This window comes from Asterias rubens, chromosome 18 (genome assembly GCF_902459465.1).
Source record: "Asterias rubens chromosome 18, eAstRub1.3, whole genome shotgun sequence".
NCBI lineage: Eukaryota > Metazoa > Echinodermata > Asteroidea > Forcipulatida > Asteriidae > Asterias > Asterias rubens.
In genome coordinates this window covers 46,941-177,866 of record NC_047079.1, presented here as the reverse complement: position 1 = coordinate 177,866, position 130,926 = coordinate 46,941, and the positions used below count along the sequence as shown (strand labels likewise).

At 39.2% G+C, this 130,926-nt stretch overlaps 8 protein-coding genes and 1 non-coding gene across 9 annotated transcripts; 7 read left to right on the top strand and 2 right to left on the bottom strand.

The window, feature by feature from the left end:
* The first annotated feature begins 1,039 nt into the window (after positions 1–1,039).
* Positions 1,040–7,288, top strand: LOC117302747 (cytochrome b5 domain-containing protein 1-like). The gene is made up of 4 exons (XM_033786768.1): positions 1,040–1,463; positions 3,607–3,683; positions 4,124–4,342; positions 5,633–7,288. The coding sequence occupies exons 1-4, from the start codon at positions 1,346–1,348 to the stop codon at positions 5,861–5,863; spliced, it is 645 nt and encodes a 214-aa protein (XP_033642659.1). The 5' UTR covers positions 1,040–1,345; the 3' UTR covers positions 5,864–7,288.
* Positions 7,289–11,218: 3,930 nt separating this feature from the next.
* On the top strand, positions 11,219–11,797 carry LOC117302540 (vegetative cell wall protein gp1-like). Its single transcript, XM_033786514.1, has one exon. The coding sequence runs from the start codon at positions 11,219–11,221 to the stop codon at positions 11,795–11,797; it is 579 nt and encodes a 192-aa protein (XP_033642405.1).
* On the bottom strand, positions 11,574–31,041 carry LOC117302701 (pre-mRNA 3' end processing protein WDR33-like). The gene is made up of 15 exons (XM_033786698.1): positions 30,917–31,041; positions 28,932–29,187; positions 27,834–27,902; positions 26,786–26,890; positions 24,005–24,100; positions 23,100–23,254; positions 21,789–21,886; positions 19,727–20,005; positions 18,885–18,963; positions 17,621–17,731; positions 17,024–17,121; positions 15,422–15,514; positions 14,361–14,588; positions 12,175–13,338; positions 11,574–11,970 (listed from the first exon to the last, which is right to left on the bottom strand). The coding sequence occupies exons 2-15, from the start codon at positions 29,166–29,168 to the stop codon at positions 11,804–11,806; spliced, it is 2,979 nt and encodes a 992-aa protein (XP_033642589.1). The 5' UTR covers positions 29,169–29,187; positions 30,917–31,041; the 3' UTR covers positions 11,574–11,803.
* Positions 16,808–16,880, top strand: Trnan-auu. The gene has a single exon. It is a non-coding gene; the product is annotated as a tRNA-Asn (tRNA).
* A 554-nt stretch (positions 31,042–31,595) lies between the features above and the next one.
* Positions 31,596–45,493, top strand: LOC117302490 (RNA polymerase II subunit A C-terminal domain phosphatase SSU72-like). Its single transcript, XM_033786448.1, has 5 exons — positions 31,596–31,737; positions 33,748–33,891; positions 41,695–41,834; positions 43,319–43,437; positions 43,905–45,493. The coding sequence occupies exons 1-5, from the start codon at positions 31,661–31,663 to the stop codon at positions 44,004–44,006; spliced, it is 582 nt and encodes a 193-aa protein (XP_033642339.1). The 5' UTR covers positions 31,596–31,660; the 3' UTR covers positions 44,007–45,493.
* Positions 45,494–50,495: 5,002 nt separating this feature from the next.
* LOC117302083 lies at positions 50,496–54,390 on the top strand. The gene is made up of 3 exons (XM_033785880.1): positions 50,496–50,755; positions 51,859–52,176; positions 54,006–54,390. The coding sequence occupies exons 1-3, from the start codon at positions 50,496–50,498 to the stop codon at positions 54,199–54,201; spliced, it is 774 nt and encodes a 257-aa protein (XP_033641771.1). The 3' UTR covers positions 54,202–54,390.
* Positions 54,391–57,370: 2,980 nt separating this feature from the next.
* Positions 57,371–67,903, bottom strand: LOC117302728 (glycosyltransferase 8 domain-containing protein 1-like). The gene is made up of 8 exons (XM_033786731.1): positions 67,646–67,903; positions 65,442–65,534; positions 63,812–64,082; positions 61,930–62,047; positions 60,556–60,744; positions 59,675–59,841; positions 59,139–59,257; positions 57,371–57,709 (listed from the first exon to the last, which is right to left on the bottom strand). The coding sequence occupies exons 1-8, from the start codon at positions 67,668–67,670 to the stop codon at positions 57,531–57,533; spliced, it is 1,161 nt and encodes a 386-aa protein (XP_033642622.1). The 5' UTR covers positions 67,671–67,903; the 3' UTR covers positions 57,371–57,530.
* Positions 67,904–68,680: 777 nt separating this feature from the next.
* Positions 68,681–76,892, top strand: LOC117302343 (gamma-aminobutyric acid receptor-associated protein). Its single transcript, XM_033786258.1, has 4 exons — positions 68,681–68,880; positions 71,390–71,468; positions 72,714–72,832; positions 74,182–76,892. Exons 1-4 carry the CDS (start codon positions 68,785–68,787, stop codon positions 74,245–74,247), a joined length of 360 nt encoding a protein of 119 aa, XP_033642149.1. The 5' UTR covers positions 68,681–68,784; the 3' UTR covers positions 74,248–76,892.
* A 932-nt stretch (positions 76,893–77,824) lies between these two features.
* LOC117302352 (Hermansky-Pudlak syndrome 3 protein-like) lies at positions 77,825–113,137 on the top strand. The gene is made up of 24 exons (XM_033786268.1): positions 77,825–77,928; positions 82,923–83,169; positions 84,198–84,317; positions 85,398–86,127; positions 86,608–86,766; positions 87,209–87,330; positions 87,952–88,020; positions 89,078–89,298; positions 91,003–91,145; positions 91,921–92,138; positions 93,700–93,784; positions 94,839–94,944; positions 96,523–96,615; positions 99,257–99,411; positions 101,069–101,101; positions 101,722–101,893; positions 103,233–103,331; positions 105,016–105,120; positions 106,809–106,898; positions 107,399–107,462; positions 109,037–109,284; positions 110,289–110,524; positions 111,832–111,947; positions 112,426–113,137. Exons 2-24 carry the CDS (start codon positions 82,956–82,958, stop codon positions 112,587–112,589), a joined length of 3,762 nt encoding a protein of 1,253 aa, XP_033642159.1. The 5' UTR covers positions 77,825–77,928; positions 82,923–82,955; the 3' UTR covers positions 112,590–113,137.
* Positions 113,138–130,926: the final 17,789 nt, after the last annotated feature.

The window sequence follows — 130,926 nt, the reverse complement described above, 5'->3', positions numbered from 1 at the left end:
AGCGCCTTCCTACTCTCAGCTTAGCCAAGGACAACGGACTCGCGAAGGGCAACGGAAACACTACAAAGATACCCTAAAAGCATCGCTACAAAAGTGGAGTACCAATACTGCTTCCTGGGAGAACCTGACAGCAGATCGAGCATCATGGAGGCAACTGTTGCACAGAAGCACGGCTAGTTTTGAAATGAATCGACTAGCTCAGGCAACAGCTAAGCGTCAGCAGCGAAAGGAGAGGTAACGTGAGAGACATCTCCATGGTCCAACATCTGCCTGAGAGTATGTGGCTCACGGATCGGACTTTTGAGTCATCGACGGAGTCACCTTAGGCACCAGTTACCTCAACCCTAATATAACTTAGTTTATTCTGTGGAGAATATCTTCCTCGACATCGAGGGATTGCTTATTATAATTTAAATAATGTTACTAAAATGATTATTTGTTTAAATGGAAAAGTTTCCGTATGGCGCCACCACTTTTTCATTTGATTTGAAATAATATAGTATCTAATTTACCTCAATGAGATATCCTTTTTTGTAAAAATTAGTGAAAAAGTGATGGCGACATACGGAATGTTATCCGTTTAAATTTTAAGGCATGGCCATGGGCCATTGTTGCATTGGACACAAATCACTATTCAGTGCGATACTGTATATTTTACCTGTTAAAACACTAGATGTAACCTGTAAAGTCTGTAAATTAGCAGGAAATCACACTTTTGTAGCCAGTGTTACAACTATGGAGGTAGTACTTCTGTAGTAGTAGTGGCTAGCTGCTGCCATGCCAGAGTCGTGCCACACAGTGTGGTGATGAGACTGAGAGCCTGAAAAAATCATAACAAGAGCCCTCATTAACAGCGCCCTCTTTTGGCACGGTCTATTTTATTTGTTTGGCCTTTATTCAAGGCCTTCGTGGCTTGGACACTTTCGTAAAATGCGCAGCGGCTGGAACAGGAGACCACACTCGACTCTGGGGCGTGGTCTCTCATTCCAGTCGCTGCGCTGTTTACGAAACTGTCCAAGCTGCGAAGGCCTCGACAAAAGGCTAAGGTAGCTGGAAGCCTGAGTCTGCTAACGTCGTAGTTTCGAAAAGGGCGACACAAAAAAAGGAGCTGCGAACTAGCTGCGGATCGCATAGTAACCGCCATGACAACGGAAGCTTGACATGAGCTACGAGTTTAGAAGCGAGAGTCGAGTGTGTGTTTCCCGTGTGATTTGGTGGGTACCGAATGAATGAACTGGTCAACTCGTCCGGTCAACTCATCCCTGTAACTAGTGTGTGTATTGATGACTAGTTAAAAAGTGTTTCAGTTGTTATCATCATATCGGGCAAGGGAAAATAGGGAAAAATGCGTCCAAAATATTATACACCAAATGAGGTTTCTGTGCACAATACATTGAAGGATCTCTGGATCTCATTTTTAGGGAAAGTCTATGATCTCACTCCACTTTGTGAAAACTACACTGGTGAGTATACTATAAATATAATTTATAAATAATAAAATTTAATAAAAAGAAAGCTAATCGATATGGTTTACACCTATATTCCGACACCCCTATGTTCCGACATCACCCCTATATATTGAATATTCCGACACGACACCCCTATATATTGAATATTCCGACACCCCTATGTTCCGACACCCCTATGTTCCGACACCCCAATGTTCTGACAAGTTGTTTCCGCACATTATTACTCAGTTGATCAATAAAAAAAACTCAACTTATATTTACGCCAGGTTTCCCAGTAAATTTCGGCAGGGATTAGGTTTGAACATTCATAAGATGAATTTGTACTGTTTTAAAAAGTGATGGAATCATGCATGCATTTAATTTTTTTGTGGTTATACACTTGAATGAGTGTGGCTCCCCGAGGTAGCTGGCAATAAAATACTTGGTACTTTGCTATTGTTAGATGCGTGTCCGTGTTGCGGTCCTACTACTTGCCGTCAACTCGCCGACTTGCCGTCAACTCGCCGACTTGCCGTCAACTCGCCGACTTGCCGTCAACTCGCCGACTTGCCGTCAACTCGCCGTCAACTCATTTTCGTGCCGTCAACTCATTAAATTTACATGAAAAATTTATAAATGGGACACAGAAGTGTTAAGTCTGGGCTAAACTACATTTTTCTCATGGTTTTCAGTAAAAATTCATTCACAAAAACGACTTTGTGTTGATAGAAAAAAAGTACCAATCATTGACATCTTGGGCCAAGACTAATCAATGTGAAAAAGCAAGATGGCGGCCGACGGTTTTGCTGTTTCGAGATAATTTTTTCACGAGAAAAAAACTCAATTTTTATTCCGAAATATGACCTAAAACTTTCGCGAATTCTCTTTGAGCTGATACTTTACAGTTCTATGCTTCTTTTGTGGGTTTTAAATGTATATTGGAGGAGTTGACGGCGAGTTGACGGCGCAAGTGAGTTGATGGCGAGTTGACGGCAAGTAGTAGGACCCCTGTGTTGATAACATTTCATGAGCCTTCAATTAATGAAAATTCCAACCCTCTCCTGCGTTTGTTGCGCCGATGTGTAATTTCTTTCTTTTGCCCCCCCCCCCACAAAAAAATAATAATATATTTTAATTTGTTAACAATTAATAACAATAAATAATTAAAGGAACACGTTGCCTTAGATCGGTCGAGTTGGTCTATAAAAAGCACTTGTAACCGTTTGTTATAAAATGCATAGGCCCTATATTGTAAAAGTAGAATACAATGATCCACACAAACATGCCTCGAAATTGCACGGTTGTCCTTTTACATCGTCGACACACACGGTCGGCCATTTATGGGAGTCAAATTGTTGACTCCCATAAATGGCTGACCGTGTTAGTTTGCAAAGTAAAAGGGACCGAGTTGACTTGACATCTTGAGACCGAGTTGACTTGGGACCGAGTTGACTGGGACCGAGTTGACTTGGGACCGAGTTGATTTGGGACCGAGTTGATTTGGGACCGAGTTGACTTGACATCTTGAGACCGAGTTGACTTGGGACTGAGTTGACTTGGGACTGAGTTGACTTGGGACCGAGTTGATTTGGGACCGAGTTGATTTGGGACCGAGTTGACTTGACATCTTGAGACCGAGTTGAGTTGGGACTGAGTTGACTTGGGACCGAATTGACTTTGGACCGAGTTGACTTGGGACCGAGTTGACTTAGAACCGAGTTGACTTGGGACCGCTGTAGGCTATATCTCTCTTTTTCCCTTTTTTTTATTCAATAATTTGTCTTTTTTTAATATCTGCTTTTCATGAAGACCAGTGATGATCTGTCTGTGCATCATTGTATGGGACTTTGTACGTGTTTGCCATGTCCCATGATCCCCCATGGTCCCATTGGCCAATTGACATTTCCACATGAGTTTCCTGTCAGCTAAAATAAATGTGCCCTAAAAATAATGTGTATAATATGTGCCATAATTATGTTAATCTTTTGGGAAAAGTTTCCGTATGGCGCCACCACTTTTTCATTCGAAATAAAATAACATAGTATCTAATTTACCTGATTGATATATCCCTTTTTGTAAAAATGAGTGAAAAAGTGGTGGCGCCATACGGAAAGTTATCCATCTTTTGACTTAATTCCCAAACTGTTTTTGCATACAGGTGATGTTCTCCTTAAACCAGTTATAGCCGCAGCTGGTAAAGACATTTCTCATTGGTTTGATAAGAAAACCAAGGAGGTAAGATTAACAATTTATTTTAATGGATTACCTTTAAAACAGTAAAACAGTAAAATGAAGCAACACAAATGAAATAATAAATTATCCACCTATTACATTGACATACTAATTTATACATAAATATGTGTATGTGTGATGTAACAAAGTCCTCAAATTAAGGGCTGTCATCGGGCTAATGTTAAAAGATAGCCTTTTGATTTGAAAGATCAACACACAGTAGAGATGGGCGATCGTGGAGAAATGAAGAAAAAGGGTAATTTGGCCAGGTTGAATGGGGATGATCAGGTCGCTTATTCATCATCCGAATATTATCCAAATGCCTGAAGAGAAGTGCCAGTCGCGGTCATGGGTCTTGCCTGACGCTGGCAAGGTTTTTGTTTTCAGCAAAGAGGATTTTGAAAAACTGTATTCCAAATTGTTTTGTTCTTCTTTCCCACCAGATCCGCACTCATGTAGACCCAGTAACTGGTTGTGTTTTTCCTTACACACCTCATGGACGGTTTGTTCATATTCCCCCATCATGTCCACGCACAGACTGGGCTAATGACTTTGGGAGGCCGTGGTGGAAAAATGATATCTTCTGCATAGGAATTCTATCAGCTAAGACAAGATACATCAAAATAATCAACAACCTCACATCACAGGAGCATGTTATTGAAGTAAGTAAAACATCAATCAATGTGACTGTTTCAAACCCAACTTTTAATCAGCAGTTATTCCAAGTTAAATTTAAAGGGACACGTTGCCTTGGACCGGTCGTGTTGATCCATGAAAAGCGTTTGAAACCGTTATTTATGAAATCGATATGGTTAGAAAGATGTTTTAAAAGTAGAATACAATGATCCAAACAATGCCTCAAATTTGTGTAGTTTTCAAACAAACACGGTCGGCCATTTTATGAAGTCAAAAACTTGTTTTAATCTACATTAAAACATCTTTCTAACCATATGCATTTTATAACAAATAGTTTCAAATGCTCTTTCATAGACCAACTTGTCCCTTTAATATTCCAGTTGTTTTTAAAATCAACTCAGAGTTTTTATGAATTCAAAAAACCAAGTACAAACAATTACATACCTATTATCATTGTATGCAGAATGTATAAAATGATAAAAACACATACATTTTAGCACGCACTGTATATTGTATGTCATAAAACAAATTATTTTTTTTGCCTAAAAAATAGGTACATGTACTTGTTAATGATCTAGGCCAATTTTCATGGTTAAGCTTACCACAGAATTCGGCACTTACAAAGCAGAACTCTGCAGAAAGCAGAAATAAGGCGCATTCACCGTGGTTTTGCATTGTGGCGTCACTTTCGTGCAGTAAGCACCGGAAGGTTAGCCTATCTTTTCATGTGCTTACAGTTAGCAGCGCAATGAAATAGAAACCATGCAGTAAGCACAAAATCGGTCGCTAAGCAGCTCTATGAAATTGATGGGCCCTGATCTAGCTTTACTCAAACATCTATCTATTGACCCTTTCAGATTAATTGGAAAACACTTTCCTCAATTTGCAATGTGGTTAATTTGAAACTACATTAAATACAACTTTTCCATCAAAATTGTTTTCAATGAATCTCATCTTCTAGCTGTCATGTCTGTCAAATTTGTATACTGCGTACCCACCCCAACAAGTGACTCTATCAAAACTTCAAATTATGACTGCTTAATTAACTGACCCAGACAATGGACCCTTCCCATGAAATATGCTAATTACATTCCCGCATGCATACAGGCCCTGTTGGTTGGCAAACACCATAGAGCTGTGCACTTAGCAGACACGCAATCGCGTCTGCATCACACAGCCATTAGCTGTGTACAAAACAGCGCGATATTCCCTCATCTTGCCAACCAAAATTTTAGTGCGCAAGCGCTGTGTGCAATTTACATTTATCATGGGAAGGGTCTATTCATTCAGGTTTCTTGATTTGTTTGGTATTTCAGGTATGTTCCGAGGAGATAATGGCGGAGATCCTTGAACGTTATCTTGTCTGGAACCAGCATGCCGCTAGCTACACCTGGAAGTATAATGGCATCAATCTAGATATGGGAAAGACTCTACAACAGAATGACGTCATGGATGAAGATGAAGAATTCTATAAGCTTAGTATGAACGATGAGGAGTTTCTTCCTGCACTACATTTATATTTCAATGATGACCTCACTGAAGCCTGATCGTTCCTCTGATTGAAACAGTACTTGCTTAAGATGACAGCCTCCTTTTATCCTATAAAAAAATAATTACAAGTATTTTCAAGACTCAATATATAATACAATTAGGCCTAGGTTTTTAAAGCAGTTTGCTGTGCCCGGAAATGCACAGATACTGCAACTGGACAGCAAGGCGGCATTCAGTCAACCGTGTTTACCCCTGTACACAAACGTACTTTACTTCCATTTAGTTTTTTGTTCATGAAGCTGTAAGCATAATAAGTACTGAATACTAATGCAAATAAATTACACATTTTAAATAGAACTTAAATTTGATGACATTGACCGATTAATCCCTCAGTATTTTGACTTTGTACAATAACAGAATGTCAAGCTGCCAGCCTTTTTGTTGTTATGCCTTTGTTTGCAGCGCAGTCAGTGCCTCAAGCGCCACCTCTTTGCTGATGTTCTGTGTTCTTGATTTTTCCATTTGGTGTAGGCTTTTAAGAATTCAACAAAAATGAACCTACAATTAAAGGTGATATTACTTTTTCAAAGAATTTTGACTTAATACCGGTAATCATTTGTGCAACATTTCAGTCAAGGCAGAATAGTTCTTTCACATTTATAAAAAAAAAAAAAAAATCTTAAAGCTCATAATCAGAAAACAATATACATGTAGTCTGCTTTTACTTTTCAAATACAGGATCAGCAAAGACTTGTTGATTCTGTTTTCCAAATTGCACCAATGTTTGGAGCTTCACAGACTTTTAGTGTAGACATAATGTCCAAGCTTCCTGTGTACTGAGTAATATTGTGGTATGGTTAAATGTTTATCCGACATCTGGATATTTTGAGCCAAAGGGAATTCATTAGGTTAGAGTCGGGCATGCTCTCGATTAGTCTATTTACTGTGTAATCTATTCTCCATGTACTGTAAATGCTTTGTAAATATGTAAATATCTGTGATGAAAATCCAAGATGTAAGCATTTGTAAAATTTAAACAGCACAATTTTCAATTAACCACTTTGCTTTGGATGCCGACAAATAAATGCGCAAAACTCCACAGATTCAGATTTAAGTAATGTCTGATACAATGACTTGCTTAGTCACAATTAATTCCTCAGACTATGGAGACAGTTGCTATTTCGAAAAGTTCGAGGCAAGCATTTGCAAAGCAACCTCTCGTTGAGCAAACAATGGTGCCATTGTGTCACACACATTCATTCAATTTGTGTATGGTTGTTAAGTAACTAAGTAAAAAGCCAAGCCCCTAATCATGTGACAATAGCAACTGTCTGGATAGGCTGAGGAATTCTAATTTAAGTTTGAACTTGTGATCAAGCGCGTCATTGTGCAAGACAGTATTAAGATCTAACACGCAAATGGCTTATTGGATTAATGTATATATAGAATTTGAGGCATTGCATGGTGAGGTATCAATGTAAATTTGGTTTGCAGTAACACCATGTGTGTATCTACTTGCCAGGTAGAGTTTGTTCTTTAGGGAACTGTGTGTCTTGCTATATATTCTACTACCGTGGAGTAGATTTTTTCGGGAGATTTCTCAATTTGGAAAAAAACTGTCCTGCTTTTTAATTACTACCCGAGTTGGGTAGAATATCGGCTGGGACTAATACTTTAGCTTATAGGATCATTATTAACTGCACTACCGCAGAGTGAGTTCTTAAATTGGTCAATAGGTTTTGACTAACTTGCTCTAGTCATCTTTAGTATCTTGATATAAGCAAGATATTTCTGTAAAGAACAAACTGTACCTGGCAAATAAATGGTATTACCGCAAACCAAGTATTTGGATTAATGTATTTATACATGTGGGTACATGATATGCTCATGAATTGATAGAAGCAATAAAGTGCCTTGTGTGAAACACACTCGAGGTGTCCTTTCGTATCTTCCTTTAATAGATAAAAATACTCATCAAATGTCCATCCAAACATCAAATAAAAATCCCAAATAAAATAGACAGCAGAATGGGACATGGTGAGTTCCTGACAGCCTGCCTGATAGAGGGACAACAATTTAAAAAAAATTGTTTTATCAACTGATGTTCAAAGAAGTAGGGAGTGGACAATAATGCAAGGAGGTGCTCAGTGTAGGTGATATTATGTGATGAATTACATAATCTGAAGATTTGTTTGCACCACCCAAATACGTTTTCTTCATGTCCCTGTTGTACCTGTGGCGACATTCTAATTGAGGACTTGTTATAAAAGAGAAAAACAATTGCTACCACAAAAGACACGTTTGTTTTTCAGGAGAAACAGTTGAACAAATGAGAGGGTCCTAGATTGGAGTCCAATACACACTTGTGTGCATAAATATGTGTACAAAAAGTATTGACCTATCAATTCCGTGTAAATGATCGACCATGGATCGACTAATGGGAAATACTGGAATAGTACTTGAAAAATAACAGACTCCGAGCGTGGACTACGGGGCAACCTTTTGATACAACAATATAGTATGTGTACTGCGTTAAGGTGCTAATTGCAATTTAATATGATACAAGTATGTCATTCACTCACAAAGAAAGTGAAACTTTTGTGTTTTCTGTCACATTTTATTATAAAACAGAAGGGCAGATCAGTAAAGTTGACAATAAACATGTCTTAATATTCAAAACATAGAGAGTTATGCACTTTAAAGTTAGTATCCTTCGGAACAAATTACTACAAGTTTATAGTATTTACAAAAATCTGGCATTAAATCTTCTGTTTTCCATAACAATAGGCCCTAATAACCTACATTCTCTATGCCACATCACTGTATCCCAAATCACTGTTTAACTTTATTATATTAATAAACAAAAAGTAAAATCCTCCTTTTCTCAATGGAAGTTTTTGACTCTGGGATTTACCGATCCAGAATTCACATAGATCCAGTAATGCTAATGCAAAACATTGTCCAGGGCCCAATTTGATAGAGCTGCTTAAGCAGAAAATATTGCCCAACATTTTCTGCTAAGTGAAACTAAGCAGGATTCCAGCAAAATGTTGTACATTTCAAATGGTATTTTAGCTGGTAACCTTATTCTGGTAAGCATAAATTTTGTTGTGCTTACCACCTTGTTATGCTTAGGGGCAGTGCACACTAGTGGTAATTAATCAAGATAATTATTATCATAAAACCCTACTTGGTAACGAGTCATGAGGAGAGGTTGATAGTATAAAACATTGTGAGAAACAACTCCCTCTGAAGTGATTTAGTTTTTTAAAAAGAAGTAATTTTCCACGAATTTGATTTCGAGACCCCAGATTTAGAATTTGAGGTCTCGAAATCAAGCATCTGAAAGCACACATCTTGGTGTGACCATGGTGCGACAAGGGTGCTTTTTTTCTTTCATTGATGTCTCGCAACTACAGCGACCGATTGAGCTCAAATTTTTACAGGTTTTTTATTTTATGCATATGTTGAGATATACCAACTGTGAAGACTAGTCTTTGACAATTACCAATAGTGTCCAGTGTCTTTAAGCAGCTCTATGAAATTGAGCCCTGCACATTGGCTTGATAAGTTTGCCCAAATGTGGAATACTTGAAACAGATCTTAATTGATGCAACTGGTTATAATTTAATATGTGTATGTCCTTGTGCTACAGAACCTACACTTGATTGCTGAAATTGAGTAACAGAAGTACTTGTACATACTATATGTAATCTTAGATTTTCATACAGCATAATTGCTAAATGGCAATTGGTTGGAAATAAAGTAAGTTTTGTTACTTCTTGCCTCGACAGCAGCAATGCTCTAAACAACGAAACATTAATTGAATACCATCAGGGATATGATAAGCCGTTGAAAAAAACCCACTGTAAGTATGAGCACAAAGCGTGACCTTTGCGAGCGAAAAGCATGAGAGTTTGTGAGCGTGAAAGCTTACAACCTTGAGAGCGTGAAAGCTTCAGAGTACAAAGCCTGCTTACATTCACCCTACTCTGCTACTCTGTTCCATATCTTTTTATCTTCATGTTCTCATGAATTCGTTCATCTAAAAAATTAATACAAAAAACATGATTAAAACCCCCAAATTCAGGGTGGGGGTTTCAAAGAAAAAAAAAAAAAACTTGATTTCTTGTAAAAATGGAGAAATCACATCCCTGGACTATGGAACTAAAACATGTACCCGATAGTGTTTATATGTAATTCCTGTATGGAAAATTGAAACAGACAGTTTATAAATCTCTGCAAACAAAAAATATCATCAGTTTATACAACGCTGTTTTTTATAAAGATTTATGGATGTGGTTTCTTATTTCTTACCTCCACAGGAACCTGATCATTGAATAGCCACTCAGACATTCCATTGTGTAGCTTGCACATACATGCACTTACTGAAGAGTGACATACATGCAACGTTCTGGAAATCTGGCTCATAAAATCCCCTTGCAGGATCGTCTAACAAAAAAACTTGTCATTCGACAGAAAGAGGTTCTAGGTACAAAAATGCCCATGGTTGTATCCCTCATGTACGTCAGTTTGTAAACAAATTCATCGCCACAAATATGTAAGAAACTTAGTAGCAGTTCAATATTGCATATTACTGGGGTGGTACCACACCTGGTGTGCGTCATACATATTCTTACTTAAAAGGCACTGGACACCTTTGGTAATTGTCAAATACCAGTCATTCTCACTTGGTGTATCTCAACATATGCATAAAATAACAAACCTGTGGAAATTTGAATTCAATTGGTATTCAAAGAAAAAACACCCTTGTCGCACAAGTTGTGTGCTTTCAGATGCTTGAATTTGAGACCTCAGCTGAGGTGTTGGATTCAATTCAAACATTTTAGTGAGAAATTTATTCTTTCTCAAAACACTACTTTACTTCAGAGCGGAGAGAGCCGTGTCTCACAATGTTTTATTACTGTCAACAGCTCTCCATTGCTCGTCACCAAATAAGTTGTAATGCTGATAATTACTTTAAGTAATTACCAATAGTGCCCAGTGCCTTCAATTTTTTTTAAATGATGTTTGGGGTGAGTGAACATGTTTGTACTACAGTAATGGTTTGACATAAACTGTTGTGTGCCTGGAAGGACATAACAAAAGTTCTACGGGAGTAGGGGCCTATAAAGCAATTAATGTGCAAAATTGTGTTTCAAGATGACTGTTTATTACCAGAAGGATAATTTATCATAAATGAAGCATGGGAAAGGGAAAGCGTGTCTTTGGAGAAAGTTCTAGTGCCACATAAAGCCCTGCATCCTTCTTTCAGGCAAACAGCACAAGGTAGTACTGCCAGTAACCATCTTTTATTTTCAGATTATCAGAATCTTGAGCTACATTACCAGCTGTTACCTTTGCCCATTCCGCTCCTTCCCATACCCCCTCTACCACCTCTGAAGGACCCTATGAATCCTGAGGGATTAACCCTCATTCATGGCTCGCCCCTACCCCTCATTCCTGGCTCACCCATACCCCTCATTCCTGGCTCGCCTCTACCCCTCATTCCTGGCTCGCCCCTACCCCTCATTCCTGGCTCGCCCCTACCCCTCATTCCTGGCTCGCCCCTACCCCTCATTCCTGGCTCGCCCCTACCCCTCATTCCTGGCTCGCCCCTACCCCTCATTCCTGGCTCGCCCCTACCCCTCATTCCTGGCTCGCCCCTACCCCTCATTCCTGGCTCGCCCCTACCCCTCATTCCTGGCTCACCTCTACCCCTCATTCCTGGCTCGCCCCTACCCCTCATTCCTGGCTCGCCCCTACCCCTCATGCCTGGCCTGCCTCTACCCCTCATTTCTGGCTCACCCCTACCACTCAATTGTGTTTCAAAACGACTGTTTATTACCGGAAGAATAAATGTTGCATGGGAAATGGAAAACATGTCTTTGGAGAAAGTTCCAGCAAATAAAGCCCTGCATCCTTCTTCCAGGCAAACAGCAAAGGTAGTACTGCCAGTAACCATCTTATTTCAATTATCAGAATCTTGAGCTACATTACCAGCTGTTACCTCTGCCCATTCCACCCCTTCCCATACCCCCTCTACCACCTCTGAAGGACCCTCTGAATCCTGAGGGATTACCCCTCATTCCTGGCTCACCCCTACCCCTCATTCCTGGCTCACCTCTACCCCTCATTCCTGGCTCCCCCCTACCCCTCATTCCTGGCTCACCCCTACCCCTCAGTACTGGCTCGCCCCTACCCCTCATTCCTGGCTCGCCTCTACCCCTCATGCCTGGCTCGCCTCTACCCCTCATTCCTGGCTCACCCCTACCCCTCATTCCTGGCTCTCCCCTACCCCTCATTCCTGGCTCGCCTCTACCCCTCATACCTGCACTCCCTCTACCCCTCATATCTGATCCCCTACCCCTTCTGTCTCCTGGCCCACCTCGCCACATGTTGCCCCTTCCACGTCCACGTGGTCCAAAGGCATCTGGTTGGCCAAATTGACCAAACTGTTCTTGTTCAAGATCATCCCCTGGTCCTTCATTCCAAGTTCTTTTATTTTGGGGCAATTCATTACTATTTTGTTGGTGTCCCCATGATGGGTCATGCTCACCACCAAAAGACCCCCTTTCATCATGGTCACCAATCACTGTTGGTGGCTGGTTATTCTCTTCAACACCTGGATGTGGTAGCAATCCTTTGGAATGAAACTCTTGATCAAATCGGCCTCCACCCCGTAGATCTTTATCGCGTGATCCAAACGGGCCAGATTCTTGGTTTTGGTCAAATCCCCCAAAAGGATCTCTTTGATGTCCTTCTTGTTGGTTCTGTTGTCGCCATGCCTGTCCTCCTGGAGTACCTCCACTACTGAAACGAAAATCTTCATCTAACAATTCATCCCTTCTTGGACCTGTGTCTTGATCTTGTCTGTCTTCAAATGCTGCATCTTTGGATTCCTCCATTCTATGTTGTCTCATATCCAAGTCCTGATGGGGACCATCGCGTGGTGTAGTCCTATTCTCCCAAATACCCTGTTGACTTTCCTTGTGCTCAAATCTTCCCTCAAATCTGTTTGGTGGCGGCGGTTCATGAAATCTGTGTCTCATATCCACATCTGTGAAGCCTTGACGAAGGTCAACGTCACCACGTTTATCTTCATCTCTGGTTTCACCAAATACTTGCCCCGGAAAAATTTCTGGTGGAGGTGGGGGCGGGGATACGTTTACAAAGTCGTGAACAGGTTTATCTGGAGTTTGATTGTAATCAGGTGCTGGCATATTCATCATGTCAATATCTGGTGGCTGAGAAGCACCCGGTGGAGGACCATTCAACCTCATATCCATGAGTGAAGGAATGGCTGGCTTACCCTGGGAAGGAGCAGAAGGTCTCAATCCTGGTGGAGTGTCAACTATCATACCTTTATGGGTTGTCATGAGGGGGGGTCCTGGCGGCAGATCTGACATTAAACCTGGGATTGGTGGCTGTCCGCCATTCTCTGAGGCATTCTTCATGGCATTGACCACCGCCTGATGAGCTTGTGCTACGGCCAGGCCTGATGTTTTGACCATCACAGCCATCTTCTCAGCTGTGGTGAGATAAACAACACAACAAAAGGTGAACCAAATGCAAACTGACAAAAATTAACTTCAATGAAACTAGAACAGTGAAGCTAATGGGAGACTTGTGAACGCTAGGTGGCAGCAGACTTACCAGGTAAGTTTCCATTGTTCCTGTAGTTCTAAGCGTACGCACATAACTGAGAACAATGGATTTTACCTGGTAAATCTGCTGCTACTAAGCGTCCCAAACGTCCCCTACTGGTGAGCTGCGGACAGCCTTATAGAGGATCAATGATTAATACAAAAACCAATAATTTAATCAACAACGTTGATGGGAGTCAGGGTAGTAAAAAGCCTGGCATCTGAGTACATGGTTTGAAATGGGAATGGCAGAGGGGCCAATGATGGGTGAGTGCATGGTTTGAAATGGGAATGGCAGAGGGGCCAATGATGGGTGAGTGCATGGTTTGAAATGGGAATGGCAGAGGGGCCAATGATGGGTGAGTGCCGACTAGAAAGAGGAACAATTAAATTAGATACCTATACTAGTATCTTAAAATGCATCAGACTCAATATGAACATATCTATATAAATGGAAACATTTCTGAACTAAAATGTTAAATATCTGTATCAAGTCAGAAATAAGTTTTTCTTGCACCATATCTTGATCAACTGTTTCATGCCTGTTGTTGAAGAAATCTAAGATTGTTGTGGTCATCTCTCAGCTACATGTCGACTATTATTTTAGCCTCAGTTTTAGTATGTAAAACGTATTAACCAGTCATGGTATTTTACCATAACGTACCATAACCCGATCTTAACTGGTGAATTCGTTTTTACATGCAAAATAATTTTCGTCTCATTGACAGACTGAGCAAAAATTATTTGGTGACATTGTTTTACTCATTTCTCAAAAAACTACTGCCCCTCAGCAAGTAATATTTTAAGGAAAGCTTTCTGCTATTATTATCTTCAAACTATGGACACTGTTTTTTTAATTAAAAAACTACCCAAATCCTTTAATTGCACAAACTCAACTTGGCATTACCTTCCTTTTCTTCCTCCTTGACTTGTTTAGCACTATCCTTTACATCTTGAGCTTCAGCTTGTTGTGGGGCTATACCAGGTGCCTTTGTCATGTCCCATTGTCGTTGAAAATCGGCTGGAATGGGTTTGGCATAAGGGACTTTGCGTTGCGGCTGAGGCTTCAGTTTGGCTAACTCTTCCACAGAAGATTCTAAGCCAGGAATAGAGGTGTCCAATCCCATACTTTCATCTAGAATGGATACAGTGAAATATCATCAACTCAGGGCTGAACAAAATGAACTCTGCGCGCAAAGAGAATGAATCCCAGTTGTTAATACTTATATTCAGTTTTAAAGGCAGTGGACACTATTGGTAATTACTTAAAATAATTATTAGCATAAAACCTTACTTGGTAAAGAGTAATGGGGAGCTGTTGATAGTATAAAACATTGTGAGAAACGGCTCCCTCTGAAGTGATGTAGTTTTTGAGAAAGAAGTAATTTTCCGCAAATTTGATTTTGAGACCTCAGATTTAGAATTTTAGGTCTCGAAATCAAGCATCTGAAAGCGAACAACTTTGTGTGACAAGGTGTTTTTCTTCCATTATTATCTCGCAACTTCGACGAGCAATTTAGCTCAAATTTTCACAAGTTTGTTATTTCATTCATATGTTGAGATACACCAAGTGAGAAGACTTGTCTTTGACAATTACAAATAGTGTCCAGTGTGTTTAAAAGCCCTACTCTGCGATCTGGTGCATTATTATATGGTTATACCTTCATTTCTTTTAGAATTTGATCTTTGAAAAAACAAATTGGGGGAGGGGGGGAGAAAAAAAATAAACAAACAAACAAACAAACAGAATTCCAGTTTGAGCGGAGGAATCACATCACTGTAGACTATTGTTCTGTTTTATATAAAGATGAGTTTTTGAAGCTGAATGCTAAATGTACAATAACAGAAATGGCTGTCGTCTGTTAACAAACGTTTCTTTAGTTTTAGCCGTATTGACAATGACATCTGTCGAAGGGGCAAAACCTTTGCCTGGTGGGCATAAAATTCTTTGAAGGAATAAAGTTTTACCAAGTTGTTTTTCATCTGTTTTTTTAAGGTGATCCGGTAGTCCATGTTCCAGGCCCATTCCAGGGATGACGGACAAAGCCGAGGTATCATCATCTGCAACAAAAGGGACTTAATTAATGACAGTTCAAGAAGTGTGCCATTGGTGAATTCTAATAACTGTGTCTTTGTGTTATAAGTCAAGGCTTGATTGCAGCAAGTAAACCTTGCCACAGTCAATTAAAATAGCTAATGTTGCTATGATGTCATTAAAGGGACACATTGCATTGGATCGGTAAGTTGGTTCATGAAAAGCGTTTGAAACCATTTGTCATAAAAAGCATATGGTTAGAAAGATGTTTTAAAAGTAAAATATAATGCTCCACACAAACATGCCTCGAAATTGCATGGTTTTCTTTATAAGTTGTGAACTAACATGGTCGACCATTTTATGGTGTCAAAAACTGGACTCCACAAAAAGGCCCGCCTTGTTCGTTCATGACCTATAAGGAAAACCATGCAATTTCGAGGCATATTTGTGTGGATCGTTATATTCTACTTTTAAACTATCTAACCATATGCATTTTATAACAAACGGTTTCAAACGCTTTTCGAAGATGTGTTCCTTTAGCCTTTGACTGCCATGAAATTCAAATGTAGAACACGTCAAGGAACACGTCAGATGGAGGACTTTTAATGCAGGGAACGATTTCATCCACATAAAATTCATATCGTAACTAAGCAGTGGAAATTACAACCATTCTAAGTTTGAGATTATGTTCTACATTTGAATTCCATGGCAGTCAACGGTTACACGGCGGTTAACGGTTGTATGGCTTCTGACTTGAAGTGATATGTGTCTAGGAAGTAATTAAGCAATTATGATGGTTGATTTCCTAGCTCCTGACCAACGGTCTTTATTCTTTCATACCACTTAATAGAAGGTAAGCTAACACAGTGGTGTACAATATACATGGGCAGGATAAAGTAGTCCCATATCACAACATGACTGGCACCCCAAAACCAGGCAGGCAACTGCCCGTTGAAAAAAAAAAGAGGACAATTTTCAAAGGCACAACGCTAGTGCGGAGCGAGGCAGCCGAATGATACCCACAATGGTACCCTAGAAAATGTTGAGGTTTATTATGCTCTTAGGTGCATTTTTAGCATGTACTAGGCTTATTTTACATGATTGTAGTTGTATACTGTTAATGCCAGGCATATATTAGGCTAAAAAAAAAATCCGAAAAAAAAGAAGTTTTTTTATCTTTTTTTTTTCTCCTTGTTTTTTGTTTTTTTTTTTTCACGTAAAAAAAACCCCCAAAAAACCATGGAATTCCGTGGAAACGCTGAAGAGTTGCATGCCTGCAAAACAAAGATATTGACAAAATAGGGACACTGCCAACATAGGGCTAGATAGCTCAGTTGGTAGAGCGCCGGCACATTAATCCGGAGGTCGTTGGTTCGAATCCCACTCTAATCAATTCTTTGTTCAACCTCCCAAAACATATGAACTCCGTCCCCAGATCTCAGTTTACATTTTAGTCTTATATTGTTGATGTTTATTTTGTTTCGATAGTAGTCTGCAATTAAAATATGTTCTCTAAGTGTAATAATGTTACTTACCAAACTCCAACATTTCCTCAGATGTACCAATTGGTAGCATGTTCAAGTTATATCGATCCCTCATGCGATCACCAGGCCGATTCCTAGTCCAGAATTTGCTGAACATAAATTTATACAAAATACAACATAAACATTTTGCATCTTGGAATTTCAAGTCAGTTTTGCACCTTTTTCAGTTTGAACATTTGTCAGCTATCGTCAAAAGTAAACAAAACTTTGAATATCACTGTTTGTAAAATCGATTGTAAATCTTTAGATGTTTTCACCGAGTAGCTCTTGGTTAACAGCTTGTTACTAAATTGAAACTTTCCGTAAACTTTTGAGACCAGCAATAAGTTGATAGCAGAACGATTGTAATGTAAAGCATTTGGCAACTAGCAAAATAAATAAAGCAAGTACATGGTAGTCTAGTTGGTAAGACACTGCTCTAGAATTGCAATGTTCTAGGGTTCAAATCCCACCCGAGTAATATGCCTGTCATATTTTTTTCACAGGGCTCGGGAAAGTACCGAGTATGCAGTGCTAACACACATCGGTGTATGGGTAAAAATACAAAATGAATATTCAACAATGTTGATTTGTAAGCGTGTTACTTACGTAGTATGATCATTAGAAGCAGAGGCTAGGATGTGACCCAAAGGATGCCAAGCAAGACTCCATACAATACTATCATGAGCTGTCTCAACACTAGCAACCTCCTTCTCATTCCTGTAATCAATCAAGTCAAAGGTCATATTAGTCTATAAATTGGGCCCCTGTCTTCACCTGTACACCTGCTACTCAGATCCAGTGATCTCATTGGATACAATGGTATCAGTGGATAAACGTGCAGTGACATGAGCTTTCCATAGATTCCCACACAGTACACTCCTATCACGTCAACCATGTGAAATGAATGAGGTCAAAGGTGCATGTACACGCCAGCTGGAGGCCGGTCTTCGGCATCATTCATGAACTTCGAAGTGTGACGTCAGATGTTCAAGCTAATATGCTTTTGGAGATTACAGCACCACTAATATTACTTCATGGCTGCTATGGATTTCAGGAGAGGTACCCAACACAGCTATGAAAATGATGCAAGCACATGGAATGTTTCAAAACATACAAACCATTTAAATATACTTTGTTTTAAAAATAGGAAGACCTTCTATGCAATCTTTTTGCAACTTCATTCCACAAAGAGCAAGTCCAGGTGCACACATTTAGTCAACTTTTGATTGACCACTGACTGGCAAGAAACATGCACAGTGACATACTGGCTCAACCTCTGGTACTTAATTGAACACTTCCTTCGCTGTCTGCCATTTCGCAATAGTGTCACTGGTGTTTTATTTGATGAGATATCACCTATTTAACATCACAATTATGGAGGGCAACTTCATGGTGAGGGCTACACTGACTGTTGACCCAAATTAACTGTCACCAAGAGCATACTGCCACCTACTCCTGGGGCTGAAACAGGTTACCTCCTTCACAGTCCATAAGGATCAAGGCATGGGTATCATCCAATAGGGAGCCTGGCTGGTAGAGCAGAATGTACTACCTTCCCAACTTTTTAGGAAGCATTTATGGTTAAGTGTCTTGCTCAAGGCACAAGTGTCATGACGGGGAATCAAACCCACACTCTGCTACTGAAAACACCAGGGCTTGGGTCCAGTTAACTCGACCAATCCCCCATTACATGCAACAACAACCCGTGCTCACTCACAGGACATATTTGTTTTTAGCAAATTTGAGTTCACACCATGGTTAACTAAAGTTTTGGAAAGCGCATTATAAATACCTTTTATTATTATTATTAATCAAAGCTTGTATTGACAGTAGTTTATGGTTCAAGTGAAGTTACACAGTCACTACTTACCCAACTTGCCAGAAAAGAAGGGAACCGTCTGAACCCCCACTAGCAAACATGCTTTCGTGGATTGGGTGCCAAGCAATTGCTGGGAGAAAAAGAAGAAAACAAAATTATAAACCAAAGGTAACCAGTAGTCAACATAATTCATAACCAAAACATTATAAAGACAAACAAAGTTAAAGTTGTGTTGAGGGTAAATATGGAACACCACTTCCCCCCCCAAAAAAAAAAAAACTTGGTGTAGGATGTGATTCAGTAAACACACAATTAATTTTATTTGGCTTAAAACACCATGAACACCCTAGTGGATCTTTGTCAATTGATCGGGAGATTGTAGGTCACACAAATAATCAAAGTTACCTCATAGACAGTGAATTTTGGTTTAATCCACCACGCATTTTCATCCCATCCAAATACACATGTATTTCTCACTTCCATGTAGTTATAAAGATAATTTGGGAGGCTAATTATCCGTACTCGCAGCTTAGAGCTGAAATGCGAAGGACACAGCTACAACGTGTTTGAGAAGCAGGCATGCAAGAGCGCCTTTGGCTGCCAGCCAAATCAACCCATTATGACCATGGAGCACAGCCAGAGATCAAAAGTGAATGATTTTGAGGAAAACTGGATGGTCTGGAAAACCCCCGTGGAACAGCAGAGAGCCAATGCACAATTCAACTCACGTATGGCCCTGGCCGGGTATTGAACCAGACTCACCTTGTTGAGGGGTTAGCGCTACAAGCCAACCATGCCCAATATGTTAGTTTGTAACACATGGCAAGACTCCGACAGTCAGAGTCATCGAATCTAGATTAAAATGTCCTTGTTGAATAAAATTAGTAACAAACCTGTGGCCTCTTTCTTATGACCCCTGAATGTGTACAGCTCTTTCATTGTTCTGATATCAAATAGTTTGCAGACATGATCCCTAGATGCAGTCAGAAGCCAACTTCCATTCTGGTTGAACTTGACTGCCATAACAGTGCTTTTGTGGGCATGTAAGGTGGCCAAAGGGTTGTTAGAGCGTGGATCCCACAGCTTGACTGGTTGCTGGCTGTCTTTGCTACCAGATACAATCAGTCCCTTCTGTGGATGCCAGTCAATACATTTGACTTCTGCACCATGACCTGTCAAAGATAAAAATGAACAATAAGTGAAACAAAACAAACTTACTCTGTGTCTGACTGAAAAGTAAATGACAATTATCTGGACAAGAAACAATACTTGTTTTGAACAGCTAAATGTTGATTTATATCAAAGATCTAAGGGACACATTGCCTTGGGCAGGCAAGTTGGTCTAAGAAAAGCATTTGAAATGGTTTGTTATAAAATGTGTATGGTTAGAAAGACGTTTTAAAAGTAGAATATAATGATCCAAACAAATTCGCTCGAAATTACATGGTTTTCCTAATACGAACTAACACAGCACACCATTATGTGGAGTAAAAAGTTTTATGGAAAACCTGTAATCTCAAGGCATAATTGGTACTCCACAAAATGGCTGACTGTGTTAGTTCGCAAAGTAAAAGGAAAACCATGCAAATTCGAGCCATATTTGTGTGGATCATTTTACTCTACTTTAAAAAAAGAAAATTCTATTCATATGCATTTTATAATAAACTGTTTGCATGATCCAAGGCAACGCGTCCCTTCAACTTGAAGTGCATCAGAACGTTAACTTAAAGCCACAATATGTAGAACATTTCAGCAATAAACTCTCATCATGTGCACTTGACTACGTGTACATGTACAACAGACATGGCTATGTAGGGTGGGTAAGCTCTGCCACTAGAGGGCAGCAGACCTACCAGGTAAGGGTGCACAACTCCTATAGCAAACAATGGTAAACGGTAAAAATTCAAAAATACTCAACAAATATTTAGAAGTCTCTCAGCCTCTTGAAATTTAAATCAGATACATTGTCATACAACTAAACTTCAGATTTCTTCTCAAAAATACTCAACAAATATTTAGAAGTCTCTCAGCCTCTTGAAATTTAAATCAGATACATTGTCATACAACTAAACTTCAGATTTCTTCTCAAAAATACTCAACAAATATTTAGAAGTCTCTCAGCCTCTTGAAATTTAAATCAGATACATTGTCATACAACTAAACTTCAGATTTCTTCTCAATTTTTGGAAGGTCAGCATTGTGGAATTTTTGCTAACTACCCTAGAAGAAACACTCCCAAAAACTCATGCACACCGCTTGTTATCCTTGGGGAACTCGTGTCCAGTATGTCCGGTTCCAGAACAGTTTGGTTTATGCTGGCATTGTGTTATGAAAAACAAAATACAGTTTGGCTAAATCTAAATACAAAATCAAAAACCCGCAAAACACAAGGTATTTGCTGTCAGTGACCGTCACTTATGCTTCTCCTATTCTTAAGTTGTTGACGTTACCCGGTGAAGAGCGCCCTCTCTTGGTGATTGGCAGATAGTCTAAAGTTTCCCATTGTAAAATGACAATGGAGTTCCTACAGCTACTGCAATACTGATATTTTTCACAGGACTCAGGAAAGTATTGAGTATTGAGCCATTTCACCTGACGTCATAATCTTTGATGCGCCATACTGGTGGGCAATGTAACTGTGCATTATTCAGTGAAGTGCGCAATTTAGGCAACGCAGCATTTACACGTAAACCTTTTGACCACCAGTCGCCGCGTGTGACGTGCGCACAAGGGGTCGATACAGTGTTAACACACATCTGTGTAAATCTGTTATGTTGAAACTTGTGGTTACGGTTAGGATTAACAACTGCATTGTACTGTTAGCAGATACATTTTTTCTTCAGTTGAATTTTTTGGCAGAATAGTTGACACATTTATGTCTTTATTTGATTAACTCTTGAATTACTGAAATAAAACTTTTAAATTGTGTGAACAACACAAGAGGGTTTGACTTACCTCTGAGTACACGTTCCTCATGACATCGCATAAAATCAAAAATACGTACGGTGCCATCATCAGCACATGTTGTAAACTTAGTATCCGTTGGTGAGAAGCTGTGAAATGGTAATAAGGCAACAAAATAACAAATTAATGAGGTGCCTTCCAGTGATATATTTAAAGCGGACAACTTACTTTATTAATTTATTTCCTCTTTGACTGTCTTTTCAAGATTTAAATGCACTGAAACCGCTACCAGATACAATGTTTTTCAAAGACAAATTGTTATAACTTTCATCATTTTGAGTCACAGGAAATTGACAGAGACAGCTCAGGCTTGGGCAATGTTTATGTTATGCATACATGTTGATTATATAAGTTATCACACAAGCGCGAGTGGAATACGGAAAAATATAGCGCTTCTATATGGGACGCAGACGCGCTATATTTTCCGTATTTCCACAAGCGCGCATTTGAAAACGTTTGGTATTTATCTTCAAGCAAACTTGGCGCGTGACCATAGAACACACAACACGCAGGTAGTGATATTAGCCGTGCAATATAGGTTTTTATCACCACTCCATTCTGCGAATCTGATTGGAGGATTAGCACGTACTTGAAGATAAAATATTATATTGAATTCGGGTTGAACAAAGAAAACCTTACTCGACTGGGATTTGAACCAAAGCGTTGGCAGGTTAATCAGGAGGTTGTTCTTAAACAAAATTACCAAGTCAGTTATCATTAAACATTAATAAATACACGAACCTTAAAGGCACTGGAAACTAATTGTAATTACTCAAAATAATTGTTAGCATAAAAACTCACTTGGTAACGAGCAATGGAGAGCTGTTGATAGTATAAAACATTGTTAGAAACGGCTCCCTCTCCAGTGATGTAGTTTTCGAGAAAGAAGTAATTTTCCACGAATTTGATTTCGAGACCTCAAGTTTAAAATTTGAGGGTCTCAAATCAAGCATCTGAAAGCACACAAGTTCGCGTGACAAGTGTGTTTTTTTCTTTCATAGTTATCTCGCAACTCTGACGACCAATCGAGCTCAATTTTCACAGGTGTGTTATTTTATGCATGTTGAGATACACCAAGTGAGAAGACTGGTCTTTGACAATTACCAATAGTGTCCAGTGTCTTTAAACAACATTACCAAGTCAGTTATTATTAAATATTCATAAACACATTAACCTCAAAGGCAGTTTGTTATTTTGTGCGTATGTTGAGACACACCCAGTGAGAAGACTGGTGTATGACAATTACCAAATGTGTCCAGTGCCTTTAAACTAGCAATGTATGTATTTTCCATGACATCTTACCTTACACCACGGATTGGTTGGTCTTTATGAGCCTGATACATCTTGACATTATTCATATTGGACTGCCAGTATTTGACGTAACCAAGGTGATCAGCAGTCATAAGCCAGAGGTCGTTATGACTCCATGTCATAGCTCGGACAGGGTAATCATGAGCCTGTCAATTTCAATCAATAATAGAGCGCAATTCATTAACCAAGAATTACATGTTCACGTGAGCTACACATGAAATATGTAAACAAAGTGACACAAAATTTGGAAGCCATAACTCTCAATTCATTAAGTTAACCCAGAATTACATGTTCATGTAGGCTACAGTTGAAAAATATATATACAAGGAAACACAAAATATAAAGGTTAAGGAACATTTGAACACACTTCGGACTGGTGTAGTAACAATGTTCATTCTATGTACATGAGTGCAGACTACAGAATGTACCATTCAACAATGCTTCTCAAAAGGTTAATCTACATGTATGCTTTATACAATTCTATCCCTTAGCATTCGTAGATCAAGAAGTTTAATGTGATTAACAGTGACACAAAAACATTTACAGGAGTTATAGTAATCAATTTTTATACAGCGCTTTATCACACCCCGAAGGGCGTACAAAGCGCTTCTGACCTTATTACCCCTGGTCACTGGGCCATACATTTCACTCCTCAAACCAACTCAGCACCCTGGGAAATAACAGCTGCGAGTTACCGCGCTCCAAGCTAATCATTCACATAACGATCTCTGCCCTCACAGGTACCCATTTTACCCCTGGGTGGATAGAAGCTTATGGTTAAGTGTCACAGCCGGGATTCGAACCCACGTCTCGATGACTAAACCACCAAAACTTGAGTCCGATGCTCCTATCTGCTCGACCACAACAGGAATACAAACAAACAGAAATGGGCTTACCTGTAAGATTGTTTCAAAGTTAAATGTTAGACCATTCCAAAGTGTGAACTCTCCACTCGACGCTCCTGTTACAAGTCTCCGGCCCTCAGGTGTCCACTTCAAGATACAAAGCATTATAATAGATATTTAAAAATAAATCAGTGTTGGGCATCTATGTTTAATTTTCTAACCATTTGCATATTACTATAAACAGGAACAGTATTAGCGAGTGAAAGCAGAATAAATACCCTATCCGTGTCTACTAATACAGAGTTCCCCAGGACAAACGATCACTGGCTAGGTCACAAAGCCGGAGGATACACACAGGGAAGCTAATCGAACGACCTAGTGACTAGATGCGTTCGATTAGCTTCCCTTTGTCAACCCCGCGGTGCTCATTCGGGTGAGCCCCTGACAAGAGCTAATTGAACGATCACTCACTGCTCTCGTGGTGACGTCATGCACCTCAGGCCAACCCCAAGCAACCCGTTCCACAAGCAGGGCACTTGGGGCTGACCAGGGTGATCCCCTGGAAAGACGTCAAAGCTATTCGAATGTACCGGGAGCAGACCGAGGTCAAACCAGGGATGCTAATCAAACGCACCCAATATGTAAACAAACTCATGAGAACTACAGGAAGTTGGGAGTGCTTTTCACAGTATGTCACAAAGGTGACCAAGTCATCCTTGTAATTGATCTCAAAATCTTGATGACACCAAAACAGATATGCAGACCAGGTCCTCCCCAAATTACAAAAATTACTCATTTTTCACTTCAAAAACTCTTCCAAGAATAACCAAACTCAACTCATTTTATCTATTTTTTGAACATAAGAAACTCCAGAGCAACCGGGTAGCAAACAACAAAACATACATGGGAGCTTGAGCTTGACGATGTCACCTGTCATACAGCTAAGAGAAAAAGGGGACTCTAGCGTGGCATGTATGTCATAGGGCAGAGGAAGATATTATGCGGGTCTGTGTGAAGACGCAGTATTCACTCTATGGCTGAGTATACATGTAGTGATGTAGACTTTGTGCTATTGTGCGGGTCTGTGTGAAGACGCAGTATTCACTCTATGGCTGAGTATACATGTAGTGATGTAGACTTTGTGCTATTGTGCGGGTCTGTGTGAAGACGCAGTATTCACTCTATGGCTGAGTATACATGTAGTGATGTAGACTTTGTGTGTGTGTGTATTTTAGCCTTTGTTTGATGCTAACACAAGATTTTAATTTTTTGTTTTTACTGCATTGGTTAAAAATATTCAAATATGCAAATCACCCCAAAGTCAAATCAGCTTTCGCACCGTTGGCGGCGCACTATACTTCGCCGTCATTCATATTCTTGTAGAAGACGCGTAAACAGCTTTCCTTTCCTTCGTCTTCTACTTACAGGTAAAGATTTTCTATTTTCATATATTATGCTTATAACTTTATTTCATTTATTTATATAACATGTGACTAGAGCAAATGTATAATAGAGTTACCTTGTACATATTACTGTGATTTATCGTTAGTTTGTAGATAATTATTGTTTGCGAGATGTTTTCCTGTATATTGAGATATGCAAGAAAAGCAACCAAATTCAGTTTAATCTCGTACTCTCGTTGTAATTAATGTTTAAGTAAATATACAACCCAAGCGTGATAATTTTAACGTCTGTCCATTTTGTTTATTTGGACTTACGATGTCTCTATCGTCGACTTAGTCACATAATTCAAGATGGCGGCCGCCAGCAAGCTTTTGGCGGGAACCGTGCGCCATCTTGTTTTATTTGTTTTCTGCCTTAAGCAATACCTTTACCTTTTAATTTAATTGATTTGTTTATTAAATCTAAATATATCCTAAATATGCATTAGCCTTTATTAATTAAAAAGTGATTCATATTCTTGTAGAAGACGCGTAAACAGCTTTCCTTTCCTTCGTCTTCTACTTACAGAATAAACATCGAGATAATAAGAACAACAACACAGCCGTGTCCTCTATCCTTTATTTGTCCTATTAAATACCGTGGGCTACAAATATAAATGTACATGTTTTTTAATAAACAATTTTTGAAATGAATTACAAGTAAGTGTTATAGGGATTAAAGGCAGTGGACACTATTGGTAATTACTCAAAATAATTATGGGCATAAAACCTTTCTTGGTGACAAGTAATGGGGAGAGGTTGGTGGTATAAAACATTGTGAGAAACAGCTCCCTCTGAAGTGCCATAGTTTTGGAGAAAGAAGTAATTTTCCACGAATTTGATTTCCAGACCTCAGGTTTAGAACTTGAGGTCTCGAAATCAACCATCTAAACGCACACAACTTCGTGTGACAAGGGTGTTTTCTTCTTTCATTATTATCTCGCAACTTTGATGACCGATTGAGCTCAAATTTTCACAGGTTTGTTACTGGTTGAGATACATGTACACCAACTGTGAAGGCTAGTCTTTGACAATTCCCAATAGTGTCCACTGACTTTAAAGGATTTGGGTTCTTTTTAACACAAAACATAAATACCACAGATTTTCATTAAACTCACACAGTTTGAAGATAATGATAGTAGAAAGCTTACGTTGAAATAGTAAGTTGCTGAGGTGCTGTAGTTTTTGAGAAATGAGTAAAACAATGTTACGAAAATTCGTTTTACATACTCACAGAGCCAAACATTGTTTGTGTGACTTGTTTTACTAATTTCTCAAAAACTACAGCAACTCAGCAAGTTTTATTTTATGTAAATGTAAATCTGTGGAAATTTTGTTTTGTGTCCTACAAAAAGTACCTAGACCCTAAAACTAAATGATATGAACTTACAGCACAGCAGAAGATAGGGCATCGGATCTTGTTGGTTGATGTCCTGACAAACCTCGTTGTAACAGCATTTATTGGATTGTTCAAATAAGTCTCTGGTAGTGATAGCTGTAGATTCAAATGAAAAAAACACTTAAATTTGAGCACAAGATCTACTTAAAAACAGTTAAGACAAAGACATTTATCATCAGTGTTGTAAGTGGGCGGTGCTGGGCAGGTGCCCAGGACTCACAATTTGTGCACAGCACTCTAAGCAAAATACATTGTGCCACCCAGCAAAGATTTCAAAATATTGAAGCCTACAGCTGGAAACTTGTCAGCAATATGAAAACCACAGACAAGTTATTGTTACAGTTTGTGGGTTTGTTATTACAAAAATATAGTGACAAATGGAAAAAAAGGCACATTTTATTTCTTTTTGTTGAAACACTTACTAAAGTACCAAACGGATAGTGCTTTTGTAAGCGTTTAACTGTCAAAGGCTTGATTGAGGTAGCCCTTAGTGATTGTGGAAGTTGTTTTATGGTCTCCTAGTGCTTGGTCTACTTAGAGTCGTGGCCGAGCGACGTTACGAGGGAGCCCTTTCTCACAATGTTTTATACCATCAACAGCTCCCCATTACTCGTTACCAAGTAAGGTTTAATGCTGATAATTATTTTGAATAATTACCAATAGTGTACACACTGCCTTTAAGCCGGCCTCAGGTCGACTATGATTTTCTTGCATCGGCAACGCGCAGACAAAATATGCTTAGGTCACAACAACTGAGAAATCGTGCGCCTGCGATTGGTTACTCTTGCGACTGTTAATTTTTTCGAGCGGCGGCTGTTTCAGATTGTCTTAAAATCATCGCAGTTACGCTCAGGTCGTAAATAATCACCGACTGAAAAGTTCCCGATGGTCTTAGCTCAGGCGCAGTGTGATCCTGAAAAGTCAGTCGCCGACTTTTTTGGTTGACGCAAGGTCAACTTAAATGCCGGCTTTACTCAAGACCAATGGTTTCATCAAGACAACTTTATTAACCTGCTTTGGGAAAGCGTTTTGATCTTACCTCATGCGTATAAGTTGGATCAGGCTGTATCCAGCGGATGTCTCTACTATCCCTCTGCCAGATCCGAGACTGAAAAGACATGTAGGCTGGATTAAAAACACATGACAAAATATTCTAAAAACAAATATCCTGATTTTTTTTTTCTTTTCTTCTATTTACTGTTCATGGCAAAGGCCTTTGCCATAATAAATAATCGGCTATACACCGCCAAACTAAAAAGGAGGACTCCTCATCTAGGCATACATTACTTCCAGACTTGTCATGTAAAGTGCTCTTCTGTTTAAAGCAAGACACAGATAAAAAGGCTCCAGCCCATCCAGAACCAGGCAGCCTGATCATGCAGATAAGTACTGTACAGAAAGCATTCAAGTATACATTGTAACACCCGTTTCGGCAAATATTTAGCTTTTCAGTCCCGGCTTTTTTTCCCAACTGAATATGCACATCAAGCACTTGTAAAACTGACTGGATCATGAATTGATGAATGGTGACTTAGTATGGACTCTTCTCTCCTAATCCCACCATTGTTCGGAGTTTGAACTTAACATCCTGCTTGCTAAATCGTGACTTCAGTTTCGGTTTTGCTAGTATTGCTAGCGATAGCGTCAATTTAGCGCTTCTATCGATGGTCTTACAACCAATAAGTAACAACTTTCAGACTGTTAAAGGTATTTCCTTTGTTTTAAATATTCTCGTTACAAAATGATTGAAAACAATGACCGTGATGGGCTAAAACTGTGTTCTCGCTACTACTGTGCTCGTATAGTCCGCATTTTAGTACATTGAAACACGCACAGCGAAGTTCAGAACCAGCAAAAAACATGAACAGTAATATGCAAGTTCGTAATAACAGTATACATGAACAAATATCATGTTTGTTTCACCTGACCAATGGTTTGGTTCAAATGTTAATTTTTGGTTAAGGTCAGTGATTTGTCATGTTATCCTGTTCGGGATTTTGTTTTTCATAATTGTCCCTTTCTAGAAAACCACAATTTTCCAAGAAACTTGTCACACATAAAAATAATCAAAACAAAAGTTATCAAAGAAATTCAAGGTACATACATGTTGTACACATTTTAAATAATGCAAATTCACCTCAAGCAATTTGATGACGGATGAGTTGTAGTCAACAGTTTTTCTAGTGATGCTCTTCCGCATACGTTTTCCATCAAAATTGGTAGCATTGTTTGGACCTTGGTCACCTTGCATGCGATTGTAATAGTGGTGGTGCTTGTAAAACTGGTTCTTCTCTCGGTAGGGCAGTCTTGGGCGATGGAAGAATCCTTGACCAGTTGGTGGCGAGGCCACAGCTGTGCTCCCACCTCCTTCCATCTTCAGTCAAACTGCAACACTGTAAAGTAGGAAAATTGTCAAGAAATTATTTGTCTGTACAAAACCGGTCATAGTGTGAACAAAGTGGTCCTTTTTTCAGATTCAGAAACCATTTCTAATTTTATTGCTTTGAGAAATCGCCCCCAGGAATGGTTTACCTGCTCGATCGGTTGAACGCACGAAACCATTTCTGCACGATCGGTCGATCCCGCAAACCCATTCCTGCACGATCGGTAGATCGCGCAAATTTTTTCCTGCACGATCGGTTGATCGCGCAGAACTTTTCCTGCACTATCGGTCGATCGCGCAAACCCATTCCTGCACGATCGGTAGATCGCGCAATAGATCGCGCAAAGCCTTTCGGGAAAAAATAACGGGAAAAAATGCGCGATATCAATCGCGCAAAGATGTTCATTGCGCGATCGACCGATTGTTGCGCGATCGACCGATTGTTGCGCGATCGACCGATTGTTGCGCGATCGAACAATTGTTGCGCGATCGACCGATTGCTGCGCAACCAATTGATCTTAATTGATCGTTCAATAGCGCAGGGCGATCGACCGATCGCTCAGATTGACCGATCGCGCCCAGCACCATTATGACGGTCCTACTAAAAGCCGACAACTCGCCGACAACGCCGACAACAAGTCCAGAGCGCCGACAACTCGCCGCCAACAAGTTTTAATTACCTCAAAAATGGCCAATAAACCATATATGTATTAGAACTATATGTGTTCTGTAATATAAACATAAAGTTAATGGAAAAACTTCACAAAAAGTGTGAATTTTTAACCAGAAAAAAACTTCACTTGCACGAAAAGCGGTCGGACGCCATCTTGGCTTAAAAACCGTGTTTGGACCAGACCATTATGATACGGGTAGATTTAGCACTTGTCAACAACAGAGGGCGGGCTTCATGTGAAGACCTTCACTGCAGTGTGCACAGTGCATGACGCCCGCCCTCTATTGCTAAGTCTGACTCACCCGCATCATAATGGACTGGTCCGAACACGATTTTAAGCCAAGATGGCGTCCGACCGTTTTCCGTGAACGTTCAGTTTTTTTTCTGGTTAAAAATTCACACTTTTCGTGAAGTTTTTCCATTAAATTTATGTTTATATTACAGAACACATATAGTTCTAAAACATCTATGGTATATTGGCAATTTTCGAGGTAATTAAAACTTGTTGGCGGCGAGTTGTCGGCGCTCTGGACTTGTTGTCGGCGTTGTCGGCGAGTTGTCGGCTTTTAGTAGGACCCCCATTATGATCATACAGAAACTTTTCCCTTTCAAATTTTTTTTGTGGCAAGTTTGCAATTCGTGCATACATATATAAGCCTAAGGATGGCCCGGCAGTGTACCACCAGACCCTCACTGGCTGGGTTGCTGATTGATACTCCTAGTCCTAGAACTATTTCGGTTTCGTCCGGCTATCATCTCCCGTTACGGGAGACGATAGCCGGACGAAACCGAAATAGTTCTAGTAGAAGTAGGGTGCTGAATACCCGAGACACTTACTGCTTACTTTTGTGACTGTTTCCACAGTCAATAGACAATAATTAAATTAATGGTAATTCATTCAATTCAAATTCAATGCCAGTTTACCATCATTAAGACGTCACATGACATTAGCATTACAAACAAAAGTAAAAAAAACGCCGACAGCTTTTAAAATAATAAATATAGTACAAAAATTACAACTTTTTCTTAGAAATTCAACAAAGATTATCTGAACTTGTATACTTACAATGAAGCCTTGTTATACCGAGTTTATGCTTCGAGTGAAAAGAACAATACAGCTGGTCAATTGGGGAAACATTTACCAAGTTCTGAAATTTTACACCACGGTAAAATACGCCGCCATCATAAGTCTCAAACCTAGCTTTCTATAGCTATTATTCATGTATTTATTTGTAAGATGAGCACCATACTATTTACAACCTCGTTCTCACGCCCAAGTGGTGCAATGTACGATCTCGCCACGCCATTTTCTTTTCTTTCCCAGAATGCATTGCTCGTCGTAATCCCCCATTCCAATTTTAGCAAATAGCGCTTTAGAAAACAGCCAATTTAGATACAAAGTGAAAGCAACAAGCCAGCTTTCTTGAAATGATGTCCGTCCCCACGTAAGGATCATCAAGATGGGTCATAGGATAAAATAAACTAACGCCTGTTGATAAAGACTACGCAGCGCGTTGACCTCTTGTTGGCCGGAAGCAGATCGCGTAGACTTGACTCAAGTCCCAATCCTGTGCTACGACAAGCACGCACTGCGATATTATGGCTTGTTTGCTAGTTGGCGCGTTAATGCTCAGTACTCTCACCCGAGAACAGTACTTGAACTTAAGTCTACATACTGCATGCAGCGCATAGGCGGCAGACGGATGGTACCTAACCGAATAACACACATGCACTCTACATATACTTCATCATAGAAAGGAGCCAAGAAACCGGAGCCAAGGTCGGACTTGTCCTAAATAATCGTGTCAAAATGTCTGGAAAGCTGAAGGTGGGAGTGGTGTGTTCGAGCAATCAAAACAGAAGTATGGAGGCTCACGCTGTTCTAAGGTATACTTACGTGAAATAGTCAGAATGATGCTTTTATAAAAAGAAAAAAGAGGTTAAACGTACCGGCACGGTCGACTCGGTCCAAAAACAAACACACACAGCGAAACAGGTCCATAATCAAGCCAACTCGGTCTATCTGATGGCTGTTTTTGGCCATATTCAATTTAGTCAGTAAGTAGCCAACTCGGTCCCCCAAGTCCAATTAACTGTGCGGTTAAAGTACAATGTAATTTAATAATAGCCGCACATCGGAAATGTTTTAATAATTTTTGTTTAAAAAACTTAATTTAACTTAAGTTTATGTTTCAGAAAATACATTTTGTGTTCGCTGTATGTAGTATATTGACTTGAAGTTGAACAAGACTTGATATAAAAGAATGGAATAGTTTCCGTATGGCTCCACCACTTGTCATTCGATATGAAATATCTAATTAACCTTATATAATAATGAGATATCCCTTTTTGTAAAAATTGGTACAACTATAGAATGCAGGAAGCGACTCCGCCTCTGCGGAGGCGCAGATAGAGCTCCGAGTGTACCTGTATTCTATAGTTACTCCTAAAAATTAGTGAAAAAGTGGTTGCCATACGGAATCGGACTGAGTTGACTTTCGACCAGTTCACTCTGACCGAGTTGGCCACGAGCTGTTGATATAATTCTTTGTGTGTGTGGTTTGTTTTCAAGAGTCATGAATTTGAAACAGTACGCTATCTTTTGATTAAGAAGTGTAAGCCAATACCTGGCATGCCTGGTGATGTTGTCAGGACTTGTACATTTTGTATCTGCCAAACCAAAAATCTGACTCTGAGTTTAGACACAACCGATAATGACAACATTTCGAAAAAAAGAATACATTGCCCTACTTCTAGAAACTATAAGGCTCACAGGGGAGCCTTATAGTTTCTAGAAGTAACATTGCCCCAGTTACTACTGGGTCTAGAATGAGTTAAAACTTGGTGTATTGTTAGGACACCACAAAGGTGTTTTTTTTTTTTTGCAATTTCGTCTATCTTGGTTCTCAAGACTTGAGAACAAAGCAAGCTGCAGTAAATATTTTTTTCATTTTCCTTGATGCTTGTATAAAAAAATATCGATAAATTTGCTTCAAAGAAACACTAGAGCTCACGATCACTCCAGTCAGCTTTACTTGAAATCTGATGAATCATCAATTCAGGCCAGAAATCCAAAAAACCTAAAATCTGTTATCAACCAAATTCTCATATCTAGTTTTGTTTTATAGGCCTACATCATATATTTTGATGATAAATAAAAATTATAAAAACTATTAACAAAAAGCAATATGTACAAAAGGACATCAACCTTACACCTGAAAAAAGGTAACACGGAAAATACAATGTCGAAGATCAATCAGACTTCAAGTCATAAAGACAACATTTCAATTAAAAACACATGATTCCAATACCAAAATAATTGAGTTATTATTGATTCATTTGTTCATTTTCTGCCCTTAACCATGTTAACAAATAATGAGTTTCTTTTCTTTGTTCATAACGCACTGAAATTATAGTCCCAAGGATACAGTTACGAACCTACGATCTGTTACTCGAACTAATCATCCAGTTGTGAGATACACATATCAACCAGACACATGTTTTTCTGAAATACATCTTGGCAAACGATTGTGTGAAACTTTCTTTTCCAAAAGTTTAAAATTTAAAACTACATACATTGTACACTTGTACATGTATGTAGTTTTCAATTTAAAATACATATTCTGATTATTTTAAGGGAATGGCAAAGACCAATAGGTTGTATAAAGAGGGAAGTTTTATTTTAGTTTGGTTTAGTTCTCACAAAAGAGGTTATAACTTCGAGGTTAAATTTGTTCCTGAATAATTGTCTCCCCTTCCCCCATAGTGCCTCATAATGCCCCTTCCGTATTTTCCAAAGTTCTTGGCAATTTTTTTTTATCGAAACTAACACTTTGAAAGTTATCTTATCACAATACCATTTTAAAGATGTTTTTTTTTTTACTTTTTATATTTCAGCAAAAAAGGATTTAATGTGAAATCATTTGGAACTGGTGCCAACTGCAAGCTGCCAGGTTCAGCTCCAGACAAACCAAACATCTATGATTTTAACACAACATATGATGAGATGTACAGAGACCTGGAGACCAAAGACAAACAACTGTATCCAACCTCCAAATCGATAACATATTCTGCAGTTTTGCGGTTGATTAGAGCTTCTTTTTTTGTCTAATGGGGGTGATTGCTGTGTAAATTAAGAGTTTTATTTTTTTTTCCTCAAAAAATTACGCAATGGTAGAAAGACTTACTAAGACAACAAAATCTCAAAATTGGCACTCTCAAGTTGCATTTTGAATTGGCATTTTGAGATGCATTTTGAGTTGCATTTTGAATTGGCTTACAAAAGTGTGGCATATGTAAGATGCAGTCGTGGCGTTGGGTTATAAAAAAATAATGTGATCTTCCCATTTTTGTGGTGGAAAAAGGAGTTTCCCACAAAAGAACATGTCAATATGCAAGTAAGTATGTCAATATGGAGTCAAGTAAGTAGTTGTTTATAATGAATGCTAAGTCAATGCAAGAGGCTTAGTATTCATTGGTTTGCATCATAGCTCTTACTTTTTAGATATTTATTGACACAATTACACCAACCATGTACCCATAGTGAGGCAATATGTGGTTGTGACTTTCTGTTAATTACATTGAACATGTTTTGTTTAAACCCACATGTACGTGTATCAAAACAAAGATATAAGACTTTTAAGTTGCATACATACGATGTTGCTTATTGCAATCATCATTTCATACTAGATACCAAAAAGTTTTCTTGTAGTTCCAAAAAAACAACTGGCAGTCTTTAGTCCCTAATTTATTTTCTTTGACCAATCACACTTTTGTAGAAACCGGAAAGAATTATTTGGAGTTCTTTATTTCATTCACTCAAAATAAGTTGTTTCATGCCCGGGAAATATTTGGTGCACTCAAAATAATTATTTCGTGCCAAAGAATGATTTTAAAAACACAAAATGTTTTTGGGCGCAAAAATACTTTGTGCACTCAAAACTCTTATCCTGCACTCAAAATAAAGTTGTTGTCTGCGCTTGAATGCACAAATTATTTTGTTTGCTTAAATCGATTTCAAGAACTCAAAATAAATGATTTACACTCAACAAAATAGTTTCTTTCGAATTAAGTAGTTTGTGTGCTCTAAATAATTGTTTTGAAACTTGAAATCATTTCAAGTGCACACTAAAAACATTTATTAATTGTAAAATATTTTTCTACAGTTTAAGAAAAGGTAAGTGAAAAATATTGACTGTTGAGACGAATACAGTATTTTATAATAATTCCCATAGAATTTTGTGTGTGTCGGATGTTAACTGTTTAACCACACCTAAATTTATGATGGGGGAAAAGACTTTATTTTATTTAGGAGACCGTTGCCTTCTTGTTTTATTTTGAGGTCACAAAAGTGTGTAGCAGGGTACAAGTATTAAGGCATGGTGTGCAGGTGGGTTTTCTTTCTAATGTTAATAGCAAAAAGGCCATTAAATCGGCTTATGCTATGGGAGACTTTCCAACGCTAGGTGGCAGCAGACTTACCAGGTAAATTTGTATTGTTAACTTAGTTCTGAACATGCGCATAATTTTGAGAACAATGGCTTTACCCGGTAAGTTTGCTGCCACCTATTGGCCCAGAAAATCTCCTTTTGCCTGGTTTGTATGACGTAAATTTATCACAATATGCAGAAGATATTCACTTCTAAATTGCAAAGTTTGCTTATTGTATCCAAATTTAATTCTGGTCATCAAATGAATATTGTAAATTAAATAAGGAAGCTAAATGTCTAATATATTAATGTATAAAATATGTGGCACAGATTTGATTGAGCCAAAATTGCTCTCCTTGAAACAAATTCTTAAAATTATGTAGACGGTGTGCTGTCCAAAGAATGATTTCTCTGAAGAACTTCTATTTGAATGAAAGTAGTTCATTTAAAGACACTGGACACTCTTGTTAATTACTCAAAATAATTGTAACCATACAAGTTTTTTGGTAAGGAGCAGTGGAGCACTATTTATAGTGATGTTGTGATAAACCGCTTCCTCTGAAGTAACATCAGTTTAAAAGATTTCAGGCTTGAAGGTTTTTTTTTATGCATCTAAAAGCACACAAATTGTTGCAACAAGCGTGGTTTTTCTTGCATTATTTTCTTGCATCGTCAATGACCAATTGAGCCCAAATTTTCACAGGTTTGTTATGATATGCACATGTTGAGATACACCAAGTGAGAATACTGGTCTTTGACAATTACTAAAGGTGTCCAGTGTCTTTAACATGAATGTACTTATAATGTACATGTTTATCTAACATTGGAGCTGGTTTGTGATAGAATCCAACCTGTGCCATGTATTTGAGTGCCATATAACCTTACTAGAAATACTCTAATGTTTGAGGACAAAAAGAGCAACTAGTACAGGGCTATGGTTTAAGAATGTTAACCTAAATATTGATGTAAAATTTGTGCTTATACTGAGTGATGATAAAATAAATTGTTGGAAATGAGATCAATTTGACCTGTCGTTTCTTAATTGATTTTGCATAGGAAAAAAAACATTCAGACGTTATGTTAAAAAATATTGTTTCACCTTCGTTATTACTTGTTAAAACTAGACTGCAGAGTTGGCTAGATTATTTATTTAAAATTATAATGGACCAAAATGTTTGCGTTACTCATTACAGGAGTATGATTGAAAACAAAACTCTGTTATGCAATACAACATGTTTTAGGAAACCATAATGTTTAGTCTGCCTGATAAATAACTCCAACCAATTTTAGTGTTTTTGTTTAATGTAGATGTTGCGACATTCATAAACAAATACTTGTTATCTTAGTACTTGAATGGAGCCGAATTTGCCTCTAATTCTTACCACAGAGACAGCTATCTTAACATATTAACTATGTATACCATAGGTGATACAAATATTTTAGAATTTGTCTCTTATTTTACACACCTTCCTTCAATTCATTATAACTAAAACTTTTCATCTCTTTAAACATGCCACTTTAAGAAGTTGACTTGACTTGCTTTTAAGTATTCTGTGAAATGACATGAACATAATATAACATTAAACTGACCAGTTTTAATAGTTTGCTGAATCTAAACTAGAGGTAATTTCTCACTCAAATAGCAAAAGACTTCAGGCCTGAAGCCTTTTATATAGGTATCTGAAAACACAAATTTGTGCAACAAGCATGTTTTTTCTTTCATTTTTCTGTTGCAACTTTCGATGACCAATTGAGTCAAAATTTTCACAGATTTGTTATTTTATCCAAATGTTGGCATACACCAAGTGAGAATACTGGTCTTTGACAATTATTACAAATATGTGTCCATACCTTTAACAGTCTAATACACATCTGTAACAGATTGTATTGTACAGCAGTCGCTCAACATGAGCCAGCTAACCATTTAAATGGAGCTGATTAAACACCAGTAACAAGTTAGTAATAAGTTTTACATGATAGTTTTTACCACATATTTGGACCTCTGATAATTGTAGGATACACACATCCATTGACTACAACTGTATTTTCATGACTAAACACAGCACACCCAAATTTGATGTTTAAACATCTGCATAACCATACTTGCTTATGATGATAGTTTAAAGAGACTGGCTTAGCCACAATGCCCATGTGGGCTATTTTACCACGGTGTCCTTTGAGTAGACTATAAGTGACCTCATTCTAGCCCCCATGTCCAGTGTTCCCGAGGACCAGTTACTTCACTCAAGATTGCTACAAGACGTCTGGCTGCTTGAGGTCATGGATAGATTGACGGTCCACTTCAATACACCACCTTTCATTGCTGTTGGTTGTTCTTTAAATCTTGTGGACAGTATGCTGTGACTGGAATCCAATCTAAGTAAGTCATTCCTTTGAAACTTTTATCAATATAAACCACAACAGTTTTATCAAAGTTACCCTTTTTCCAAATAGAAATTATTGTTTAGGATTCAAACTGCCTCTAGCTACCAGGCAATCTTGGTGGTCTCGTTGGTATGACACTGCTCTAGAATTGCAAAGGTCGTGGGTTCGAATCCCACCCGAGTAATATGCCTGTGATTTTTTTTCACAGAACTCTGGTACGTACTGAGTATACAGTGCTACACACATTGGTGTATGGGTATAAACCAAAATTTAATATTCTTTATCCCTGATGCAATTTTAACATATATTCATAAATACCTCGGACAGTTTCGCTATTTCTATTGGTGGAGAGCTCGTCACGTGGGGGTGTATAAACCTTCGATAATGACCAGTGTTTATAACCAGCTGGCTTCCGCGTGTCGGGCGCACAAGATTATCAAGCGGAATGCAATTCATTGCTAACAGCGCGTAATTTGTGCGCGTGTACACAACCCACGCGTACACAACCCACGCGCACAAAGATTCTTCACAAAGTTTTTGGCATTTTTTTTTCAAACCTCAAATTTTTAGTTGTTGAAGTGTCTATAATTGTAGTTTTTTAACAAAAGGGCATTTATGAACTCATTCTAAAACGTTCTTTTAAAACCTTGCAGGGTCGTTGTCGTGCGCTAACACCCACCCTCACACTCTGAAAGGCCACACCCCTCACATTCGGCATACACCCACCCTCACACTCTGCATGGCCACACCCACCCTCACACTTTGCATTGCTACACCCACCCTCACACTCTGCATGGCCACACCCACCCTCACACTCTTCATGGCCACACCCACCCTCACACTTTGCATTGCTACACCCACCCTCACACTTTGCATGGCGACACCGATCTCCTCACCCTCTTCATGGCTACACCCACCCTCGCACTTTGCATGGCTACACCCACCCCTTACACTTTGTATGGCTACACCAACCCTCACACTTTGCATTGGCTACACCTACCTTTACACTTAGCATGGCTACACCCACCCTTACACTCTGCATTGGCTACACCAATCCTCACACTCTGCATGGCTACACCTACCCTCAGACTCTGCATGGCTACACGCATCTCCTCAACCTCTTCATGGCTACACCTACTCTTACACTCTGCATGGCCACCCTCACACTCAGCATGGCCACACCCACCCTCACTCCATGCATGGCTACACCTACCCTTACACTTTGCATGGCTACACCCACCCTTACACTTTGCATTGGCTACACCCATCCTCACACTCTGCATGGCTACACCCACCCTCCACTCTGCATGGCTACACGCATCTCCTCAACCTCTTCATGGCTACACCTATCTCCTCACACTCTTCATGGCTACACCCACCTTTACACTCTGCATGGCCACCCTCACACTCGGCATGGCCACACCCACCCTCACTCCATGCATGGCTACACCTACCCTCACACTTTGCATGGCTACACCCACCCTTACACTCTGCATGGCTACACCCACCCTTACACTCTGCATGGGTACACCCACCCTTACACTCTGCATGGGTACACCCACCCTTACACTCTGCATGGCTACACCCACCCTTACACTCTGCATGGCTACATCCACCCTCACACTCTGCATGGCCACACCCACCCTCACACCATGCATGGCTACACCTAACCAGACTGGCCTTTCCAACTACCAATTTTCGGTCTCTATTTATAGTGAGTGAAACAACTCCCACTAAGCATGAACATTAATAATGTTATACACAGGCAGTATTTCTAAACTTTGTGGTCTGCTTAAAGGGTTTTGGTACTTTTTAAACAATGTCCACAGATTTACATTAAACTTAAACAGTTTGAAGATAATGGTAGAAGAAAGCTTCCGTTAAAATATTACTTAGTGAGGTGCTGTAGTTTTTGAAAAATGAGTAAAACAATGTTACAAAACTTATTTTAGTCTCAGTTTTAGCATGTAAAAACGTATTTACCAGTTATGGTTGTTGTTGCATAACATACCATAACTGGTTAATACGTTTTTACATATTATTTTCCTCTCACTGATAGACTGAGACGAAAATTGTTTTCAGGACATTGTTTTACTCATTACCCAAAAACTACAGCACCTCGGCAAGTAATATTTTAAGGGAAGCTTTCTACCATCATTATTGAGTAAGTTTAATGTAAATCTGTGGACATTATGTTTTGTGTTAAAAAAGGTACCAAAATCCTTTAATAACACCCCATCCCCCACAATAAGAAAAACAAATTGAAAGACAGACAGACAAACAAACAAACAAACAAACAAACAAGCAAACAAAGTTAAGGAAAAAGGGAGCTCTGCTGTAAGAACATTTTGCAGCAGGTAAATCCATGTTTTTTCCGTGGTAGTAGTTGGGGTGAGGGATGGGTTAATAAAGGAGTGGTTGTTATTGCTGGATAAAATTTGAAACCTAATCGGCAGGTTAGCAATGTGTACTACCCTGGGTTTTAAACAAAAATAAAATTTCGTACGTGATTGGGAATTTTATTAAGGGAATCAATGTGTGGTGAAGAGGTTTTCAACTAGTGGTTTAAAATCGCCGAGGCCTGGTTCTTGATAATTTTACCGAGACGAAGTCGAGGTAAATTATCAAGAACTAGGCCTCGGCGGGTTTAAACCACTAGTTGAAAACCGATTCAACACACTTTGATTCCCATTCATAAATACCTTTTTGGTCCAAAAACATAAACACCTTTTGGTCAAAAAGTAAAATAAATGCAAAAATTATAATTTTTCAATGCTTTCTTTCAACACCACACCCCTCCAGCTATGAAATGTTAAGGCCCTAGGGTAAACAACTCCTTATAAGGAGATTGCTGTGCGCGTATCGCGTGATGTGGCACAACTGTCCCGGCCGTTGCTCTCGACCAATAGAAATGAAGAAACTGTCTTATAAGCACAGGTGCAAGCTCGCGTGTCACGTTCATGTTTCAAAACTTTTTTACTGTGTTATATCATCCGTTATAACACCCCACGTGATGCCCTCTCGACCAATCAGAATGGATAAATTACTGTCTTAGGTATTTATGAATGCTGGATAAAATTTGAAACCTAATCGGCAGGTTAGGAATGTGTGCTCCCAGGTTTTTAAACAAAAATAAAATTTCGTACTGACCTGATAGAACCCACACCCCGCCCGACACCCAGGAAAAGAAAGAAAACAAATTCAGCATACAATTTGGTTTCCTTGTAGAATTTGGCGACAGACCTTTGTTATGTTTTACTACAGATAGAATTTACATTTATATAAAGGGACACGTTGCCTTGGATCGGTCGAATTGGTCTATGGAAAGCGGTTGAAACCGTCTGTTGCTGTTACATGCATATTGTTAGAAAGGTGGTTTGGAAGTAGAATACAATGATCCACACAAATATGCCTCGAAATTGCGTGATTTTCCTTTTACTTCGAACTATTACGGTCGGCCATTTTATTGAGTCAAAAACTTGACTCCACCATCTCAAAAATGGCGTGCCGCGTTAGTTCACGACGTATAGGAAAAACCATGCAATTTCGAGGCATATTTGTGTGGCTCGTTATTTTAAAACGTCTTTCTTACCATATACATTTTATTACAAACGGTTTAAATGCTTTTCGTGGACCAACTCGCCCGATCCAAGGCAACGTGTCCCAAGTAACTTATAGCAATATTATGACAAAAACAAGAACCGCGCCATCTTTCAAGAAAAGTATTTGTGTCATGTTGTTTGAGTAATATTGTGAAACTAACGTACTTTTCCCTCTTTTTTTGTTAACGGTACAGGTATTTAATGTGTAATCTGCTGTTTTCAAAAAGCTTTATTGCATGTCAATGCTGGCTTTTGACTAGGCTTTTGTTGGGCGAAATACTAATTCCATCATTCATCGATGTTTGGGGAAACATTACCGTATTTAATGGTAATTATTACCAAAAGTAAAAACAACACTGAAGTAAACTGTCACCTTTATTTATGCATATCTGTGTTGCGTATTTCCTTGACCAATCCTTTTACATCAGCTACACACGAAATGGCATCTTGTCTATGCTTGATAGAAATAGACGAATCAAAAAACGACCTGAGAGGTTCCAGAATAGCAAGGAGAAGTTTGACTTAGTCGTAACGGCCGAAGAAAGAGTCTACGACCAAGTTTTAGAAGGTATTTACTATAATTTGGCAATGCCATTTGCCGGTCCATTTGTCTTTACACATTATTTTGAAACCGCCATATGTTTTTGTTCTTGTTAAGCGCTTCGAGACTATTAAGTGTGAGGCGCTATATAAAAGCTGTGTGTTATTATTATTAAGGAAAATTTCAAATCAATTTTGTGAAAAAAAGGCCAAACAAACAGAATAACAACCAAACGAAAGAACGAACAAAACAAGCAAGCAATCAAACGCCCATAAACAGAAAAAAAGAGAAGGAAAAACAGACAAGATAATATTGGTGTATTTAAAAAAATCTGCCAGAGTGAATATATCGCAACTTTTAGTTTTCCTTCATGATTGGTTCATTCCTGATTATTTCAGAGTGAATTTTAAATATGACAACATTGCATTTCCATAAATGACAAGTCTTTATGCGTTCCAAAAGGGAAAAATGTTGAAAAGCGGGAATGAACCAAAACATCCCCGTATGAAAACGAACGTCCCCATCTTTTTCATAATGATGTCATCGGCTATTTAGGATGTGTTGGCGATGTCAATCTACACCTTTTTACACCTTAATTAAATCAACCAATTGAAAAAAATAACAGCAAAATCAAAAACCTCTATTATTATAGAAATATGCCTGCCATGGGATAACGCAATTGCATAATGTAACATACATCCATAACAACACTTGTTATGGAGACCAGTTTTGAGAACTCACTCCGCGGTAGTGCAGTTAATAACGACCCTGTAAGCTAAAGTAGTAGTCACAGCTGATTTTCTACACCTTCCACCAAAGTAGTAACGTTTTCAGGTTCTTTGTAATTCAATTCTTTTCAAAACTGAGAAGTCTCCCGAAAGATAGATTAGATTATTAATCTACTCTGCGGTAGTAGAGTATTTAGCAAGACAGTTTTCTGAAGACGAACAATATCTGGCAAGTAGATACACACATGGTGTTTACCGCAAACCAAATATTGATACCTCACCATGCAATGCAAATCATCATATATCACTATATTGTTGATGTTTTAAAGCCATTATACACTTTCGTGTATCACAACTTATATATAAAATAACAAATCTGTGAAAATTTAGGCTCAATCGGTCATGAGTCGGGAGAAAATAACGGGAAAACCCACTCTTGTTTCCGCGCGTTTCGCCGTGTCATGACATGTGTTAAAATAAATCCGTAATTCTCGCTATCGAGAATTGATATTGTTTTAATGTTTTCTCAAAAAGTAAAGCATTTCATGGAACAATATTTCTAGAGAAGTCTTTCACCATTACCTTCTGTAAACCCTGTGAATTATTTGTAAATCTGTGAATTTTTATATTTTTTTTCTGTACCGGAAAGTGTAAAACGGCTTTAATTACTGAACAGTATTGAAACGTATCTTTACTAAGAACATTGCTTTGTGAATCGGAAGGCGACATCAGTACGCATTATTATACAATGACTAATTATTGAACACCTTGTATCTTTTGCAGATTTCAATTCAAGAGTGCAGGAAACGATGGATCCAGTACACGTGGTGAATATTGAAATTATGGATAACCACGAAGAGGCAACGTTAGGGGCCTTCGTCATTTACCAGCTTTGCCAAAAAGTAAGAATTAAAGTAAGCTTTATGTTATTTATTTTGGTTCATCGAACAGATATTACCGGTAAATACCGTAATTACCGGTAAGAATTGACACTATTTGTTGTTACTCAAAATAATTGTCGGCATAAAAACAGTACTTCGTAACGAGCAATGGCGAGGTGTTATTATAAAACATTGTGAGAAACGGCTCCCTCTGAAGTAACGTAGTTTTTGAGAATGAAGTACATTTCTCACTAAAAAGAATTGAATTTGAGACCCGCTGAGGTCTTGAATTCAGTCATCTGAAAGCACACAACTTTTGCGACAATAGTGTTTTTCTACCATTTCTCTCGCAACTTGTTGAGATACAACAAGTGAGAAGACTGGTCTTTGACAATTACCAAAGGTGTCCATTGCCTTTAAAAACGTATAAAATAGTGTTTGGTTACATATTTTAACAATATTCCATGTTGGGTTTTCTTTTCTTCCAGCTTGAAAAAAGTACGGACCTTGACCAGGAAATAGACGAACTGTTGCTCCAGTTTGAGAGGAAATGCAACCGAGACATCCTTCACACTGTTTGCTTTTATTGACCGGTTAATTACAACACCAAGGGACCTATATACTTTACTGCCTATGTATGTTGCTGCTCTGACGAGCTGCGATGCCACTACTTTATCGGCGGGAGTATTTAGTGTTTAGAAATGGTGTTCACAGTTGACTGTGATTATGTGTTTGCATGTCATATTATGTTACATATTATTAAAATATTGACTACTAAATGAGGGCTCAGTTACAATTACAGGCCCAAAGATGTCAAAACCATGACTACTCAGTTTTGCCTCGGGTATAGTCATGGTTTTGACACCACCGATGGCCAACTATAGTTTTAACTGTGCCCCGATTATTAAGCAGCCAAAATTTATTTATATACCGAATAATAACATGATTTTTCAAATCAATGACCCTGACTATACGGTGAAAGTTCGTCTGCGAAGAAAGGTCGCAGTTCGCTAGTCGTACAGTACACACGAGCGACCTATTATTTGCGACTGTTTCTTTATTTTGAGGGCGAACACAGTTGATTGCTGTGCCCCAGGCACAGTTATCTATGACGTCATCTCCCAGCTATGTGACACAATTTTTAACAAATCAGATTAGAGGAATCTATTTGAGGTATATTATTAACTATGTCACATTTTTATGTAACATACATTTTTAAACACTACTGGGCGTGTCCCGAGCTTTGATGAAGCGAAGATGCATAATAATCTACTCTCTTAATATAAAAGAGTGAAAAACCACTCGTTTTGTCCGCCATACAACTCTTGCAAAGCGGCATATACAAAGGGCGGAAAATTCTTTTTAGAGAAAGACGGGTACTTTCAACTCGATTTAGAGTAAAGTTCGTTCAAATTTCACTAAAAAAGTGCCACATATTGACTTTCACTCTCAAAAGAGCGAAAATGCCACCACTCGGACAAGAGAGTGAAATGTTGACTCTTTTACATTAAGAGAGTAGACTTTACAAACAAAAACATCAGATTCACCACAATATCAAGAGAACGTGACTTGTGCAATTTATCCGCACATTATTTGTGAGACTTGTAAAATCATTTAACATTGGATTTAACTTGAGCATAATTCTGTTCGTGAACCCACGGACGTATGCACATAATGAAAGAACAAAGTGATGTCAGAATAATTATGCGACCTGACTAAAAAGGGCTTCCAAGTTATAAACGTCCACAATAAACTCAAATACAAATTGGACTATAACCGTATTGTCAAAGAAGAAAGCTTATAGGTCACATTATGAGTCTAACATTTGACGGAGAAAGTCACAAGATCATGACAGCCAATTGTTTTAATTCCAGTCAATAATGTTTGTTTGTTTAGGAGATTTTTGATGAACCATATTAAACTCTGACCCTTTACATTTGTTATGACGTCATGCATAAGTATTAAGAGAGGCGTATAAGTTATCAATTAAGGAAGCCGCTGTGGCCGCTATACGCCTCTCTTAATACTTATGCATGACATCATAGTTCTTACCCAAAATGAGGCTATGGGCGCACTTCCCCCATCACTTGCAGTGGCTGCGCCCATTGCCTCGTTTTGAGTTAGCATTGTGACGTACCTCATGCATAAATATTAAAGGCAGTGGACACTATTGGTAGTTGTCAAAGACTAGCCTTCACAGTTCGTGTATCTCAACATATGCATAAAATAACAAACCTGTGGAAATTTGAGCTCAATCGGTCATCGAAGTTGCGAGATAATAATGAAAGAAAAACAACCCTTGCAACACGAAGTTGTGTGCGTTTAGGCTAGATGGTTGATTTCGAGACCTCAAGTTCTAAACTTGAGGTCTCGAAATCAAATTCGTGGAAAATTACTTCTTTCTCGAAAACTATGGCACTTCAGAGGGAGCCGTTTCTCACAAATGTTTTATACCATCAACCTCTCCCCATTACTCGTCACCAAGAAAGGTTTTATGCCAATAATTATTTTGAGTAATTACCAATAGTGTCCACTGCCTTTAAGAGAGGCGTATTCTTGGAATTATAAACTCGTATCACTTCCTGCACGCGCGTACGCTCCCTGCCTGGATGTGGCTCCCCCATTATGATACATTAGCGAGGTAAAGCTGCACGTTACGCGAGCAAAAACGTAAACGTGGACGTTTTGTTTCTAGGTGACGTCACCAATTTTGGCTTATTTTATGCTCACGTATGACGACTGCACGTATGTACCTGACGTGAAAAATGGTAACTTCACGTATGCTAAAAACGTGAGATTTTAATGACACATTTCTGACGTTCACGTTCACATTGCTCGTGCATTAGTAGTCAGGGAGAGTTTATAATTCCATGTGTTTATGACGGCACAGCCCCTTTAATACCTTTTAGAACTGGCAGAGGTGCGTTCCACTCGCGCAAACGACTCGCAACTGTTCGCGCAAACGTTTTTATCTTTTGAACGATTGGTGCGTATACGCGATGTCAATATGGCGGCGCCCTGAAATGAAGATGGCGCGCGCCAAACGTAGTTTTTTTTTATTACTTTGTTTTTGCTGCAATAGTCCTCTTTTTGACATTAATACATCAACTAATTACCTTTGTTATTCCAAATCTGCATTATCATCCACCGAAAATACAATGTAATTATGTTTGTGACAAAGAAATAATACCGTATGCTTGTCCGTCATTTTAAAAACCACTCGCCAACACCTCAGAAGTATGTTCGCCTAAAGTTGCCAACGTTCGCTAACGGTGGAGGCGAACAACTCGTTCCACTTGAAATTGTTGGCGAACGTGCGCAACTGTTGGCAACGTTTGCGCGAGCGGAACGCACCAATGTTCTTATTTGCCCAAAGTAGTTATAACGTACATGTATGTTTACTGGAATTTAATGTAGTTGTATGAGTTGTACTTTCGCTTCATACGCAACTTTTTAAAAACATGCATATTTTCATTAGGGATTAACAGTGTAATAAATATCACCTTTAAGAAAGAAAAACAAATCCGATAACATCATTTGAGTTTTCTTTCTCCGTTGTTTCTGCGGGGGTGCATGCGCAGTAGCAATCGCTGCGGGCATTGCGTGGTGCTGCCATGGATATAGAAAATAATACCAATTTATTCATAGAGATGGAATTAAAATCGAATAATACCCATAGATAACGACTCGGCCGCGAGTCAGCCAGTGGGGGTCACGTGCTTAAGGCGACGCGCAGTGCACTGGTTCGGCCAATGAACGGCCGCTCTTTACCTCTAGGTGTGTGAGCATTGAGGCCGCCCTTGTATGACATCACGAAATTGGCATTGTCTTTTCTGCCCGTCGCCTTAAGCACGTGACATTTACTGCGTCCATAGAACCAAATATTTTTCTACAAAGGCAGTGGAACGCGCGGCCAATCTGGGCATTCTACATCGCGCCTTGTTCGTTTTCTTTGCGCGAAAGTCGGTCCAGAAAGAAAGACAAGAAAGAGTAAACGGATCGTTGGCAAACTCGTCACATAAAATATGCGTGTCATCTTTTGATCGCTTCTGCAAAACAAGAACACTGACGAAGAAGTCCTGTACTATTTTGTTTAATTAAGAGACCTGTAAAACACAGGAAACAGGAAGAGAGGTATGTCTACGTTAGAGCTTTGTCTTTATTATGTAGTGGCAGTGGGCACTATTGGTTGTTAGGCCTATTCAAAATAATTGTTTACATAAAAACTTACTTGGTAACGAAGTTTTTGAGATAGAAGTCATTTTCCATGAATTTGACTTTTAGACCTCAGATTCAGAATTAGGTTTTGAGGTCTTGAAATCAAGCATCTGAAAGCACACCACTTCGTGTGACAAGGGTGCTTCTTCTTCTTTCATTATTATCTTGCAACTTCGACAACCAATTTTCACAGGTTTGTTATGAGATACGCCAAGTGGAGAAGACTGGTTTTTGACAATTACCAATAGTGTCCAGTGTCTTTAAAGGCAGTGGACACTATTTGTAATTACTCAAAATAATTGTTAGCATGAAAACTTACTTGGTAACAAGCAATGGTAAACTGTTGATATAGTATATAAAACATTGTGAGAAACGGCTCCCTCTGAAAAAAAGGTCTTTGACAATTTATTACCAAAGGTGTCCAGAGTTTTTAAAGGATTTGGGTACTTTTATAAAATGTCCATAGAATTACATTGAACTTACAGGATTTGAAGATTATGATGGTAGAAAGCATCCCTTCAAATATTACTTACTGAGGTGCTGTAGTTTTTGAGAAATGAGTAAAACAATGTAACGAAAATACGTTTGTAAATGATTAAAATAATGTGACATTGTTTTACTAATTTCACCAAAACTACAGCACCCCGGCACGTAGTATTTTCAGGGAAGCTTTCTACTATCATTATCTTCACACTGTGTAAATTTAGTGTAAATCTGTGGACATTGTGTTTTTTGTCCTACAAAAGTTACATAGACCCTTTAAAGAAGTCTCAAGATGTAGGTGGCATTATGACATACATTGCTTTAATTTAACATTTAGATTGTAATCTATAGTATAGTCCCATTCAGGAGATCCCATGGCTGGTACTTCCAAGGCTTTAATCATCAATTATTGTTGTTTGGTCCCCATTGGTTGACGAGGGTTTATTATGTACAGAAGGTTGACTTCGGCTTCAGGAACCAGATATCCAAGAAAGCATAATCTTGGAAAATATACAATAAGTGAGATTGTGAACAGTTACCGACAGGTAGCTTCAAGGAATTAAGCATTAGAGGAACACGTTGCCTTGGATCGGACGAGTTTGTCATAAAAAAAAAAAACATTTGTAACCGTTTGTTATAAAATGCATGGGTAGAAAGATGTTGTAAAAGTAGAACACAACGAACGATCACAAAACATGCCTCGAAAATACCCAGGTTTTCCTTTTACTTCTTCGACTAACACGGTCGGCCATTTAGTCCTATTGGGAGTAAAATGTTTGACTCTCATTAATCGCCGACCGTGTTGGTTCGCATAGTAAAAGGAAAACCACGCAATTTCGAGGCAAATTTGTGTGGATCGTTTTATTCTACTTTTAAAACATCTTTCTAACCATGCATTTTATAACAAACGGTCACGCTTTTTATAGACCAACTCGCCCGATCCAAGGCAACGTGTTTATTTAAACATTGCAGATCAACCTGTTGAAAACTCTTCCTGCACACAATATATATGCAACAATGGTACATTTTTTCTTTAAATATTTTCTTGTTACTTGGATTGATTGATTTACCGATGTTGAGCCCATTTTTTCGCAGGTTTATTGTAAGCAAATTGGGAAGCGTGCACTATTAGCGAGAAGACTTGTGGCCGATAATTACCAAAAGTACATTGTCTTTAATGAATACATTTATAAATTGAAATGAAGCAACCACTTGTCAATGGGCTGACGTTTCGACGCTAGCAGATGTGGTATACAGTATTTTGGTTATTACATTAAACGAACACGTTGCCGTGGAGTTGGTCTTTGAAAAGAGTTTTTAATCGTTTGTTATAAAATGCATAAGGGTAGAAAGATGTTGCAAAAGTAGAATACAAACATGCCTCGAAAATGCACGGTTTTCTTTTTACATCTTCGACTAACACGGTCTCATTTTATGGGAGTAAATATGTTGACTCCCTTAAATGGCCGGCCGCTAAATGATATAATTTGGCAGCTGGTGGTTGGGTGTTGTTTAATTAAAAGTAAGCGTAAACATAAACAAGATTTGTGCATACCTGCAACTGAAATACTGCCATAAAATTGTTTCATCAACTTGGTTATCAAAAAGTCGTTCCAAAACGCAGACGTGACCATCGTATTTAATTTTAGAGATTGATTTTTAATACAGTATATAATGGGAACGGACACACCCTTTCATTCAATTTGCAATTTACGATTCACTTTGGGACACCATTCACCTGCGTGGATGAGAGACAGTTTGCTGCTGTTATTTTCACAGTTATATACACCAGCTGGAGTCATTGTTCGCTAGGGTTGATTGATTGTACCCTTTGATCAGAACGAAAATAATTTCCTAGTTACACAGCTGCATAAAGCTAAAACATCAAGAAACTGCTATTTGGATGAAATAGCGGAATTTAAATACGTTGTGCGCACGTCATCTTGTCCCTTTGTTGGCGATGTTTAGGATTCCAAACCGATATACTGTTATTAACAGCTCCTCGTCGATGTACTTCGTCGGTTGCAGTAAAGAGTCATCATGGTCCAATGGTTAGACTGCCGTCCGGGACTTCCAGACTAGAACATTGTTGAATAGTTTCTAAACCACAATTTCTTTATTTGTAAAAGTCGGACAAATTTTCATTTAACCAACGCTAGCCTGGTGATGTCACCCTTGTGGTTTGCCGAGAAGATCATCAAAACTGTTACTTGCCCGGTGGCTATAGCATCACTTCCAAATAATGACATTATAAACAGTCGAAAACGTCTTGCGATGTTCCTGTTCATTAAAACTCTAAATTAACTAGAAAGGACACGTGCAAAATGAAATCCTGTGAGTTGCCATCTTTGTTTTTCCCTTCTGTTGTTGGTAGGAAGATGCCAATATCGAGTTCCAGAAATCGATTAACTGCTAATGTAGGCCAACCAGATGAGGAGGATGATCGATCAGGAGCCAAAAGTGTACCCGTCTTGAACACTTCAAACCAGCAGGGAAATAAGCAGACCCGATCGGTTGTCACACCATCACCATCTCTTGCTAGTGGTGGTCGATTTGCCAAGACGCCGGATGGTACCGCACGGGAGCAAGAAAAAGTAAAACTTCCATTCATTACTCGGATCCAGAACAGTTTGTTTGGGTAAGAAGTTATGATGATCATATTTCTCTTCTCTTGAGTATGTTTTGGATTGAGTAAAGTAAAATGTAGGCTAGGCCTATACACGATTTTAGGCAAAAGTGCGCGTTGCATTCCGATTGCCGCACAGGTAAAACTTATAAAACAGTGTAAAACAGTTATAGTTGTCAAAATTACGCGTTGTAATGCAGTTGTTATGTGTAGGCATGCATATCCTTTGGTGTGCCACTTTGTCAAACAAAGATTTCTTTTCCGGTCGTAAGAAACTCACAAAAACAAAACTGCGACGCAAAACTGTACCCCCAAACGGTATACTTTGGCAGAACCAATCACACTGCTGCAGGGCCAGTTGATTTTCATCACGGTTGGGAGAAGAACAGGGTGGTTAGAAATGCGGGCACAGTATGAAACAACCTCTCAACAACCTCTTCTCATTTCCATTTCCCGCCTCTATTTCCCGCCTTTGTGCATCACCAAGCTAATCCGCCTCCACAGTATTTAAGCAGCATGCAGCATCGGAGTCCGGCTTTCTCTAGAAGACGATCAGAGCATACTGATCGAAACGTCGAGTTGAAACCTACAGTTCTTTTCAGAACCACACCAACTCATTTGAGATAGTCATTACATGGTGTTGTTACCGCAAACCTTTTTATACCCTAGTCTCAGTTCCCACCAAAGCTCCAACAAGCCTGGCTTCTCGTGCCGATCCCTGATTTTACGGTTACAATATACATGCTCTCTTAATGCAAAAGAGTGAAACACAGCCACAGGGACAACTCTTTTTCGAGTGGTCTTCCATTTTTTTTTCGATTGAAGTTATGCATCTTTATGAGTGATTTTCACTCTGTCCTGTGGTGAAACCCCTCTGAAAGAGGGAAATAACCACCACTCTTTTTAAAGAGCTATTTGAGGGTTAACTAGAAATGAAAAGAGTGGTGTTTATTGCTCTTTTACATTAAGAGAGTGGGCAAGGGACGATGTGTGACCCCCCCCCCCCCGCCCCACACACAAAACGGTATAGGGAGAAACCCCTCCCAGCCGCCTATCGCCCCGTACCACAGCCAATTCTTGAAGTATAATATGTTTTGTTTGAAATTTGTTTATAGACGATCTAGATCACACGACAGTACTGTGGCCAGTATTGATAACCAGCAACCAAGAAACACTCCTCGGCATTCAAGATATCGTCGGAAAAAACACAAGTCAAGGTCGGCGGAGTTTTCGCTCCGCAAAATCCGCTTTTTCACAGAGCCTCCAGTTTTGTCACCTCTCACAATCTGCTTTGCTTACCCCGGAGTGGACTTAAATCATCACGACATCGTCAATGCTATCCAATCAATGCACACCGTTGGCATTGACGACATTGAAAGTATTCAATTTGTTGACATGAATGTGATTCTTGGCACAGCGGGCATCAACAACAGGTATAAGCCAATCTGAAATGTCTATTCACTAATATTATAGTATGATGAATAGCTGCATGGCAGCACACAGAACCCCGTGGGTAATTGGCTAGCATTGCCCATGCTCACATTTATTGTTTCATGATTCTCACATATCATTCTTACCCCGACCCCCGTAATAATGATGTCCTCGGCACCCATCAGAAAATCCCTAAGTTGGAGAACGAGGGGCCAGGTAAGATAGCCCGACCGAAATACGGATGGCGCTTTCGTATGAAAAAAAAAAAATACTTTACATAACCTTGGCTACCCACTAGAAATGATGTGATACAATTTATGATTTTCTGCAAAAATTACCCTTTCAAAGGTAGTAGGGGAGATCAAACAGAGACTGCTACCGTTACTCCTTGTATCCAAGAACTATACCAATCTGGAACTCGCTGCTGCCACAAGTTAAATCAGCCCCTGATGCCAATAATTTTAAGTCCCTCCTTGAAAATATAAAATTTAAGTAGGAGCATGCATGGATGCATAGGGTCTATATGTTTATAGCCCATGGCGGCGGTGTGTGCAGTAAATACAAGACAAGAGGTTTGACAAGAAGTCCACAAGCTGTGACAAAGTGACACTCAAGCAAGCAAAACTCCCTCCAAAAAATGTCATCCTATATTGTTGGCTGACATATCTTACATGTGTAACTTATGACCAATCACTATCCAATTCAATATGCCATTGCTGATTGGTTGCTGGCTTGATCCTGCGGATCCGCCCCAAAATTGCCTTATAAAAAAATGGCCAGCTGCCGTCGATTTCACCAAACTCTTCCTAACTTAGGATTAATCTTAGGACTTAGGACGGGTTCAGTTTCGTATCCAAATACGTAGGACGCATTGAACCCATCCTAAGTTAGGACGGGTTACTCGTCCTAACTCGAGATAGGATTAATCCTAGCGTTTCGTTAAATCGGCTGTAGTAAATAAAAGCCTAACCAACCAAGCTTAGCATGACAACCACCGATCCAAGCATGCAACTCACATGGGAGAAGTGTGATATTATGATATGCTGAAAATAAAGCATTTGATTTTGTATTGATAAAATGAACTATTGCATGTTTCGGTTTTTACCCCGGTCATTGGTTCAAATCAAGACAGGCTGTGTAGTGCCCATTAATTAACTCCACATAATAAGGTGCAGGGTACAACAAAATAGAGTTTATTAAATATCCCTGATGCAGTTATTATACTATTCATAATTACTACGAAATAATAAAATTGTGGTCGCTGCAAATAACAGGATTTGGACTGGCTCTCGTCAAATTCAAAGGGAAGGTACACGTTTGGCAAATTACTCAAAACAAATATTAACGAGCATGGGAGAGCTGTTGATAGTATAAAACATTGTGGGAAACGGCTCCCTCTGAAGTAGCACAGATTTTGAGAAAGAGGTAATTTCTCACTAAAATAATAAAAGAAGTCTAGCCAGAAGTCTTTTATTCCTATCTGAAAAGCTCTCGTCCTTTTTCTCGCAACTTCGATGACCAATTTAGCTCAAACTTTCACAGGCTTGTTTTTGTATGCTTATGTCGGGATACACATCAAGTGAGAAGACTGGTCTTTGCCCATCTACCAAACGTGTACCTTCCCTTTATAAGAGGTTCCTCGGCCAAGCAATTTGAGGTGTATTTGCTCAAGAGTGGGAGGATTCTTCTGTTAAAGAAACCCAGGTTTGAAAGGATTAGGGGAAAATGCGTGAAATTGCTGTAAATGACCGGGAAACGACTGTTCAACATGGAGTTCATAGCTCTTATCAATTTGGCCTCTAATAAAGATCAATTATTTGTTTCTCTCCAGATGGCTGATAAAAGTAAAAGATTTTGACACAAGGTATCTGTTGCTGTGTGATGGCCTAAAAATCAACGGAGAGTACGTCATCATTCGTAAATACGATGACCTCAACATGGAAGACTACAAAGAATATCAGAGACGGAAAGATACTTTAGCCAGTGATGAACATAATGCTGTACAAAGACTCTTACACAATATGTAAATTTTAGTTAGCAACTGGGGCCGATTTCACAAAGAGCTACAATTGCTGCAATAGTAAAGTGTGATGTTACAAAACAAACCACTATGGCGATAGGTACAACTCACTCTCCTCACGATTAATCTTAGTGCTTTGTGAAGTCGAGCCCTGGGGCCAATTTCACAAAAATAGCTCCGATTGATCGTAACTGCAAATCAATCGTAGTTGCTTAGTAAAGTGTGATGTCACAGTGCAAATCACTATAGCGATACTGACAATTTGTCTTACCATGAATTTAGGTTCTTTATGACATCGAACTCGAACACTGGGGCCGATTTCACAAAGCATTAAAAATCATGGCAAGACAAAGTGTCAGTATCTCCATAGTGATTTGTATTGTGACATAACACTTTACTTAGCAACTATGATTGATTTGCATTTACGATCAATCTTAAATCTATGTGCCGAGGTCGATTTCACAAAAAAAATTAAGATAGATATTAACTGCAAATCAATCGCAGTTGCCAAGTAAAGCGTGATATCACAATACAAATCACTTTGGTGATACTGACAGTTCGACTTACGATGGGTTTTATTGCTTTGTGAAATCGAGCCAAGAAAAGCCCCTTTTTCCTTCCCAGGATGCCTTTCGACAATTGAGACAAATCAGCGAGCGGGAATGGCAATAATGAGTGCGTTTTGGCGACCCCAACCAAAAACTGTTTCGGTTGTTGGTCGATGGTTCTGCTGTTCAGACTGAACGATAACCGAGTTGTAAGCTCGGTTACCGTTTTGGTTATGACGTCAGAAACAATTATTGGTTACAACCGCCAAAACGCACTCAAGGTCTATTGGGAAGGATTCAATCATGGAGAATGATTTAATCATGGATGATGATTCAATCATGCAACTGTACCTCCAATGATTTAACCATGAGAGAGATATGGCTGAGAGAAATATACATTTTAATGATTGGAAACAGAACTTTTTTTTAATTTTCAAACAAATTTGATTTGGTCCACTCATAGCACAAAAAGACGGGTCAGTTAACTACTCTCAAAACTAGTTTACCACTATACGAATACAATAGTGCTTGAAATTTGATAAATGATGTTTTATTATCATGATATTGCCCTAGAAGGGTAGTAAAGGTACATTTAATGGTCCTGACACTAGTTATTCAGTCACGTTAAAATGGCATGTCATGAGAGGCAAAACTTTAAAATAATACTAGTTTATAAAACACTAACATTTCGAGCTTTTAAAATTAAACATACAATTATAATGTCATGAGTACCCTGTTGTTAGCTTTGATTAAAAAGATAAAAACTAATTTACATAATTAAAAGATAAACCTGTAAAAGCACCGATATTTTCTTGGCAAGATATCATACTAGCGAAATCTGAATTTGTGTTCATAAAAATGAAAATCATAATCAGCTTGTTCATAAGCCCTCCCCCCTTTCCTTGATATTATTAAATTCTAAAATGAATTATAACATTCATCATTGTGAATGTCCTTGGCCCAGTTGCTTTAAGGGACACGTTGCCTTGGATCTGGCGAGTTGGTCTATGAAAAGTGTCTGAAACCATTTGATCCAAGGCAACGTGTCCCTTTAAGCAAACACTATACTAAATTGGCAAGAGGCTAAAATATTACGATGGTAAAATTTAGGCTGTTTGAAAGGTTTGCAACAACAGACAGAAATTGGGCACCCTGGTGAAAAAACTGAGTTAAACACTGGTGAACATTGCAAACGTTGGCCTACTTGCAATTTAAATAATTGTGACATTCACCCAATGATCAGGAGGTGTGCGTAAATTGGGCAACATTTAGAAAAAGAAAATGTAAGCATTGGCAAGTCTATGAAAGTTAAGAATGTTTGATAACAAATCCTATTCAAATCATCTCATTACAAAAATACTTAAAATGGGATTGTTTGTAGTTGAGTGCGAAGTAAATTTACACTTACTTAAACAATATATTGACTAAAGTGATTCCTGAATATTCTGTAATACTTGCAAGAGCAGACAACACATTGACCAACTGATGGAATAGTCGTTAAAGACACTAGACACCTTTGGTAGTTCACTTGGTGTATCTCATTATATGCATAAAATAACAAACCTGTGAAAATTTGAACTCAATCGGTTGTCGAAGTTGCAATAATAGAAGAAAAAACACCCTTGTGTGTGGCATGAGTTGTTTGCTTTCAGATGCCTGGAATTCAAAACCTCAAATTCAATTCAAATATTTTAACTATGTTACTTCAGAGGGAGCCGTTTCTCACAACGTTTCACACTGTCAACAGCTCTCCATTGCTCGATACAAAGTAAGTTTTTATGCTAACAATGATTTTGAGTAACTACCAAAGTCTCCACTGCCTTTAACAATTCAGCAAAATGATTGACAAATAAATGTGAATGTGCATATCAGTTTTGGACACAGGACTGTCAAACTTTAAGGGTGACATTGACTAAATGGAACGCATCCCAGGTCTTTTCAATGCCACCACTTCTCATCTTTCATATAGTTTTACAGAAGCCATTTTAAGACTAAATTAAATGACTAAACTTTACTCCAAATTAGTTTGACATTCTGAATAATTGGTTCTTCTACAAATGTACAAATGCAATATTTTATGTTGAAAGTTAATTTTAAATATATAATTTCTCATTTCTTGGCATCTGCAATGTCACACATTTAGTTTTGTACACAAATCATTGCAACACTACAGAACCTATAAATGTCAATGGAAGTGACTTCTCAATTGAGTCAGCAATCAGCAATCAAAACGTTCTTGGCTTTAAGTTGTTGTATGCGGCAATGTAATATGACTCATTTTGAAAGTTGCACTAACCCGGTGCAACTCTTAAGGCCAAGTCACACTGCAGCTATAACAAAAAAACGATAACAATCACGGCGTAAAGAAAACGCATTCAATTGGTTGAATTGCTCCACGCAGAATACGCACACGCTTATTCAACCAATAGAGTGCGTTCTTTTTGCAGCGTGAACATTACGGTTTTTGTTATCGCTGCAGAGTGACTCGGCCTTTGTCACGCTTCTCAGACCTACTAAGGATTATGTGTTAAAACATTCAGACAATTTTGCTATGCATGTATAAATATATGGTTCAGAGAATTAATTATATGAAGAGTAAAAAGGATGTTTTCTTCTTTTCGGGGGGGGGGGGGGGGGGGGGGGGGCTAGATAGAATAGGTGGTGTTGGTTATCCTCAGTATTGATAGTTTGCTTACAAGTTCCAAACTTTGGATGCTGAGGTAAACGGAAAACACTTATTGAGTGATCTTTCTGGACCCTTTTATATTGGTATGATGTTGAGGCCCCTTTACGCAACATTGTACTTGCGGACTAATTTAAATTTACCCATAGGATCTGGCAGAAAGTACTTCTCCCAAATAAGGGTGTGCTGAGAAGTTCTTCCCCACGGCTTGAAATGACCATTCCAGTGAAGTAATTTGGCTGATTTCACAAAGTTCTCTGAATATCTTGTCCCTGAAGTCACCCCTAAATAGATAAAACAAAAAGGGAACAAAATAGAGGATTTCACTCTTTATTATGTAAAACAAAACAAGGAAATTATAGCTAATCACATTTATTTGTTTACAATCAATGGGGGTGGCTACGATCCAATAAGAGTAAAGAAGTGAGGACAAATGGATGGTCTCAATGAAAGGTTGGGTTATGGAATTCAGAGTAATGAGGGAGCATACGGGGACAAGATTAGAGGGCAAGCTGCATTATAGGCACTAAACACCTTTGGTAACTGTCAAAGACCAGTCTTCCCACCTGCTGTATCTCAACACATGCATACAAACAAAAAACTGTGAACATTTTGACTCAATTGGTCATCTAAGTTGCAAGAAAATAATTAAAGAAAAATCACCCTTATTGCACAAATTTGTGTGCTTTCATCAGATGCCGAATAAAAGGCTTCAGGCCTGAAGTCTTTCAACATTTCAGTGAGAATTTACCTCTTTCTTAAAAAACTACGTTACTTCAGAGGGAGCCGTTTCCCACAATGTTTTTGAGTCCAAAGAGTTGGACTATCTGGAGCTGGTGAATCTAGCATGATTCTTTGAGCTTGCGCAGGGGTCATCACCAAATGGCAAATGGTGATGACCCACCGATGTTGCCATGTTGCAAGCCTCAATCTCTTTGACGCTATGATTAGGGCTGTTAAAGGGACATGTGGCCTTGGATCAGGCGAGTTGGTCTATGGAAAGTGTTTCTTATAAAATCGATATGGTTAGAAAGACGTTTTAAAAAGAGAATATAACGATCCACACAAACATGCCTTGAATTTTCATGGTTTTCCTTTTACTTTTCGAACTAACACGGTAGGCCATTTTATGGAGTAAAAAACTTTAAAATGGCGTGCCGTGTGAGTTCACCTCATATTAGGAAAACCGTGCAATTTCGAGGCATATTTGTGTGGATCGTTATATTCTCTTTTTAAAACACCCTTCTAACCATGCATTTTATAACCACTGGTTTCAACTACTTTTTATTCTCTTAATGCCTATTGGGCTGAGTGGTAAAGAGTGCTGGGCTCAACTTCATGGCTCTGCTTACCGCCGAATTCTGCGCTTATGATCACGATTCCCCGTTTACATACAAGCGCCGAATTTCTGCGCTAACCTTGTAAGCGTAGAATGCCTAGTAACGTAAGATACGCACGCGCAGAAGCCAAAATTCGCCGCTTACCCGTGAAATACGATTGCCGTAAGCACAGAATTCCCTGCTTCCGTAAGCGCCGATTCTGTGCTTACGGTAAGCAGAGCCATGATATTGGGCCCGGATACTCAAAGTGCCAGTAAAAAGTGCCTAAAAATGTAAAGCTTTTTCTTAGGTTTGTACACAAACATGGATTCACGCGGCTTCAGTTCATATTAACAGGTTAGCACTCTAGTCAATATAATTAGTATAGACTCACCGAGGTGTCTAACGTGCCATTCTGGTGGGATGTCTGTGTGTTGTTTGTATAAGATAATCATCATGGGTGGTGCCGCATTACCACCACCCCGTAGAGTCCCTGATCCCCATATATCATCCCTGCACATGCACACAAATAACAAAAGTATCACAATTAATAATGGTGCACATGTACCAGGCCAGTGAGTGGACCCTTACAAAAGTAGCTGAAACACTACATGTTGTAAGAATGATCGTAAAACTTAAAGTGAGCGCGCATTCCGCATTTACGCTGGTCGAATTGGTTGAATCCAGTAACTAGGCTTATCTCACATTATTGTCGTTGTACATTATTGTTGCCAAGCTTGTATAAGAAATGCCAAGTTTATATAAGGGGGAAGAACAAAAAATTATGAACAATTAAAATAAAAAGTAAAGCAGAAATAAAAAATCAACCTGATCAATAAAAAAACGGATATCAGCTTTAAAGCGGAGATTTCACAGGCCTGATGTCCACAGGAATTATAATCTTGACATTGACTTGATTTGATTACTTACTTTGCATTGAGAGCTAGCCAGTAGTCCAACTTGGCAGTGATCTTTTGTTCTTTCCAAAGACTGACATTGGCAACAAATACACCCACATTGAAGGAACAGGTCATAGGATTAAGACCTAGTTTCTTGACTCTCTCATTGTGGAAGTTCAAATAGTTGGCATATACATTCTGCAGTATGCAAACAAATAGAACATAAATCTTAAAAGACTTTGGAAACAAATTGCTTTGTAAACACTTAACGGGGATTGCCTCCTTTTTTACTAACTCTGCCCTTTTCCTACTGTTATCTAGTGTCATTAATGTATTCTGTTTGATTTTAAGTCGCCGGACACACAAGGCCTGAAGGCCACTTCAAGGTGTGGGCTACAATTTACTTTTGCCAGGGGCTGTTGCCACCTACTCTTGGGGCTGACACAGAGTTACCCCTTTACAGTCCATATGTATGTAGGCTTGGGTATCATCCAGGGGCCAATTTCATAGAGCTGCTTAAGCAAAAAAAATTGCTTAAGCACGAAAATAGCTGGCTTATTTTACACATGCTACTGGCCAAAATTTCATGCCATGTACATTGCTTGAGACTGGTATTTAGCTGTTGTTTACTTAGCATAACAATTGAGTGGGGTCTTGGCCGACAATCTGATTTTACTAAGCAAGGAATTTTTTGCTTAAGCAGAATTTTTGGGCCCAGAGCAGAAAGCACTACCTCCCCAACTTTACGAAGCAATCATGGTGAAGTGTCTTGCTTAAGGACACAAGTGTCACGACCGGGACAAAAAGCCACACTCTGCTGATCAAACACCAGAGCTTGAATCCGATGCTCTTAACCGCTAGGCCACTTCACGCAACAAATTTAAATTGTTGAATTAAATTGATTGTCATTACCTGGCGTAAACTTGCTCTGCTTGATACTGAGCTGCAATCATCTGATAATGCAACGGCAACACCAGGCTCCATTTTGGTATTATTTAACTCAGCAATGTCACCTTGCACAACGGTGTCACTGTCAACAAATATTACTCGACCACTTAGCGTTGGGAAGAGTCTTGGGAAGTAGAAGCGAGCATATGTCATCTGAAAAGAAGTTCAATTTAACTTGTTTTATTGTAAAATAAAACATTTAATATAATTCTACCACACACACAGATCCTTGTCATGTAAAGGCACTGGACAACATTGGTATTTACTCAAAATAATTGCTTCCATAAAACTTATTGGTAACGAGCTATGGAGAGCTGTTGGTAGTATATAACACTGTGAGAAACAGCCTCCTCCGATGTAACATAGTTTTTGAGACCTAAGCTGAGATCTCAAATTCAAGGCATCTGAAAGCACAAAACTTGTGCGACAAGGGTGTATTTTCTGTTATTCTCTCGCAAGTTCACAACCAATTGAGTTTAAATCTTGCATAGGTTTGTTAATTTAAGCATATATTGAGACACACTGAGAAGACTGGTGTTTGACAATTACCAAAGGTGTCCAGGGCTTTGAGTGGAGGAACACGCATTTATTTTGCCATGTAGTCTACCGTGACACTGCAAAATTTAGCGTCCCATTTAAAGAATTAACGGACACTACATTTGCTTCCTAACACTCAAAAATAAATTTTCCCACTCTGTTTGTCCAAAAGTGACAAGATCGTGTCACACTGGACAAGGTTGGTGTTTTAATGTAAATCTGTGGACAGTGTGTTTTGTGTCCTACAAAAAGTACCTGCTGTTTGGATTGGGATGGGTAACATTGGTTCGGGAGTTAAATGGAAGTCACATGTTCCTTTTAACTGCTAACCGAAAAATAAACCCAAATGTAACCCTTACCGTTACAAAGTTGATAAAGCACCCCTGATGGTTCATGGGTTCCAGTTCTGAGTCTGTGTACACATTTGCAGTGAAAAATTGCCCTTGTATAGCAGAGCAAAACACTATGCAAAATGTATTAGTTGCTATTCAAAAATCATCATTTGCTACTTAATGCTACCATTCTGTGTGCACAAAACTTGAAAAAATGAAAAAATGCTGGATGAAACCGATCCTGATTTATAGGCCTATACCGGTAGTTCCTCTTTAGAAGATGAGAAATGAATAAAACAAGTCCCAAAAATAAGTTTTACATGCTAAAATAGTTTGCGTCTCACTAACTTGTTTTACTCATTTCTCAAAAACAACTGCACCTCAGTAGGTTATTATATTGGCTGCTTTTTAATAAAACACTTAAATCTCAACTTAATTCTGTTGTAAAGCATCGGAAACTGTGACTTACCGGTGGAACATTATCTTTCTTGCCATCCTTGTCAGGTGGTTTAGTTTGAATCCAAGACTCATTGAAGGTCACCATTGTATAGTCAATGTCTTGTAGAGCAGGGACCGCAAACCAGGATCTGAATAAGATACGCAAAATATTACAGGCAATATGCTTTGGAATAACAGACAAAATAACAAATTCAAGAGACCAAGACAAAATAAAGGGAAGAATCTTATAATAATATACTGAAGTCTTATATGGCGCACATATCTACCAACAAAGTACAGTCAAGGCGCTTAGTATACATTTTTACAGACAGATATGTTACTGAAGTTATAAGATCTCAGACCCAATTCTATAGCAGCAACAAGGTTGTTTTAGCAGCCACAGCCAGGAACACCTGGGCAAACCCCTTCTTTATTCGATAAGTTCACTGGGTTCTCCCAATTCTATAGCAGCAACAAGGTTGTTTTAGCAGTCACAGCCAGGAACACCTGGGCAAACCCCTTCTTTATTCGATAAGTTCACTGGGTTCTTTTACATGCGCTACACAGCACTCAGGACCAACGGCTTTACGTGCCATCTGAAGGACGAAGTTAAGTGTCTTGCTTAAGGACACAAGTGTCACGACTGGGACTCGAACCCAGACAAACATAACACGACATAGTTTCACTTATTTGTTTGCCTGGAAAACAAAAATATTGTCTTCGTAAATCAATGTACATTGTGATGGGATGTATACAGGCAAATTAAGTAATGCTAGAAATGTACGTATGCAGCAGTACTGATAAATGAATTATTTTCAACCCTAAAGGACATTGGATGAATGGAATCAATACGCTGTACCACATTCTTGTGATGTTTCCATGACAACCGATCATATTAGTATATTGGCCTTTACAATTATGCATCCTTTTTGTAATCCCTGAACACTAAGGCTGTGTAATCCTGGTTTCAAATGCATTGTTAAAATTGTAGTCTGTCAATAAATCAACCCCCCCCCCCCCTCAAAAAAAAAAAATAAAAATATATATATCTATATATATAATATGACTGGCAGTCCCTGCCTGTAAGAATGTACCAAATTAGGGGGGGGGGGGGAGGGGTGTGAAAAAAGAAAACATTGATGGGATCTTGTTGGCACAGATACTTACAGTGATGAAAAAAGTGAATGTTGTGCCAATTTAGGCCAAAATGTGTGGAATGACAATACTTTAGAAAATTTTCAAAAAATCTTTTGACACGCAAGTTGCACAGATCCCAAGATTCATTTTTTCATTTGTCATTAGATGAAAACTGTTCCAATACCCAGTTGCCATAAAACAATTTTTGTTGGCGCGCGAAGTTACGGAGGTGCGAAAACGCAATATATTGGTAAAATTTGAACTTTGACCTCTATTATCTCTCGAGATCCCACGCACTTTGCACTTAAATTTCTTTTAGGGATGCAAGCTCTTTCATTTGAACTTGTTTAATTCATGGGATCTTATAGGCGCGCTGAGTTATGAGGCGTTGAAAATGGCACGAGGGCACTGTTTGTCAAAGGTTCAGGTGCGCGTAACATGATGCTCCAACGAGATCCCAAATTCTTTTTTTTACTTTTGTTATAAGCCCAACTGGAGGTTTCAAAATTTTTTTTACTTTTGTTGGGATGACCTTTGCGCACATTTTTGTGTTTACAGGGAATGTACTATTCGTTTCTCGACGGCTTTTAGGCCGAAACTTTGATAACTGGTAACTCCAAAACCGAAAGCGTCAGCAAACTAAAATTTTTTATTTATTCGTTTGGTATGATGATGTATCACTCTAATTTTTTAGAAGAAGATCTGAGAACCCATGAATCACCACTTGGTACACTCTTACAGTCAGGGACTCATACAGTTAATTACAAACATCTTACCTTAAGTGTAACTGTGAAACCTTGTCCACCACAACATGGAATTTGACATGTGCCTTCGAATTGAGCCAAATGCTGTTCACAGTAGCAATCAAACCACCCAAAGTTTTTTCGTCTGAACAAACAACAACATTGACAACATCTGTGCCTGGATGAGGTTTATTCAACTTGGAGGCATGTTTAGGAGCCAACTTGACTTGACTTGTGTTTTGGGGGGCTTGATTTAGTGCAAGAAGAACGTCAAGTGGTGCGTCTGGCTTAGTATCTAAGAGACCTTGAGATTGGAAAGTGAGGAAAAGAAAAACAAAAATCAAATTTTGACACATTTTGAGTAAAGTGTTGTCTATGAAAATAAAAAAAGACAAGTTTTGGCATACATGTAGACTAAATTCATTGTATCTAACAAAATGTTCTAAAGAAGTATACACACATACTATGTAAATATACACTTGGCTTAATAACAGCTCACTGAATTCTACTGTTCGTGATGAAAACAAGAAAACATTTAAAATATTTAGTTTCCATGTAGTTATTCAATTGATTTATTTTTACATTGAAATGAATTACCAGCCAGTGTTTAATCCTTTTCAAGTTCTCTAAAGTACAGCATGTTTGTTGGAACGTTTTGACACACAAGGCCCTATTTTATGCTTCTGCTTACTGTAAGTAAAGAATCCGCGCTTGCAGGAATTCTGCACTTACGTCAAGCGTATTTCTCGGGTTGGCAGGAAATTTTGGCTTGTGCACATGCATACTTCACTTTACTAGGCATTCCATGCTTAAAAAATACACAGCTAGTGCAGAAATTTGGTGCTTGCAAGTAAGCAGAGAATGGTGATCGTAAGCGCAGAATTTGGCGGTAAGCTAAGCCATGAAATTGGGCCCTGGTGTTGCAAAGGTGCATTCATAGAGTGCCTTGGTGAAGTGTGTATATACTTGAACATTCAAACTGAGGACTTGTGACGAGACTAGAATTGTTTATCGAATAAAGGTATATTAATTCATCAGGGATAAAAATGTTTTTATCCCGAGATGTTTTTGTGTGATTGTAGACTTTACAGGCATCCTACATGTACTTAGGAGGGATTATAAAAAAAAAACGTAAGGAAAATGTTTGAACTACGCACATGCTCTTGTCAAAATTGGTAACCAAGGAAGGCTTTAAAAGTTTTACAAAGAGTACAGCCGTGGATTTCACCATACTCTTCCTGTTCCTAACTTAGTCTTAGGACTTAGGACGAGTTAAGTTACTGTATCCGTAACGTAAGGACGCATTGAACCAATTCTAAGTTGGGACTGTTTACTCGTCCTAACTCGAGATAGGATAAATCCTAGCGTTTCATGAAATCGGCTGCAGTTCTTTCAAAACCATTCATAGGGCCATGTGCCCCTTAATCCTTCTTGCTCACATTTATTGAAGTGCAAAAGAAACCACAAAAAGGGCTCACAGTCAGAATGTCACTCACGAAAATGAGCAGGGCACTGACACCAAATATGAAGAATAAGTACAACTGACTTATAATAATGAAAGCATAGGGGGCCTACATCCCCATACCACCACTTGGACTGAACTGCTGGAATACAAGTTTGTTTTGCGATGTACTTTTTTTTAGAGAAAACTACTGTACATTACCTTTGGCTTGTCTGTCATCACCTTGGGCTCCAGGTATGGGCAGGTAAAAAACCAGCATGTAGACCACAACAATGATGATAACCAAAGCAACAACTGGTACAAAGTAAAATGAAAAGACATGTATTCAAACTATGGTGTTTCTGATCAGCAGAGTGTGGGTTCGAATCTCTAGCCATAATACCTGTGTCCTTAAGCAAGGCACATTGCCATTGCTTCGTCCTTCCGCTGGGATGTAAAGCCGTTGGTCCCATGTATTGCATGTAAAAGAATCCAAAAAAGAGAAGGGGTTCACCCCGATATTCCTGGTCCGATCGGCAGCAAATTGCGCCACAGCACCTTGTAAAACATTGGTTAGACATCAAAAACTTAGCTACACTGTATCAAGCAGCAGTGCAATGAAAGGATATTTTGTATGTAGGTCAACTCAGTCAGTCCAAGTTTTATGTCCCAGCTCAATACAAAGTTGACTGGGACTGGGTTAACTTGGGATTAGAACCTGTTGACTTTGGATGAGTTGACTGGGACTGGATTAACTTGGTATTAGAATCTATTGACTTTGGATGAGTTGACTGGGACTGGGTTGACTTGGGATTAGAACCTGTTGACTTCGGATGAATTGACTGGGACTGGGTTGACTTGGCATTAGAACCTGTTGACTTTTGATGGCTTGACTGGGACTGGGTTAACTTGGTATTAGAACCTGTTGACTTTGGATGAGTTGACTTGGACTGGGTTAACTTGGTGTTAGAATCTATTGATTTTGGATGAGTTGACTGGGACTGGGTTGACTTGGGATTAGAACCTATTGACTTTGGATAAGTTGACTGGGACTAGAATGACTTGGGATTAGAATCTATTGACTTTGGATGAGTTGACTTGGACTGGGTTGACTTGGGACTAGAACCTGTTGACTTTGGATGAGTTTGACTGGGACTGGGTTGACTTGGGATTAGAATCTATTGACTTTGGCTGAGTTGACTGGGACTGGGTTGACTTGGGATTAGAACCTGTTGAATTTGGATGAGTTGACTGGGACTGGGCTAACTTGGTATTAGAATCTATTGACTTTGGATGAGTTGACTGGGACTGGGTTGACTTGGGATTAGAACCTGTTGACTTTGGATGAGTTAACTTGGACTGGGTTGACTTGGGATTAGAACCTGTTGACTTTGGATGAGTTGACTGGGACTGGGTTGACTTGGGATAAGAATCTATTGACTTTGGATGAGCTGACTGGGACTGGGTTGACTTGGGATAAGAACCTGTTGAATTTGGATGAGTTGACTTGGGAAGGGTTGACTTGGGAAGGGTTGACTTGGGAAGGGTTGACTTAGGAAGGGTTGACTTGGAATGAGTTGACTTGGGATGAGTTGTTTTGGGATAAGCTGTCTTGGGGTAAGTTGACTTGGGAAGGGTTGACTTGGGAAGGGTCGACTTGGGAAGGGTTGACTTGGGATGAGTTGACGTGGGATGAGTTGACTTGGGAAAGGTTGACTTGGGAAGGGTTGACTTGGGATGAGTTGACTTGGGATTAAATGACTTGGGATGGGTTGACTTGGGATAAGTTGACTTGGGAAGGGTTGACTTGGGAAGGGTTGACTTGGGAAGGGTTGTCTGGGGAAGGGTTGACTTGGGAAGAGTTGACTTGGGATGAGTTGACTTGGGATGAGTTGAATTGGGATGAGTTGACTTTTGAGATGACTTTGGATGAGTTGACTTTGGATGAGTTGAGTTGGGATAAGTTGACTAGGAATAAGTTGACTTGGGAAGAGTAGACTTGGGAAGGCTCAACTCAGGACGGGTTGACTTGGGATAAGTTGACTTGGGAAGGTTTGACGTGGGATGACTTGACATGGGATGAGTTGACTTGGGTTGAGTTGACTTGGGAAAGGTTGACTTGGGAAAGGTTGACTTGGGAAGGGTTGACTTGGGAAAAGTTGACGTGGGATGAGTTAACTTGGGAAGGGTTGGCTTGGGAAGGGTTGACTTGCGATAAGTTGACTTGGATTGACTTGGGAAGGGTTGACATTGGAAGAGTTGAGTTGAGTTGGGTTGAGTTGACTTGGGAAAGGTTAACTTGGGAAGGGTTGACTTGGGAAGGGTTGACTTAGGATGAGTTGACTTGGTAGAGGTTGACTTGGGAAAGGTTGACTTGGAATATGTTGAAACAACAATCTTATCTTCTCTTCTCAGTTCTAACTCACCTGTGGTCGGGTAAATTCTTGCCATATTTTTAGACTAGAGAATGGACAATAATCACCACATCACATCACAAAAAAGCAGCATTTAATAGCACTCGCTACAGCCCAGATAATAAGTGCAGTGTAAACCATGTAAGTTACACATCCTCGACCATGTCTACATTGGCTTTGTATCAACTATGAACTTACTTTTTGCTTCGTCAACACAATGCATAAAGTAAAACTCAAGTTCATGAGACGTGTACTCTGTCTGTGTGTATGCCACACGCCAATCAACAATCCAAGCCGCTGAAACAGCGCCCTCCTGTGGATAAAGGTATACGAAAAAATAACTGCAGTCTCAGACTTGAAATTAAGTCTACGACGCTGAGTCACTGTCGCGCGATGGTCGCGCGATGGAAATCTTGACGCGCACTCATAAGAAGACACTGTTTTTAGACCTCAGTCTCAGGATCGCGCGAATGGCTGCCAAAATTAAATGTTTCATATTTCTCTCGGGCGGGTAGGATGACCATGGAGGTGGTTGCAAAATTATTATAATTCGGATGTGGATTTTTATTTGCTTCAATAACAGTTAACAGCATGTTTTTGTTAAAGAAGTAAAAAAATATCCCGTCAAGTCCCGTTCTCTCGCACCTCTCTCTCTTGTGTTCCTTGCTCTATGCTTGAATCAAGTCTAAATGTGGCGCAGAAGCGCATGAGCCAGAGTTTACACGCTATAAATAGAAAGTGAGGTACTTGGCCCAGTGGTACGTCACAAACATGCAATTTTCCCCAGATATAAAATTCTTTCGCACAACAAACGTCCGGAATTAATCCTGTCAAAAGTATGTAAATTGGTAAAATAATAAATATCAAGATTTCCCTGTTGTTTATGGTTTCACTTATTGATATTAGTTGTGTTTTGATGACTTTTGGGGAGCACCTCAGGGAGGTGTGCAAAAAGAACTATTTCATTACGCCCGAATATAAACATGGTAATCCGGTTCCTAATGCGCACGCACCATGTTTTTGTGTGTCCCCGTGATAGTGTAGTTATACTAGGCATATGACGTACCATTAATATTAGTGTTGTGCTTGCACCTGAGAGAAAGATAAAATTTGTGTCTCAAAACAGTTTTCTAATTTTGATACCAAAATCGATGACTATGAAGTGGGTTTACAAAGAAGAGCATCCTTTTGAGAAAAGGAGACAAGAGGGCGAAAAAATCCGCAGAAAATATCCGGACAGAGTACCTGTAAGTAAAAGAAAATCAGCAGTGGAATGGTGGAGGGGTTTCTACTTTTGGAATTGACTGTCGGCTGACAATATTCCTTCCGGGATTCTCTTCCTTCCTCCTCCAGTCCAAGACCACCAATGGTCGTGGATTGCTTCTGTTCAAGCATGTCCTTACTCTATGATTCTAGAAACTTTTGAAGGCTAGAAGTAGGTCTGACCATGTGTAGAAATTTCTAACTATAAGTATTTATGTGGACCTGCTGTGCCTGTCATGTGAACTGAATGTTTTCTTTATTTTATGATGTTTTCTTTGTACCGTTTTCTGTTGTGAGACAAAAATCAATTTTTAATTCGATTAGGATGAAACAGATTCACTCATTCAGAGTAGTAATATCTTTTGCAGTCCGAAAAATGGGTGAAAATTTGTGCCACTGGCAGGATTATTGATACAGAAATCTTTCCAATAGTATAATTTTATTATCATCATCTTGCGGGGCCGGGTGCTTTATTTACTTTTTAGACCGACTCAGGCGAAAAAAGGAGTATAGCACTGTGTGCCAGTATTACTAATATTAATACTACCTGGGTCTACTTCCTACATGCAGAAACCTCCCTGGAGCGTAGAGCCAGTAACTCTCCCCTGAATAAACATATTTAAACCACTCATCAAATAATACCAGTCAACACGCCCCCAGCCCAGCAAAGTTGCCCACTACAATTCGCCCCCAGCAAAGTTGCCCACTACAAAGTCGCCACCCTCACTTACAAAGTCGCCCCCTGTCAAAGTCACCCATCACAAAGTCGCCCCCTGACAGAGTCTCCCCCAAACAAAGTCGCCCCCCCCCCCCGACACAGTGAACAAAGGCGCGGCACCCACAGAGCGGGCTAGCGTGAAGGGATAGATCACCGGGACCTTGGGACCCGTCTGGGCCCGGGCGTGACCAGCCATAACCCATGGGCTTTGTTATGTTGCGAGATGATGCTCTGAGATGAGGGTGGTTGTGAATTGAATAAGTGAACTTCACAGGTTTGCGGCATTTGTTGTACTTTGCATTTCACTGGATTGCACTCCATGAGCCATTTCCTTTCCCACTCCTCGCATTGAGGACACAGGTTCTGCTTGAGGTGGGTGGCATCATCTCTAATGACATGGTAGATAGCACCGTCGTCAGCAAATAGTCAAGCAAGGGATTCTTCAGAAATACAGTCATCTGGGAGGTCATTTATATAGGCCAAGAATAGAAGGGGGCCATGGATGGTACCCTGTGGCACACCAGGAACTGTGAATTTTCATCATTCAACTACAGGAAGTTTTGTTGTGTCCAATGTCAAATCTCTTGGATGCATTTCTAACTCTTGCAATAGTAGTTGCGATAACGTAACCCTCCTACCGACGGCTGCCAGGCCGGAGGGTTCTGAGTTTGTTACGAGCGGAAACGGTTGATCTGGTCCAACACGTACAATTTCAACAGCTAGTCACCAGATTTGCCCCATTATTACCTCTTTCAGAAATCATGACACAAATTCTGAGGGTACGAACTTTATCTGCAAAGTCTAATGCAGCCTGCCATAATACTCAACACCATTTAGGAAATATTTCGAAGAAAAATGGACAAAAACTTACCAGATCCCGGAGCGAAATCCCAGGTTCATATTTTGAACCTGTCGCATCGCTTTGCAAACGCATTATTTTGTTGTTGGGCTAAACCATTCTCTAAAAGGGGTGTTACAATGTTGCAGTGCTACAGTGCGTGGGCCCCATTATGAGTGAACGGCGTGCAATGCAAACGAACAGCGTGCAGTTTGGAATATCTCCTTGTCCAGGTTTGGTTTCTTGATGCCGCTTGTTGTAGGAAACTTTGAGGCTATCTTGGAAACAATTGGAGCTGAGAGGTTCGTTTACAAGATTATATATTTCAATGTTTGCCTAATCATGGATGTCGACACTGGATCCAGCTCTGGATTTTGAAGGAGCCTTCATAATTATTCGAATCTCAGCAACAGTGGCAGGCTCAAACACAGATAGTCTACACTCTGGATGAAGATTTGGCATTGTCCGCAGTAGGTCGTAATGGACTGATGAAAATAATGAGTGGATGTCTGAAATCTTTGTGGTAAAGAATTCCTGGAATTCATTCTCCAAGCCCTGACCATTGTAGGTGGACGGAAGGACAAGGGTTTTCAGTTTGAGCAACTTGGAACTTACCAGTTATCTTGAGGAGCTTCCTTTGATCTCCTGAGGATTGCTGTACTTGGGATGAATAATGGGTGATCTTTGCCTGGTTGGTCAAATTCCTGACTACTTTACGCTGGTTGCGATATTCTTGTCCTTGTACTTTAATTAATTTTCCACCATTTCCACTCGAGTTGACGACAAATCTTTCTTGCTTTACGAAAATCATCATTGAACCAGGAAACTTTAGTTTGGACCTTGACTGATCTTGTTTCCTTTAAGGTGCATATTTATCTAAAAGGTCACGGACACCACTCTCATTTACTTTTACTTTTACTTTTTTCAACGATTGCAGGTGATTGTAGAAAAGGCAGCCAAGGCACGTATTGGAGATCTGGACAAGAAGAAGTACCTGGTACCCTCAGATTTAACAGGTAAATTATGAATGTCATTTTGAACTTTGACATGACATGTAGAAAAGCAGTTCCTCTAAGACAAGTATTATTTTAAGACGAGAAATCAGGGCCCAATTTCAAGGCTTTGTTAATTGCCAAATTCTGCGATTGCGATTGCATTCTCCGCTTACGTGCAAGCACCGAATTTCTGTGCTGGCTGTGTAAGCGTAGAATGTCTAGTAACATGGAATATGCATGCGCACAAGCCAAAAATCCCTGCTAATCCAGGAAATACGCTTGCCATAAGCACAGAATTCCCTTATTCCGTAAGCTCTGATTTTGTGCTTACGGTAAGCAGAGCCATGAAATTGGGCCCTGGTTAGGAAGACTGTGGAGAAAAGCATTGCCGTTGTACGTTCATTGTACATGTATGTACCTGATCAGCTGTGTTTCTCTCATTTCTTTAAGTACATACATGTAAGCTTGGGCGATCTCCATTTATTTTATTCACGATATATCGCAGACAATATATCGCGATATTCGATATAATCGCGATTAATGAAATTTGACATCTTCAGTCTTAAAACTCCAAGTGAAAGTTGTAGAAGAGACGGTCCTAGCATAAGAGAGGTGTTCTAATAACCTATTCTTCTGGTTTTACTCCAAACCTATGGGGTGCAAGATGTCTCAGCTAGCAAATACATCGCGATATTTATTCGATATATCGCGATTAGCGATATTTCGATTAAAACCAAATCCATCCGATATCAAAATCATGTCCAAATTAATATCGCGATATTCGATAATATCGTGATATCGCCCAAGCTTACATACATGTAGTAATAGCTGATGGAACGTACAATGTAAGTGCTACATTGTACCTTGTGTTGTTTAGAGCAGTTATAGTGACACTGTGAGGGGATTAGCCAGTGTTTCAGCAAGGTTGGATGGCAGCAGATCGCCTGATCATTATTAAATTAAAACTAAGCTCTGCAAACCTATCGATATTCACAGAACAGCACTTTTACTGGGGTCCCATGCTTAATTTTTGCTACATTTTGTAAAACGTAGCAAAGTATGACAAGAGAACTTTGACAGTAGAAAAGATTGTTGTCCTTTCACACGAGGTACATTTTGTAAAATTTTACAACCATGCTACATATTAGCAAAGAACCCTTGCTAAGTTTCTCTCATGTGAAAGGGGCTTTAGAGATGCTTTTGGGTTTAGATTGATTACAATACAAGTTTTTCTGATTTGTGTGAATTCTTTACTCTGCTCTCCAGTTGGACAGTTCTATTTTCTGATCAGAAAACGGATTCAGCTACGCCCTGAGGATGCACTGTTCTTCTTTGTCAACAATGTAATTCCTCCAACAAGCGCCACCATGGGTCAACTTTATCAGGTCAGTATACTCATACATGCATTAGAAACAACTAAAATATTTTAGCATACGGGATACATTTCTATGTTTTGCTGAAATACTATTAAATCAACAAATATGCAAGCAGATCCTGTTCACTAGGCTTGATGAAGTCCCCTTCATTTCTCCTCAAATAAACTTCACTGGTGGCAAATATAAGGAATAAACCCCTCAAAAGTTTAGACTGTTTTCAATCTCCTATTTTTCAGTTATTGGTCACTTGCTTAGATTATGCCACAATGTAGACAACAATACCACATTTGCAACAATCACTTTTTTTTAAGGGCTCAGCAGATCTGTGATTGTTAGAGAGTCTCACATAAATTTCCATTTCTTGGCTGTTTATCAAGTTATTAAGTGTGTCGGTAACTGATTGTCTGATTAAAGAGCCATCTGCCTTAATGAACTGCCAATTTTGAACACAAAGCTCTCGCAGACGGCCTATAGTTTCCAAGTGATGCTAGGGTGAAGAACTGGTCTTTTGAGTCGTTTTCTTCTTTTGGACGCTCATTTTGCCCTCTGTCTTTGACATAAATGTTTTTGCAGAATTTGACCCAAAGTTTTTAGATGGAATCATAACTCCAAATAATGTCGCAACTTGCTAATATAGGAAACACCAGCTTCAACCTGCCATGTAGAACAGTCCTTTCCAAAATTGGATTAACATGGCATTATTTATAATGTTTGGAGTAGACACCAAATAACCACTTTGATGAAGTGATCAGTACCAAAGACTTAGTGTTTGCGAGATTGGAAACAGAAACACTCATAAATGTGCAGATTTGGAATGCTTTGTTTGAGAGACAACTCCCGCTCCTTCCTTGCTCGGCCCCCAAATTAAAAGGATTGCTACAAATGTAGTGTTGTTGTGAAGAGGAAGGAATGTGTTTCTACTGTTATGTGCCCTGATGTGAACAAGTCACATATAACCAAAATATAGGTGATTGGAATTGTTTTTGCGGGCCTTACTTGTACATCTCAAAGGCTAGATAAAAGAGTTGGTAGTAAGTATCTCAAAGCCCTCAAGGTTAGGTAAGATGTTTACAACCATCGTAATACATCTTACCTCACTTTGAGGGCTTTGAGATACTAACTACCAGCGGTTGATCCTTTGATCTGTTGCTTTAATCTTCATGAGTGTGTTAATAACACTCTCATAGAATGAACATTGGCAATTTATGTGCAGTAGTAGGCACACATTTACAGTAGCATTGTAAAGTTTGATAAATGAAACCATTGAATTTTAATACTTATGTCTGTCTTTATTTTGATGGAAAAGAAAAAAATGAACGGTCTGTTTTATTGATTCCTTTCCAAATTGCATATTGCAGGATCACCATGAAGAGGACTTCTTTCTGTACATTGCCTACAGTGACGAGAGTGTTTATGGAGCCTAGACAAGATAAACATCTTGTAACTTATAACTGAAAACAAACACTTAATGTTCATCTTAGCCAACTGCAACATCTCCTCTTCAAAGGCTCATATAAACTTAAATCTGGATTCTTTACACATTGTATTTTCTCGATTTCACATTTAAAAAGGTATTCTTCATCACCAACTCATACTGTACTACATGAACATGGATGTGCACATTGCTGTGTTAAAAAGAAGACATTTTCCAGATGGTAAAAGGCATCAAAATGTCTCTAATTAGTGCTGGATGCTACTATGCTCCCATATTCATGTAAATCTTTTACAACTGACTGGATAAAGACAAGATTATGTTACATGAGACGATGCAACCTGTCAAATGGTATTAATTAACACAACCTGTTAACATGTTTGATATAATATTTCTATACTCTGCACATTTGTTTTCTGAAGTGGGCGTTAAGGATACAGTTTGGTTTTTTTGTTTGTTTGGGGTTTTTTTTGGGGGGGGGGGGGGGGCAGAGGGGTTAACTTGCCAGAAACTTTGCACAGATCAAAAAATAAACATTAATTTGTTAATCATATGTACCAGGTATTAAACCTTTTTGCTTTCTCTGTCCACTTCATGTTCTTGCGCCCAATTTTTCCCAACTGTTTGAATTTGGGAAACCAGTGGCCCCCCCTTTCCATCGGGTTGTATGCCTTGATGTTCCTCTGATGTTCCTAAAGCTCCCTTTCCTTGGTAATGATCAAATTAATGGGCAGAAGGAAATTTAACTTATTGGTACTTACAATCATCACCATAGCAAATGCCCTTGGCTCTTTGTTCCAACTTGAAGGATTCTTTACGGATTTTCTCATTAGTTGGAAACTTTTCCAAATTCACACACAGTTCACAATTTATTGTTTTTACCGCTTTAATTAGAATCTATTATTTCACTTCATTGTCAAAACCGAAAGTTAGTTCCAAAGTAAGAAGAAATATTATTACACAGATGAAAAAAAAACATTGCGCAAAAGGAGAGCAAGCAGTAATTTGTTCAGTTGATTCTGTTTTCTTTGTAAAATAAATTTTAGAGTGCTAGATACCTGTTATTTTAAATTTTATTAAATCTGTTTATTTATGACTATATTATATTGTGTATTATAATCATGTTTTACGTGTCTTAAATCTGCAAATTGAACTTTTCAAAATAAACATTTGTCAAATTTGGGCTTAAAGATTAGGATTTTTTTTTTGAATGGGTGCAATGTCTCAAGTAGCATCTGTTTGACTTCACTCAAAATTGTTTGTACAAGACATGACTTTCAACCTGTCTTCCTAAAGGTTATAATTTTCAATCGCAAACAATTTTGAGGTGATAATAGGGAGGTTCAGCTGCACGTTACACGAGCAAATACGTGAACATGAACGTCAGAAAATTGTGTTGTTAAAGTCGTACGTTCTAAGCATACGTGAAGTTACCATATTTGTTCACGTCGGGTACAAACGTGCAGACGCCATACGTGAGCAAGAAAAGCCCTCAGTGGTGATGTCACCTCGAAACAACACTTTTTTGGACGTTCCTGTTCATGTGTAAATCTCGCTAATATGTTAGCACAAAACTCGTCACGGTATCATCAAGTGTGCTGTTGAATTCCTGTTTAATAGAGTTTATAAAATGCTGATCTTGGAACTATTTAAGGGTATCCTATCCCTCTACTTAGACATTTAGTGATTTATGATGAATGGTTTTAATAACGATTTAAGGCACTGCATTGGGGAGTAACCATACATCTGTATCAACATGTGTATTTGTTGGGCGGTATCGTCATACTATCCACCCAAATCAATGGGTGGCAACATTTTGAGATTCAAATAATTTAGACAAGATGGAGGGGCTATAGCCAGAGATTTCCCCCTTTGGGCAGGCTTTTATTTCACCAAGTTTTTGCCGTGCTGAATTGCTCTGATGTGTCATAATTATTTCCCTTATACTCTGTGGTAAGAGATGAAAAGTGGGACAAGTTCTATCAGAACAAGGTCGTCTCAAAACTTCCAAATCCAGTGAACAGCTAAACAGCACATCTGAATTTCATAGAGCTGCTTAGCGGTCGATTATGTGCTTACTGTGTGATTTTCCATTTCATAGCACTGCTAACTGAAGCACACAAAAGGGCATGCTTATCTGCTGGTGCTTACTTCACACACAAAAATGACATCACAATGCAAATCCATGGTAAATGCGCAATATTGCCGCCTAATTTGTCTGCTAACCTGTGAAACACACTTGCACCGTAGGAAATTTTGTCTGCTGGGCGGCGCTATGAAATTGGGCCCATGCGTCCAAGTAGTAAAATGGTGTTACTGTGAACTTACTGTAATGATATAGACACTTAATGAAAATTTGCACTGTAAATAATTATACAAATAATAGCTTTGCTTTTATTATTGAGGGATATAAGAAATGTTATAAATGTGATTAATTAGTACAAGCAGTGTTTGGTATTATTTAAGTAGATTGGTGACCAAACATTTTAACCATTAATTAAAAGGAGTTTTACGTGAGAAATTTAACAAACATGCTTGTCATGTTAAATACTTAACGCTCTAATTATGTTCTAAATAACATGGTTGTATTGATATTAGTTAAATAAAGATATTGCTTCAAAGCAAGTGCAGGTGTGAGTGCAGGTGTGTAATGGACAAACAAATTGTAACACCCAAAGTATTGCGAATTGGGCATGTCTCCAAATGCAGAAGTCGCTCACGGAACCCTATTTTGAACAATCTGCCCTGTCAACATACACTTTCCAGAGTCATTCTGATACGTTGGATGCTCCATCACGAGTGTCATGTGCACGTACTGACCATGATTTGGGAGGACCATAGCCTAGAGGTGGAAATAAGATTTCTCTACTTCCATGTTTTATCTTCCCATGGGTTTGGTCCCAAATGATGACTTGGCTAATTATTTTTGTGTCCTTGAAATATTTGTGACAGTCAAATAATATTAATTTTGTGTCAACAAAATATATTGCTAGGGAAGGACAAATTTCAGGGGGGGGGGGGGGGGGGGTACAAAATACTTTTTTTATTGTTCGTTTGATATCATGGACCTCCCCGTTGCAGACAACCAGACAGGGCCCAGTTTCATAGCGCTGCTAAGCACAACAATTTGCTTAGCATGAACTTTCTGCCTTGATAAAAACAGATTAATGTACAAACCAATTTTCCAAGTGATTTTCATGATTGAGCAAACAGCCGAATGCCAGTAACAAGCAATATGCAACAATGAAAATTTTGTTGGAAATCCTGAAATGTCATCCTAAGCAAATTTTTGTGTCTACAAAATAAGCTCTATGAAATTGGGCCCAGATTACCACTACGACCAGCAAAAGCAGATAGATTACGGTCGTGTCCGAAACGGCGACTTCGGCTACAGCTACGGCTAGATCGCCCGCGTCTGCCTATTCTTCAATACTAGGTAGACGCGCTGATCTAGACGTAGCTGTAGCCGAAGTCGTCGTTTCGGACACGGCCTAACCTCCTTGGTTGATAGAGGGCGCTATATCGGAAAAACAGAGTTTAGTTTTCGCTGTGTTGTTTGTGTATAAACAAATGAATAGACTCCCGTCTTCTGCTGCCGCCCCATCGTAGGTGCAGGTCGACTGCGTATTAACAGTGCACACAACTAATTAACAGTAATGTAATGTTTTTCGAGGTAAGGATACTTTCTTTTTGCGGTTCTGCATATTATGAAGGCTAAATTGATTTAATGAAGCCTTCAAAAACGCCCATCCAATTCTCACACAAACTTCTGCAAAATTACTGAAGTGAATGCAATGGCAATGGGAGTAGCAAAAAGCAAAGTCAATGTTGTTTGACCGCGGTACTACACTCTCTGACACTAGCTAGGCTAGATGAGCATGCAGAAATGAATGTTCGAATATCCTGTGGTAAGCATTCATTTCTGCATGCTCATCTAGCCTAGCCAGTGTCAGAGAGTGTAGTACCGCGGCTACTGCAACTACTGCAGCTGGTAATTTGTTCCAGTCAAGACTCTCTCGTCTCTGTGTGATTGTGTCTCTGTGTGATTGTGTCCTAATACAAATTGCCCAGTCTGTCATTGAACCATCTGAATTTGCCCGTAACCTCGGTGTTATTATGGATTCATCATTGTGCATGAGTAGACATTGTTATAATGTTTGCAAAGGAGCTCTCATGGCTATTAGGAAAATATCACAAATTCGCCGCTACCTGGATGAAGCAACTACTCTTCGTCTTGTTCATGCCTTCGTCACTACTAGACTTGATTCCTGCAATTCACTTCTGTATGGACTCCCCGATAAAGATCTTGCTAAAATTCAACGTGTACAGAACACTGCTGCTCGCCTCGTTTCTTGTCTGCCTCGTTCTCACCATATTACACCTGTACTAATGCAATTGCATTGGCTCCCAGTTAAGTTTCGAACAGTTTACAAAATTCTTCTGTTAACTTTCAAGGCTCAAACATGTCAATCTCCTGCTTATTTATCTGAACTTGTTCATCATTATTCCCCTACTCGGACTTTACGATCATCTCAACAGTCATTGCTTTCTGCTACTAGAGCTTCTTCCATTTTTTATGGCCACAGATCTTTTTCTTACGCAGCACCGTTTCTTTGGAATAGTCTTCCAGTGCATATTCGCCAAGCTAATACTTTACAATGTTTTAAGTCCTTGTTGAAAACTCATTTGTTTAAAGCTTCTTTTTTGTAATTTGCCTATTTGTATCTTGTATCTTTCTCTAATTGTTTATTTTATTGTTTCTTTAATGCGCTTAGAGGCTTTTGCATTAGGCGCTTTACAAATGTCTTATTATTATTATTATTATTATTATTATTAATGTCTTATGAAGTTATTCTGACGAATATAGTGAGGAGTGATGGCCTACTGCATGCGTTCCTCCATCTTCAAGTCATGGCACCTTCCCTTTACATTTCTTGACATGTCAACAAGCTTTATGATTACCCTGGAGCCCATGCATCACTTTGAATACTTGTAAGAGGTCACCCTGCAGTCTTCCTGTAGGCAAGCGTTGGGAGATCAAGGAGTACTACATTATAGTAGCCTTGATGGCAAATCCCTTAACTTTGGTTGCCCTCCGTTGCACCTTTTCTAACTTGTTATTGTCTCTATTCAAGTATGGGCACCAAACGCTGTTGGCATATTCCAGATGTGGGTGAACCATCCCATGGTCTTGTATATAGTTGCGATAACGTAACCCTCCTGCCGACGCCATCGGCAGGAGGGTTACATTATCGCAACTATCTTGTATATTGCCTTAAGAGTCTCCTCATCCATGTAATCAAAAGTCCATTTTAAAGCCGTCGGACCCTTTCGGTACAGAAAGAAAAAAAAAAGTTCACAGATTTACAAATAATTTACAGGGTTTACAGAAGGTAATGGTGAAAGACTTCTCTTGAAATATTAGTCCATGAAATGCTTTACTTTTTGAGAAAACGGTAAAACAATATAAATTCTCGTTAGCGAGAATTACGAATTTGTTATAAACATGTCATGACACTGCGAAACGCGCGAAAACAGGAGTGGGTTTTCCCGTTATTTTCTCCCGACTCCGATGTCTGATTGAGCCTAAATTTCCACAGGATTGTTATTTTATATATAAGTTGTGATACATGAAGTGTGGGACTTGGACAATACTGTTTACCGAAAGGGTCCAATGGCTTTAATACACCTAGTCTAGAAAGAACTTGAGTTGCCTTGTATGCTTAATTGCTCCAATGTGCAATACTGAAGGTTAGTCATGTTAGTGACTTGTCAAACAGAACACCAAGATCCTTTGCAACTTGAATTTCTTTCAAATTCTGGAGTGGTTTCCTTCTGACACTGTGTAAAGTGACTCTGTCAACCCCTTTCCCAAAGTGCAGTACTCCACACTTAGCAATATTGAATTGTAGCTGCCATTTTGAGGACCAGTCACCCAACCAGTTTAGGTCTTCTCCTGTAACTTATGACTGTCGTCTCGTCTTCTTCGTTGACTGGGGTGAAGATCTTGGTGTCATCCGCAAACATTACAAGACTGGAAACTACATTTGGTAGGTCGTTATAAAAAGTATTGGTCCAAGAACACTGCCCTGTGGGATCCCATTCCTCACACTAGCCCAGTCGGATTTCTCATTGCTTTCTTCCAACCAGAAACTTTCGATCACCAAATCAGCTGACCACCAATTCCATTCGCTCATGGCCTTCTTCAGGTGTCAGGAGGCCGAATGTGGAACCGAGTCAAATGCGTTCTGGAAATCTAGATGCACTACATCAATACCTCCAACACTGTCAAAGTGTCATACTGCAGGCCTACTCATTTTTAAAATGTTGATGTTGCATCTTCATATCAGAGGAAGATACAAATGTCTGTTTGAATGCCTTGATCTTAATGTTACCAGAAGTTGGGATTCATAGGAGTGCTCTCGCGGAATCTGCTGGACAATAAGTAAGGCCTCTAATATGTTCTAAGTTTCGCAGTGAATCGTGAATCGTAATTCATGATGTGATTAAATTTGATGTGTTCCAATAAGTCTGCAGTAAACCAATGTTTAGGAAAACTGGATAGTTTGATGGTAGCTAACGATCTCCTTTTGTTCAACAGACCTGTAATAAATGCCGTCTGCTAGTCAGTGGGTAGGCTGCCTGTGTGTAAACTCTGATTGAACAATTCTTGAAGGAGAGGGACAATTTGACGTGCACATTATTTCAGTTTCAGTATCCGAATCGGCATGTTGTCTGGTCTAGATGCTATATTTGTGTTAAGCTGGAGAAGGAGTTTTAAGATATAATCACACTAAGTAAAAAAAACCAGTAGAAATTGCTGGTAAATTTTCTCCCCCATTGTAGGGATGTCAAAAAGCAGGCTCCTGGGTAAAGACTGACTTGAAGTAGTTTGATAAGACATTGGTTATTCCTCGTGGGTCAGATACTGTGCTATCACAATGGGCTGATCCACATCTGGGGACGATTTCACAAAGCAATAAAATTCATCGCAAGACAAATTTTCAGTATCACCATAGTGATTTGTATTGTGACATCACGTTTTACTAAGCAACTTTGTTGGTTTGCAGTAACGATCAATCTTAGATATTTGTGAAAGCGGCCCCAATATCAACATAATTTTTATTTGAAATGTCTTCTTGTTGTTATCTTCGTTACGGCTGATGTCAGCTCAATTTGAGTATTTTGAGCTTGACAGAGAGGTTTGTTTTATTGGTTTCTGAATTCACGAAACTTCTTTCATAGTCCATGATTACCTTAAGGTGATACCGTGGAAGTGTCGTGGCCGAGCGGTTAAGAGCACTGACTTCAAACTCTGGTGTTTCTGATCAGTAGAGTGTGGGGTTGAATCCCCAGCCGTGACACTGTGTCCTTGAGCAAGACACTTAACCATTGCTTCATCCTTTGGATGGGACGTAAAGCCGTTGGTCCCATGTGTTGTGTAACGCATGTAAAAGAACCCAGTGCACTTATCGAAAAGAGAAGGGGGTTCGCCCCGGTGTTCCTGGTTGTGGCTGCTTAATGCGCCATAGCACCTTGTAAACCCTTATTAGGTGCTAAATAATTGGGTCTCAGAATTCATCACTACAACTACCTATCTTTCTGAAAGTTTGTATATCTCAGCGCCTTGAGTACCTTGTTTGGTAGATACGTGCGCTATATAAGACTGTGGTATTATTATATTATTATTATTCTTTGCCATTTAGAGTCTTTCTTGTTCTTTTCACATTTTGTGTAAAAAAGTAGGGGCCATTGCCCGACACAGGCATTCCTTGCCAAATTCTTCTCTTGAATTAGCTACGTGCTCTCTTTTCAAGCTCCTTAAGCCTCCGCTCGGTGTCTTAGTCGTTACAGGCTTTCCTGGTATAGGCTCTCTAGGTTGTTCTGTCTGTTGCCAGGTTACACCAGGTGGTAAGGGAGGACATCCTATTTTGTGTCCTTCTGAAAACGTCCTCAAGCTCACTGTAAAATAGGGCTTTCACTGGTCTCTGACGGTTCATTCTGTGGATGTGTCCAACCCATCGCAGCTGGCACCGCATCCATACTATCTCAAAGTCATCGACCTTTGCCACCGTCAAGATGTCATCATTTGGAACAAAATCTTTTCATCTGATCAGGAAAATTTGGCGAAGGTGATGAAGTTGGACTGTTCTTTAGTGTTGTTAGTGTGTAGTGTTCTGTTAAACTACTGGGTGTTACAATCTTGTATTACTCGTCTTGCTTGGTATCATACAATGTAGTAGGCTTGTGTATATGACGTGATGATTTTCCCAGTTCACATCCGGGAGGTTGAAGGCTCTGTACTATCATATTTGACAGATGGAGTAAGTGTTATTAATAAATAAATTTATTTGACAAATTAGAAAGAATTGCAGAGACCATTTGATGACAACTATTTGGAAGCCCTGTCCCTGCTATGAACTTAGCTGCTCATGGTTGTGACTCCATCTTGATTTCACAATGAATCTGTTGAATTCTACACCAGCTGGGGTCGATTTCACAAAGAGTTGGGACTAGTCCTAACTTAGGACTAGTACCTAGGAGATAGTAAAAACGCATGGCTAGTCCTAAGTTAGGATGAGTAACTCTTCCTAACTCGAGATAAGACTAGTCTTAACTCTTTGTGAAATCCACCCCAGAAGACATTTGTTTTTCCATTTCCTACAGGATTCATTGTAACTCGTCAAAGCGGTCACAGCCATGGTGCATGTTTTATCCTGCCATCAGTTTGCTGGTGATCCGAAGGTGCTGACTCCATCTCAAGAACCTTTGGCCATTTTTGCATCACCAACTCAGATGTTTGTAGCCACAGTGCAGCACAGTATCAATGTGTATAGCTTAGTTGAACACGGATCACTTCAGCATAGCTTTACAACAGCTGGGCTCGTCAAACAGGGTGTTTACTGCACCACTGGTTAGTTAACCCAAAAATCATCCATTTACTGAAGAAATAAACCACTCTTAATTTTTCAAGTTGGTTTTAAAGACACTGGACACCTTTGGTTATTGTCACAGACCAGTCCTCTCACTTAGTGTATCTCAACATAATAAAATAACAAAAATTTAGACTCAATTGGCCATCAAAGTTGCGAGAGAACAACAGAAGAAAAAATACCCTTGTCGCACAAGTTGCGTGCTTTTAGAGGCCTTGATTTCAAGATCTTAGCTGAGGTCTCAAATTCTTTAAAATGTTTAATGGAGAAATTACTTCTTTCTTAAAAACTCTGTTACTTCACAATGTTTTATGCTATGAACAGCTCTCCATTGCTCAATACCAAGTAAGTTTTTATGCTAACAATTACTTTGTGTAAATACCAATAGTGTCCACTGCCTTTAAAAACTAACGTTAATATCCAGTAATCCAATCTTTGAACTTAAGGGTATGGATAGAAGTCAACTTGTTTGAGTCAAACTGGTGAAAATTAATCAGTTTCTGGAGTATTTAGGTCCTACTCACACAACAATAGCTGGTTGACATCTGAACAACTGGCATAGTTTCCGAAATTGCGGGATGTTATTATTGGTCAGGTGAGGCGGATCTATGTGATGAGAGAGGTCGTGTGACTGACTTGCTTAATTCGTGTTGCACAGGGGCTTATTGGTCAGTACACAATGCAAGACATAGAAAAAACCCAACAACTTATACACGGTTGAATAACTGTGCAGTATACATGTACACTACTAACTTTAATGCAAACTACTTGTTGAAGAGTTGCTTATTAACTGATTACTTTGAAGATGAAAAGGTCAATATTGATGCATGTACTTGTTGGAGGTCCCTACTATCTCCAAATTAATCTTGAAAAGATGTACAAAGTGCATAAAACTCCTCCTCCTTTTCCTAACAAATATTAGAAAGCAGCGTTTATAAATGTTCTAGCTACTTTTGTCCAAATTATTTGTCTCTAATATTAATTGTGCAAACTGTTATTGATGACCTAGGTAACTACATAGCAGCATTGGAGGTACGTGGAGGCACAAATCAGGCAACATCCATTCGCATTTATTTCAACTGGGAGACGAGTGGCCCTCAAAATGCTGTGCGTGCAAGAGTTGCAGGAGGTGTGTACAAAACTTAAAAAGCAAACAGTCATAAATTGATTCCACCATCCAATACACACTTTAACCATAGTGATCAGTCTTTTTCCACAGGTGGTTAAAGGGACATGTTGCCTTGGTTCGGACCAGTTGGTAGAGGAAAAGCATTTGAAACTGTTTGTTATAAAAAGCACATTGGTTAGAAAGATGTTTTAAAAGTAGAATATAATGATCCACACAAACATGCCTAATAATTGCATGGTTTTCTTTATACGTCGTGAACTAACACGGCACGCAATTTTGTGGAGTAAAAGGAAAACCACACAATTTGGAGGCATATTTGTGTAGATTGTTATATTCTACTTTAAAAACTCCTTTTTAGGAGACATACGCCTTTTGGCGACAGTTATTTTTTTTACTTTTATGCTCTCCTGGGCACCCCACTGTGGTTTTACTTTGTTTTCTTAAATATTTGTAATGTATGTACATGTGCTTGTAAAATGTGATTGCCCGAATAAATATTATTATTATTATTAAAAACATCTTTCTAACCAATATCATTTTTATAACAAACGGTTTCAAATGCTTTTCATAGACCAACTCGTCCGATCCAAGGCAACGTGTTCCTTTAAGTATAGTTCATGTGTAAGCATGAAATGTGACACTTGCGAGGACTACACTTATGTTGCAAACTATGAATGTATGACATGTGGTTCAAACATCAATCTTTTTTGAACAATATCCTTTGGTTTGGTGTAAGTTGACACCTGGGCCTAGTCGTATGGCTCTGCTTACCGCTGAATTCTCCACTTAGGATGCGATTACGTGCAAGCTTTCCCCGCTTACATGCAAGCGCTGAATTTCTGCGCTAGCCTCAAAAGCGTAGAATGCCTAGTAACATTGAGTACGCACGCGCAGAAGCCAAAATTCACCGCTAACCTGTGAAATATGCTTGCCGTAAGCACAGAGTTCCCTGCTTTTGTAAGCGCTGATTCTGTGCTTACGGTAAGCAGAGCCATGACATTGGGCCCTGATGTCGTAGTGATAGCGTCATACTTTGTTGTAAGAATGATGCATAATCCATATGGTATTTTGCCTCCTCAGGAGAAATGCAAACATGTGAAAGAGGATCCACCATAGCAACCTCCAGTTGTGATGTTCAAGAATACCCAAGACAACGAAACCAGTTTGAACTTATTGAAGTCCAAACCCCAACCCCTGCCCAATGCATCAGTTGCTGTCCTGCCACTGGTAACTTGGCTGCAGGAATCAATAACACAGTGTCCATGTACAGGTTTGTCACTCATCAACAAGGGATGCTCTCTGAATGTCCAGACTTTGAGTACCTTATGCAGATACAAGTTGGTCTTGTTGTCAGGGATGTGGCATTATGTGAGGGTATAATCGCATGTCTGGGTACTTGTGAAGTACAAGTCTGTAAAATACGTGTGTGGGATACAAGCGCAGGAAAGCTGACACGAGGGCGGTCTGTCACAGACAATGAAGGGTGTAAAGTATCTAAGTCGAACGGAGGTAAGCGGAGGGTGCCAATGTTGATCAAGCCCCCGCTCTCCTCTCAAGATGGTGATGCTTCATTACACCTAGAAGCTGAGAAATCGTGGACATCATCAACTCCTCTCACAAAGACAGAGTCTCAAATAGCACAACCGTATTTTGTTAGGGATGAAGGAGCTGGTTGTGGTTGGGATTTTGGAATTGAAGCAGTTACCGTGGCAAGTAGCAATACATCTTCAGCTGGTCAGAAGAGGAATATATCTTCAGCTGGTCAGAAGAGGAATACATCTTCAGCTGGTCAGAAGAGGAATCAGGATGTGTAAGTCTCTTTTGATTCAAACTTGAAGGACATGACAAATTATTAATAGTATGCAAAAATGCCTTGAAATGTTATAACTTGTTTCTGTAAATCATTAAAGGGACACGTTGCCTTGGATCGGGCAGGTTGGTCTATGAAAGCGTTTGAAACCATTATAAAATGCATTGGTTGGAAAGATGTTTTAAAAGTAGAATATAATGATTCACACAAAAATGCCTCAAAATTTACAGTTTTCCTTATACGTCATGAACTAACACGGCACGCCATTTTGTGGAGTCAAGTTTTTGACTAAATGGCCCATCGTTTACTTCAGAGGGAGCCATTTCTCACAATAATTTGTACTTTCAACAGCTCTCTATTGCTCGTTACCAAGTAATTATTTATGCTAACAATTATTTTGAGTAATTACCAATAGTGTCCAGTGCCTTGAAGCCGGCTTGATTGTTATCTTGCACTCTCTCTGTGTGCTCTTACATGTAGTGATGATGAAGAAGGTGCTTCAGTGTTATTTCCAACAGTCCAATCAGAAGAGCCTTACTCTGAGGGATCTGTTGACAACTGTGAGATAATTGGACCAATTGGCATGATACAAGGACATCCTGTTCAAATCACAGTCACCAAAAAGAAGCAACCGGAGAAGTAGGTCAAAGTTTAATTTTACAAACGATTTTATTAGGAATACTGTTAACAACTCTGACAGATGTATTCTTCAGATCTCAAAACTCATCAAATTATATGTATTTATTATTTTAATTTAGCCTTTTATAAGTTGCGTTCGATAAGCTTCCCCGGGTTGACCCAGTTCTGCCCCTGGTTCATTGGAATAGCTTTGACGCCATGTCAGGGGCTCACCCGGGTCAGCCCCGAGTACCCTGCTTGTTGAACGGGTCACTTGGGGCTGGCCCGAGGGACATGGCGTCATCACGAGAGGGTGAGTGATCGTTCGATAAGCTCTTGTCAGGGGCTCACCTGAATGAGCACTGCGGGTCGACACAGTAGCTTATCGAACGCACCCATAAAGACTCTGCTTGGCTTGTTATAGGAGGCCATTCAACATTTTTTTGCCTTCTTATAATTTAAGGATAAAGTCATCTTTAACTCAGCTATTGTATCGTCGGTTCATCAAGTTAAATTTGTCTGAGGTGGAAAATGATGATGATAATAGTCTGCATTCACTACAACTGTCACCAACATATGCATCAGGTAACTTTCTTATTATGTGTACAGCTAAAAACTTTTTAAATTTTCTCCAAAATGTGTGTATCTAATTTTAGAGAGCCAACAAGAATGAGGAAATCCATATAATGCAGATGACATTTGTCATATTGTTAGTGGGCAGCTAAGTTGTATTCATTCACAATAATCTGGCAAATCAAATGTTTTGTTTGTATGTAAATGATTTTTACATTGGCCCAAAAAGCATCATTAATCATTTATAAGAATTGGTAATTGGCAGTTACATTCAACTCCCGTTATAACGAGCTCGCATATTACGAGGTTCGGGTTAATACAAGGTTTTTCAATGCATTAAAACACATTGATTATTACCGCGATTGGATATTACCAGCTTCGGATAGTGCAAGAGTTAACAAGAGTCAACTGTAGTTAGAGGTTTTAACTAATCTTTTAAGAACTTGATTAAAACATTTGATCAAGGACATGACTGCCACAACCGGGACTGGGGTCAAAACTTTTATAGCCCCAGAATTTGATCATGACATTGCAATTAGAGCTTTCAATATTGCTACAATGATATTGACTTTAGGCTACAATGGACTGCTGTGCATCATTGGTTGATAATGAATTGATTTGTTTTGATAAAAGTGTCTGATGACAGCAGGACAGAGCCAAGTAGTGATATGATGGAGAGTCACAATGCACATAAGCTTGCAGGTGAGTATGAGATGTAACAAGAATTACTAGTAGAAGAACGCTTCAATATAATCACAATGGATGCGTTCGATTAGCTTCCTGGGTCGACCCCACGGTGCTCACTCTGTTGAGCCTCTGACAAGAGCTAATCGAACGATCACTCACCCTCTAGTGGTGATGTCTCACACCTGGGGCCAGCCCCAAATGACCAGCTCCACAAGCAGGGCACTTGGGGCTGACCCTGTTGAGCCCCTGGAATGACGGCAAAGCTATTCGAATGTACCGGGGGCAGACCGGGTTCGACCCAGGGAAGCTAATCGAACGCACCCACTGTAAATTCCTGGGATATTCCATTTCTCTAGGTGCTTCTGGTCTACTCTGAGTGAAGAACTTAAAAATTATATTAAAAGTACCCTAGATAGTTTCTCTATTCCTGTTGGTGGAGAGCAGTCACATGGGGGTGTTTAAATGGTTGATAAAGACCAGCTGGAGCTGTTTAAGACTGGTTGTTTTTCGGATAGCATTTGTGCGGGTTAGCCCATGTATGCAAGGATGCATTCTGATGCGTGCAATACTATCTGAAAATGTCTCGTAAAAATGCACCACATGTAACAGAGCTTAAGAACGTTGGTTGAAAAACAGATCAGTTTTTACACAGTTTTCTACTTCATTACGCTTTGAACCAGAGTGACTCCTTCTTAAACTGTCATTAAAACCTTGAAGGGTTGGGCCATGCGATAAAGACGGTTATGACCCTGCTGGTTTTAAATGCATCAGTGCGGTACCCGCTGCCAAAACATAGCATTTAATCTGCCTCTAGCTACCGAGCAATCTCGGTAGTCAAGTTGGTAAGACACTGCTCTAGAATTGCAAGGGTCTTGGGTTCGTTTCCCACCCGAGTTGAATGCCTGGGATTATTTTCACGGGACTTGTGAAAGTACTGAGTATACAGTGCTAACACATGTCGGTGTTTGGGTAAAAACCAAAAACTAATTTTCTTTATTCCCGATGCAAATTTAACATCATTTAGGCTTGGTACATGTTTGTTATATTGTGTCTTGTAATTTGTCATTGACAGGGCTTTGTTGTTTCTTCAGTACATCCAAACAAGGTTTCTTATATGAGATGCAGCCTATACCACGCTTACTGACTGAATACACCTACAAGGCTGATGCTATACAGGTCCAGGCAGGCTATAGTCTATTGTTTGCTCTGACACAGAATGGTCTAGAGACATACACACTGCACACATTGGCTGCAGCATTGCTTAATATGGAGACTGTTGATAACATACACAATGTAAGTTGGAATTATGTGTTAAAATGATATAGGGATAACACAGAAAAAAAAAAAACCTTTTATTAAGTTACATGTAATTATATATTTGGATTGCGGTAACACCATGTGTGTATCTACTTGCGAGGCACAATTGTCCTTATATTCCTTACAATATATTCCATTCAATTATTCTATATTAGATCCCAAAAAGGGTACATCAAATACTCGCATACAGTAAAAATGTTGACACATTAAAAACATATGTGACTAAAACCCACCGCAGAAAAATACATGATGCCATGGAATGTGAATCTGTTTAAACTAGTGGCTTCTTGCAGGTTTGAGTTATGAAGCTTAACAAATTTTCCGCCCCAGAAATGGACCCCGATATCCAGGACATCACTGTAGTACAATACAAAAGTTTAAGGCCGCCAGGGCTAGTTCAGTGAGGTATTGGATTTGCAATGAATCTAGGGTATAGTTATTCCTGTCGCATCAATATATCAACATCAACTTATCAGTCAATATTGAGCATACAATTCAGACTTATTACACTAAAACACAGCTTAAATATTTATGCAGACATACCCTCCTGCCACGTTAGATGTCAGTTTGGTTGATCTTGAGCCATATCTATGCCTTACTCAACTTGTAGTCAGTACGGACCATTTGAACTACGAACTTAAACACAGCTAAAATCGTATTGCAGACATGTCCTCCTGCCACAATAGATGTCAGTTTGGTTGGTCTTGAGCCATATCTATGCCTGACTTAACTTGTAGTCAGTACGGACCATTTGAACTATGAACTAAAAAACATCTTGAATCTTATTGCAGACATGTCCTCCTGCCACGTTAGATGTCAGTTTGGTTGGTCTTGAGCCATATCTATGCCTTACTTAACTTGTAGTCAGTACGGACCATTTGAACTATGAACTAAAACACATCTTGAATCTTATTGCAGACATACCCTCCTGCCACGTTAGATGTCAGTTTGGTTGGTCTTGAGCCATATCTATGCCTGACTTAACTTGTAGTCAGTACGGACCATTTGAATTATGAACTAAAACACATCTTGAATCTTATTGCAGACATGTCCTCCTGCCACGTTAGATGTCAGTTTGGTTGGTCTTGAGCCATATCTATGCCTGACTTAACTTGTAGTCATTACGGACCATTTGAATTATGAACTAAAACACATCTTGAATCTTATTGCAGACATGTCCTCCTGCCACGTTAGATGTCAGTTTGGTTGGTCTTGAGCCATATCTATGCCTGACTTAACTTGTAGTCAGTACGGACCATTTGAACTATGAACTAAAACACATCATGAATCTTATTGCAGACATGTCCTCCTGCCACGTTAGATGTCAGTTTGGTTGGTCTTGAGCCATATCTATGCCTTACTTAACTTGTAGTCAGTACGGACCATTTGAACTATGAACTAAAACACATCTTGAATCTTATTGCAGACATGTCCTCCTGCCACGTTAGATGTCAGTTTGGTTGGTCTTGAGCCATATCTATGCCTGACTTAACTTGTAGTCAGTACGGACCATTTGAATTATGAACTAAAACACATCTTGAATCTTATTGCAGACATGTCCTCCTGCCACGTTAGATGTCAGTTTGGTTGGTCTTGAGCCATATCTATGCCTGACTTAACTTGTAGTCAGTACGGACCATTTGAATTATGAACTAAAACACATCTTGAATCTTATTGCAGACATGTCCTCCTGCCACGTTAGATGTCAGTTTGGTTGGTCTTGAGCCATACCTAGGCCTGACTCAACTCGCAGTCAGTAAGGACCATGTAATGCTACTGTCAAGGACAAGAGACTCTACAAACCCAACACTGTCAAATAAAAGGTATATTCACCTACTATCATCATTATCATCATTTAAGCTGTGCTCATCTACTGTAGGATGTAGCCCTCATGTCGACGCCATACGTTGTCTCTCCATCTTCTCTGTACATGTCATGTACCTATTCTCCTTTTCCCTGTCCTTGTTTGCCAGTCCATTATTCTTGTTGTCCATCTATTGTCATTTCTTCGGACAGTGTGTCCAGCCCATATCCTTTTAGCTTGTTTTATTTTCCTTATGATATCTCTTACTCCAGTTTTCTCTCATGTTTCTGTGCATTTAATCCTGCCTCTAATTGAGATATGTATGTAGCATTTGCCTATCCATTGCTCTTTGTGTTGTGTGGAGTTTTCGTTCTATCGGTTTTGTTGTTGTCCATGTTTCGGCTCCATACGTTATTCTTAGTAGCACACACTGATCATATACTTTTCTTCCACTTATTGCTTCTTTTTTTGTCAGGGATAATTTTTTAGGGCAATCAAAATTAGCTTTAGATCCTTGTGCAATATTTTGATCCTAGTTCAATTTCTGGAGTCGGCTAAATAAGAGCTCTGGTGTTTCCAATGAGCGGAGTGTGGCTGGATTATATATTAGGACTACAACATTTGTTGACCTCTAATGATTTGCACCTTGTGTCCAATAGCAGATACTGAACAGTGATTAAAATAGTGTAGTGTCAGTCGAAACGGTCAAAATGCTCATGAATAGTTTCATATTGATCAATTGAAATCCTTCAGTTTCATCATGTTTCATTAATTCATTTTACTTTGTTGATTAGTGCTACGGGTACCAGTATCTCTAGTAAATCTAATACCATATACATACATGAGAAGTCTGCTCCTACGGCTGTGTACAAGTCATTGATGGAGCTTGGTGAACGTTATCAACATTCAAGCCCAGCTGCTTATCTTCAGTGCATGCTGGAAGGACACCTACTGCTCAGAACAGCAATGACTATGGGGAGACTAAACAACGTCCCACAAGGAATTGTATCAGGTTTGTACAGGGTGTCTCAAAAACCTATACACTTTTGAAACGGCTGCCGAATAAAAAATTTCATTTCTGGGTGAAAAGGTTTATATGTATGGATAGCTTTTAGGGACTCAAATTTCATATGACACAAAAAAAGTCAGAAAATAATTAATGATTGTGTGAGCACTCCTCACTTTGGTAAAGGGTATGAAATATAGGTTGCACAGTAATTAGCCTGTTAGTTTGTGAGAGGTAAGTCCTTTGGAGCTGACAAAATTCACTCCAAGATGTCGGCTACTTTATCTTTAGTGAGCAGTGCTCACCCAAGCTTGAATTACTTTCAGACTTTTTGGTGTCATATGAAAGTTGAATCCATAAGCTATCCATATACATGTATCTAAACCTTTTCTCCCAGAATCATATGTTTTCTATTCGGCAGACATTTCAAAAGTGTATATTTTTGTTTGTGACACATGGTAGTCAAAAAAATTTGGATAAAATAGATGAATTATTATTGTTATTACATTATTATTATTACTGGTTTAATAAAAATATCTGCTTGTCACAGCCACAGGCTGACTGATAATACATTTTACAATAAAAATATAAAAACACAGGAAAATATTTATGACGCATTTATAATTGAACCATTTCTTCATAATTTAGAGAATGTGTGTTTTTAAACTAAGCATTTTTTACTCAAGTCATATTCAATGGGTTAAATATTAAACAAATATCGCAGTACAAGTTCTTTTCAAAAAACACTGCCAAAATACATGCTGTAGCTGCTATTCGAGGTGCCCCGAAGTTCAGATTCTTGTGAAAGCTTGTTCGCTCTGTAGGTCAACTTACAGAGTTTATTGTAAAATCCCACAATTGCTGTTAATGTTTTTAAAATAATTGTTATGGTTAATACAATTTATCAAAACCCCATTGAGACAAAAGTGGATAAGATAAGGTTTTACAGGTCAGTTTCCCTTCTTACTTCCAGAAAAACAAATTTTTACAAAAAGGCCATGACTTCTTCCCAGAAATAGACAAACTTCTTATTCAAACTTACCTTTTCCGAAACATCTTGCACAAATCACATACAACTAAGCAGGACTAAGCAGCAGGCAGCATCAGAGTCCAGCTTCCCCTGGAAGACAATCAGAGCATACTGATCGAAACATCAAGTTGAAACCACCAGTTAATAATAATAATAATAAGGACAATTTATATTGTGCATGTATCCACCTAATAAGGTGCTCAAAGCGCATGAAAAGAAGAAAACAGAAACAAATCAACAGAGGGAAGAGGGAACATCGGGAAAACAAAAGAAAGAAACAAACTAGTGAAAAGCCGTTTGAAACAAATGAAATTTCAATTTGTCTTTAAAAGTGTCCACGGTGCCACTATCCCGAATGTGTTTTGGCAACTGATTCCATAGGAATGGTCCAGCGTGCGCAAAGGACCTGTCCCCCCAGTTCTTATCAGAACCACCCTAACTCATTTAGAGATAGTTATTACATGGTATTACGGCAATCCTTTACTATATCATAAAAAATAATTTTTCTTTTCTGATTGTTTTTGTTTTGGTTGATAGAATCTACTGATTGTGAAGCATCATCCAGTGAGTTACGTTCACTGTACCTTCAGTCTTGTCTCCAACTGGCTCTGCACTACTGCAGGTAACACATGTTAATACTGTATTTTCCTGCATATTAGACATTGCTTAGGGACCATGGATATATTGAGAACCGAGTCCCTCGCATGCAGACTCGTGATGTTAAAGGCACTGGACACCTTTGGTAATTGTCAAGGACCAGTCTTCTCACTTAGTGTATCTCAACATATGCTCAAAATAACAAACCTGTGAAGATTTGAACTCAATTGGTCGTCGAAGTTGCGAGAGAATAATGAAAGAAAAAACACCCTGTCGCACAGTTGTGTGCTTTCAGGTGCCTTAAATTTGAGACCTCAGCTGAGGTCTCGAACTCATTTCAAATATTTGAGTGAGAAATGACTTCTTTCTCAAAAACTACATTACTTCAGATGGAGCCGTTTCTCACAATGTTAAATACCATCAACAGCTCTCCATTGCTTATTGTTACCAAGTAAGTTTTTATGCTAACAATTATTTTGAGTAATTACCAATATGTGTCCACTGCCTTTAAGAGTCATATACCAACACAATGACCCCTGTGTGGTGATGCACCGACAGTGGAGTGACCTCTCTAAAGTGTCTCTGAGGTCATGGTGCGCAGGGGTGTGCCTTATATGTTGGCACTTCACTTGAAACATGTTTCTGTGATTCTGGGTACTGCACCTTGAACGCTGAGCGCTTATAGGCAGGAAAATTTTGCATCAAAGAAAAATGATAGAACTAAGTTTTGCCTTAAAAGAGCCCTTACATGTACATGTATGCAATTTCTTATGAAAAGGGCGAGAGTTTTGGTTTTAAGCAATCAACCAGATGTGTATGCAAATACGCGCTAACACGTTGTTAAAGGTTTAAGCACATCACCTTGGTTCTTCAAGCATTACACTTCTATTGCCTTACAAGCCTGTGCGTCTACTAAGGTCAAGTGATGCCAACTTGCTTGCTGTTCCAACTTCCAGGTTGAAAGCTTACAGGATACTGTTTCTCAGTTGCAGAAAAAAAAATCATACTTGAAGGAAGTTAATAAGTTGAAATTATGAAATGTTATCATTAAATGTGATTGATATGTTTGATAATTTCAGAGGAGAAACTCCCAATTGGCATTTGACATTGCCGTACTTCAACATGTCAGAATTACCACTGAAGAAAATAATTGAATGCAGCCCCAAGCCATACACAGCATTTGAGGTAGGATAGTATTCCATGTAAGCCATGATGACACAACAAAACTCATTCAGACCTAATCCACTTTTAATCCTTATGCTGACCGTTTGAAGCCCCAAATCTTGTCCTGACACTTGGCAGTATACAATTGTTGCACGCTGTGACGGGATCCATGGCGTTTTGTACATCCGGGTGCCATGGTCCCCCGAGAGTGTACAAAACCCATGGACCCTGTCACGGCGTGCAACAATTGTTTTGTTATTCCTTGGTAACATAATTATTCCTCTTCTCAAAGTTCTTCAGTTATTGTTTACGACGAGCATGCATCGTAACGAACAGTTGTTCAAATAAGGAACAGTTCTTCACTATTCCCCTCAAACCCGCGGCGGTTTGGTACTAAGCGCTGGAAATCGACCAGCGCTGGGAACGATCACGGTAATGTTCGCCGGTTAACAAAACTCATGTTACCTGGCGCGCTGTGCAGCCATGGTACATGCGTTTTTAGTGCACGTCAAGTGATTGGTTCTCGACCAATCAAACTTCACAATCTGTTCCTGAGGTATAACAATATAGCTTTGTACACACCATGACTGTGTTCACAAGTATGCATAATCAGTGAAGCACGTCAAGGGTTTGGAGATCCAGAAAGTATGACGGTTAATAATAAAAATAATAATACTAATAATAGTGGCTTCTTATATAGCGCTCAGGTCCGTCACGCAGTGATGCTCATGGCGCTTCCACATTAATACCCCTGGTCACTGGGCCTTAAATATTCCTCAAACCATCTCAGCTCCCTGGGGAGTATACAGCCTGTGCTGCCAAATATGTAGCGCACTAAGCTAATCAATCACAAGAACCAACTCTGCCCTCACAGGTACCTATTTACCCCTGGGTGGAGAGAAGCATGGTTAAGTGTCCTGCTCATCAAGGACACAAGTGTCATGCCAGGGATTCGAACCCACACTCTGCTGATTAGAAGCACCAGAGCTTGAGTTCGGTGCTCTTAACCGCTCGGCCACGACACTCTACGCTGTACTACTTTGCTAGGGTTCACATCGATACTCAGAATGCGCATGACCTATCTGACCCTAGCAATCACATTAAACCATTTTAGAGCATTAATTACTTCACTGTGTTAGTATTCTTCAACAAACTCAGTTGGGCGAGTTGAAAAGTGTTTGAAACCGTTTGTTATGAAAGACATATTGTTGGAAAGATGTTTTATTGCATGGTTTTCCATCTACTTTGCAAACTAACACTGTCGGCCATTTTAAGGAATCAAAAACTTGGCTACACAAAGTGGTGTGCTGTGTTAGTTTACTACATAAATAAGGAAAACCGTGCAATTTCGAGGCATAGTTGTGTGGATTGTTGAATTCTACTTTTTTCTAATCATATCATTTCATAACAAATGGTTTCAAACGCTTTTCATAGATCAAATCGACCGATCCAATGCAAAGTGTCCCTTGGTTATTTGCAGCTATGACTTGTTTAGAATTATAGTCTAAGATGTATGAGCCTATCAATTATTAACTTGGTGATTTAAACACCTAACCTGCACTTATACTAAACTAAGTATGTTGTGTTGTTTCTGTGAAGGACACTGAATTGATGACTGGAGCAGGATTAGGAATGCTCCACTACCTAGACTGGGTTCTATTTGATGACAGTAGCACACTCCATGCTGATCAGGTAAATCACTGTGGCTTGGATTCACATTACTTTAATGAGTTAATTTGCAGGTGTCACGATTAAACTTGGCCGATAGCACGTAAAGCTAGAAGACGACTCTTTTCTTTGGGCTAGATATAGACCAATCCAGGCGCAGAATTGCTGGTCGCCGCCATGGGTGCTGCGTGCCACTGCTGCGGTGTCTTTGTGCCTAGTTTTGTTCACAAAGACATGAGAAAATCATTTTCCTTTGCACTTTTTATGGGAATTGAACGTCATCCTCAACAATGTATGAAATTTCCCTTATAGGCTGCTCGATATAACAACGTACTACATGATTGGTTAATTATTAAAATTAAGCAGAAAGTAAAATACTGAAACTCTGACAAGATACCTTTCCGATGTAACGCATTTAAGCGACTGTTATGCAGTTTCCGCGTCTTTGACCCCTAACTCGCCTAAGACGAGTACCTTTTTCAAGATGATTCATTTTTTTTTTGTGCTAATTTTTGTGGTTAGTGATCTACATTGGTATATCATGATGTCCTGTTAAGGAAATTGTGTAAGTCGTTGAGGAAAACATCTTATTTCCATAAAGAGTGAAAAGGAACATGATTTCCTCATGTCTTTGTGCACAAAACTAGGCACATACACCGCAGCAGTCACACCGCGCGGTGTGATCAACACTTGTGCGCCCAGTGCGCGTCGGATTGGTCTATATACAGAATATTTTATTTAATCTCTATAATGCTTAACAAAGATGGTGGTAGAGTACAATGAGAGAGAAGAGAAGGCAGTATAAAAAACGACACTGGATTAGGCTCACAGTGCAAGAATACGCTCTGGGCTAACCAGTATAAAGAACAACACTGGATTAGGCTCACAGTGCAAGATTACGCTCTGGGCTAACCAGTATAGAGAACGACACTGGATAAGGCTTACAGTGCAAGATTACGCTCTGGGCTAACCAGTATAGAGAACGACACTGGATAAGGCTTACAGTGCAAGATTACGCTCTGGGCTAACCAGTATAGAGAACGACACTGGATAAGGCTCACAGTGCAAGATTACGCTCTGGGCTAACCAGTATAGAGAACGACACTGGATAAGGCTCACAGTGCAAGATTACGCTCTGGGCTAACCAGTGTAGAGAACAACACTGGATAAGGCTCACAGTGCAAGATTACGCTCTGGGCTAACCAGTATAGAGAACAACACTGGATAAGGCTCACAGTGCAAGATTACGCTCTGGGCTAACCAGTATAGAGAACAACACTGGATAAGGCTCACAGTGCAAGATTACGCTCTAGGCTAACCAGTATAGAGAACGACACTGGATTAGGCTCACAGTGCAAGATTACGCTCTGGGCTAACCAGTGTAGAGAACGACACTGGATTAGGCTCACAGTGCAAGATTACGCTCTGGGCTAACCAGTATAGAGAACGACACTGGATAAGGCTCACAGTGCAAGATTACGCTCTGGGCTAACCAGTATAGAGAAGAACACTGGATAAGGCTCACAGTGCAAGATTATGCTCAGGGCTAACCAGTATAGAGAAGAACACTGGATAAGGCTCACAGTGCAAGATTACAAGGCAGTATAGAGAACGACACTGGATAAGGCTCACAGTGCAAGATTATGCTCTGGGCTAACCAGTATAGAGAACGACATTGGATAAGGCTCACAGTGCAAGATTATGCTCTGGGCTAACCAGTATAGAGAACGACACTGGATTAGGCTCACAGTGCAAGATTACGCTCTGGGCTAACCAGTATAGAGAACGACACTGGATAAGGCTTACAGTGCAAGATTACGCTCTGGGCTAACCAGTAAAGAGAACGGCACTGGATTAGGCTCACAGTGCAAGATTACGCTCTGGGCTAACCAGTATAGAGAACGACACTGGATAAGGCTTACAGTGCAAGATTACGCTCTGGGCTAACCAGTATAGAGAACGACACTGGATAAGGCTCACAGTGCAAGATTATGCTCTGGGCCAACCAGTATAGAGTATAGATTAGAGAAGAATGACCAAAAGGGAAAATAGGATGTTTATACATTGGTCAGTGCATGGAGGAAGAACAGTTTGACATGGTCAGTGAGGGTGGCCAGAGGTCATTAAAATACCTTTCTAACCATGCATTTCATAAAACGCTTTTCCAAGACCATCTCTTCCGATCCAAGGCAATGTGTTCCTTTAACTTTGTACTAACTCGGCCATCGAGTATTAGGCAGCCAACCAACCAAGATAAGCATTTCTTAACACCGCTTAAAACATTAATATAAAGTTTCTTTAAGGGCACTAGACAAGTTTGGTAATTGTCAAAGACTAGTCTTCTCACTTGGTGTTTCTCAACATATGCATAAAATAACAAACCTGTGAAAATTTGGACTCAATTGGTCATCAAATTTGCAAGAGAATAATGAAAGAAAAATGCTTCAGCTGAAGTATTTTATTATTTGGGTGAGCAATTACCTCTTTCTTAAAAATTCTGTTTACTTAAAGGGGGCCGTTTCTCACAATGTTTAATACTATCCATTGCTCTTACCAAGTTGTCATGCTAACAATTTATTTGGAGTACTTACCAATAATACCCAGTGCCTTTAAAGTGAAATGATAAAATATAAAGGTTAATTTTCTTTTTCTTGAAACAACGAAGGTAACAGCAGACAGGATTCTGAAGTACTTTTTCTCTCTGGGCCCTCAACATTGCAGTCAAGTTGTTCTATTCTCCAAGATTGAAGACCAACTCAGTCCAGATAAAACCCTGAGTGTTTTGAGTAAAGTCAAAGATGCACATCAACCAGGCCACCAGTAAGTAACATTCATCTTATAAAAAATAGTAATAATATCGAAGTCTTATATAGCGCAAGTATCTACCAACAAGGTTGCCTCAAGGCGCTGAGTATAAACAAACTTTCAGAAAGATAGGTTATTGCAGTGATGAATTCTGAGAACCAATTATGTAGCACCTTATAAGGGTTTACAAGGTGCTACGGCCCATACAGCAGCCACTGCCAGGAACACCGGGGTGAACCCCCTTCTTTACGATAAGAGCACTTGGCTCTTTTATATGCGTTGCACAACACATGGGACCACAGCTTTATGTTCCATCCGAAGGTGAAGTGTCTAGCTTAAGGACACAAGTGTCACGGCTGGGGAATCGCACCCACACTCTGCTGATCAGAAACACCATAGTTTGAATTCGATTTCTAACCGCTCGACCATGGCTCTTCCACACTTATTCACATAAATCCTAATTTTGTGCGGGTTTTCCCTCTGTGTTTGCTAACTGATAAGGCCAAGTGTATGTAGCAGACCGCGTTCCCGCTCGATCCACAATTGCGAGATCATGATCCCGCAATGGATTAGTCGCAGACTTGAATCGCGGTCGCGTTCCCATTTGAGTATGATCGCACCTTGATCCTCCTTTTGGGAACGGAATTGGATTAAAAGTTTACCAATGAAAGGTCAATCAAGTGTGCAGCTCGCATGTGCAATGTACCCATAGCGCCCTTACTGCAGCCAGCTCAAGCTCTGCATGGGGCGCTGGCAGCCACCATTTTGTTGTTCGTCGATGTCATGTTTTTTTTTATATAACCCCAAAATATCGGAAATTCAATATCAAGTATACTGCTGCATGCTTTATTTACAATTCTTATTTGTCACTAACTACATTGCTGTGTCTACTTGTATGCATTGTTTCGCACCACTCGGGCCTACTGGATGGTCGCCCTCAAATTATGAGGCCCTGATCGCCCTTTGCGTTCCCATTAGACTTCAAGGGCAATCAGATCCCACTTAAATCATACTCCTGAGGAGGATCCAAATTGCATGGTGGAGAACTTGATCACCAGTGCATTCCAAGTTACGCTTATTGCCTTTTGATTGCCTTTGGTCGCCCTTTTCCCAAAATTGCGGGGTCGTGATCACCTTTTCTCGCATTGTGAGATCAATGGGGGGTTCAGTGGGAACGGTTCATACACACTGTGTGTGCTAACCATGCTAACGGTGGTATAAGGCCGAGTGTCACACACACTGTTTGTGCTAACTGTGATAAGCCTGATTGTCACACACACTGAGTATGCTAGTTGTTGTCTCAGTTGTTAAAAGAAAAAGAGGCTGATATTTTCAGTGATTATTGTATTAGTATTATTATTATTTCTATTTATTCGGCCAAAATACAAGACAATAGCGTTCACAAACATACAGTATTATACTAGAAGTAAACAGAATCAGGAAAACTAGCAAATACAATATGTATAAAACAAAATCTTTAAAATAAAATAAATAATTGACCAGGGGAGAAAAAACAAAACAGAGACAACAACAATAGGGACTACAACAACAATAGGGACAACAAGAGGGACAACAAGAGGGACAACAAGAGGGACAACAACAGCAACAGGGACCACAAAACATATCAACTCATGTACATGGAAGTAAACAGGTTTTACTTTTTCTATTTCAGTGTAAACTTTGTTGGATGTCCTCAAACTTACACGTAAGTCCTTCCTTTTATTTGTACCATGTTCCTAACCTAGAATGTACTCATCAGCTGTTTACTTGTTTTGATCAAATGGCAACCCCACAAAAAAAAAAATAAAAAAATAAACAGTCATCAAGAGTCCTGTTTCCAATTCTGAAAACTGGTTATGCAATCTTTATGTTTCATCAACTACATGTATTTTTCTGAAGGAATTTTAAACTGATCGCTAGCAGCCAGGTTGCATGAAAGAAATATCTTGTTCTTGTTATCTTGCGATTGTTATCTGCTCAATCGCCCTAATTCTACGATTATCATTTATCCACAGAGTGATCAATAAACATGTAAAACCCACTCATTCAACTACTTTTCTTGCCTCCCTTTGTGACTGGATCAACATGCTTTTGAGCTACAGTGGTTAACTATACTTTGGTTGATCCTGGCCATCACATTACGGTTGTTTTGTATTTTTCTTGTGCCTTTACGATTTGTGTTGCTTTATATTTACTTTATTATTTACATATTCATTTTACTTACTGACCAAATAGTGGCCAAAAGAACAAGAAGCATAAGTCTATGTTATAAAAACCACTGAAAAGCTATTGAGAGATAAGTTATCCGTTAATAAATATTACTAGATGGTGTAATTTGGATCGGCTGGCTATGTGTGAGGTGTATCTACGATTGGGTGACTTGGAGCAAGCAGGATCCACCTTATGTACTCTCTCAGCGGAAGAAATTACTCAACTATGTACAAAACATTCAGCATTACTTCTACAGGCAGAGGATCAGTTCTCACATTTAGCTCAGGTAACAATAATAATAATAATAATAGTGGCTTCTTATATAGCGAGCATATCCGTCACTCAGTGACGCTCCTGGCGCTGTAACATACAGTATTTCCTGCAAGATGTTGGACTATTCGTTTGAATTATATTTTACAAGGTGCTGTGGCGCAATTTGCTGACAATCAGACAAGGAACACTGGGGCAAACCCCTTCTCTTTTCGATAAGTGCACTGGGTTATTTTACATGCGTTAAACAACACACAGGACCAATGGCTTTATGTCTTATCCGAAGGACGAAGCATCGTGGTTATAAGTGTTTTGCTTAAGGACACAAGTGTCATGACTCATGAACCCACACGTTGCTGAACACCAGAGCTTGAGTCCGGTGCTCTTAACCACTAGGCCATGACACACCACTATTGAAGGCAAAACCTATTAACATTAGAGAGTCTCATATTTTGAGACCATCAACATTGAGATTAGTTTGGTAGTAGTACTGGTCATACAATAAAAGAGAGTTCTTCTCATATTCACAAACTTGGTGCTGGAAACCTGCAATTCCAGGTTGTATGCAAGTATTGTACTATATTTATTCCTGACTAGCTCCAATGGTAGTAAGCCGTACATTGGATTAATCAGAATTGATGGCAAAGGAATTGTTTGTGTATATATTATCATGCGAGAGCGCATAGTATACAAATAATGAATGTTTATGAGTGCAATGGTGCGAATATGTTCGTGAGTTGAAAGATGATCATATTTGCACCATTGCACGAATGAAAAACATTCATTATTTGTTTTATATAACATCCAAGTAGATCTTTGTCATTTTGATTGGAAGATACAACTTTTAAAACAAACAAAGCGTAGGCCTACAATTTCTAATTGTGAAATTACACCCGTTTCTTTTGGTTCGGCCTGTTTGAGACACGCAGAAGCCGAATGCTAGTAATGTGCCTTGCAGTAACACTGCTGCGTTACAAAAGACACGCGAACGCGGAGATGTTTTTTGCTCAGCATGCAATAGTACTTTTATTTGCCAACACATGACGGACAATCCCCCAATCAAATGGCAAGGATCTGCTTGGGTGTTATATAATGTTAGTTGGTTCTTAAGCAAGTCACAGTTAGAAGAATTAATGCAACAAACTGCTCAAGGAAAGTGATTTAAAATTTGAATTTGTATCAAAATTTCTTACACACTTTCTTCACTAATTACATGTGACAGTATAGAAGGATTTTGAACATTTAGCATAGAACCCACTTTAGTTAATTCATGTTGTGAAAAACTACACTACTGATTTTAAAAATTGATTTGAATGTTGAGTGATTGATTGATTGCATGTATTTATTGAATGTAGTTGATACGTCAGCAGGAGCCAGAAAGCCTTCTTATTGCTCTTGTGCAACTCATCGATGACAACACTGTATCTCTACAAACGTGCATCAAACTGTTGAAGGTATGTATGGGTGAGGCTGTTCAACTTACTCAAATTTTGCAATTGAAGTCACAAATTTCAAATTTGTTGCTTTAGTTGTAATAATAATAATAATGGTAACCAGTTAAAAAAAACTCTTTTCACACCCGAAGGGCATCCCAAACATTATTACCCCTGGTCACTGGGCCTTAACTCATTCCTTAAACCATCTCAGCTCCCTGGGGAGTACACGGCCTTGTGCAACAAATGCGCTACTCTTAAAAATAGTTAAGTGTCTTGCTCAGGGACACAGGTGTCACGACCGGGATTCGAACCTACACTCTGCTCAACAGGAGCACCATAGCATGAGTTCGGTGCTCTTATCCGCTCGGCCACGACACCCTACAACCCCACTGTTGTAACTGATTTTTGTTGTTGAGGGTCCATACTTGGATGATTTGTAGTTTGAATGCTTCATTAAGGGAATAAAAGGGTAGCAAGGAGTTCTTCAACAGCCGTTTAAAGCTGGCAGGGTCGGCTGCCGTTCGGCTTAGGCCTTAATCGCATGGCAACGACCCTGCAATGTTTTAAACAGACGTTTAAGAACGACTCACTACTCTTTTATTCCCATTCATAAATGCCCTTTTGTTAAAAAACGTAAAAAAAATACAATTATTGACACTGTAACCATTGAAAATTTGAGGTTTGAAATATTTTTTACAAAAACTTTGTGAATAATCTGTTTGATGCGCGTGGGTTGTGTGTACGTGCTCGCGCTTACATTATGCGCGCGTGCTCAGATTACGCGCTGTTACTATAGCTATGAATTGCGTTCTGCGTGATAATCTTGCCACCCGACACGTGGAAGCCAGCTGGTTATAAACACTGGTCATTATCAAAGGTTTATACACCCCCACATGACGCGCTCTCCACCAAAAGGAATAGCGAAACTGTCTGAGGTATTTATGAATGTAGATTACTTCTTGTAATCTCCTCAGTGCTGGTTAGATATTGATTTAGAACTCCAGTATAACATTGTAAGAATGTAAGTGCACAAGTATTGCAATTGCCTCAACATCCATTTGAAGTCTGAATGTTTGTAATAATCACTTTCAGGCTTAAAGGGTTGCTGAAGTGTTTTTTTAAATATAATTTAAACGATTAAACATGACTTTTTAACCTGAAATATTTCTAATTATTTTTTATTAAATGCGCAAGTATTTAAAAAATGGTTTTCAAGAGATTAGGGGAACCCACCCCGCCCCTAAAAGGGAGCCTTCATTTGCATAAACGTGATGTCATGTCGGTAACCCGAGCCTTCGGGCTCCCTGGCTGTGTGCATATAGAGACGTGTGCACTGTGTGGCCTGGTACCTAGGCGCATGAATTCCCGATGTGACGTCGATGGTAGGGGGGCGGTAACAATCCACAAAAGGGGGGCATGACTTATTCGCTAATTACGCAAGTGAGATATGTCGGGAATAAACAAAACACATTTATTGATGTTCAATACATATATCAGAAATAAATGACAGCAAAATTAACTGTTTTATTTGAATTCACTGCAGCATCCCTTTAACTGGCTTTTCCAAATTGAAAACTTGGCGCCGAACAAATAAAAAGTTATTGATGGCGACTTTTGAATTGGCATAAAATGAAACCAATGTGTGTTGCAATAGTAGTATTGCTGTTTAATAATTTCCCAATATGATTATACTGTTTCTTAGGATGAGAAAGAACCATTGAGTTCAGCAGCAAATAGTCATTTGAAACGCTTCATGGAGGAGATAGTGTTTACCAAGCATCGTCATGAAGTACTCCATGGAGCTACAGTAAGTCAAAACAAACATCATCTTAAAGACATTGGACACCTTTGGTAATTGTTAAAGACCAGTCTTTTCACTCAGTGTATCTCAACTTATGCACAAAATAACAAACCATTGAAAATTTGAACTCATTGTTCGCCGAAGTTGCAATAGAATAATGGAAGAAAAAACACCATGCCTCACAAGTTGTGTGCTTTCAGGTGCATGAATTCGAGACCTCAGCTGAGGTCTCGAATTCAATTCAAATATTTGAGTGAGAAATTACTTTTTTCTAAAAAACTACAGTACTTCAGAATAAGCAGTTTCTCACAATGTTTTATACTATGGACCCCGACTCAATTCCTGGGGCCTTTCTCAACCCTTGTTTTAGGCTCAGGCTCCAGGCGCAGATGTTTGTGCAATACCCGCTGCTCCAAAATTGCAGGTTAAAGGCTGTGCAGCGTCCTGGAGCCTAAGACCCCTGGGCTGCTGCCTTGTATGTGGATTGGAATTCCAGTCCCAAGGATTTTCCCTGCTGGTCCCTTCATTTCGTTTCCTGGAAAATAACTCACTTATCTCTGCCTACTCTTCCTCAATGTTCCACGCACGATATTACTCCTACTTTAGTATAATTTTTATGCCCTTCAAAATAATTTTGTTTGATAGCCTTAAAAGTCTAGCCTACACTATGTGTTAAAAATGATGAAATATTTGGAAATGTGATCAGAATTGACAATGGCCACTTTGTCTCAATCCAAATTGTGCACAAAGAATGAATCTGTTATCAAACATTCACTCCCAGTCTCATTCACATCCAAGACATGCTGTGTTCAGACAGACTCGTTTTCATCAGACACTGGCTCTTGAAACCAAGATTAGAAGACATTTTTAATATTCCCCTGTAAAATGTTGCAAGCATCTATAATTCTCTCTCGCCTGTAGAAATCTCTTTCTCCTAAAGCGAGCCGAGTATACTGTTCGTAACGTCGAGACCACCCTGGCTCTTTTCAGAGCCAACAATCCAATAAAAGAGATTTACACATGGTTTACCCGCAAGTTGACTATTTATTTATAGTTTCTTCCTATTTATCCACACCATGCAAAGCTTCAAACAACACTTGTTTATTCTTCCTTTGAAATTCAGACTTATAGATATAGAACTGGCTTCCTATTATTCAGTGCATTCAGTTTAAAAAAACTCGCAATGGTCAGTGTCCTACATATCTCTCAGAACCCATTCAACAAAAAGTTACTTCAACCCGGCTACGATCTTCCACATCCTCTCTCCTTCAAACTGATACCTGGTCCTCATGTGAAAACACGCTACGGTGACAGAGCTTTCTCTGTTGCAGCTCCCAAATTATGGAACACTTCCCCCTCCAAAAATTAAAAAATGCTTCTTCCTTACAAACATTTAAAACTATGTTGAAACTCACTTGTTCAAATCTTTGTAGTTACCCCATTTTGCAGCCTGTTATTTTCTGTTTAAATTGTGTTTATTTCTCATGTTTATTTCTGCTTTTGTTTTGCTTAATTTGTTTAAATTTGTATCTTCGTATTTTGGTGCTGTTGCCCATGTTTACTATAGTCTTCAAGGACACCAGAACCATAGCGCTTAGAAAGGTAGTATTAATCGTGGTATAAATACATTACTTTTATTGTTATTACTATTAACATAACTATTATTAGAACTAATTTCTTGTGTTATATAACAGGAGTTGTTGTTTGCTGTTTACTTTGAGAGAATGGAGAAGGGAATGTCCAAAGGAGTTCCCTTGCGACACTCATCAAGACACACTCATATTGTAAGTACTGACAAATATACACTGTACATTTATGTCAATATCTATAGCGCCCAGGTCTGTCACACAGTGACGCTCATGGCACTTCAACATTATTACCCCTGGTCACTGGGCCTTAAATCATTCAAACAGTAGCGCACTAACTTCTAAGCTAATCAATCACAAGAACCATCTCTGCCCTCGCAGGTACCCTTTTACCCCTGGGTGGAGAAAAGCTAATATGGTAATGTGTCTCGCTCAAGGACACAAGTATCACGACCGGGATTCGAACCCACACTCTGCTGAACAGAAACACCAGAGTTTGAGTTTGGTGCTCTTCTCCGCTCGGCCAAGTCACCCCAATGTAGTCATTCTGCTACGTTGATTATTTGACCAAATTATTTTGAGGCATTCCTTCAGGGATAGATACCCTTAGAACAATAATAAATCACCGTGGTCGTCATGGCCCTCTATTCCTGCAAGAGAATAAATTTGGTAAAACACAACTGATTTATCTGTTATAGTTTTCAGGTGGAGGTTGTTATGCTAAGAGGCCAGAGTGGTTAGACTTTCTTGCTCCTTTCCAAGGTAATCAATTTGACTGTAATCGGCAATATGATTGTAACTGAGAGAAGACGACATTTGAACAGTTGATATTATACAAACTAGAAATAAATTCACTTCCAATAATCAGTAATTTATCATGAAAGCACTTGAATGTCAAAGCTTTGACATTCATGTGCTTTCTTTTTGACTCACCCTGTATAAGTAAGGGAATCAATGTGTGCTGAAGAGGTTTTCAACTAGTGGTTTAATCCCAACGAGGCCTGGTTCTTGATAATTTACCGAGATGAAGTCGAGGTAAATTATAAAGAACCAGGCCTCGGCGGGTTTAAACCATTAGTTGAAAACCGATTCAACACACTTTGATTCCCATTCATAAATACCTTTTCGGCCAAAAACATCATCACTTTTTGGTCAAAAAGTAAAATAAATGCAAAAATTATAATTGTTAAATGATTTCTTTAAACACACCACCCCTCCAGCTATGAAATGGTAGAGCCCTCCGCTGCCCTCGCGTAAACAACTCCTTATAAGGGAATGCTGTGGGCGTCGCTTGATCGCGTGATGTGGCACAAATCGCATGATGTGGCACAACTGTTTCAGCCGTTGCTCTCGACCAATAGGAATGAAGAAACTGTCTTATAAGAACAGGTGCAAGGTCGCGTGTCACGCTTATGAATTAACACTTTTTACCGGTCATTAACAAAAGGTTTATGCACACCCACGTGACGCGCTCTCTACCAATAGGAGTAGAGAAACTGTCTGGGGTATTTATGAATGTACCTTTAAGGGGCTTCTATTATTTGGTACCTTGTTCCTTAAACAAGCACATTTAGGGACAAATGTAGTTGGAAATGGTTTTTTTCCATCTTTTTATATAATAACATGAATAAGCCTCAGACTATCGAGACAGTTGCTATGCCATGTGATTAGGGGCAAGCTTTTTTGAAGTTATGTAAGAGATGGTGAACACCCATACACAATTCTGGATGGATGTGTATGGCACAGGGTTTATTATTATTTGCTCATCCTGGAGGTTGCTATACAAAAGCTAGTCTTGGTTCAAGACTCTCCTGGATTTGTCACAAGAGGGCGCGCTATCACCCCCAACGTGCTATCAACCACGAACCGCTATCACCCGAGAACCGCTATCACAGGAGAGTGTTGGCACATTCGTTAAATCTCCCCCCAAAATCGTGGGGAAACATAATGTGCGTGCGTAGGTTTCCCGCAGAGCCCGCCCCTTCATTTTGGGGGAGATTTAACGAATGTGCCAAGACTCTCCTGTGATAGCGGTTCTCGGGTGATAGCGGTTCGTGGTTGATAGCGCGGTGGGGGTTGATAGCACGCCCTCTTGTGACAAATCCAGGAGAGTCTTGAACCAAGACTATACAAAAGCTTGCTCCTAATCACATGGCGTAGCAACTGTCTCGATAGTCTGAGGAATTCAAATGTAAGGGATGCATTGTAACTAAGCAAGTCATTGTACCAGACATTATTCAAATTTAACTTGCAAATGGCTTGATGTTTAATAATGGTTTGTTTGTTGCTGATACTTCTGTCTACTCTTTGCCTGTGTTCCTGCTCTGGATTACTAGGAACGGAAGCTTTGACATTCAAATGCTTTCAGCAAGCACCTCTGGTTGTCCCAAGTATGCCTAGACGTGCTAGGAGTTATTCTGATCGCTCCCAGATACCAATCATTGGTAAATTTGGGGGAGGTCAAAGGTCAAGTGGAACTGACCAGTTACGACAGAGCACACTTGCAGCAGCAAGGGGTGATGGGAAAGAAGAAGATGTTGTTTGTCCATGCTGCTGTTGCAATGAGGATCTACTTGCTATTCAGGTAAGCATGGTATTTGCATATGGAAGCTTACTGGATCTATAGACCCCTTGCATAATGCGAAACGTTACAAAGACGCTGAGCTCATGCGTACATTTTTACACACAAAAACAGCTATCGTCCAATCATTTGCCTCCTATGACCCAAGTGAGGGCACTTTTTGACCCAAGTGAGGGTGCTTATTGAGCGTGTGACGTCACAAGCGAGGGGTCTATTGGTAATTACTCAAAGCAATTAGCATAAAAACTTATTTGGTAACGCGTAATGGAGAACTGTTGACAGTATAAAACATTCTGAGAAACGGCTCCCTCTGAAGTAAGGTAGCTTTTGAGAAATAAGTTTCTCACTAAAATATTTGTATTGAATTTGAGACCCCAGCTGAGGTCACAAATTCAAAGCATCTGAAAGCACACAACTTGTGCGACTAGGGTGTTGTTTCCCATTATTCTCATTATGGGGATACACCTACATGTAGAGAGAAGACTCGTCTTTGATAGTTACCAAAGGTGTCAAGTTCCTTTACTCTTCTTATGGGATGCTTCTTCAGGTCCAAACCCCCTGTCATTCTATCATACATGGAGTATACAAACAAATAATATCATGGGAGGTTTTAGATATTGACAAATTTTGCACTGGTAATTTGCATGATTCATTGTAATTTTATCTGCAGTTAGATACTTGTATTTCTTCCCTACTCAACTCTTTGGTGCACAAGGCGTTTGCTAGAGACCACCAAACAGGTTCAAATTGGACTTTGATATCCGTTCATAACTTAAAAACTACAACACCCATATGTATCGTCCTCATTCGGTTGGTTAGAGCGATTGCTGAGCTTTTGTTTGATGTGATGTTCAATAGTGGTGCTACTGAAAAATTTGTTTTACCTGTTTTTCAAAAAGCTGTATCTTTTCATGCAAAAGCTTTCCAAAGTAAGTTTTTCACAACGGTTATCAACACCATTTGCAAATCTATAAAAACCTATTTCTGTGTGCTATTATGTGTGACAGAGTCTGATAACATCACACTGTGCCACTCCCACATTGGCCAGGCAAGTACAGCATTTGACTGGAATTGCTTTAAGTACTGCACCAACGCAACCAGGCTTGAAACAGTCTCTTCAATCACTACATATAGTGTGTTTAGCTGTACTGGACCCACCCGCTGCTATGGAGCTTCTGATTCAAGATCATCCGGGCATTGTACTGGATTATGCTCAACACTCCTTTGGGAAAGATACTCTCAAGTAAGCACTTGCTAAAATGTACATGTTCTGGGGTGGATTTCACAAAGAGTTCAGACTAGTCTCATCTCGAGTTAGGGCGAGTTACTCATCCTAACTTGGGACTAGTCATACGTTTTTATATCTCCTAGGACTAGTCCTAAATCTTTGTGAAATCGACCCCTGAAATCATGATGGGTGTCGTGGCCGAGCTGTTTAAGAGCATCGGAGTCAAGTTCTGGTGGTTAAGTCATCGAGAAGTCATCGAGATGTGGGTTCGAATCCCGGTCGTGACACTTGTGTCCTTGAGCAAGACATTTAACCATAAGCTTCTCTCCAATCAGGGGTATAAGGGCAGAGATGGTTTATGTGAATGAGTAGCTTGGAGCGCGGTAACTCGCAGCACCGGCTGTATGCTCCCCAGGGAGCTGAGTTAGTTTAAAGAATGAAATATGTGGCCAAGTGACCAGTCAGGAGCGCTTTGACACGCCCTTCTGCCTGTGATAAAACGCTTTATAAAAATCGATTATTGTTATTATTAGGCAGCATTAAGTAAGCACTTATTACATGTTCAGGTACATGTCACTTCAGCACCTTGCAAACTCAGCACCTTGCAAACTCAGCACCTTGCAAACTCAGCACCAACAAACTTGGCATCTAGCAAACTTGGCACCTTTCAAACTCGGCATCTAGCAAACTTGGCACATGCACAAATACAAATTTGGCACCTGTCGAAAATGGCCGTGACATTAAAGTAAAAACTTGGTATAAAAAAAATGGGGGGGGGGGGTGACCTTATTATACAAGATAGTTTATAAAATTAATTTAGAAAAAGGGAGGACAGCTTAATTTTTAGTTGCCAAAATTAGAAGAAAACTATGATGAAAAATACCACCATAGAAATACAATAATGACAGAAGGTTAAATTTTGGCATTCAAAATCGTTTAAAGCAGTCAACACATTGATTTCTCCAACAAATTTACAACAGTGGCAACGAAAACTAATGAAAGCTTGAATATGCCTTATTGCGTGGAGTCTGGAGCTTTCTACAAGCCTAGCAAGCGAAAGTGGCAAGGCACTGGACACATTTGGTAATACTTGTTGCAACACTTTGTGTGCTTACCCACATGCATATAAAAAGGCTTCAGCTGAAGTCGTTTATTATATGAGTGAGAAATTACCTCTTTTTTAAACACTATGTTACTTCGGAGGGAGTCGTTTCTCACAATGTTGTATACTATCAATAGCTCTCCATTGCTAGCTACCACGAAAGTTTTTGTTCCAACAATTATTCTGAGTAATTACCAATAGTGTTTTTAATTTACAACAGATGGAAGGATCTTCTAAATATGTTATTGGAACGAGGAGCTGATTTAGATGCTAAAGGCAGCAATCAAACAGGAATATCAACTAAAGGGAACACTGATTACCTGCAAGTACTCACAGGTCAGAGACCAATGGTTCTTTCATTATTGCAACATTCTGTAAATGGCAACGTGGGGGGGGGGGGGGTTAAAGGCAACTCCTGTAGTCAACATTTTGTCAAATTTTCCAGCGAGCTGTGCCATCAACTCCTTGCACTGATTTGGGCATCTTTGCATTGATCCCATTTGCTGTCAGTAAACCACTACTAGTTTGAAACGACATGAACTACAAAAGATCACAGAAATAAAACAGGGAAAAATGGCTTGATCAAAACATAAATTGCGCACTACGTATAAACTGAAAGACTGAAAAATTACGTGACTTAATTTAAAGACACTGCAGCCAATTTCACAAAACTGTATGCAACTGCGTAAGTCCACTTGCGCAACGTTTATGGCGCAACTTGCGTGAACTTGTAAAATCGACTGCTCGACACCTTCGTTAATTGTCAAAGACCAGTTTTCTCATTTGGTTTTTCTTTATGGTATTTCATCTGTAGGTGTTCTTGGCCATGCAAGTAACCTCCTGACCCCAGAAGAACTTCTCCAATGCTTGCCAAGTGAGGGCTCACTCTCATTTTTTTTGCCGTACCTTAGGCAAAGTGGCTGTCGCCAAAATGCTAGGCTGTTACATCAACAGCTAGTTGATACACTTGCCTCCTAGGAAGTTGAAGTGTACACCATAAATGGTTAGGAAAATGTTTTAAAAGTAGAATATAATAATCAACAAAAAGATGCTTCGAAAATGCGAGGTTTTCCTTTGACTTTGCAAACTATTACGGTCGGCCACTCCACAAAATCGCATGCCGTTCACGATGTAAAAGGAAAAACGCGCAATCTAAATGCATATTTGTGTGGATCATTATATTCTTCTTTGTCTTTCTTTGTTTACTTAAAAATGTTTGCAGAACGCACGAATTGAATACATTTTCTAAGTAGCCAAATGTTGGTTTTGTGTATCACTATTGCCTACTGGAGCAAAAAATTACAGCCAGTCAATTGTCAGTTATTATTCAGTTACTATGGATTGTTATAATGTACAGTTTGAAATTATTTCCATCTGAAATATTATCATTTTAAAGAAATTATAGCCCAAGTTCTAGCCCACATTTAGGATCCAATTGAGGGTCTTTACACATGAACTTTAAGGGGCACGAGTTGTTTTAAGAAAAGCGTTTGAAACCGTTTGTTATAAAATGCATTTGGTTAGAAAGACAGTTTAAAAGTAGAGTATAATGATCCACACAAATGCCTCAAAATTGCATGGTTTTCCTTGTAAAGTTTGCAAAGTATAAGGAAAACCACGCAAATTCGAGGCATATTATTGTGGATCATATTATTCCACTTTTAAAACATTTTTCTATCCATAATGCGTTTTATAACGAACATGCTTTCGAAGAATCTCATCCCTGAAGTGTAGACTCATAGATAGAATGTATAAGCGGAGGGCGAGTACATTGAAGCCACGAATCTACACTTTATATCTAATTTCGTCTACGTTGTCAAACGACGTTTGGTCACATTCTATAATTATTTTACAGAATATATAGGCATATTTTGGGGCTTGCGACATTTTCAAGTTCAAGTCATTTTGCTCAGCTAACAATAAATTGTGTTACTAATGTATTATTAAGACATTCATTTCCAAGTTGAACTGTTTGCTTTAGTTTGTAATGATTTTTAGATTCGTCACGAACCTACAAATCTACAGTTAAATGTAGACTCATAAAAATAATCTACACTTTCAACAATAGAGTGACGTCACCGAAATAGTTTAATAATAGAGCCTTAGAGCTACAGTTTGCTAAGTTGCAGCTCATGGTATTTAAACTTAGCCTGTAACTATTAAAAGACTGATGCCAAGTTTCTACATTGACATCATATTTTGACTGAGAAGTCCTCCCTGGTCAAGGTTATCTAGATTCTCACATTTTCTGACATGAGTTTGTTTCATATTAGAGGTTGCGTTGAAAATACTCTAGGTTAAAGGATTTGGGTACTTTTTTAAAATGTCCATTGATTTACACTAAACTTACAGGGTTTGAAGATAATGATAGTGGAAAGCTTCCCTTCTCAGGTGCTGTAGTTTTTGAGAAATGAGTAAAACAATGTCATGAAAATACATGTCTCATGAGACGAAAATTATTTTCATGCCATTGTTTTACTCATTTCCCCAAAACTACAGCACCTCAGCACGTAATATTTTCAGGGAAGCTTTCTACTATCATTATCTTCAAACTGTGTAAGTTCAGTGTAAATCTGTGGACATTGTGTTTTTTGTCCCACAAAAAGTACATACACCCTTTAATTCATTTCTATAAGTAAGCGCCATAAAAAGCTTTGCTTATATTGACTTAACTGCAGAAGCATTTATACATTTTAAAGCATTGTCGTAAAAAATAACTGCAATGAAGTTGAGGTAATAATAAAAATAATACTAATGAAAACTTATGAACAGACAAATCCACAGAAGTGCTCATGGCACTAAAATACAAACAATAGCATTAAATTAATATACAATAAAAAAAAATAAAAAAATTAAAATGTACACCTAAGTTGAGAGAAATCAGTTTCAATTAATGATTAGCTTTAATGAGCATTTCAAATGTGGATTTTTAATTTTATGAATTGACATACGTGTCGTAATGATAATGTATGCCTTTGTATATTTACGGCAAGTGCAAGGTAGGAAACTTCTGTTTATTAAAAATACAATAGACACCTTTGGTAATTGTAAAAGACCAGTCTCCTCACTTGGTGTATCTCAACATTATGCATAAAATAATAAACCCGTGAAAATTTGAACTCAATTGGTCGTCGATGTTGCAAGACTATAATGGAAGAAAAAAATACCTTGTCACACGAAGTTGTGTGCTTTCAGATGCTTGATTTCGACACCTCCAAATCTAAATCTGAGGTTTTGAAATCAAAATTCGTTGGAAATTACTTCTTTCTCGAAAAGTATGTTACTTCAGAAGAAGCCCTCAGAATGTTTCATACTATCGACCGCTCTCCATTGCTGGTTACCAAGTAAGTTTTAATGGTATAAATTATTTTGAGTAATTACCACCTGTAATGAGCATTTCAAATGTGAATGTTTTAATTTTATTTATTGATATACGTTTTGTAATTATAAGAGTAGTACTATATATAATTTATGCCTTTGTATATTTGCGGCAATTGAAAGGTAAGAGATTGAAGGAAATTGAAATATTGTATTGTTACGCAAAATTGTTACCTCTGTTTATTTAAAGTTTATTGATAATCAATTCATTGTTTTTACTCGCCATCTCCCATTGCGTTTAATCAAGGCGCATGCGGCACAACCGATGGCACGCTCATCACAACCCCAAATGTCACGCGCGAAAATAGACCAGCGCAAGCGGCGGATCTGGGGGCTGATATCATAGTTATCACCCGCACAGGAAAACCATGCTGTCTAATAAGTTGATTTTTTCGTAATGGGAGTTTTGGATGAACGGTGAAAATCGCTGTATTCTGACTGGACTAGGTACGATCCGGTCTCATTTTTAAAGACCTGCTTGAACGAAAATGTCAGATCGTAAACTTTGCTGAAATTCACTTAAAATGTTTTCATAGAATAGGGAAATCGAGTCATATGACTATGACAAGATTTCAATTATGTAAAAAAACATTCATTTTGAATACCCTTATCCAGCGCTTTTCTGAGAGATTTACGTAATCACTCTCAAAACGTCATCTGTGGGAGCTCCAATTTGTAAAGCCGCTTATACTTTAAATATTAATTACACTACTTTAATAAAGGTCGTGTTATTACTCAAATATGGTATGTCTGCATGCTATGCTGCAACCGGATCAACTGATCCCTTTTTAATCATTCATCTTTTTTCATCTTCATACTCTTCTACGTTTACATCGAACATTTGTCTTCACTGTAAATAATTACACCCTGTTTTACTTTTTGCAACCACTTTACGAATTTTTGTCTTTACTGACAATAATTACACCTGTTACTTGAAAGAAAGGCCGGATCATGAACTGATCCTTTTTACTCATGCGTCTTCTCTTTTCATATACATAGTCTGTTACGTTTGCTACTTTTTGTAGCTATTACGAATTTTTGTCTTCACTGACAATACATTAACTACACCGTGTAACTTGACTAACAAGATCAACTGATCCTTTTCATATACATAAACTTTTCAAATACAAAAGCTTAACGTTTTAGCCCGCATACAATGTTCGTTACATTTTGTACCGACATTTGTTAAATTAGTCTTCAAGACGGGATTTTTGCCCGGTAATTTTACAATACAAGGTGTCGTTGCCATGGAGCATCAGTGCTGTGTTGACGGCCAGATACGAAAAACCAACCGATATTGGAAACGTACACCTGATCTATATGCAAATCAACTCTTTCAGGCTCAAGCTAGTACTGACCTCCCTGCTCAGCTACGGCAGCTGTTACTGTTGCCGATGATACTTAATCTGTAACGACTAAGAAACACTAAATTAACAACATTTTAACGTGTATATTGAAAGCACAGCAAGCTAAGCCTTACCCTGGGTCCCGCACCCAGTCCTATTCAATGTTCCCGCCGAACCATTGAACCGTGTAACTCTTTACATAAAAAGTATAAAGCAGATTTATTCTAATTCGCTTCGGGACTCAACCGAATAAATCAATATTTATACTTTAAACATTAATTACACTACTTTAATAAAGGTCATATTATTACTCAAATATGGTATGTCTGCATGCTATGCTGCAACCGGATGACTACAAAGAACGGGCTGGTGGCTTAAATGCCCAAGGATTTTGAAACTAGAAAAGTAGTCCTGGACATAAGTGTCCTTTGCTGTGTCCGTCTTCCAGCGCCCATGGCGCTTAAACAGCCTGTCGGACACCCCGAGTTTGCAGCCGCTGAGGCTCCCCCTGCTCTTAAGCTGTGCAGAGAAAATTTGCTTACATCAGTCAACTAAGGGTGATAAGGCATCTACAATTAGTTCTCTTACTCGAGTATATGACATTGGATTGTTCACTTTTTTAAGTACAAAACCCGTGCTAACGTTAGTTAAACTTCTGAAAATGAATGCACTTTTGTCTGTGGGTGAAATAATAGCTAATTTAAGATATAATTCCAACATGTCAACTGGACAAGTTGGTAAACCTGATCTGGCTATGATAACTGCATCACCCTGACGGTAAATATCCGTCTTATTACTTGACTTGATTTAGATGGACAAGTGTGTACTAGTGAACGCTAGATCGCCCATTTTTATTTGGGCTAACTCGTTAAATCTTAAGAAACCAGCAAAAGAAATCAGGGACATTGCCAATTTTCTAATGTGCAATAAATTGAGAATTGATTTGTCTTCTCCATATTTTAGCACCATATCAGAGAGGAGCTCTTGTGTTATTGGCTCTTTTCGTACCTTGGGTTTTGAAAGGGACCTTTTTAGCCCCTCTGCTGTGTTTGCCACTAGAGTGTCTTTTGTGGGATCTTTAATGTTCGCCATACGATGAGACCATGAAGTTGAGACTACTGTGCTTATGATAGGAGCTGGTGAACTCACCGAATTACCGAGGTGAACTAAATAGTATAGTGAAACTATGTATGGGTCTGCCGGCAGTGGAGATTTGCCGTGTGACTCTGACCACTGTTGCCATCTAGTAAAATATGCGCTGTACTGAGCAACTGTTGAAGGGGCCCTTGACTTGGTGACCATGGCGGGTAGTTGACTCGCAAGTTGGTTCAGTTCTTGGTTGTCTGTTGTTTTAGCAAAGCTTTCGCTCCAATTTTCACTGCTGAAGATTAGCTTAATTAAAGAAAGTATAAATAACAGAATAGTATCGGTTTATACAAGTATCAAATAGATTCAATCATACTTTTTAAGTATAGCGTTATAGATGTGGAAATTAACTGTCTATCCCCTAGATGACTTTTCACATCTCTGGCCTGACTTGCATTCTGAATGCAAATAAAATCAAAATACGGCGGCCGTCTTTTTCATAATTTCTTCGCTCTGAAATTGCACACTCTGAATGTAACGAGGTCTTAACCTGCCTCAACTTACGTTCTACTGTAGAACCTCTGGAAACGTACTGCTCAAATAGTACTGCGTTTCATGTTCTGAACAAACTTGGAGTTTCCTCCACGTCCCTCTTTCAGCAGAGGAAAAGGACTAGGTCTGGTCACACCAGGTCAGATGATGCCTGATCTGGGACAGGTTAGGCCACACCAGGTCAGATGATGCTTGATCTGGGACAGGTTAGGCCACAACAGGTCAGATGATGTCTGATCTGGGACAGGTTAGGCCACACCAAGTAAGATGATGCTTGATCTGGGACAGGTTAGGCCACACCAGGTCAGATGATGCCTGATCTGGGCCAGGTCTGGCAACACCAGGTGAGATGGTGTCTGATCTGGGCAAGGTCTGGCCACACCATGCTGTACGATGCTTGATCTGGGCCAGCTCTGCCACACCAGGTCAGATGATATTGATCATGCATGGTATGATGTTGTCGAATATGAATGCAGTTGTTTACCAAGAAATACTGTAGTAAAATTGTAGTATTTGGTGCACCAAACCTGAGTTGAGATTTGATGTCAGCCCCATGTTCAATACTGAAGCAGAGTATGAAGCAGGGGCGTCAATCCGTATTGAAAGATGGGGGGGGGGGGCATAGCACTTACGGCGTTGGGTCTGGGGCCCGCTCTAGGGCCCCGGAATTTTTTTTTAGGCCGTATAATATGCTGTCTGGTGCTATCTAGGGAGTTTCAGGGCTGATGTGCCCCCTCTCAGATGTTGAAATTGAATGCCTATTTCAAGCTATGATGCACCTATTTTTGCTATCATGGTTATTGTACCTAGAAAACCCTCAATTATAGCTTCTTATTTATGCATTATAATTATGCTCATCACCGGCATAGTCAAGGGTAAGGCACATCTGTTAAAGATGGAGCCTGCTATAAAGCTAAACGCGAAGCCTTTTACGGCTTGGGGTCCGGGACCGCCTAAGTGCCCGGGAAAGTTTTGCTGCTAGATGCTCTGTGGTGCATTCTTAGGCAAATAAGAGGCAACAAGAATGGAATACATGTAGAACATAATTATTGGGTCGTGAGAATAAAAAGTAGTAATTACTGACAAGTCCTAGCAAAAAGTAAAATCATAAACTTCCAAGTAGAAGCATTCAGTAGAAGCATGGAGGAAGGAAGCGAAGGAGCTCGAACGAAGGGACTTCAAAAGCCGAACCCGTGGTACCGCGGTCGTTTAATAACGACACCTCGTAATCACCCACATACCCTATACAAACAATGGGCGACCTGGCGTTTGTGAGTTCACGCGTGCGCACTTGGTTCTTCACTCAACTATGGTGTCGTATGTATATAATAAAGAAAATAACTACTTTTTTGAGACCTGATAAAATTTGTGTACACTTTCACCAAATCAAAAAACACAATTGAATACCAACCACCCTCGTGTGCTATTACCCAAATTTTGAACCACCGCTAATGACAGAAATATGCAAAAAATGTGAAAAATAGTGTGCTACGATATTTCCATGTAAACACCACAAACGGTAAATGAAAACGTGTGTATTCACAATTCTTGTATCCAATGATTCAACTTTACACGAAGGCAACGGTACAGAGTGGCGGTACCACACCTTAGTACAAAGAAATCTAATCGCGCTCACTAATCGGCCGTTCTGCAGGAGGTCTACTATCTTTTTACACTGGTCAGACAGGGGCATTGTCAGGGTATTCTTTTGTTACTCTGCGGTTTTGTGGGTCGTTCGAACTCCTTCTCTTCCTTCCTCCATGGTAGAAGCATCCTCTAAATTCCGTATGAATAAACTTACTCTTTTACTGCAAATTATTCATTTAATGCTTTGGAGTAAAAACGTCTGATATCAAGCTGTCCACCATGGCTGAATGGCTGTTAACAACAGGTTTCCTTTGTATTACAATGCCTATTAACGTCTACGCTCCACAGACATGACCCCAACTTTGACCTTGTCTTCCATTTACAATCGGACGTTGAAAATTCAAAAATTCATGTCTAAAGGACTGCGCAATCCGCCATTGGTTGTGCATAAAGATTGAACATGTGCAACACGTGTAGTGTCACGCTCCAGTCCTCATCCATGCAGTAGCTTCGTGTTCGATGCGTTTTCAAAATACATTTCAAAGGTTCATATATCCTCAACCAATAATAAGCTATTTTGACAATCCATACATTCACTAAAATGGATATGTTGGTGACCCTGTCTTGACCTTTTGACCTGTCTTAACCGGTATGACTGTAGAATGCTTTGAAAAGGCGTTAATTAATGGTATTTAGGTTGAAATGTAGACATTGATCACACATCGAGAAAACCGTTTCGTTTGATTTCTTTGAATTTTGATTCAAACACTGAGCCAACAATAGCTTAGTGTTTGTTTCTACAAACACTAAATTCGTAATTTTATGAACGGTTCGGTAAACAAATCTTCTTCTCAGAGCCCCTTGTCCCCTGACAAAAGCACCCTTCCAAAGCTCATATGAAATTGAAACTTCACACACAGTTAGATAAAATTATATTGGGAGATAAAACCACTTTAGTTACGTCATGACGACGTCATTGTTAATGAAATACACTAATTCAAAGTTTAATATTTCAAAAATGCATATAACTCAAGAACGTCTTAACGGATTTGTTTACAATCTATCCCATCATCGAAACTGGCGTTCAACATTCAACAAACGTTGCAAAAATGTGACCCCAATTGACCCCGATTTTTGTTTCAAACCGGAAGATGAATAAATTTGAAAATCATATCTGAATAACTACTGATCATTTCATCAACATTTTTAAATCAGGACGTAGGTCTTTTATGTAATCCTTCTCAAATGTTTGCCTAGAGATACCCATTTGATACCCATTTGATAACGATTAAAAACTACCAACAAAAAGAACCGCGTTTTGTGTATATTTCACAAAGCATTGTGGTTGGCTGTTCCGCTCCATTGATCTCAGACGGTTCATTGACCAGAAGTCCACAAGACCCGACTTGGCATGGGGCTATAAGCACAACAAAGACACACTAGTTCAGTGGTCTAATCCCAGCTAACATGTATACGTTGGGCTAACGTCGGTAAACGTCGACAAAGTTGGCATCAAAAAACAAACGTTGAACAGACGTTTGGAAGGTCAGAGTCAGTTTTTAAACGTTGTACGAACGTTGGTAAACAGTATGAAATACAACACTTAGAATTACAACGTTGGCACAACTTAGTTATGATAGGGGCAACTTAACGTCGGCTAATATAGGTTGTGCCAACGTCGGGAAATGTTATGCAGTGGAACATGTCGTTTTTCAACGTTGGCTCAACGTAGTTATAATACGGGCAACCTAACGTCTGCGTCCTTAGGTTGTGCCAACGACGGAAACGTTGTGCAGTATAACAGGTCAATTTCCAACGTTGGTTCAACGTAGTTAAAATACGGGCAACCTAACGTCTGCATCCTTAGGTTATGCCAACGTCGGGAATTGTTGTGCCGTATAACAGGTCAATTTTCAACGTTGGAATACGTAGTTATAATGTTGGCAACCTAAAGGCCCTGTCACACCATGGCGTATCGCCTGAACGTATGCCAACGTTTGCACAAAATAGTTCGAAAATTTTCAAAGTCCAAGAACGTCCAACTTCCCAACGAATTGCATCGAAAATGTCGACATCGGTGTTGGAAAAGACGTATCCATAGCGTATCCATAGCGTATTGAACGTATACATAGCGTATGACTAACGCATTGATAGCGTTTCACGAAACTAAATAACAAAGTTATGACAGCGTATCGCAGCGTGTGCAAGCGTATGAGTAACTTATTGATGGGTTGGTGCGTTCAGCACGACCGACCATGAAGAAATGAGGATTAGTGATGGCCCTGTCACACCATGGCGTATCGCCTGAACGTAAGTCAACGTATGCGAAATATCGAAAATACCGCTGATATAAAATATCGCTGATATAAGTTTGGGTAAGTTGGGGATACGTCGTTTACGTAGCACGCTGGGATACGCTGTTAAAATTGTGAACACGTCGAGCCCGCTGAATTTTTGTTTAGCATGTTCAAAATTTATCGGCGTACTGAACGTGTGCTTCATACGTTCTGCATAAGTTCCCCGTAAGTTCATGGTACGAACGACATACGTTGACTTACGTTGACGTACGCTGACATACGTTATAAGAACGTTACTCGTAGGTTGGAATACGTTGATGTACGTCTGCTAAAGGGGAAACGTCAGCCAACTTTGTGATAACGAGATGATAACGTATCCGTAGCATATTGAACGTATACATAGCAGTCAGTGCGCAATTTCGAGATAAAGAGTTTCTTTGCAAAATCGTTATCAGAAAAGCGCTCTCGAACCCTTTCAGAATTCACAAGAAAATGTGAGTGTCCATTAGCGCTCGCAGTAAACCGCTCCGTTTGGTGGGAAATATTTCAATGAACAAATTTAAAATGAAGGAGGATTATCTTGAGATGTTTTTTCTAAATGAAGAGTTATCAAATGTGTTAAACTGTATGCACATTTTAAATAAAAACCTTCGCAAAGTGTGACATAAATAAAACTCCTTTTTGATGAACCCTTCACATTTGCCGTGACCCTGACTGTTTCCCGTCACTTCGGTGATTATAAAGAGTAAAAACTCTTTTGAAGGAGTGGTGGCTCCGGAAACAGTATACTCTGCTCGTCTTCATTCTCCTGAAGACGAGCAGAGTCGGTTCGAAACGTCGAGACCAAACACATTTTGTTTTGCGTCGGAAAAGGGGCAAATTTTAAAAAAGAAATGAGGATGAGTTACTCAAGGGACCCACTATACTTAACCCCCCCCCCATAAGTTCATAAAACGCCGAATGCTCGCTGGCTGTACGGGACATACGCTAGCTGTACTGTAGAACACAATATGTACGTTGTCACTACGTTGGCTGTACGTTTCCCGGTAGCCGACGTACATCAACGTATACCAACCAAAGAGTAACGTTCCTATAACGTATGCCAGCGTATATCAACGTATGTCAACGTATGTCTAACGTACCATGAACTTACGGGGAACTTATGCAGAACGTATGAAGCACACGTTCAGTACGCCGAGAAATTTTGAACATGCTCAAGAATATTTCGCGGGCTCGACGTGTTCACAACTTTAACAGCGTATCCCAGCGTGCTCTTAACGTAAACGACGTATCCCCAACTTACCGAAACTTATATCAGCGTACACCAACGTATTTTCGATATTTCGCATACGTTTGCTTACGTTCAGGCGATACACCATGGTGTGACAGGGCCTTAACATCGACGTCCTACGGTTGTGCCAACGTACAGTCCAAAGGGTCACTTTCCAACCAAGATAACATTCATACGTGGGGCCAACGTTGGCCCAACGTTGAAATAAATGCGAATTTGTGGGCGTGATTTAGAAGTGTGTATTGACAATACTAAAAACAAATTACTTGTTGAGTTTAAGAATTTCCAAGGCAAGTTTGTGTACTTTTGTGGATAATTTGTCTGTAAGAAAACATTTATTAATAAAGGTGTAAACCATGACTGGAAAGGCTGTAGATTCTTGACTTTATTAATACAATGGTTGTTATTACATGTATGGTTGATTTTTATTGCATTTATGATTGATATTACATTTATGTTTGATTTTTATTACATTTATGGTGGATATTACATTTATGGTTGATTTTTATTACATTTATGGTTGATATTACATTTATGGTTGATTTTTATTACAATTATGGTTGATTTTTATTACATTTATGGTTGATATTACATTTATGGTTGATTTTCATTACTTTTATGGTTGATTTTTATTACATTTATGGTTGATATTACATTTATGGTTGATTTTTATTACATTTATGGTTGATATTACATTTATGGTTGATTTTTATTACATTTATGGTTGATATTAAATTTATGGTTGATTTTTTATTATATTTATGGTTGATATTACATTTATGGTTGATTTTTATTACATTTATGGTTGATATAACATTTATGGTTGATTTTTATTACATTTATGGTTGATATTACATTTATGGGTGATTTTTATTACATTTATGGTGGATATTACATTTATGGTGGATATTACATTTATGGGTGATACATAGCTGGGATGACAAGAGATCTGCTCCAGCAAGCAAACCTTGAAGTTCGAATCCCTCTCTTTTTATAAAACACATTTGGTTAAAGGGGTTAAGTTTCGATTAAAAAAATGAGATGTGTACACCCTACATGTATTTTTTTTCTTTACACATCTTTTTCGAAAGAACCATTCACCTGAAGATACTCGTGTGTCTATGACCGTGATAAGGTGGGGGTCAACGGATTTGGCTGAAATTTGGTCTGTAGGTGGGTCCTAGGTAGCCTTGAGGTTGTATACAATTTTAGGCAAACCCGACCCCCCCATCCGAAAAAGAGCCCAAAATGTGTTTTTTAGAGAAAAATGGGCAATTTTGATGATTAAATGCTTGCTAATGAACGGTGGAATGCAGTAGAACGTTGAAATTTCAATGGTCTTAATGTTGTATCCTGACCTCAACAATAAACTAAAAATTGGTGGACAAAATAATAAGTTGTGGCAATATTTGAGTCATCGTAGAGTCATTAGTGTAGGTCTTAGAGCAATGAAAATTGGATGAAAGAGATATCTTACTAATGGTCTTTTGGAAGCATTAATACAATATTTGTCAGCAGTTTTTAGTATGAAATGGCGGACCCCTGTTTTTGCCTTGAAATGGTTATTTAGCCTTGGGAATGTATTGTTCAAATTTACCTATTTAAAGATTATACAAATTTTTTATTATTTTTTATTCATTTAAACTAATTAATTAATTAATTACATGAACACAAAAATCAACTGATTTATTTGGTAAAACTATTAATTATTTGATTTAAAGTCTTAATTCACACAAGTACTTGCAGTCAATCTTAGTCTTTATACTAGTTTCATATTATGTTTGCATAACTTTTTTGTTTATTATTATTTGTTGGGGTGAAATGGATGATAGAAAGACTGAAAGTGTCAATTAAAAAAACTGGGACACTTGTCAAAGGCAAATGTTATTGATCTTTGGACAAATTTAGTCAAGACATGAACGGTCCAGTTATTGAACCTACGGTACAGGCGTAGACAGCAAGGGTAACGTACTTGTTATCCAGCGGTAGGCATACATCAGTTAGGTTGAAAAAAAAAAACCTCCGAAGTTTCTGTCGCGATAAGATTTCTTAAATGAATGTACCCAAGTCAAGTCATTGGATGACGTAACTTGTGCCCTATTTTAATCTTTCCAGATGTGCAAGTACAAGAATCACTCTTTTTTTCTTTAAAATACGTTTTAGTTACGTATCCCTGCATTTTGGAACGGTTCATCTTCATCTTCATTCGTCATTTTCAAGTGCGAAATAGGAAAGTCATTTCTTTTATGTCAAAGTTTTGAAAAGTTATATTATAATAATTAATATTTGAACACTATACCAAGGTTGGTGAGGAACTTTTATTCTGATCGTCTTGCATGTCGTTGTTTTTAATTACCGTTACAAAATTGTTGTCGGTGTCATCATGAATGACACTAATGAACGACTACAAAGGCAGAGAGTGATTGACACACATTATAGAATGTCTTTTTCATTGTTTTATGTTTTGTGTTGCGCATGCAGGCTCCTGCATATGATGCGCGACATAAATGTATGGTATTATTATTATATAATCATGCACACGGCGGTGGCACCAAGTGACTTGGGTGCGAAGTGACATACATGTAGGAATGTGCCCCCCCCTTTCTTGATTGACGCCCATGAAAGGACACAGGGTCTGGTCTTGCGCATCAATACTGGAATTTCATGATATATATTGTGTCCCCACCATTATATCACTGGGGGGGCGGGGCATTGATTGACGCCCATGGGCAGTATCAGCTTAAATGGTACTCAACATTCACATAGGCGGCTACTTAGTTTCCAGTTTATGCAAATGGTGCAGTATGTTTGATGTGCATTAAAGATTATTATGCACTGTATTTTTCTCACACAGGTGGGAGAGTTGCTCGAAATTACAAATTATCTCGCAGCGAGACAAACAGGACATGTGGCGTATAGGTAGACCTTTCTTTTGCAACGTCACAGCCCGATGATTCGCCAACCCAGGTTAGAAAACTATGGGAAGCCATAAATGCAAATAAAAAACAGATCGCTACTATTTGTAACAATGTTAAAAAATATTCAAATATTGTGTCGATTGTGTTGAAAACAAAACAACTACTTAGGTACTTTATTAAATTGAAAGTTTAAGAAAATGTCAACCAAGCCAACCAAGGCAGTTTGTTTATCAACAAAAGAAAGTTCGGGAAGAGGGGGGCGGGGAGGGGGTGCGATTTGACGGCGCCCTCTTGCGGTACTTCTTGCCAAGAGGAAGGCTTGCATCTGCACGTTCTGAATGGTCGATGTTCTATGGCCAAAATAGGTCTTACATTCACCCACAATATGCGAAAAGTAACAGTTTTAGTTTTTCAGCAAATTTGTTCTGTGATAATAACAATCTATTCCAAATGTGAATTAAGGGATAGTAAAAATTGTACTCGAAACTACATGTAAAACTATGTAATACGTCGTTCGTACCACGAACTGACCTAACTCGTTCACTGTTTTAAAAAACGTATTCGGAGAAAATCACGATTGAAGTTGCACTACTTTTAAACTGCTCTTTCGGAGTCTGCTTACCAACTTTGTTTTATTGTATTATTTTATGACGGAAGCAGAGCTGAATACTTTATTCATACAGAACTATCAATGTGTTTTCATCCCTAAAACTATTTTAATTAGTAATTAATTCCTAAACAGATAGGTCACTTTGTGAAAATGAAAATTTCATTTTTGCTTGCAGCAATAGAGACCTATCGAGATCCGTCACTTTGTGAAAATACTACGCTCCCCAGTTATAGGTCACTTCGTAGTACGAAAATTTTCGCGTGCGCCATATAATCGCGCATAGTTTAACCATTGGTAAAGCGACGTATCTAGCTAGATAGCTCACTTTGTGAAAAGACAAAATGGCAAATCTAGCGATGCGTCGTTCTTACTAAATAGTGTAATTACAAAACTATTACATACTAGGCACTGAAACTTGCTGATAATGTTAACAGCATTGAGTTTGTCAATAATTTGTTTTAGAAAAAATTGCAAAAATGTGTGATTTGAGTCAGTTAGGTCAGTTCGTGGTACGACCGACGAACTTTGCCCCCAAACATGCAGTTTTTGCGTCTTTTTGGACCGTTGGCAAACAAAATCAAGAAGAGCTGACAAATATTTTATTTCTAATTATTGTAGGTTGATATCTTTACTATATTTCCAACAAGTTTGTTGACTCTCAAACCTGCACTAGTTATTAATTGCCTAAACGACGTGTTTCCTTGATTGAGTTAATACATGTTTTTCTAATGCCTATTATGTCTGCAATAAACAACTGCACATCAAATATTAATATTGCATCGTGTAGAAGAGGGTGAGTTCTTTCTTTTGATGTATAATTCGACACTAATTGATAAAGTTTAAGGAAATTAACAGGGCTTTAATTGTACACCAAAATTACCAAAAATTAACTCCCCGAAAGGCTCAATTTTCGCTGAAAACAGTTGGTGCCCCGTACTCGGCCATGGTGATTTTTTAGAGCTGCTTCACCCAATGTTATCGTTCCAGGTGGGGATCACACAGCCAAGGTTTGAACTTAATTCGCAGACCCCCACTATGTCGATTTTTTAAGATTTTGCATGGTTCTATCCGTGGAAAAGAAATGTCAGTTTTAGATGTGGTAGGCAACCATTATAGAGGGAAACCCCAAACAATCACGTGGGGTCTGAACAATCAATCCACACGATTCAAGCCTTCGTCCCTAGATTTAAACGGGGGTGCACTAAAAGTTCACATGCTTATTATTGCTTACCTTAGTTTGTATTGGTGAATTATTCATATTTTGAGCATTAGTAAGGGTTCCAACAGCCGGTGTGGATATTTTGTATTGTCATTTATGAGCTAGCAACTATTAGCGCAACTTTTGACATAACAAACAATGCTAGCTCCCCATTTAATTGTTTACATCTGTTTTCTTCAATATAAAAGTAATAAAAAAAAACCCCTTATTATCTTAAGCTTCGCAAGCATATCAATCTGAAAAGTATAAATCAGTACTTATATTAAGTGGGATAATTATGTCTAACAGCAGTGCAAGATGAAATAGGTTTTCAGTACGCTTACGCGCGCACGTACAATATGTACAGTCATGTACATGTCCACCGGACGGTTTTTGCATAGCGCCGGACACGATTGCATATGCAAAAGTGTCCGGATCGGATAATTTTGCATGGAGGACACAATTGCATCTGACACCGGCCGTTTCATATAATGCTTGACCAGCACTTGAAAGTAGAAATCAAATTTGTTCTTTTCGCTGATGACATGTCCCCTATACAGCTTGTCAATATTACAATGGTCGCTTAGAAACGCAACATGTTTTTGTGTTCTTTATTCGTCTTTGTCGAAAGAACCATAAACCCGAAGAAACATTTGTAGAAAAAGGGTATCGACGAGTTTTTCGACGGCCGTTTAAAGCCGGCAGGCCCCTTAGCGGCCGTGTGATAAAGGCCCGAGCCGAAGGCGAGTACCTCGCACGGCAACGACCCTGCAAGGTTTTAAACGGACGTTTAAGAACGAGTCACTACTTTGTTATTCCCATTCATAAATACAGTTATAGACACTTCAACGATTGAAAACTCGAGGTTTGAAATATTTTTGCCCAAAACTGTGTGAAGAATCTGTTCGATGCGCGTGGGTCATGTGTACGCGCAAGCGCTTAGATTACGCGCTGTTACTTACTATAGCCATGATTTGCGTTCCGCGTGATATTCTTGCGCGCCCGACACCCGGAAGCCAGCTTGTTATAAACAGCTTCAGCTGGTCACTATCAAAATAAATGTTTAAACACCCCACGTGAGGTACTCTCCAACAATAGGAGTAGAGAAACTGTCTGGGGGTATTTATGAATATAAGTTTAAAATGTGGTGCGCAACCCTGGTAGAGGGAAACCCCAAAACAATCACGCAGGGTCTGAACCACCAATCCACACGATGCGAGGATTCGCCCCTAGTTTTTTACTGGAGTCTATATCAGTAAAGGTCACATGATCGTCTCGTCTATAGTCGTCAGTATTTCAAAGGTTCATATTTCCTCAACCAATAGTAAGCTTTTTTCGACACTCTATACATCATATTTAAGGGCAACAGTCCGAACAACTCTTTGTTAATATATAATAAAAAAAAACTATTATTAAGAAATAAATAATACAACGGGTAACTGTTTTTACACAAATATTAACTTACTTATATAAAACAAAAATGTATAATATATGTATGTGTGTAACAATAATAACTTGATATTGTACCCCCAACATGTTATAATTATCAATTGTTTCATATAGGCTATAAAACGAACAACAATTGTACAAATGTAAAAAAAAAAGAAAATTCGTTCAAGAATTATCAACTCACTAATCAGTGTATAAACAAAACCCAATACGGCGAGACAACTAAGTTTTTTTTCTTTCTTTTTCTGAAATTCTGGTCATTTAAATAACAACCAGTAGTCTTAGCGCAACGGATGCGGAAGTTTGTGATTATATCGTTGATTCGCCCAATATCCAACCCGCTTGTACATGTTTGGACACGCTTGAAACGCTGCAGACGATACCCATCGGTGGACTCCTACATTTTTGACCGGGGTGTTCTTGCTTGACACGTCTTATTTTCATCAAAATGACTTGTGTAATAGTTTAATTAGTTACACAATACATTGTACGCTACATCGTCCAACATACAATCAAAAAGAAATAACACTATCTCAAATATTTATGAAATTATTCCATTACACGCCAATAACAAACACCCCTCGCGGCATTATCGACCAACCCACCATTCAACCTATACGCTTTAGGTAAACGCCCCCTTGCCCCTTACCGTCGAAGACCCACAATGACCCTCATGTCTGAGGGTCATGACCCGCCTTCAGAAAACGGGTTCAAATACGCACTGTATACTACTCACGTATCTACCAAACAAGGTACTCAAGGCGCTGAGATATACAAACTTTTAGAAAGATATGTAATTGTAGTGATGAGTTTTGAGACCCAATTATTTAGCACCTTTACAAGGTGCTAATATGGCGCATACAGCAGCCACAGCCAGGAACACCGGTGTGGCGGTTTCAACTTTCCGCTGTGTTCAGTTTTCCGAATGACCAAATACGGTAGCATTACGTCATGCGATGCCTGCGCACAGCAAGCGAAAGTAGTCCATTTTTAGTGCCGTATTGAGTCATCCGTTACCCTCCGGTAGCTGTCATGGCGGCGTCCACGAGTCGAGTACAACTAGCGGCAAACGCGTGGATTGTATGAGTTGTTTTTTATGCAAGCAGAGTGTGACCTGCCTAAAGTTGTACCCATGAATACATGTAAAGATGGGGTAAGAGATTATGTGACTACACAGAAAATAATCGTAATTATAAACAATTTGGGGTCACTGCTGAGAGAACTACAGTACTCGCCAGGGTACTCGCAGCGGTATCTGACAGGTCACCCGGAAAACTGAACACGCCGGAAGGCTTAAACCGTTCGAACAACGTGCTGATATGTCCGACTACGTCACCCAGAAAACTGAACACGGCGGAAGACTGAAACCGCCACACCGGGGCGAACCCCTTCTCTTTTCGAAAAGTGCACTGGGTTATTTTACAAGCGTTACACAACACATGGGACCAACGGTTTTACGTCCCATCCGAAGGACGAAGCACTGGTTAAGTGTCTTGCTTAATGACACAAGTATCACGGCTGGGGATTCGAACCCACACTCTGCTGATCAGAAACACCAGAGTTTGAATTCGGTGCTCTTAATAACCGCTCGGCCACGACACTT

Bases quoted from the DNA above. Each gene is read 5' to 3' on its own strand.
- LOC117302747 (XM_033786768.1), top strand. From the start codon at position 1,346: ATGCGTCCAAAATATTATACACCAAATGAGGTTTCTGTGCACAATACA. The intron at 1,464-3,606 runs GTGAGTATACTA...TTTTGCATACAG, and splicing joins ACTTTGTGAAAACTACACTG to GTGATGTTCTCCTTAAACCA. The intron at 3,684-4,123 runs GTAAGATTAACA...CTTTCCCACCAG, and splicing joins TTGATAAGAAAACCAAGGAG to ATCCGCACTCATGTAGACCC.
- LOC117302540 (XM_033786514.1), top strand. From the start codon at position 11,219: ATGAATCCTGAGGGATTAACCCTCATTCATGGCTCGCCCCTACCCCTC.
- LOC117302701 (XM_033786698.1), bottom strand. From the start codon at position 29,168: ATGGAAGGAGGTGGGAGCACAGCTGTGGCCTCGCCACCAACTGGTCAA. The intron at 21,887-23,099 runs GTAAGATGTCAT...ACCATTTCACAG, and splicing joins CAACCAATCCGTGGTGTAAG to CTTCTCACCAACGGATACTA. The intron at 11,971-12,174 runs GTAGGGGATCAG...GGGGTGAGCCAG, and splicing joins TGGGCCAGGAGACAGAAGGG to GAATGAGGGGTAGGGGGGAG.
- LOC117302490 (XM_033786448.1), top strand. From the start codon at position 31,661: ATGTCTGGAAAGCTGAAGGTGGGAGTGGTGTGTTCGAGCAATCAAAAC. The intron at 33,892-41,694 runs GTATCCAACCTC...CTTTTACATCAG, and splicing joins GAGACCAAAGACAAACAACT to CTACACACGAAATGGCATCT. The intron at 41,835-43,318 runs GTATTTACTATA...TATCTTTTGCAG, and splicing joins CTACGACCAAGTTTTAGAAG to ATTTCAATTCAAGAGTGCAG.
- LOC117302083 (XM_033785880.1), top strand. From the start codon at position 50,496: ATGCCAATATCGAGTTCCAGAAATCGATTAACTGCTAATGTAGGCCAA. The intron at 50,756-51,858 runs GTAAGAAGTTAT...ATTTGTTTATAG, and splicing joins ATCCAGAACAGTTTGTTTGG to ACGATCTAGATCACACGACA. The intron at 52,177-54,005 runs GTATAAGCCAAT...GTTTCTCTCCAG, and splicing joins ACAGCGGGCATCAACAACAG to ATGGCTGATAAAAGTAAAAG.
- LOC117302728 (XM_033786731.1), bottom strand. From the start codon at position 67,670: ATGGCAAGAATTTACCCGACCACAG. The intron at 65,535-67,645 runs GTGAGTTAGAAC...ACTTTGTACCAG, and splicing joins AAGAATTTACCCGACCACAG to TTGTTGCTTTGGTTATCATC. The intron at 64,083-65,441 runs GTAATGTACAGT...TCCAATCTCAAG, and splicing joins TGATGACAGACAAGCCAAAG to GTCTCTTAGATACTAAGCCA.
- LOC117302343 (XM_033786258.1), top strand. From the start codon at position 68,785: ATGACTATGAAGTGGGTTTACAAAGAAGAGCATCCTTTTGAGAAAAGG. The intron at 68,881-71,389 runs GTAAGTAAAAGA...CAACGATTGCAG, and splicing joins AATATCCGGACAGAGTACCT to GTGATTGTAGAAAAGGCAGC. The intron at 71,469-72,713 runs GTAAATTATGAA...TCTGCTCTCCAG, and splicing joins GGTACCCTCAGATTTAACAG to TTGGACAGTTCTATTTTCTG.
- LOC117302352 (XM_033786268.1), top strand. From the start codon at position 82,956: ATGGTGCATGTTTTATCCTGCCATCAGTTTGCTGGTGATCCGAAGGTG. The intron at 109,285-110,288 runs GTAAGCATGGTA...TATGTGTGACAG, and splicing joins AGGATCTACTTGCTATTCAG to AGTCTGATAACATCACACTG. The intron at 110,525-111,831 runs GTAAGCACTTGC...AATTTACAACAG, and splicing joins TTTGGGAAAGATACTCTCAA to ATGGAAGGATCTTCTAAATA.